Genomic DNA, 144,179 nt, shown 5'->3' on the forward strand with positions numbered 1-144,179 from the left:
GATTTGGGGATGCATTTACTTTCCTTTTCGCTTTTATTTTCCTTTTCTGTATGAGATTCATTTGATTATTTGTAATCATTTCTTTATTCAGTGCATTGGAACTATAATACAAAAATATTTGAAAGAAGTTTTATATTGCTCTCATTCAGAGTGTGCCATGGTTATTTTCCACAGGGATTTTCTGATTTATTAGAAATATCAAGTTATTACCTTTTCCCATTTAAAAATGAAACAAAAGAGTAACAACAATAGCTTAATATTAAGAACGTTTTTCTTAACAAGTGCATTTCACATTGATGAGAACATGCAGTTTCATTCTTGTTAAATTTGCTTAGCAGTGCATAACAACTTAAACAAATGTAAAGTAGGAAAATTACTTACATTAAAAGAAGCATAAAATATTTTAAAATATAATAATTTTAAAGGTTTGCAGTTATACACTTTTTTTTTATTAGAACAACCAACTTTGATAATTCGAATACTCTGGTTTCAAATACCTAAAATATCTGAAGGAGAAAATTAGTGATGGTTTAAAACAATCTCTTTTAAAATTCAAGTGCTGACCATAATTATTTAAAATAGTATATAATTAAAGTTTTGTTCCTTTGTTTTGGTTTGGTTTTGATTTTTTAGTTCATACTTAGACTTTAGTTGTGGCTCCAGGGCCAAACCACTATAACAAGTACAGTTTTTATCTAATCACAAATTTGATTCTCTCACCAAGGTGAAATAATAACCATCAAATTTGAAATAGAATAGCCATTTAACGATTTTCTCCATTTCTTAGGTCAGGAGTTATCAACCTTTTTGTAAAAAGTTGGAAAGATAGGAAAAAATAAGAAATAAGGTAGGCTTTGTGGCCCACGTGGTCTCTGGTCTGGGCTATCTCTACCATTGTTGTGTGAAAGCAGTAATAGAGTATATATATATATGAATGGGCAAGGCTGTGTTCTAATAAAATTTTATTTATGGATGATAAAATTTGAAAACTGTAGAAGTTTCCTGTGTCATGAAATATTATTCTTTTGATTTTCAAAATAATGTAAAATTATCAATCTGTCTTTGGGACATGCAACATCACACATTGCATCTAGTTTAGTCATGAGCCATAATTTGCCAACCACTGCCTTAGACAAGTAGAAAAACAAACAAACAAAAAACAAATGAGTTTTACCAAAAAAAAGATAGGGTATTTCCTAAACTATAGATCATTACATTAGGACTATCATTAAACATTAGGCTCAAAGACACTTAGTCTGGTGGTGCAGTGATTGAGAGTCTGCCTGCCGATGCAGGGGACACGGGTTCGTGCCCCAGTCTGGGAGGATCCCACATGCCGCGGAGTGGCTGGGCCCGTGAGCTATGGCCACTGAGCCTGCACGTCCGGAGCCTGTGCTCTGCAATGGGAGACGCCCGCGTACCGCAAAAAGAAAAAAAAAAAGACACTTAGTCTGAGATATAGTTATTCAGATTATCAGACACACTTTATCTTAGTTTAGGATGTTAGGATACTAATTTTGAAACATTTTGAGTGAAAAATTTTCATTCCACAATAGTACCAAACTTTTACTGAAGAGAAGCCAAATCATTTCTCAACAAACTTTTGATGAAATAGCCTACAATTTAATCTGACCCATTTTTTTCCTTGTAAATAAAATGAATTGTTCTTCAGCTTTCACCACTTATGGTTAATTGCCAATTGATCTGCATATCTTTTGTACTGTATGTCTTAGAATCCATTTCTACTTTAAATGTTATGACATCAGAAGATCTTATTAGGTAAGTCTCATGTAAGTAGGCTTTTGAAGAATAATGGTGGTTTCATATCTGACTCTCACTTTAATATTTCCTTTTAGTATATTAACTTATATTTGCTCTCTCCCAGTTAAGCTTCATCCTAACACCATTTCTTTGAAGGTGCTTTTTGTTCAGTTTTGAAATCCAAAAAATAAAAGGCATATTCTACCTTTTAAAAATTCCCCTTAATAATTTAACTATTTTTAGAATCAGAAGAGACTATACTGTTTTAGGAGTTAACACAAGACATATGGAATATATATCATTTTGATTTTATAAATTGTCCATTTATTCATAAAGATGCCACTCTCAAGCTTTATTAGCTTGCTGTAAATTAGACAAATTGCAGAGTGTTCTAGCACCCTTCTAGACATCCTACTTTGAATTACCATGCCTTGGGGAATTTCAAGTTAATAACAACTTAAACTTCATCTCCTCAAAACTAGCTTATGTCTAATTATAATAAATCATGTTCAATCCCCTATCTGAACTTACCATTAATACTGTTAATAGACCTGTTACTTCTAACTTCACTAAGTGGGGGATTTCTAATATACAAAAGAGAAACAATGATTCTTTCCACACAGTGTGCCCTAAATTTGCCTTTTCTTAAGAACTCTGTAGAATCAGTAAATAAAGTCCTTTTTACTTTATCTTAGCAGAAAAAAAAATCCTAAAATATGCTTTCTAAAGCATCAATGAAAAAATAAGACCTCTGTTCCTCATCTTGTTTGCTGTTGTAGTTCAGGAGTTTCAGGAGTTTCTTAATTCATCCAAAATTATTTTATTTAATCCATTAATAACAATTGTTCTCTGATTTTAAATATGTCCTAAATGTTTGAAAGCCAATGTTTATAAGAATCAGAGTCTACCTTATTTTTCGTACTGATCTTATTGTTCTATTCTATAACATTACAGTATCAAGTTTATCACACTTTCAAGTGGTGTCCTGATTTTGCTCTATATGTGTACATTTAAGAAAATTTTAGTTTTTAAAATATTAATTAACATATCTAAAGAAATAATCCAGAGAACAATGTTGTTTCAGTATCCACTTTTACTTCTTAAACTTTAATAAATTATAATCATTTAAAAATCAATAAATAGAAATATTCATGAAAGAATCCTAGTGGATGTGAGACAAACTTAGGTTTTCCCAATAAAACATAGAACAAATGAATGGTATATTAAATTGAATTCCAAAAGAGTTAGCTTTGTAAGATCTTGCATACAGATGTAGTAAGTATAGCAACTGTAATTTTGGAGAATGAAAAAAATCAGTTTATTTCTGAGAGTATTTCCTTGATACGTTGTTTCCACTTGGCTCACAAGATAACTGATCTCAGACCACTCTTTCTTTTTTTTTCCCTTTTCTTGTTCCTTCTCTTTAGTTTGGTGTGCCCAACACTCAGGCTATGGACCTCTTCACTTTATATTTGTTTCCTCATGATAATATCTAATCTCTGAAGTTTAAATATAATCTATACACCAGAGATTTCCATCATTATATATCCAGCCTCAAAGCATTGGGTATGTTCTTAACTAGCAAAATGAAATAAAGAGTCATGAGCTCACAAAACAAAAACAAAACACAGAAAAATAGATATGTGCCCAAAGAAATCATGGCAAGTGAAAAGAGAGCAAGGCTAGCTCAGATTTTTGGAATATAAATACTTAAATATAGACACAGGGAAAATATGTAATTATGATAATAAAAAATACTTGTCTGGTTGTTAGAAATCTATTGTGTAATAAACACAATAGTGAGTGTTTTACATACTATCTTATTTAATATAATTCTCATATTTAACACATAAGAGAACCAAGATATGGAGGTAGTATAGTTTTCTAAGGTTATATATCCAGAAAAAAATTAAGTTGTATTTTCAATATAATAACATATACTATTATAATAAGAAAGAAGATCCAAAACATATCTATATACAGTTGTGAGTATTAAGGGGAAAAGTAATTCCATTTGACTTTTATAAAGTAAACATTAGTAAAAGAAGCAAGATATGGAAAATTTTGTTAGAACACTACAACTAAGGATGCAGAATATTAAGATGTAGCTCTTGCATTCTGCCCTACAAGAAAAAAGAGTTGTAACAAAAATAGTCACAAATGTGCAAAATGAATTAAGGCTGGAGCATTGGAGATAAGCCAAAGACAATTGAATTGTAACTTTACTCTTGCTGTTCCAGTGACTGCATGTATGTTTACCTACTAGTTCTAAAGCAATTTTCAAATAATTGTTTGTAAAATATAATGTAATAACATTTTTAAATAATCTACTTTCATTTTACAAAGCTGAATAAATTTGTAATCTCAATAACATCATTATTCCTGAAATTATGAAATAAGTTTTCATCAGAAAAGGTCTGAATAAAATGCTAGTAGTCTATCCATTGTACCTAAATAATAATCCATTTTATTGCTGCAACAGTTTAGCACTTACTTATCATTAATATTTTGTGCAACTATTGGGCTGTTTGCCTTTTTCAGTCTACTTTTGGTTTTCGTTTTTGCTACATAGGAAGATAATCATGGAAGTCTCTCATATGTGAATGCCATTGGGTCTAAAATTTGATGTACATTAAAAAGTTTGAGAATTTTGATCTAGACTTTTAAAGTGAAAATCTGAACTAAGAAAGTGCCTGTAGAAAAGGAGATGCAAAAAAGACATAAGAAGTACTTTAGATATATATGAAAGAAAGCTTAAGAATTGATTGGGCAGGAAGGAAAGCAATAAGGGAAACTCAGGTTTGACTTAAAGGTCAAACTTAAGTTCGAGCCTGAGTGACAGAAACAAGACAGTAAAAAGAATTTTTGGGGGGAGAAAAATAAGTTTACTTTCAGACATACTAAATTTCATATAGCATTGAAAAGTCCAAATCAAATATACAGAAGGTAGTTGGAAATGTTAGGATACAAGGAATATGTTCCTATATGAACAAGGAGAATTTTTAGCTAGAAATATAGAAACCACAATACCTACTGAGGCTTTCTAGTCAATAAGTGGAGAAGAAAATTACAAAACAAAAACAAGGAGATACTAACGGCTAATGTCTTTAATTGATGGTAAAGAGATGAAAAATAAGCATACATTTATTAACCAGAGATGTAAAAGGAGGACAAGAATGTGTTATCCTAGACACTGAAAGCTGAGAAGATTTGAAAGAAGAGACAAAGGTCAACAGAGTCAAATCATGTTGGTATTTACGAAAGTGAGACCTAAGATGATTGGATTTGTTAACAAAAAATACATTGCTAGTTTTAGAAAAACAGTCAACAAAATATTTTAGAAGATGGACAAATTTTAAAGGCTAAAGAACTGATTGGATACTGATTATGTTTGGATTAGCTGAGAACAGGTTTGGTTTGGTTTGGCTGATTTTAAAATCCTTTAAAAGTGTAAAAGCCATCCTAGCTCACAGGTTGTAGTTTGCCAACCTTGGTATGAATTTCTGTTTATTAACTTGGAAAATGGCCAAGTAAAACAATATGATATGTATACTATAAAAAGGTGTGTGTGTGTGTGTGTGTGTGTGTGTGGTGTTGATTTGTAGCCCAGGGAAATGAAAATATATGTTGTCATATGAGTGACTTTCTAATTGATATTTATACTTTTTTCTGTTTTTCCCAAATTTCTTCTTATTAACAAAACATGTTCAATTGTTCAATTAATCTAGACCAAATTGAGAACTTCATGGTTGTATCTCGCTATGACATAATATAACCCATTTTGGTTAGATTCTTAGATTTAGCTGTGCCTTAAATATCTCTTCTTTTTTAGATATAGGCAATTTAGCATATTATTAGTTAGGAAAATTTCTCAAAATACATAATTTTTTTTTCTTTTAATTATTTAATGTGTAAACAAAAGTCTTTTTTACAAAATCCTTTTTACAGTGGAAAGCACGATTTTAAATTGGTACACTTATTTTCAGTCTTCAAATGAGTTTTGCCTAAGACAAGTTTGAAGATAATTTCTTATGTTTTTAATGTTTTATAATGAGTATTATTTCTTTGAAAATAAGAAAGTATCATTTATTTCTATGTGTAACTGTAAAGTAAACATTTAAAAATTCCTGTCAATTCCATTAATGAGCTATGTGTGATAACAATATAGCCCTTGAAAAACCATGTAAATAACCAGGGCAATGTAAAAAAATAATGCTGGCATTCTTCAAACCACAGTACTATATGTTTACATACTAGGCAAGCAAATAGACCAACAGACAATAACAAAACCACCACAAAGAAAGTTTTGAGTTCACAGCAGCACTATTCATGATAGCTCAAACATGGAAACAACGTAAGTGTCCATCAATAGATGCATGGGTAATGAAGATGTGGTGCATATATACAATGGAATACTACTCAGCCATAAAAAGAACAAAAAAGAACAAAAATATTGCCATTTGCAGCAACATAGATTCAACTAGAGATTATCATACTAAGTGAAATATGTTAGACAGAGAAAGACAAATACCATATAATATCACTGTGTGATATCACTTATATGTGGAATTTAAAATGCGGCACAAATGAAACTATCTACAAAACAGAAGCAGACTCACAGATATAGAAATCAGACTTGTGGTTGCCAAGGGGGAAGGGAGAGGGATAGACTGGGAATTTGAGGTTGGTAGATGCAAACTATTACATTTAGAATGGATAAATAACAAGGTCATACTATATAGCACAGGGAACTATACACAATATCCTGGGAGAAACCATAATGGAAAAGAATATTAAAAAAATAATGTATATATGTGTAAAATTGAGTCATTTTGCTGTACTGCAGAGATTGGCACAACATTGTAAATCAACCATATTTCAATAAAAATAAATAAATAAAAAAGAATGTTTTGAGAAGTGTCTTAACAAATTTACTAGCAAAAAAAAAAATGACAGAAAAATAAAATAAAAAGCTATGTTTTGACCTAGAGATTATCATACTAAGTGAAGTAAATCAGAGAAAGACAAATATCATATGATATCACTTCTATGTGGAATTTTAAAAAATGATACAAAGTTATGGTTATTAAAGGGGAAAGGAGGGAAGGAATAAATTAGGAGTTGGGGATTAACAGATACACACTGCTATATATAAAATAAATAAACAACAAGGACTTACTGTATAGTACAGGGAACTATATTCTATATTTTGTAATAAACTGTAATGGAAAATAATCTGAAAAAGAATATATGTATATATGACTGAATCACTCTGCTGTACACCTGAAATTAACACAACATTGTAAATCAACTATGCTCCTATTTTAAAAAAGAAACTGCTATGTAGAAATGACACATTCATATCACAAATTTGGACAAAGAACTGGAGTCACAAGATGAGTTTATTTCTTTTAATAAACACAAATTCAAATTATTCTGAATTTCAGTTCCTCTTTACATAAAAGTAACATCTAGAGAAACAATATGATTGCATGTATATAAATTACTTCTCTAGTTTCAAAATCTATATCATTTTAGCTCCATTTGAAATTACTCATATTTCCTTTTTAAGTATATTTAAATGAATATGACTAGGAAATCTATTTATGAATGAGTATATTTTTTATATTTTATGTACATTTTGAAGATTCACTAAAATATCTAATAGTTTTTAAAATTATATTCATGGAAATATGTAAAATGCTTTATCTTAAATACATAGAATAGGGAAAATGTGATTTTAATAGATTTCTTATAAGTTAAATATATCAAAGTTCTTTCTTTTAGTTGTATATAATACAATGCATATCCATTTCTTTTCTAATATTCTGTTCTTTTGCAATGTATTTAAATCACCAGGGACCCTTTTAGTGAATAATACACAACATTGACTAAGTATGAAAGAAGTAGGCTCTATAGATTATCATAGTATTTTTAAGAGATTTTTCATCATGTAATTTATTCAGTCACACATAGGATAAGCACCCCTTAGTGTTTATATTAATATGCCTTGATCTATCAATAAAAGTATGATAGTTCTTAAATGATTGAAATTAAAATATCAGAAGCTGATGAACTCCCTATATCTTAAGACACTTTTCAAAGACAAGTTAAATAAGAGCTATTCTCAAAATCAATCTTTGAAGATAAAAATTTAATTATGGTGTTACTATTAATCTTTAGACTATTTTCAGAAGGCTTGAATAATTAAACATGTGAGTTTATGATCTCAAAGTATGCATTATGTTTAAACCAATATTAATGGCCACTGCTTTAGACAGATGACATTTCTAGTTAAAAATATAATCAAAATATTTTAAAAAGAGCATAAAAAATCTGTCATTATGATCTAGTGAAATTAGGAATCCAGAATTCTAAGTATAAAGTCATTTCCTAGGTTACAGTCACAATGGAACAGTGAAAATTTGGATAGTAAGTTAATTTCTGTATTTCAGAGATAAAAACAACATTGCCAAATAGCTAAAAACTAGAATGCTGGAATTAGCCTTGAATGTATATCCTGGTTTCAATATTTACTATTTGAATTTGTGTAAGTTACTCAATGTATCCAAGTCTAAATTTTAAAACATATATGATGGAATAGAAATATTATCTACCTGGATTTGCAAAAAGAAATTAGCATAGTTCCTGGAATGTACTAGCTACTCAAAAACAAAATATTTTATTATTGTTTAGAACCTGAAAATTAAGTTAACAATAGATCCACCTACATCCCAGGTTTCCTGCCAAAATTAACATGAGAATGGAAAATTAATTTTAGAAATTAGAAGAGTCCTCACTTAACCTTAGAACACTGACCTTTTGTATCCCACTTATTCTTTTTTCTCTACTTGCAAGGTGTGATTTCTTAATCTAAGATTATCTCCTCCATGTTAATTTCCATCTCTATGTCCTGTTTGTTGTTGTTCTCCCTTATCTCACTCAATCAATTTCACTCTTCTTAAGCTAGTTAAGGCCTGATATTCCTGCAAAGCAAAACTCAAGTAATTAATATCCTTGTAAAATTTCAAACATAACTTTTATCTTTTCGTTATGTCTGCTTCCCTCACCCTATGTATGATTTTTTTTTGTTTTGTTTTTGCTTTCAGTGTGTTTCTTTTAATTTTTTTCAAATTCAAGCAGTTATTTTATACTAATGTTAATTTCAGGTGTATAACATAGTGTTTCAATATTTTTATAGATTATACTCCTTGTAAAATAATTATAAAATATTGGCTATATTGCAATATTCCATGCCATACAATATATCCTGTAACTTATTTATTTTATACATAGTAGTTTGTATCTCTTAATCCCCTGCCCTGATCTTGCCACTTCCCTGTTCCCTCTCTCCACTGGTAACCACTAGCTTGTTCTCTATGTCTGTGAGTCTGTTTTTGTTTTATTACATTTATTCATTTGTTTTGTAACTAGATTTCACATATAAGTGATAACACACAATGTTTGTCTTTCACTGTCTGACTTATTTCACTAAGAATAATACCCTCTAGGTCCATCCATGTTGTTGCAAATGGCAAGATTTCATTTCATTTTTTTATGGCTGAATAATATTCCAGTGTGTATGTGTGTGTGTGTGTGTGTGTGTGTGTGTGTGTGTGTGTATAGATAGATGATGGTAGATAGATAGATAGATAGATAGTCACATATTTTTATCCATTGATCTTGTGACGGACACTTATGTTGCTTCTGTATATTGGCTGCTCCTATGAACATTGGGGTGCATGCAATCTTTCAAATTAGAGTTTTTGATTTCTTCAGATATATAACCAGGATTGGAATTGCTGGATCACATGGTAGCTCTATTTTTAGTTTTTACAGGAAACTTCATACTGTTTTCCACAGTGGCTGCACCAATTTTCTTCCCACCAACAGTGTACTAGCGTTCCTTTTTCTCCATATCCTTGCTGACATTTCTTATTTGTAGTCATTTTGATGATAGCCATTCTGACAGGTGTGAGGTCATATCTCATTTTGGTTTTGATTTGCATTTCTCTGATGATTAACAATGTTGAGCATCCTTTCATGTGCCTGTTATCCATCTGTATGTCTTCTTTGGAAAAATATCTACTCAGTTCTTCTTCCCATTTTTTAATCTGTTTTTGGTGTTTTTGATGTTAAGTTGCATGAGTTCTTTGTATATTTTTGATATTAACCCTGTATATTGAGCAGTTTGCAAATACCCATTCAGTAAGGTTTTTGTTTGTTTTTCGGTTTTGGTTTTCTTTCTTTTTTTTTTTTTTAAATTTTGAATACAGTTTCCTTTGCTGTGCAAAGGTTTTAAGTGTAATTAGGTTCCAGTTGTTCATTTTAGCCTTTTTTCCCCTTTGCCTGAGAAGACAGATCCATAAATATATTGCTATGATTTGTAACAAAGATTGTTCTGGGACTTCCCTGGTGGTGCAGTGGTTGAGTATCTGCCTGCCAATGCAGGGGTCACAGGTCCGAGCCCTGGTCTAGGAAGATCCCACATGCCATGGAGCAACTAGGCCTGTGAACCACAATTACTGAGCTGGCGCATCTGGAGCCTGTGCTCCACAACAAGAGAGGCCACGATAGTGAGAGGCCTGTGCACCGCAATGAAGAGTGGTCACCACTTGCCACAGCTAGAGAAAGTCCTCACATAGAAACAAAGACCCAACACAGCTATAAATAAATTAATTTTTAAAAAAAAGATTGTTCTGCCTATCTCTTATTCTATGAGTTTTATGGTTTCAGATCTTTAAAACATTTTGATTTTATTTTTGTGTATACTGTGAGAAAATGTTCTAATTTAATTAGTTTACATGTAGTTCACCAGTTTTCCCAGCACCACTTATTGAAGAGACTATCTTTTCCCCATTGTATATCCTTGCCTAGTTTGTTGCAGATTAATTGACCATACATGTGTGGCTTTATTTCTGGGCCCTCTCTTCTGTTCCACTGATCAATGTGTTCATTTTTGTGCCAGTACCATACTGTTTTAATTACTGTAACTTTGTATTGATAGTGTAGTCTGAAGTCAGGGAGTGCGATACCTTCGGCTCCAAAGTTTGCTTTGGGAATTCAGGGTCTTTTGTGTTTCTGTATTAATCTTAGGATTATTTGTTCTAGTTCTGTGAAAAATACCAAGGGTATTTTGACAGGAATTTTATTAATCTGTAGATTGTTTTGGGTAGTGTGGACATTTTGACAATATTAATTCTTCTAATCCATGAAAACAGGACATCTTTCTATTTCTTTGTATCATGCTCAATTTCTTTCATCAATGTTTCATAGTTTTCAGAGTATAGGTCTTTCACCTCCTTGGTTAACTTTATTCCTATGTATTTTTACTCTTTTTGATGTGATTTTAAATGGGATTATTTCATGATTTCTCTTTCTGGTAGTTCATTGTTAGTGTATAGAAGAGCAACAGATTTCTGTATATTGTCTTGTATCCTGCAACTTTATTAAATTCATTTATTTGTTCTAATAGTTTTTTGGTGGAGACTTTAGGATTTTTTTTGTATTAAGAGTCATGTCATCTGCAAATATTGACTTTTATTACTTGCTTTCCAATTTGGATGCATTTTATTTATTTTTTCTTGGCTGATTGCTGTGGCTAGAACTTCCAATAGTGTATTAAACAGAAGTGGCAGGAGTGAGCATCCTTGTCTTATTCCTGATTTTGGAGGAAAATCTTTCAGCTTTTGACCATTGAGTATGATGTTAGCTGTGGTTTGTCAGAGAAGCCATTTATTATGGTGAGATATATTCCTTCTATATCCATTTTGATGAGACTTTTTCATCATGAATAGATGTTGATTTTATAAAAAGCTTTTAATGCATCTATTGAGATGGTTATGTGAGTTTTATCCATTTTTTCTAAAATAGTGTGTCACATTGATTGATTTACAGATGTTGAACCATTCTTGTGACCCTGAAATAAATACCACATGATCATGGTGCTTGATCCTTTTAATATATTGTTGAACTTTGTTTGTTAGTATTTTCTTGAGCATTTTTGCAAATTTTTCATCAGTGATATTGGTCTGTAATTTTTATTTTTTGGACAGTCATTGTCTGGTTTTAGCATCAGGGTAATTTTGGCCTTGTAGAATGAATTTGGGAGTCTTCGCTCCTCTTCAATTTTTTGAAATAGTTTGAGAAGTACAGGTATTAACTCTTCTTGGTGTGTTTGGTAAAATTCCTCTGTGAACACATCCAGTATTGAACTTTTGTTTGCTGGGACTTTTTTTTATTACAAATTTAATTTCACTACTAGTGATTGTTCTGTTCACATTGGCTATTTCTTCCTGATTCATTCTTGAAAGATTATATGTTTCTAGAGATTTATCCAATTCTTCTATGTTGCCTCATTTGTTGGCATTTTGTATGTCATAGTATTCTCGTATTTCTGATATATTGGTTGGAATTTCACCTCTTTCATTTCTTTTTTCTTTCTTTCTTTTGTTTTGTTTTTTTTTTTTTACAATGTGTTAGTTTCTGCTTTAAAACAAAGTGAAGCAGAGTTCCCTGTGCTATTCAGCTGGTTCTCATTATTTATCTATTTTATACATATTAGTGTATATGTGTCAGTCCCAATCTCCCAATTCATCCCACACCCCCATTCCCCCCTTGGTGTCCACACATTTGATCTCTACATCTGTGCCTCTATTTCTACCTTGCAAACAGGTTCATCTGTACCATTTTTCTAGATTCCACAAATGTTTGTTAATATACAATACTTGTTTCTCTTTCTGACTTACTTCACTCTGTATGACAGTTTCTAGGTCCAACCGTGTCTCTGCAAATAACCCAATTTCATTCCTTTTCTGGCTGAGTAATATTACACTGTATACATGACCCACATCTTCTTTATCCATTCATCTGTTGATTGACATTTATGTTGCTTCCATGACCTGGCTATTGTAAATAATGCTGCAATGAACATGGGGGTGCATGTGTCTTCAAATAATGGTTTTCTCAGGGTATATGCCCAGTAATGGATTGCTCAGTCATATGGTAATCCTATTTTTAGTTGTTTAAGGAACCTCTGTACTGCTCTCCAAAGTGGTTTTAGCAATTTACATTACCAAAAACAGTGCAAGAGTGTTCCTTTTTCTACACACCCACTCCAGCATTTAATGTTTGTAGATTTTTTGATGATGTCCATTCTAACTGGTGTGAGGTGATATCTCATTTTAGTTTTGAATTGAATTCCTCTAATAATTAGTGATGTTGTGCATCTTTTCATGTGCCTCTTGGCCACCTGTATGTCTTCTTTGGAGAAATGTCTGTTTAGGTCTTCTGCCCATTTTTTGATTGGGTTGTTTGTTTTTTTGATATTGAGCTGCATGAGCTGTTTGTATATTTTGGAGATTAATTCTTTGTCCATTGATTCATTTGCAAATATTCTCTCCCATTCAGAGTGTTGTCTTTTCATCTTGCTTATAGTTTCCTTTGTTGGGCAAAAGGTTTTCAGTTTCATTAGGTCCCATTTGTTTATTTTTGTTTTTATTTCCATTACTCTAGGAGGTGGGTCAAAAAAGATATTGTGGTGATTTATGTCCAGGAGCATTCTTCCTATGTTTCCCTCTAAGAGTTTTATACTGTCTGGTCTTACGTTTAGGTCTTTAATCCATTTTGAGTTTACTTTTGTTTATGGTGTTAGAGTGTTGTAATTTCATTCTTTTAAATGTAGCTATCCAGTTTTCCCAGCACCACACATTGAAGAGACTGTTTTTTTCTCCATTGTATATCCTTGCCTCCTTTGTCATAGATTAGTTGACTAATGGTGCATGGATTGATCTATATTTCTGTTTTTGTGGCAGTACCATACTGTATTGATTACTGTAACTTTGTAGTATAATCTGACGTCAGGGAGTCTGACTCCTCCATTGTTTTTTGTTTTGTTTTTTTCTTTTTCTCAAGATTGCTTTGGCTATTCAGGGTCTTTTGTGTCTCCACACAAATTTTAACATTTTTTTGTTCTAGTTCTGTAAAACTGCCATTGGTAATTTGATATGGGTTGCATTGAATCTGTAGATTGCTTTGGGTACTATAGTTATTTTCACAGCATTGATTCTTCCAATACAAGAACATGGTATATCTCTCCCTCTGTTTGTGTCTTCTTTGATTTCTTTCATCATTGTCTGATAGATTTTTGAGTACAGTTCTTTTACCTCCTTAGGTGGGTTTATTCCTAGGTATTTTATTCTTTTTGTTTTTTAGTGTATAGGAATGCAAGAGATTTCCCTGCATTAACTTTGTATCCCACAACTTTACCAAATTCATTGATTAGCTCTAGTAGTTTTCTGGTGCATCTTTAGGGTTTTCTATGTATAGTATCATGTCATCTGCGAACAGTGACAGTTTTACTTCTTTTCCAATTTGTTTTCCTTTTAGTTATGTTTCTTCTCTGATTGCCATGGATAAGACTTCCAAAACTATGTTGAATAATAGTGGCGAGAGTGAACATCCTTGCCTTGACCTGGTCTTAGAGGAAATGCTTTCAATTTTTCACCATTGAGAATGATGTTTGCTGTGGGCTTGTTGTATATGGTCTTTATTATGTTGAGGTAGGTTCCCTCTATGCCCACTTTCTAGAGAGATTTTTATCATAAATTGGTGTTGAATGTTGTCAAAAGTTTTTTTGTTTTTGTTTTGCATTTATTGAGATGATCATATAGATTTTATTCTTCAATTTGTTAACATGGTATATCACACTGATTGATTTGCATATAGTAAAGAATCTTTGCATCCCTGGGATAAATCCCACTTGGTTATGGTGTATAATATTTTAATGTGTTGTTGGATTCTGTTTGCTAGCATTTTGTTCAGGATTTTTGCATATATATTCATCAGTGATATTGGTTTCTAATTTTCTTTTTTTGTAATATCTTTGTCTGGTTTTGGTATCAAGGTGATGGTGGCCTCATAGAATGATCTTGGGAGTGTTCCTTCCTCTGCAGGTTTTTAGAACAGTATGAGAAGTATGGGTGTTAACTCTTCTCTAAATGTTTGATAGAATTCACCTGTGAAGGTATCAGGTCCTGAACCTTTGTTTGTTGGAAGACTTTTAATTTCAGTTTCAATTTCATTACTTGTGATTGATCTGCTCATATTTTCTATTTCTTCCCGGTTCAGTCTTTGAAGGTTATACTTTTCTATGAATTGTCCGTTTCTTTTAGCTTATCCATTTTATTGGCATATAGTTCCTTGTTATAGTCTCTTATGATGCTTTGTATTTCTGTGGTGTCCATTGTAACTTCTCCTTTTTCTTTTTTAACTTTATTGATTTGAGCCCTTTCCTTCTTTTTCTTGATGAGTCTGGCTAAAGTTTTATCAAATTTGTTTATCTTCTCAAAGAACCAGCTTTTAGTTTCATTGATATTTCTATTGTTTTCTTCATTTCTATTTCATTTATTTCTGCTCTGATCTTTATGATTTCTTGCCTTCTACTAACTTTGGGTTTTCTTTGTTCTTCTTTCCCTAGTTCCTTTAGATTAAGGTTAGATTGTTTATTTGCAATGTTTCTTGTTTCTTGAGGTATGATTATATTGGTATATGCTTCCCTCTTAGAACTGCATTTTCTGCATCTCATAGGTTTTGGGTCATCTTGTTTTTGCTGTCATTTTTCTCTAAGTATTCTTTGATTTCCTCTTTGATTTCTTCAGTGATTTCTTGGTTATTTAGTAGCGTGTTGTTTAGCCTCCATCTGACTGTGGTTTTTAAGGGTTTTTCCTGAAATTGATTTCCAATCTCACAGCGTTGTGGTAGGAAAATATGCTTGATATAATTTCAATTTTCTTAAATTTACTGAGGCTTGATTTGTGACCTCATATGTGATCTGTCCTGAAGAATGTTCCATGTGCACTTGAGAAGAAAATGTAACCTGCTGTTTTCACATGGAATGTCCTATAAATATCAATTAACTCTATCTAGTCTATTGTGTCATTTAAAGCTTGTGTTTCCTTCTTAATTTTCTGTCTGGCTGTTCTGTCCATTGGCATAAGTGAAGTGTTAATTTCCCCTGCTGTTGTTGTGTTGCTGTCAATTTCCCCTTTTATAGTTGTTAGCATTTGTCTTATGTATTGTGGTGCTCTTATGTTGGGTGCATATATATTTATAATTGTTATATCTTCTTGAGTTGATCCTTTGATCATTATGTAGTATCCTTCCTTGTCATTTGTAACATTTTCTCATTTTAAAGTCTATTTTATGTGATATGAGTATTGTTACTCCAGCTTTCTTATGATTTCTGTTTACATGGATATCTTTTCTCTATCTCCTCACTTTCAGTCTGTATGTGTTCCTAGGTCTGAAGTGGGTCTCTTGTAGACAGCATATATATGCGTCTTATTTTTGTATGCATTCAGCCAGTCTGTGTCTTTTGGTTGGAACATTTAATCCATTCATATTTAAGGTAATTATCAAGTTGTATGTTCCTATTACCATTTTCTTACTTGTTTTGGGTTTGTTTTTGTAGGTATTTTTCTTCTCTTGTGTTTCCCGCTTAGAGAGTTTCCTTTAGCATTTGTTGTAGAGCTGATCTAGTGGTGCTGAATTCTCTTAGCATTTGCTGGTCTGTAAAGCTTTTGATTTCTGTATTGAATCTGAATGACATCCTTGCTGGGTAGAGTCATCTGGTTGTAGGTTTTTCCCTCTCATCATTTTTAATATATCCTGCTATTCCCTTCTGGTCTGCAGAGTTTCTGCTGAAAAATCAGCTGATAACATTATGGGGATATCCTTGTATGTTATTTATTGCTTTTCCCTTGCTGCTTTTAATATTTTTTCTTTGTATTTTATTTTTTATAGTTTGACAATATGTGTCTTGGCGTGCTTCTCTTTGGGTTTATCCAGTGTTGGACTCTCTGCACTTCCTGTATTTGATGACTATTTCCTTTCCCATGTTACGAAAAGTTTTGACTATAGTCTCTTCAAATATTTTCTCAGACCTTTTCTCTTTCTCTTCTTCTTCTGGGACCCCTATAATTCAAAGGTTTGTGCATTTAATGATGTCCCAGAAATCTATGAGACTGTCCTTAGTTCTTTTCATTCTGTTTTCTTTATTCTGCTCCACAGCAGTTATTTCCACCCTTCTATCTTCCAGCTCACTTATCCATTCTTCTGCCTCAGTTATTCTACTATTAATTCCTTCTACAGTATTTTTAATTTCAGTTATTGTGTTGTTCATCACTGTTTGCTCTTTTCTAGGTCCTTGTTAAATGTTTCTTTATTTTCTCCATTCTATTTCTGAGATTTTGGAACATATTTACTATCATTACTCTTAGTTCTTTTTCAGGTAGATTTCTTATTTCCTCTTCATTCATTTGGCCTTGTGGGTTTTTACCTTGCTCCTTCATCTGTTGCATATTTCTCTGTCTTCTCATTTTGTTTAACTAACTTTTTTGGGGTCTTCTTTCCACAAGCTGCAGTTTTGTAGCTCCTCTTACTTCTGGTGTCTGAACCCCGTGGGTTAGATTTGTGCAGTGGCTTGTATAGTCTTCCTGGTGGAGGGGACTGGTGTCTGTGTTGTGGTGGGTGAAAATGGATCTTGTCCCTGTGATGGGCAGGGCCACGTCTAATGGTGTGTTTTGCCATGTGTGTAAGTTTAGTATGACTTTAGGCAGCCTGTCTGTTAATTGGTGGGGTTGTGTTCTTGTCTTTCTAGTTTGGTGTGACGTGTCCAGCACTGAAGCTTGCTGACCATTGGGTTTATCTGGGTCTTAGTATTGTGTTGGAAACCTCTGGGAGAGCTCTCACTGATTAAGATTCCATGTAGCCAGGAGTTTTCTGGTTGTCCAATGTCCTGTACTTGGCTCTCCCACCTCGGAGTCTCAGGCCCAACCCCTGACAAGAGCACCAATACCCCAAAAGCTGCAGCATGTAGTAGAATAGGGGAAAAAAAAAAAGAAATAAAAAACAGACAAACAAAACCCCGAGACAAATGGTAAGAGCTAAACTGAACAGATAAAAACACACAGAGAAACACACACACACTCATAAAAGGAAAAAAATAAAAGAGAAAGCAAAACAGAAGTGAGCAACAAAACCAATAATCAAAGTCAATAATGAAAACAAATACTAAAAACTAATCTAACAAAAACAAAAGTTCAAAAACAAATCAAACACAGAGAGCAAACTAAAAAAAGGTGAAGAAAACAAAACAAACACAGAAAAACGATCCAAAAAGAAAAAAAGTAAAAACAAAAGAAAGATGAAAATGAAAGGAAAAAATACAAAGCAACAAAGAAGTAAACATAGAAAAAGATGAAGTACAGTTAAAAATAAGACTAAAATAAAGCAAAAAGAAAGGAAAAAACAAAAACAAGGAAAAGACACAATATAACAAAACAGTACAGTAGAAATAGGAAAAAATAAGATAAAAAATGTATTAAAATTGAAAGAATAAAAAATAAAAGAAAAAAGGAAATTAAAAAATGTAAATTAAAAGAATAAGAAAAACAAACAACAATAGAACAAAATGAAAAAAAAAGTATATATAGTAGTGATAGTAATTGTATTTTCCTGTAGCCTCGGCTCTCAGTGTCCTTGCCCCCACAATGAGCCACTGCTATTCCCTGCCTACCCAGGAAGTCCTCCAGTACCTCTATGTAGGTCTCTAGACCTTCTGTCAGCACTGTGGAGCCAGCTCAGAGTCTGATCTGGCCTTACTCCTGTGTGCACTTGCCTCCAAAGTCCACAGTTACCCCCAAAGTCCACAGCCTTGATTGTGGAAATACTTGTTGTCTATTCATATATTTCACAGATGCAGGCTTTACCAAGCAAATTGCAGGGGTTTAATCTGCTGATCTTGTGGCTGCACAGAGAGATTTTCCTTTGGTCACACTGCCCCTGGAGTTCAGCTTTGGTTTTGGCCCTGCCTCTGCCTGTTGGCTACTCTCAGGCATCTATTCCCTGCCCAGGAAAGAGTGGTCGAATGCTTCGGTAATTAGGGCTCACTTGCTCTCTCAAGTGAGGGAGAGAGGGATACAGCAGTCATAACTTGTATGTGCAGGGAGTGCCTTCAGTGGCAGAGGTTGGCAGGAAGTTGCTACAGCCTGAGGTGTACTGTGTGTTCTCCTGGGGAAGTTGGCTTTGGATCACAGGGCCCTTGGCAGTGTTAGACTGCACAGGCTCCTGGGAAGGTGTGGGCAGTGACTTGTGCTTGCTCATAGGACCCTTGGTGGCAGTGGTGGCAGCTGTCACCCACCTCTGGGGTCAGAGATAACAACAACGGTTTGGGTCCACCTCTGGAGCTCATGTAGGCAGTGCCCAGCTCTAAGCTCTTATGGAGGGCCCACCCCTCTCCTTGTGCAGCACACAACAATGGATTCTTGCCTCCATCTTGTGCTTTTCCCCAGACTCTCTCCCAGCTAGCTGTGGCATACTAGCCCCCTCAGGCTGACTTCATGCTGCCAACCCCAGTCCTCTCTCTGGGGTCCGACCTCTGCAGCCTGAGCCTCAGCAGCCAGCCCCCACTCACCCTAGTGGGTGAGCCAACTGGCATCTCAGGCTGGTGAGTGCTGGTCAGCACTGATCCTCTGTGAGGGATTCTCTCCACTTTCCCTCTGCACCCCTGTTGCTGCCCTCTCTTCTGGGGCTCTGAAGCTCCCTCCTGTGTCCACCAGTGAAGGGGTTTCCTAGTGTATGGAAACATTTCCTCCTTCACAACTCCCTCCCAGAGACACAGGTCTTTTTCTAATTCCTTTGTTTCTGTATTATTTTTTGTTTTTTCTTTTACCCTACCCAGTTACATGGAGAATTTCTTGCCTTTTTGGAAGTATGAGGTCTTCTGCCATTGTTCAGTATGTGTTCTGTAGGAGTTGTTCCACATGTAGATGTGTTTTTGATGTATTTGTGGGGAAGAAGGTGATCTCCACGTCTTACTCCTCCACCATCTTGAAGCTCTCCCCACTTTTTTCTTGTTGTTTATTTAGTTCCTATCTCTCTCTCTTTTTTAATGAGCTTTGCTAAAAGCTTATCAATTTTACTCATCCTAAAAATATAGCTCTTTTCTTTATTAATCTTTTCTCTTTTTTTTTGGTTTTTATTTTATTTATTTCCTCTCTGATCTTTATTATTTATTTCCTTCTGCTGACTTTGGGCTTTGTTTGCTCTTCTTTGAGATTTTTCTTCTTTTCTGAGGTAGGCATGTATCACTATAGACTTTCCTCTTAGAACTCCTTTTACTGCTTCCCAGAGATTTTAGAAAGTTTCATTTTTCTCAGGTATTTTTGTTGTTGTTGTTTTCTCTTTGATTTCTTCATTGACCCATTTGTCGTATAGTAGCATGTTGTTTATTCCCCACATTTTTGTGTTCGTCCCATTTATTTTCCTGTAATTGATTTCTAGTCACATAGTGTATGTTTGGGAAAAAAATGCTTGCTGTAATTCTATCCTGTTAAATTTGTTGAGGCTTGTTTTGTGGCCTAGCTTGTAATCTGTCTTGGAGAACATTCCATATGCACTTGAAATGAATGTGTATATTGCTGATACATGATGGGATGACCTATTAGATATCTATTAAGTCCAACTGATCTAATGTATCATTTAAGACCACTGTTTCCTCATTGATTTTCTGCCTGGATGAGCTAATGTGAGTGGGCTGTTAATGTCCTCTACTCTTTTGTATTATTGTCTATTTCTCCTTTTATGTCTGTTAAGATATGCTTTATATTTTAGATATTATTATATTAGGTGTGTATATGTTAGCAAATGTTATATATTCTTCTGCCATCAATTTCTATATCATAATATAATGTCCTTCTTTGTCTTTTGTTATAGACTTTATTTTAAATTCTACTTTGTCTTGTCTAAGTATTCCTTCCCCAGCTTTCTTTTCATTTCCATTTGCATGAAATGTATTTTTCCATCCCCTTACTTCAATCTGTGTGTTTCTTTAGCTTTGAAGTGAGTCTCTTGTAAGCAGAATCTCGATGAGTCTTTTTAATATAATCAGCTACCTTTTGTCTTTTGATTGGAGCATTTAGTCTGTTGACATTTAAAGTGATTGTTGATAAGTATGTTGTTATTGTTATTTTGTTACTTATTTTCTGATTCTTTTTGTAGTTCTCTGTTCTTTTCTTCTTCTGTTAGTTTCTTCCTTAGTTGTTTGAAGATTTTTTTAGTGTTATGCTTGTGTTCCTTTCTCTCTACTTTTTGTGCATCTATTTTAGGCTCTTGGTTTGTTGGGTTCATATGTGTTAACCTATAACTATAACTATACCTACTTGTTATAAAGTGGTAGTCACTTAAATTCAAATACATTCTAAAAGATCTACATTTGTTTTTACTCCTCTCCCCCAGGTTTTATGTTTTTGATGTCATATTTTACATCTTCATGTTTATCCCTTAACTGTTTATTGTATTTATTGTTGATTTTACAGTTTTTGTCTTTTAATCTTTATAGTATCTTATTTAAGTGGTTAATCCACAGGCTTTACTATATATTTGTCTTTACCATGGGCTTTTTCCTTTTCTATAAATTCTTATGTCTTGTTTTAGCTTTTTCCACTTAGAGTAGACCCATTAACACTTCTTTTAGGGCCAGTTTCATATTGATGAGCTCTTTCATTTCTTTGTTTTCTGAGTTCTTTATTTCTTTTTAAAATTCTGAATGATAATCTTCCTGTAGAGTATCCTAGGTTGTTGGTTTTTCTTTTTCAGCACTTTAAACATATCATGACATTGCTTTCTGTGTTGCAAATTTTCTACAGAAAAATCAGCCTCATGGGGGTTCCCTTGTATGTGACTCTTTGTTTTTCTCCTATTGCCTTTAGAATTTTCTCTTTATCTTTAATTCTTGCCATGTTAATTATGATAGGTCTTGGTGTGGGTCTCTCTGAGTTTATATTGCTTGGGAATCTCTGTGTTTCCTGTACCTGAATATCTGTCTTCTTCTTCATGTTCAGGAAATTTTCAGCCATAATTTTATTAAATACATTTTCTATCCCTGTCTCCTTCTCTTCTCCTCTGGGACAAATATAACATGAATGTTAGTGCACTTTATATTGTCCAATAGGTTCCTTAAACTCTTCTCATCTTTATTTAATTTGTTCTTGTTTTTGCTGTTCTGATTTGGGTGATTTCCATTATTCTGTGTTCCAGATCACTTATGAATTCTTCTGTATCACCTAGTCTACTATTTACTCCTTCTAGTTTTTCATTTTAGTTATTATATTTTTCAGCTCTGGCTGGTTCTTTTTATATTTTCTAGTTCTTTGTTAAAATTCTCCCTGTGTTCATCTATTCTTTTCACAAGTTCAGTTAACATTCTTATTAACAATGGGTTGTACTCTTTATCTGGTAAATTATGTTTTATTGGTCATTTTTTTCAGGTTTGATTTTTCTTGTTCTTTTGTTTGAAATAAATGCTTCTGTCTTCTCATTTTGTTTAACTTTCTCTGTCTCTATTAAATTGAGTGAAAGAGTTACCTATCCCAGTCTTGGAAGATTGTCCTTATACAGGAGTGTCCCTATGCAGTCTGCATGTGCCTAGTGACTTTGATGGGAGAGCGGGATCTGAAAAGAGTATGGGTCACATCTTCCCCCTAGGGTGTGCTGGCAGCTATCACCTTGGTGGGAGGTGGGGCTGGAGATGGAGGCCTAGGTCAGAGATACATGTAAGCCAGGGCTTCTCCTTTGTTCAATTGTTGTCATCACCCTATTGGGGTGGGGTCAGACCCCAAGTTACTGGAGCAGAAGCTGTGGGGGTCAGGTCTGAGATGGTTTCCTTCTCTGTAAATGTGTACTCTTCTCTCTCCCAGCATTGGCATCTTTGACTCAGAGGAGAGTAGTGCAGGAGCAAGAAGCACCAGAGCAGGTGCTAACTGTGGGTCAAGTGCATGCTGAGATGGACCTGACATGTCAGTCAAAGCTCTAGACAGCTCCTGATTCACAGCCTCCACGAATGCCAGCAGTGGCTGTCCCTGCTCCATTCAGATGCAGTGCTGGGTCTGAGCCAGCTTCATCCCCCTTCAAGTGTGGGGAGCTATATAAGAGCTAGAGGAGATGGAGCTGGCACTGGGCACAGAGGAGATGGAGCTGGCACTGGGCACAGAGTGCACTGGGGCAATCACGGGAAACTGGCTAGAGACCCAAGCAATTTCAATATGCTCCCTCTGCTTTGCTTCTGGGAGTGAACAAACATGTGCATGCTCTTCATGAGTGAATTCTAAGTTATTTATAGCCCTTCTGTAAATCCCACTGGTTTCCAAACCAGGTGATGGGATTTGTCTTCTCAGTTTTGGACCCTAGGGCTGGGGTGTCCAATATGTGGTTTGAGTTGCTCACTCCCCAGGGAGAATCTCAAATATTGTGATATTCCCCTCCTCTTTTGTGTCCATTCCAGGAGCATGGGTCTCAATGTGATTGCTTCTCTTCCCTTCATACCTGACTTTGTGTGAATCTTTCTTTATAGTCTTTGTTATAAAAGGGTCTGCCAGTCTCTAGTTTATTTTCAGTAAGTTTGCTCCGCATGTAGATGTATATTTGATGTGTTTGGGGAGAGATGAGCTTCATGTCCTCCTACTCTGCCATCTTGATCTTCTCCTCTGTGTGTTTAAAAACTCCATAAGGCTTAACCATCTATGATGATTTTGCCCTATGATCTTTAATTATGGTATCTTGTAATTCAAACCTGATTATAAACTCACACTCTCAGCTCCTTAGCTAACATCTTCTCTTAGATATTTACCCTTTTACATTTTGAGAAGATCTATACAGTATCACAGCTTTTAGATTGGATCCAAGGACCATATTTATATACTTTCTATGATTTCCCTAAAAGTCTCTGTGTTTCTTTTCAAAAGGTTTTTGTAAACATTTGTCCTTCCTTGTCCTTAGAATCCATAGCATATACTCTTATCTGGTGAAAAACAGGCAAAAACAAATTAAAAAAAGAAAAACAAAAAATGGAATCAATGTTCATGTAGCCCTTAAATGTTCCTCTGCCTCTTGCATTCCAGTATAATAGAAACCACATTCTCCTAGATGACGTCAAAGATACAATTTACTGCCATATATATATTAAATATCAGCACTGATTGTTTTAATTGTTTTATTTCATATTTTCATTTGCTTTTGGCACAAAATTCCCATTGCTCTACAAGCTCAGACACAGTGCAGGGTATTAATAGTATGTAGCACTAGATCTTGATCTAAAGAGTGACTACCAACAATAAGAAGTCTCAGAGAAGAATAACTTGGTAAAAAGCCTTAAGAAATCTGTAAAAATATTGTGAATCCAAGGAAATAGTTTCTGGATGTCAGATATATATATCAATGCTTCCAGTTATTATATAGATGCGGGAAAGGGTCTGAGTATTATACAGAACTGGCACACGAGGATGAATCTGTGAAGTTCAAAGAAAGACTCAGTTTTCTGGACCAGATTAATATTGGTGGGTAAAAAAGGAGAGGTAATGAGTGCTACAGTTTTGTGTTTTCATAGGTTTTCAAATCCACTTGTAAGTCACTAGCTGCCATAAGGATTTGATTGGCAAAAATGTAAATGTTAGGCAGAAAGGTAGCCTGGAGTTGTGGTTAGTTTTGGTTAGTGAGTTATTTTAAGGCCAGGGGCCTTAGCTTTTGATACTCCATGCCCAGACTTATTGCATTGGATATCTGTTAGATATAAGTTAGTCAATTATCTATTAAAGGTCTATTTTATTTCACATGGGAGTTAAGAGACTAAAATAAAATGAAGAACATAAAAAAGGAACACACACTGCCAACCACATACCCCAAATCAACGGCATACTAAACAAACAAACAACCACCAACAAAATATGGTTCTATATGGGTTTTATTATTAATGTTATTTTCTAGTAATCTGTGCCATCCAATACATATACTTTGGAATTAAAAGAATTTTGTCCAAATTCTGTTTTTGCTCAATGCTATCTGTTCAACCTTGTGCAAATTATTTATTCTCTAAGGTTTATTTCTTCATCTGTGATGCAGAATTAATAACACAATCTTATAGGTTTTTTGAGAACTAAACAGAATGAATAGAATGTGCTGATAATGCTTGGTACATAATATGTACTTATGTTAGGGTTACAAAAAAACACCCTGCACATTTAGGATTCAGTACAGGGACTCACAGACCACAGCTTATAGTTGTATTCATGGCTAAATTTATTTGTAGGGAACCAGGTGGAAGTTTCTAAGACTCCTCTCCCAGTAGAACCACTCAGGACAGGTTCAATTCCTCCAGCCACAAATTGTGAAAACATGTGAGAATTGTTGTCTACCCAGAAGCTCAGTAGAAACTCAGTACTAAGAATTTTTCTGCAGGCTAGGACCCTTGCCTACCAAAATTCCAGAGTCCCACAAGGAAAGCATGTGTTCAGCAAAAATCATGTTGTTTATATTTTCAACTTAGGCAAAGCAAGCCACTCTTATCTGGGTCCCAGATGCCAATCAAGAGCAGACCTAACAAACAGGCCTTTTTAAGGATAACATTCTCAGGCCTGTGTTAACTCTTTTTTGCAAAGTACTCAATACTATCATTACTGTGAAGAGTATTATTACATCCTCAATAATAAAAATAACATGCAAAAAATTAAATACTAACTGAAAATCTATTCTCATTGCAACATCAGATATATTGCACAATATTATTGTCAATAAACAACTTCTGGTTATTTATGACATTTATTCTTGATAAAAAATTATAATATGATATTGAAATATGTTACAAAACATGCAAATATCTTCAACCATTAGATTAAAGACTACTGTATGCTTTATTTTCTCTAATGCAAGTAATAATGTCAATACTAGAAGGCTATAAATCACCTGACAATTGTTCTATATATACAGAAGCATAACCAAGCTATCTTAGGGTATAAGGTTTCATGTCGCCCCCCCCCCTTTTTTTTTAATATTTATTTATTTATTTTTGGCTGTGTTGGGTCTCCGTTTCTGTGCGAGGACTTTCTCTAGTTGTGGCAAGTGGGGGCCACTCTTCATCACGGTGCACGGGCCTCTCACTATCGCAGCCTCTCTTGTTGTGGAACACAGGCTCCAGACGCGCAGGCTCAGTAGTTGTGGCTCACGGACCTAGTTGCTCCACAGCATGTGAGATCTTCCCAGACCAGGGCTCGAACCCATGTCCCCTGCATTGGCAGGCAGATTCTCAACCACTGTGCCACCAGGGAAGCCCCATGTCTCCTTCTTGACATACTGTAACAGTACATTATGTTCATCATCTAAACGAAGGTGAAATACTGTATTGAGTAGTTTAGAGAATATTTAGTTCTCTTTTAGCACAAATAGTCAGTAAGGACTTAGTTTCATTTTCTGAAAAAAAATTTCATGATACTATACAATAATATTTTTATTTAGACATATTAATTTCATAATAATAATTTTTATCTTTATGATAATATTCTGGATTTTCCATGTGGTCTGATTACTCCAGTTATTAAGCAAGGCCTTAATGAAAACAGCATTAATTCTTTTAAAATTTTCAAATTATTAAATAGTGTCTCCAGATATCCATAAAAGTTTCCAAAGATGCTGTAATTATAAACTATAACTTTACCATCACAGGAAGTAGTCTTTTAAAACTAAAAAGATCTATGCAGGCCACTAAAACATAAGTTTCTTCATGTTGAAAAATATTTTTTTAACAATGAAAATGTATCATTTTATTCCAAGATGTAATCAAAAAGTTTTCCTTGAGTATTTGGGCATACATCTAATTAGTTCACAGGTTTAAAGCACCACATTTAATATAAAGAAATGAATGCCTTACTTTGATTATGACACCATTGTTTGTAAGACACACTCTTTATTACAGAGGGGTGTGTGTGTGTGTGTGTGTGTGTGTGTGTGTATGATCTTAATACTATAGGATTTTTATTTATTTATTTTTATTGTGGTAAAAGCACTTAACATGACTTCTAGCTTCTTAATAAATTTTAAATGTACAATGCAATATTGTAAACTATAGGCACAATATTGTACAGCAGTTCTCTAAAGTTTATGTCATTAAGAAAGAAAATTGTTTATTCTTAGGTATGTTATTCTTTCTGATGATATGACATTGGTGAAACAAATATTTTTTGATGGCATAATGATTGCAATTTCATATTTTTCTACAAAACAATAACAAGGAAGAATATCATACACCAAGCAATGTGACAGAGGTCAGATGTCCCTAGATGCCTTGGAAAAGTCTTAAAGTTTTCAAAGGAAGAGAGGCTGCTATGACATATTCATGCATCTCACAGAACTGTCTTTGAAGTCTCAAGAATGTTTTCCCAAAATTTCATGCTGTTTGAACAGAATTTTCTTAACTTGCAGAGACAGGTAATTTAATTAATTAAAAGTGATTGATAGTGTTAGTTTAGTCAACTAGGAAATACTAATGAATACTCAGTATTATTCACACTGTTGAGTATCATGTTAGCAGTAGGTTTGTCATATATGGACTTTATTATGTTGAGGTATGTTCCCTCTATGCCCACTTTCTGAGAATTTTTTATCATAAATGGGTATTGAATTTGTCAAAAGCATTTTCTGCATCTGTTGAGATGATCATATGGTTTTATTCTTAAATTTATTGATGTGGTGTGTCACACTGACTGATTTGCAGATATTGAAAAATCATTGCATCCTTAGCATAAATTCCACTTGATCATGGTGTATGATCCTTTTAATGTACTGTTGGATTAGGATTGGTAGTGTTTTTTTGAGGATATTTACATCTATATTCATCAGTGATATTGGCCTGTAATTTGTGTGTGTGTGTGTGTGGTGTTATCTTTGGTTTTGGTACCAGGGTGATAGTGACCTCATAGAATGAGTTTGGGAGTTTTCCTTCATCTGAACAGTTTTGGAACACTTTCAGAAGGATAGGTGTTACCTCTTCTCTAAATGTTTGATAGAATTCACCTGTGAAGCCATCTGGCGCTGGACTTTTGTTTGTTGGAAGTTTGTTAATCACAGTTTCAATTTCAGTATTTGTGATTAGCCAGGTCACATTTTCTTTTTCTCCCTGGTTCAGTCTTGGGAGATTGTACCTCTCTAAGAATTTGTCCATTTCTTCCAGGTTGTGCATTTTATTGGCATATAGTTGCTTGCAGTAGTCTCTTACGATGTTTTGTATTTCTATGGTGTCAGTTGTAACTTCTTTTTCATTTCTAATTTTATTGATTTGAGTCCTCTCTCTTTTTCTCTTGATGAGTCAGGTTAAAGGGTTATGAATTTTGTTTATCTTTTCAAAGAACCAGCAGTTTCATAAACCTACCTAAGGAGACAAAAAGCCTGAACTCTGAAAACTATATGATGCTGATGAAAGTAATCAAAAATGACACAAAGAGATGGAATGATATACCATGTTCTTGGACTGGAAGAATCAATATTATCCAAATTACTACACTATCCAAGGCAATCTACAGATTCAATGCAATTCCTGTCAAATTACAGATGGCATTTTTCACAGAACTAGAGCAAAAAAACTTAAAATCTGTAAGGAAACACAAAAGACCCCAAATAGCCAAAGCAATCTTGAGAAAGAAAAACAAAGCTGTTCAGACTACACTACAAAGCTATAGTCATCAAGCAGTATGGTACTGGCACAAAAATGGAAATATAGTCAATAGAAAAAGATAGAAAACCCAGAGGCAAATCCAAGCACCTATGGTCAATTAATCTATGACAAAGGAGGCAAGACTATACAGTGAAGAAATGACTGTCTCTTCAGTAAATGGTTCTGGGAAAACTGGACAGCTACAGGTAAAAAAATGAAATTAGGACATTTTCTAACACCATACATAACAATAAACTCAAAATGGATTAAAGACCTAAATGTAAGACCAGACGCTGTAAAACTCTTAGAGAAAAACAAAGGAAGAACACTCTCTGAAATAAATTACAGCAATATCTTTTTCAATCTGTCTCCCAGAGTAATGGAAACAAAAACAAAAATAAACAAATGGGACCTAGTTAAACTCAAAAGCTTTTGCACAACAAAGGTAGCCATAAACAAAACTAAAAGACAGCACACAGAATGGGAGAAAATATTTGCAAATGATGTAACCAACATGGGATTAGTCTTCAAAATTTATAAACAGCACATGCAGCTTAATATCATAAAAACAGACAACTCAACCAAAAAATGGGTGAAAGACCTAAATAGACATTTCTCCAAAGAAGACATACAGATGTTCAAGAGACACATGAAAAGATGTCAAACATTGCTAATTATTAGAGAAATGCAAATCAAAACTACAATGAGATATAATCTCACACCAGTCAGAATGGCCTTCATCAGAAAAATCTACAATCAATGCTAGAAAAGGTGTGGAGAAAAGGGGACACTACTACGTTGTTGGTGGGAACGTAAATTTGTACAGCCACTATGAAGAACAGTATGGGGGTTCCTTAAAATACTAAAAATAGAGCTACCATATGATTCTGCAATCCCACTCCTGGGCATACCTCCAGAGCAAAGCATGGTCTAAAAGGATACAGGCAGTCCAATATTCATAGCAGCACAGTTTACAATTAGTCAAGACATGGAAGCAACCCAAATGTCCATCAACAGATTAATGGATAAAGAAGATATGGTACATATGTACAATAGAATATTACTCAGCCATTTAAAAGTATGAAATTATGCCATTTGCAGCAACATGGATGGACCTAGAGATTGTCAAACTGAGTGAAGTAAGTCAGAAAAATATGAAGTAAGTCAGTGAAAGACAAATATGATATCACTTATATGCAGAATCTAAAAAATGATACAAATGAACTTATTTACAAAAGAGAAACAGACTCACAGACTTAGAGAAGAACTTATGGTTACCTGGGTGAAGAGTGGGCGGGGCGATAGTTAGGTAGATTGAGATTGACATGTACACACTGCTACATTTAAAATGGAAAACCAACAAGTACCTACTGTATAGCAGAGGGAATTCTGCTCAATATTATGTAACAACCTAAATGGAAAAATAATTTGATAAAGAATAGATATATAAGGGCTCCCCTAGTGGTGCAGTGCTTGAGAGTCTGCCTGCCGATGCAGGGGATGCGGGTTCATGCCCTGGTCCAGGAAAATCCCACATGCCGCAGAGCAGCTGGGCCCATGAGCCATGGCTGCTGAGCCTGCACGTCTGGAGCCTGTGCTCCGCAACGGGATAGGCCACAACAGTGAGAGGCCCACGTACCACACACACAAAAAAGATATATGTATAACTGAATCACTCTTCTGTACACCTGAAACTAACACAATATTTTTAATCAATTATACTTCACTATAAAAAAATAAAGAAAATGAAACTTCAAGGTAAACCAGACACAATGCTTTATTCTCACATTAGGTTTCTTTCTAAATTTATGAAAGAGCTGTTTTCAGATATAGTTAGCCATATGTGTTTATCTTATTTTAGTAATGTGCAAACATAAAAATGAAGATATGAGCAAAATTATTTGGATAAAACATTCCTTATATGGGACCTAAGTTTGACTCAGCTGAATAATTCTTTCACTCAAGTTTATTGAGGTACATAATTTCTGAACAATGTTGTCTTCCTTGCCTTCCTTGATGTTTTGGTCAAGAACATCAGTGATGCAACATTTATGAAAGTGTGATTCACTGTTGGTTCTGAATATTTTTGACAAGTCTTTGACACTCATTCTTTTAGTTTTTATTGTTTTCTAGAAAGTGCCAATGAAAGGTTTTGCAAAAAAATCTAGGAGATTAGATTCTCAAAGAGCCTTTTTTTTTAGTTATCATGTTTTCTAATTGCAGTTATACAGTCATGCTCACACTAATAACAACTAGATTACTAACATTTTGACAGGTTTATTTGTGAACTAATGAGATATATGCCCTAAAATACATCAACAATTAACATACCTGGTGGATAGTTAGAGCTCCTGGACTTCTATGATAAAATAACTTTAATCAGTGCAACATCAATTCAGGCATTATCTATACAGTTTTGAGTTTTTAAAAATCTATTTATAATAAAATTTTGGGTGTATTATTTCATTCTGTGCTTTAAAATTAAATAAGATGGCAATCTATTTGTGGAATTTATTATTAAGCAGAGCCTTACAGTGTAATCAATACTTATAATCTTGATCTCTTAATTACTCTTAGCAATAATACTACATGTTTGTCATGTTGAATAATATTGAGTATTCATTAGTATTTCCTAGTTGACTAAACTAACACTATCACTTTTAATTAATTAAATTACCTGTCTGCAAGTTAAGAAAATTCTGTTCAAACAACATGAAATTTTGGGAAAACATTTTTGAGACTTCAAAGACAGTTCTGTGAGATGTATGAATATGTCATAGCAGCCTCTCTTCCTTTGAAAATTTTAAGACTTTTCCAAGGCATCTAGGGACATCTGGCCTCTGTCACACTGCTTAGTGTATGATATTCTTCCTTGTTATTGTTTTGTAGAAAAATATGAAATTGCAGTCATTACACTATCAAAAAATATTTGTTTCATCAGTATCATATTTGTGTTTCACTCCTCTGTTTCCATTTTTTTTCACACTAAAAAGTTGCTTCATAAATAATCATGGTGTATCCTTTTAAATAACACCTCACTCATGTGCCACAACCAAAATGTATGTAATTCAAATGCCATGAAAACCATATGAATAGAAATGACTAAGTGCATACAAGCCCAGACCATAAGAACTACATTCATACTGCTACCTGGTCAACAGCTATTGTAAGACACCATTATTTAGGAGACAAATTCCAATTTCAGGCATCTTAAATTGTGAACATACATGTATGTTAGCAGAACCCAAATATAGAGCCCAAGAAAGCAGCTGAGTCTCATGAGGAAGAAAAGGCAAAAATAGCATTTATATATATATATTTTTCTCATTTCTAATATTCTCTCTCCATCAGCTTCATTCTTCTCTTTCACCAGGCCAAATTTTGCTATTTCTCCAGGCACACATTTACTCTAAAATTCCTAGGTTTTCATGTCTCATCTTAGTTGAACCACCTAGACTGAATATAGTTCTGTTTTTAAATAATTGACTGTTTGGCTATATTGTCACTCCTAGTCCTATGGGGAGGGGGGTGGGTTATAAGTAGCCAGATAAACTAACACATATTTTGGAAATGCCTTTTTTTCTGTTTGAATCCTTAGCTAGATATAGTATTCTGGAAAACAATTCTACACTCTGTTCTCTGTTTATCATGCTCTTTGCATAATTTATGGTAAAAATAGTTATTCACTATATCATGTAATTAATTAATTAATCAACTAATTAATTAAAGAGTGGTGATATAAAATTATGTCAGGAATATTGTCTTAAATATGGTTTGCTACTTTCAATCAGTAAATTTTTCTAAATTATATTACTGTCTATTTTCAATTGGAAAGACAACATATTTAAACTGAAGTAGTTACCAGCTAGTACAAACTAAACCTTAAGGAACCATTTTATAGTTATGCATTTGATTATGCAAGGTCAGGTAAATGTCTATTGGCAATCATTCAGTCACTTCTCCGTAAATGTAGTGAAAATCAAGGGGGGTGGGGTAAAATATATACAAACAGGTGTAATTAATGTGTATGAGATAGGGTACAATTTGATATGTTGAGAGCAGAAAGACAATTAGTGGTGTTTCTTCCAATTCTACAAACAATCTGGGAAAGAACCTACCTGCCCCATCTCTTAGCTCCCACACAAGTGAAGAAAGGGAAGTACTTATGTCAAATTAAGTAATTAGGGTCATTGTGGCAGTGAGTCTTCCCTTCACCCTAGAAAACATCTGATAGGAAGAAAATGGCATTTTGTTCCTCTCACCTGCAGTGCACATCTATTTACAAACTCAGAAATAATCCATAATTGTCTTTCTTTTGTAACACTTTTTTCCCCATCAGGAGCACACTTGAAACTATGCTGTTGCATTTGGAGGAAAGATTCTATTTCCAGAAAACTCATAGAGTAGTGAGGAGTCTGGCTCCTGGTGCCTCAGCTCTCTCCAGCTCAGTTCTAGACAAACATGTGGTTAATCAAGATCAAGCATAATGCCATTCTGGAGGAGAAAAACCCTGAAGATCCCATATGACACTTTGGGTAGGAGCTAGCAGACTCAGTATGGGACACTCTGAAGGATGCTAGGTGGAACACTTGCAAGAGTCTGAGGGTCCCTGAGCACTTTGCCAATGAATCTTAGGAAGTGCTAGCAAGAGTTGTGGGACATTCTTAAAGAATGCTTGTGGATTGTTTACATAAGATTTCAGTTCTAAGGAGGAACCACTGGTATTATCCTTTAGTCTGTGACTCCCTAGCTGAGCTCATATGCTAGACCAGATTAGAGATCCAGCAAAGGGGTTTCCAAAAATCTAGAAAAATAGCTTCCTACCCACCATTTATGGACTCTCACCATGTGACAAGAGAAAGTCACTCCCCATGACCCATTTCCACCCCCTCTCTAACCCCCAACTTAGCATCTCTACAAAAGTCCATTTTGCAGAAGTAAAGAATTGAAATTCCAATGAAAAGGAACACAGGGCCCATGGAGACTGCTTTGCCCAGTAGAAGTAAGAAAGCTTAGAGACTTAATTACATCCCCTCTGGAGGTGATCTTGTTAAGCTTAGTGAGAGAGAGTGGAGAGGTATGGGGCATATTACTATAAAGTAATAGGTCCCTGCCAGCAGCCACTGCAGTAATGGGCAAGCAGGACCAACAGTAACAGCTCCAGCTGCAGCAGCAGCCAGGGGAACCCAGCCTTCAGTTTGTCCCAGGCCCAACTGTCTGACACTGTGCACATGCTTTGTTCCTTGGTGCAATGGTGATGGCAGCTACCAACTTTCATGCTTTGTGAAATGTCAGACAGAGAAAGGTAAATACTGGATGTTTTCACTTGTATGTGGAATCTAAAAAAACAAAAACAAAAAAACAAAGAACAAATATAACAAAACAGAAACAGACTACTAGAGAACAAACTAGTGGTTACCACATGGAAGAGTTGTGGTGGGGGGGGAGGGTAAAAGATGAAGGAGGCAGAACGAGCCCACGTTTCCCCAGAGCTGGAACTCCCAGCTCAGGGTCTCTTCCCTCCTCCGGCATGGAACTGCCCCGGAGCCCGAGAGGAGGGCGGCCTCACTGAGGCTGCCGGCTCTGGAGGGGCCCTGGTGGCCGAAGCCACAACAGTCATGGGGACGGCGGGTCAGATCACTATCCTGGAGTAAGCCAGCTGCTATGTCATGAGGACACTCAAGCAGCCCTAAGGCGAGATCCATGTGGCAAGGAACTGAGGACACTTACCTATAGCCACAATCATCGTACCTAGGGGGGAGGAGGAAGATGGCGGAAGAGTAAGACATGGATATCACCTTCCTCCCCACAGATACATCAGAAATACATCTACACATGGAACTGCTCCTATAGAACACCGACTGAACACTGGCAGAAGACCTCAGACCTCCCAAAAGGCAAGAAACTCCCCACGTACCTGACTAGGGCAAAAGAAAAAAGAAAAACAAACAATAGGGACAGGACCTGCACCAGTGGGAGGGAGCTGTGAAGGAGGAAAGGTTTCCACACATTAGGAAGCCCCTTCACAGGTGGAGACTCTGGGTGGTGGAGGGGGAAACTTTGGACCTGCAGAGGAGAGCACAGCAACAGCGGTGCGGAGGGCAAAGCAGAGAGATTCCCTCACAGAGGATCGGTGCTGACTGACACTCACCAGACCGAGAGGCTTGTCCGCTCACCCGCCGGGGCAGGTGGGGGCTGGGAGCTGAGGCTTGGGCTTCGGTCTGATAGCAGGGAGAGGACTGGCGGCATGAACACAGCCTGAAGGCGTTAGTGCACCACGGCTAGCTGGGAGGGAGTCTGGGAAAAAGTCTGGACCAGCCGAAGAGGCAAGAGACTTTTTCTTCCCTCTTTGTTTCCTGGTAAGCTAGGACAGAGGATTAAAAGTGCTCCTTAAAGGAGCCCCAGAGACGGGCGCAAGCCGCTGCTATCAGCGCAGACCCCAGAGACGAGCATGAGATGCTAAGGCCGTTGCTGCCGCCACCAAGAAGCCTGCGTGCGAGCACAGGTCACTATTCACACCGCCCCTCCCAGGAGCCTGTGCAGCCCACCACTGCCAGGTCCTGTTACCCAGGGACAACTTCCCCGGGAGGACGCACGGCGTGCCTCAGGCTGATGCAACGTCACGATGGCCTCTGCTGCCGCAGGCTCGCCCTGCAGTCCATAACCCTCCCTCCCCCCAGCCTGAGTGATCCAGAGCCCCCAAATCAGCAGCTCCTTTAACCCTGTCCTGTCTGAGTGAAGAACAGATGCCCTCAGGTGACCTACATGTAGAGGCAGGGCAAAATCCAAAGATGAATCCTGGTAGCTGTGTGAACAAAGAAGAGAAAGGGAAATTTCTCCCAGCAGCCACAGGACTAGCGGATTAAATCTGCATAATCAACTTGATGTACCCTGCATCTATGGAATACCTGAGCAGACAATGAATCATCCCAAATTGAGGAGGTGGACTTTGAGAACAAGATACTTTATCTTTTCCCCTTTTCCTCTTTTTGTGAGTGTGTATGTGTATGCTTCTGTGTGAGATTTTGTCTGTATAGCTTTGCTTTCACCATTTGTCCTAGGGTTCTGTCTGCCCGTTTTTGTTTTTTTTTTTAATTAAAAAAGCTTTTTTTCTTAATTATTTTTTATATTTTATTTTATTAACTTTATTTTTTATCTTACTTTATTTTATTTTATTCTCTTTCTTTCTTTCTACTTTTTCTACCTTTTATTCTGAGCTGTGTGGATGAAAGGCTCCTGGTGCTCCAGCCAGGAGTCAGTGCTCTGCCTCTGAGGTGGGAGAGCCAACTTCAGGACACTGGTCCACAAGAGACCTCCCAGCTCCACCTAATATCAATGGCAAAAATCACCCAGAGATCTTCTCAATGCCAAGACCCAGCTTCACTCAACGACCTGCAAGCTACAGTGCTGGAAACCCTATGCCAAACAACTAGGAAGACAGAACACAGCCCCATCCATTAGCAGAGAGGCTGCCTAAAATCATAATAAGGCCACAGACATGACAAAACACACCACCAAACGTGGACCAGCTCACCAGAAACACAAGATCCAGCCTCATCCACCAGAAAACAGGCACTAGTTGCCTCCACCAGGAAGCCTACACAACCCACTGAACCAAACTTAGCCACTGGGGGCAGACACCAAAAACAACGGGAACTACAAACCTGCAGCCTGCAAAAAGGAGACCCCAAACACAATAAGATAAGTAAAATGAGAAGACAGAAAAACACACAGCAGATGAACGAGCAAGGTAAAAACACACCAGACCTAACAAATGAAGAGGAAATAGGCAGTCTACCTGAAAAAGCATTCAGAATAATGATAGTGAAGCTGATCCAAAATCTTGGAAATAGAATGGAGAAAATGCAAGAAACATTTAACAAAGACCTAGAAGAACAAAAGAGGAAGCAAACAATGACAAATAACACAGCAAATGAAATTAAAAATACTCTAGAAGAGATCAATAGCAGAATAACTGAGGCAGAAAAATGGATAAGTGACCTGGAAGATAAAATAGTGGAAATAACTACTGCAGAGCAGTATAAAGGGAAAAGAATGAAAAGAACTGAGGACAGTCTCAGAGACCTCTGGGACAACATTAAATGCAACAACATTCGAATTATAGCAGTCCCAGAAGAAGAAGAGAAGAAGAAAGGGGCTGAGAAAATATTTGAAGAGATTATAGTTGAAAACTTCCCTAATATGGGAAAGGAAATACTTAATCAAGCCCAGGAAGCACAGAGAGTCCCATACAGGATAAATCCAAGTAGAAACAGGCCAAGACGTATAATAATCAAACTATCAAAAATTAAATACAAAGAAAACATATTAAAAGCAGCAATGGAAAAACAACAAATAACACACACGGGAATCCCTGTAAGGTTAACAGCTGATCTTCCAGCAGAAGCTCTGCAAGCCAGAAGGAAGTGGAAGGACATATTTAAAGTGATGAAGGAGAAAAAACTACAACCATGATCACTCTGCCCAGCAAGGATCTCATTCAGATTTGATGGAGAAATTAAAACCTTTACAGACAAGCAAAAGCTGAGAGAGTTCAACATCACCAAACCAGCTTTACAACAGATGGTAAAGGACCTTCTCTAGGCAAGACACACAAGAGAAGGAAAAGACCGACAATAACAAACCCAAAACAATTTAGAAAATGGGAATAGGAACATACATATCAATAAACGCCTTAAAAGTAAATGGATTAAATGCGCCCACCAAAAGACACAGTCTGGCTGAATGGATACAAAAACAAGACCCATATATATGCTGTCTACAAGAGACCCACTTCAGACCTAGGGAACCATACACAGTGAAAGTGAGGGGATGGAAAAAGATATTCCATGTGAATGGAAATCAAAAGAAAGCTGGAGTAGCAATTCTCATATCAGAAAAATAAACTTTAAAGTAAAGACTATTACAAGAGACAAAGAAGGACACTACATAATGATCAAGGGATCTATCCAAGAAGAAGATATAACAATTGTAAATATTTATGCACCCAAAATAGGAGCACCTCAATACATAAAGCAAATACTAACAGCCATAAAAGAAGAAATCGACAGTAACACATTCATAGTAGGGGACATTATCACCCCACTTTCACCTATGGACAGATCATCCAAAATGAAAATAAATAAGGAAACACAAGCTTTAAATGATACATTAAGCAAGATGGACTCAATTGATATTTATAGGACATTCCATCCAAAAACAACAGAATATACATTTTTCTCAAGTGCTCATGGAACATTTTCCAGGATAGATCATATCTTGGGTCACAAATCAAGCCTTGGTAAATTTAAGAAAATTGAAATTTTATCAAGTATATTTTCTGACAACAATGCTATGAGACTAGATACTAATTACAGGAAAAGATCTGTAAAAAATACAAACACATGGAGGCTAAACAATACACTACTTAATAAAGGAGTGATCACTGAAGAAATCAAAGAGGAAATCAAAAAATACCTAGAAGCAAATGACAATGGATACACAATGACCCAAAACCTAAGGGATGCAGCAAAAGCAGTTCTAAGAGGGAAGTTTATAGCAAGACAATCCTACCTTAAGAAACAGGAAACATCACGAATAAACAACCTAATCTTGCACCTAAAGCAATTAGAGAAAAAAGAAAAAAAAAAAACCCCAAAGTTAGCAGAAGGGAAGAAATCATAAAGATCAGATCAGAAATAAATGAAAAAGAAAGGAAGGAAATTATAGCAAAGATCAATAAAACTAAAAGCTGGTTCTTTGAGAAGATAAACAAAACTGATAAACCATTAGCCAGACTCATCAAAAAAAAAGGGAGAACACTCAAATCAATAGAATTAGAAGTGAAAAAGGAGAAGTAACAACTGACACTGTAGAAATACAAAAGATCATGAGAGATTACTACAAGCAACTCTATGCCAATAAAATGGACAACCTGGAAGAAATGGGCAAATTCTTAGAAATGCACAACTGCTAAGACTGAACAAGGAAGGAATAGAAAATATGAACAGACCAATCACAAGCACTGAAGTTGAAACTGTGATTTAAAATCTTCCAACAAACAAAAGCCCAGGACCAGATGGTTTCACAGGTGAATTCTGTCAAACATTTAGAGAAGAGGTAACACCTATCCTTCTCAAACTCTTCCAAAATATAGCAGAGGGAAGAACACTCCCAAACTCATTCTATGAGGCTACCATAACCCTGATATCAAAACCAGACAAAGATGTCACAAAGAAAGAAAACTACAGGCCAATATCATTGATGAACATAGATGCAAAAATCCTCAACAAAATACTAGGAAACAGAATCCAACAGCACATTAAAAGGATCATACACCATGATCAAGTGGGATTTATTCCAGGAATGCAAGATTCTTCAATATATGCAAATCAATCAACATGCTACACCATATTAACAAATCAAAGGAAAAAAAACATATGATCATCTCAATAGATGCAGAGAAAGCTTTTGACAAAATTCAACACCCATTTATGATAAAAACCCTGCATAAAGTAGGCATAGAGGGAAATTTCCCCAACATAATAAAGGCCATATATGACAAACCCACAGCCAACATCGTCCTAAATGGTGAAAAACTTAAAGCATTTCCACTAAGATCAGGAGCAAGACAAGGCTGCACACTGTCACCATTCTTATTCAACATAGTTTTGGAAGTTTTAGCCACAGCAATCAGAGAAGAAAAGGAAATAAAAGAAATCCAAATAGGAAGAGAAGAAGTAAAGCTGTCACTGTTTGCAGATGACAGGATACTATACATAGAGAATCCTAAAGATGCTACCAGAAAACTACTAGAGCTAATCAATGAATTTGGTAAAGTAGCAGGATACAAAATTAATGCACAGAAATCTCTGGCATTCCTATACATTAATGATGAAAAATCTGAAAGTGAAATTAAGAAAACACTCCCATTTACTGTTGCAACAAAAAGAATACAAGATCTAGAAATAAACCTACCTAAGGAGACAAAAGACCTATATGCAGAAAATTATAAGACACTGATGAAAGTAATTAAAGATGATACAAATAGATGGAGAGATATACCATGTTCTTGGATTGGAAGAATCAACATTGTGAAAATGACTCTACTACCCAAAGCAATCTACAGATGCAATGCAATCTCTATCAAATTACCACTGACATTTTTCACAGAACTAGAACAAAAAAATTCACAATTTGTATGGAAACACAAAAGACTCCAAAGAGCCAAAGCAATCTTGAGAAATAAAAATGGAGCTGGAGGAGTCAGGCTCCCTGACTTCAGACTATACTACAAAGCTACAGTAATCAAGACAGTATGGTCCTGGCACCAAAACAGAAATATGGAACAGGATAGAAAGCCAGAGATAAACCCATGTACATATGGTCACCTTATCTTTGATAAAGGAGGCAAGAATATACAGTGGAGAAAAGAGAGCCTCTTCAATAAGTGGTGTTGGGAAAATTGGACAGGTACCTGTAAATGTATGAGATTAGAACACTCCCTAATACCATACACAAAAATAAGCTTAAAATGGATTAAAGACCTAAATGTAAGGCCAGAAATTATCAAACTCTTAGAGGAAAACATAGGCAGAACACTCTATGTCATAAATCACAGCAAGATCCTTTTTGACTGCCCTCCTATAGAAATGGAAATAAAAACAAAAATAAACAAATGGGACGTAATGAAACATAAAAGATTTTGCACAGCAAAGGAAACCATAAACAAGGTGAAAAGACAACCCTCAGAATGGGAGAAAATACTTGCAAATGAAGCAACTGACAAAGGATCAATCTCCAAAATTTACGAGCAGTTCATGCAGTTCAATAACAAAAAAACAACCCAATCCAAAAATGGGCAGAAGACCTAAATAGACATTTGTCCAAAGACGATATACAGATTGCCAACAAACACATGAAAGAATGCTCAACATCATTAATCATTAGAGAAATGCAAATCAAAACTACAATGAGGGCTTCCTTGGTAGCACATTGGTTGAGAGTCCACCTGCCAATGCAGGGGACACGGGTTTGTGCCCCGGTCCAGTATGATCCCACATGCCGCAGAATGGCTGGGCCTATGAGCCATGGCCACTGAGCCTCTGCATCCAGAGCCTGTGCTCCTCAACAGGAGAGGCCACAACAGTGAGAGGCCCGCGTACCGCAAAAAAAAAAAAAAAAAAAAAAACTACAATGAGATATCGTCTCTCACACTGGTCAGAATGGCCATATCAAAAAATCTAGAAACAATAAATGCTGGAGAGGGTGTGGAGAAAATGGAACACTCTTGCACTGCTGCTGGGAATGTAAATTGATACAGTCTCTATGGAGAACAGTATGGAGATTCCTTAAAAACTACAAATAGAACTACCATATGACCCAGCAATCCTACTACTGTGCATGTACCAAAATGTTCATTTCAGCTCTATTTACAATAGCCAAGAGATGGAAGCAACATAAGTGTCCATCATCACATGAATGGATAACGAAGATGTGGCACGTATATACAATGGAATATTACTCACCCATAAAAAGAAATGAAATTGAGTTATTTCTAGTGAGGTGGATGGGCCTAGTGTCTGTCATACAGAGTGAAGTAAGTCAGAAAAAGAAAGACAAAACCGTATGCTAACACATATATATGGAATCTAAGGGGGGAAAAATGTCCTGAAGAACCTAGGGGTAAGATGGGAATAAAGACACAGACCTGCTAGAGTATGGACTTCAGGATATGGGGAGGGGGAAAGGTAAGCTGTGACAAAGTGACAGAGTGGCATGGACATATATACACTACCAAACGTAAAATAGATAGCTAGTGGGAAGCAGCTTCATAGCACAAGGAGATCAGCTCAGTGCTTTGTGACTACCTAGAGGGGTGGGATAGGGAGGGAGAGAGGCGCAAGAGGGAAGAGATATGGGAACATATGTATATGTATAACTGATTCACTTTGTTATAAAGCAGAAACTAACACACCATTGTAAAGCAATTATAGATGTTAAATAAAGATGTTAAAAAATAAAATAATTTGGACAAAAAAAAAAGATAAAAAATGAAGGGGATTAAGAGGTACAAACTACCAGTTATAAAAAAGTCTCAAGGATCTAATGTACATCACAGGGAATACAGTCAATATTTTATAATAACTTTGTAATGTGTGTAATCTATAAAAATATCCAACCACTATGTTGTACATGTAAACCTAATATAATATTGAAAGTTAAATATACTTCAATAATTAAAAAAAAAGACTAGTGGATAGAGAGCAATTAAGAGGTGGTAACCTGGTTGATGGTTCTCTTCCTCTACCCCACTCAGAAGGCCACCCCCAACTACTAGCAGCTACATTGTACAGTTTGGTGGAGAAACAGAATTTAGACTGTGGACTGCAGTCTTTCCCTTTGGGCTGAACACTATCCAGCCTCCCTGTGCCTCCTGGGAATCCTGGTGAGAAAGTCTGTCCCGAGGCATGCTGCTCCACTGGCTCTTTGCTCCTTTTCCCTTCCTAGAAATTTGTGACCAAATTCTGGAGGGCTACCTTACTGAGCTCATGCAGTGACAATGTTAACTGACACTAGCTGGCCCTGGGGCTGAAGTTAGTGCTGCTTCCTTCAGCCAAGGGGGGACTTAGTGATGGGTCTCAGGGTCCCTCTGCCCTTTGCATAGAACTCTCCTGATTCAAAAATAAACAACACTAGGGTTTAGTGCAATGTCTTTCTGTCTCCACAGGGCACTGGATGTCCTATACCAAGGTTAGAATTCTGTGGGGCAGTGGGAGAGAATTGTATTTCTTGGGCCTTTTAGATATCAGTGAACAGATGATGATGATCCCTCCAACCAGCTGTGAAAAAAGAAATAATTCCCTCTGATGTGAGGGCTGAGGCTACCACTACTAAGACCTAACTATACATGGATCCTTTTAGGCCACAACAAACCTCCATTCTTATTCTTATGGTCCTTACTAATGAATATGTTATCGATATTGTTATATCGTCTTATGTGTACATGTGGATGTATACACATGAACTGTCACAGTCATCAGAACACAGCAAAACAGCATGAAGAATTTATTCTATCTTCCAGACACTGGTAAGACTAAATATACTGCCTAGGGACAGATTCCTTGCACAAAGGGGTCAAGATGTTCTTGGCAGGTGAATCAGTTTGGCATTTAGTGCCATGTAGGTTTTGCAGGATCTTAACAGCACTTGAAGCCTTCTTCAGTTTTGGCCTAGTCATCCCTCCGTGTTATATTGAGAGGGCCACACTATTCAGCTTCTACAAGACCACACTTGTTTTTTGTCCAGTTTTTCTGAGCACATTATATCTGATTATGGCCATGGAGTTATAGCCAAAGCCACACATTAGTGAGCCAAATCATAGGGCACGTGATGGACTCTCTATGCTCTATGTCACCCCTAAATCACAGGGAGATTGAATGTTTTTATGGACAATGAAAAGACAGGCTTAAGCAGCTGATACAAGAGGACAAGATATCCTCAGCCTGGGCTATGCATCTCAGGTAAGAGATCTGGAGTCTCAATGTAGCAATTCCTCAAAGGGTACTTCTTGATTACACCATTTGTTTGATCAGGCTTTCTGTTCCCTTCTTTCAATCTCATGCTCTTATTTTACAGTTACTGACACCTTGTGCAACATGATGGGCGTTTAGTGGCATTCCATCACCTTCAATCCCCTTCCTGAAGACTCAAATAGGAGACAAGGATGGCTTTTAAACAGCAAGTATGGAAGATAATGTAAACCTATTTTGAAACATTAAAAATTCAGGATTTTGTGCTAATTCTTTAAGACAATGCATCTTTCTGGTTAAATATAAAATTTAAACATGTTTTTCTATAAAAATGCTTTTGTCCCTTTTGCATACAACTACTTACTGGATGAAAGTAGAAAATAGTTTAAAAAACTATGAAGTTTTGATTACCAAATTGGACACACTAATTACAACAACTACCACAAGAAAAATCAAGCCCTAGCACCTCAACAGGTGCGAGAGAAGGGGGAGAACATTAATATTTTTAGTTTTCAGAACTAGCTTTCCCTCCTCCTGAAGAAAAACTCCTGTACTGCATTTCCAAGCTGTTGTGCCGCTTTGAGGTCAAACAAACTTCTGAGCCTATGATCTGCAGTCATGAGGGTGACAAACTGATGTCATGGATGAACACAACTTTTTTTTTTTTTTTACTGGTGTATAATTGCTTTACAATGTTGTGTTAGTTTCTGCTGTAAACAGAAGTGAATCAGCTATATGTATACATATATCCCCTCCCTCTTGGACCACTCTCTCTCCCCCCCTTCCCACCCACCTAGGTCATCACAGAGCACTGAGCTGAGCTCCCTGTGCTATGCGGCAGGTTTCCACTAGCCATCTATTTTACACATGGTAGTGTATAAACGTCAATCTTAATCTCCCAATTCGTCCCACCCTCCCCTTCCCTCCCTGTGTCCACATGCCCATTCTGTATGTCAGCATCTCTATTTCTGCCCTGGAAATAGGTTCATCTGTACAATTTTTCTTGAATCCACATGTAGGTGTTAATATATGATATTTGTTTTTCTCTTTCTGACTTACTTCACTTTGTATGATAGACTCCAGGTCTGTCCACATCTTTACAAATGACCCATTTTTTTACTTTTTATGGCTGAGTAATATCCCATTGTATATATGTACCACATCTTCTTTATCCATTCAACTGTTTTTGGACATTTAGGTTGCTTCCATGTCCTGGCTGTTGTAGATAGTGCTGCAATGAATATCGGGGTGCATGTGTCATTTTGAATTATGGTTTTCTCAGGGTATATGCCCAGTAGTGAGATTGCTGGGTCATATGGTAGTTCTATTTTTAGAGTTTTAAGGAACCTCCCTACTGTTCTCCAAAGTGCCTGTATCAATTTACATTCCCACAACCGTGCAAGAGGGTTCCCTTTTCTCCACACCCTCTCCTGCATTTATTGTTTGTAGATTTCTTGACGGTGGCCACTCTGACTGGTGTGAGGTGATACCTCATTGTAGTTTTGATTTGCATTTCTCCAATAATTAGTGATGTTGAGCATCTTTTCATGTGCCCCTTGACCATCTGTATGTCTTCTTTGGAGAAATGTCTATTTGGGACTTCCACCCATTTTTTGATTGGGTTGTTTGCTTTTTGATATTGAGCTCCATGACCTGTTTGTATATTTTGGAGGTTAATCCTTTGTCTGTTGCTTTGTTTGCAAAAGCAAGACAAATAAATTTTTGAAACTGACTGTCTCATGCAGTTCCCTTTAAAACCACAGACTGGTTTGGTCTGGATTAGGAACCTTAGGGTAGGAGGTGCCTTGATGGCAGGCTACATTAGGACCCCAGTTAACCTGACTGCCTAATCAATGTATATCCTACTGGGAGTGCCCTAACATTGTAAACTCTTTGTTTCCAGAAGACGACGTATATCCCCTGTGATTGTACTTCTGTGTGTACCTGCACTAGCATGACATTGCCTCAGCCATGCAAGGCATTCAGGTCAACTTCAACTTAATAGCCAGAGCTGTGCTCTGCCTGAGTTGATGCCTCATACAGAAGCTTAAGGAAGAAGGTTCCTTGCTCTCTAAAGTAGACCCTAATGGCCTATGGGACATCTTTTCCTGGCTTGGTAATTGTTGGTATTCATGGCTATATTCCCTCCATCAACAGGCCTGATCATCCTGCTTGGATTGATCTTGATGACTATGGTCCTCTGTGGTCTCAGACTATTTACAAGGTTCTTGTCACAGCCCCTCAAAGTCTGACTTCTTTGGGTCCATATGGGGTAGGCTGTTTCTCACTCAGGCACTGAAAAACCAAGGGACAGTGTTGAAGAGTCTGGCTCCTGGCCAGAATCTTGAGTGATCTTTCATGCTCAGCCACAGGCAATGACAAAGGCTCTCTTGCCAGGCCTCATAGCTTTCCCCACACCAATTTGGTGTACAGTGAGTAGTGCACTGCCATATCTGAAGGGAGCTGCAGAGAAGGATTCATGCTCCCCTTGCTGGCTATGTATATATATATATATATATATATATTCCTAGCCCAGGCCCTATAAGGTTTCCTTATTGGCATCCTAGGGCTGAGGTCCTCTAAGTGTTCATCTGCAGAGATTTCTTTACTGGGGGAGAAGGTAACCTTAAAGACATTTTCTCACTCTAACTCAATACTTTTGCAATCCTAGACTTTCTCCCTCTTCTTCTACCCAATGCCAGGGTCCATAAAATGCCAGAAACCTTTTGTTTTGGTATTCCCTCAGCAATGAGACAAATTTTCCCATCTGTGTGGATACATCTGAACCTTGCCTGGTGTCATTCATGGAAACAATGGAACTCTGGTTGGGTCCATAACTTCTTTCTGGCCTTTTGCTTATATGCAGCAGCTGAATAAAGGCTTGACTGATACTTTAATTTGGGCTCATTGACTTAATCAACCACCCTAATTCTTGGCACTTATCTCTCTCCAACTCAGCCCTTGACAATGAAAATGGGTAGAAGGATCTCCATATTATTTCTTCTCTTTCATTGTGGTACCCCAACACAAGGATCAGTGTTTTAAGGCCTACATATCAAGAACACTCAGTTTGATTGCTTTTGCTCAGTTAAGAAGAGGACCTAAGACTAGACAATCAGCTTTTTACAGAAAGAAAGAAAGGAAGGGAGGGAGGGAGGAAGGTGGGAGGGAGGGAATGTAAGTTAGACTATGGGCCTTATAATGAATAACATTTTTTTAAAAAATCAAGCTGTACACTAGTTGATAGGATACTATACATTATGATCAGAATAAATAAATAAATCAATGAATGAATAGATAAGGGGTCCCACTACAATGGTCAGCATAATACCCCATATATATATATATATATATATATATATATATATATATATATATATATATGGTTCTAAAAAGGAAGCAAATATAAGAATTATAAATATTGGTTAAGTTACATCTTAACCAACTAAAAATCAATTTTGCTAATGATTTTAAATTATACTTATACTTATCCACAAAAAATGAGGAAAATATGTTCTCACAGCATGTTTTTTCATCCATGCAGCACAGAGCATTATACCTAAATCATGTTCACAAAATACTTGACAGGCCCTTAGGCAAATAGATAACTCCCTAATGTTAATGTAGTCTGGAACTGGGGATAGTCTAAACAAAAGTTTCTAGAAAGGATGTTACTTCAAAACTCAAACATCTGACTATATAATCTGCAATCTACAGTTATAAGTTTGGCTACTTTATATGCATCCCACATTGAAATCTTTAATCTCACACCTTGACTGTTTTCCTCCAGATCATTTCTCAGTAGAGTGCAAGGTCCGATTGCTATCCAAGATTATTAACTTTTTGTTTTACAAGTAACACTAGTCCCTAAGTGTATTTCCACTTCAGAATGCATGATGCCTGTACTTCTGATATAGACAACACATAGAAGAAAAAGGAAAAAAGTTTATTCTCTCCCAATCTATTTTTTGCATCCTGAAGAATTTGAAGATGACTCATACTATAGCTACATAACAGTAAAATAGATGATTTAGGCAAGAATAAATAGAATGACTCCACTAACTAGACTCTGGTGAAAAATGAAACATCAAAGCAAATCATTAATGAGCAGAGCAAAGAAAAAAGAAAGAAAACAGACCTGACAGTTTCTGCAATAGAGAATTCTGTCTGACGTCTTTTCCATAGCAACCAGATGGAGGTGGCTAAAGCGATGAGCCTTACTGATGTGCTGGCTTTAGATAAACATTCTACAAATGTTACTGTTGTCAGGAAGTCACTAGGATTGATGAGTTGGGGTGAGGAAGACATAGCAGAGTTAGCTTTCTTTCTGAAATATATCATACAGTATATTTCTGCGTATATCTACTTTTGAAATATTTTTGATTAAACACATACATTCATACTCCAGAAATGTTTAACATACATACTTTCAAAGATCTATTAATCCACTTTTCCTAGTAAATGTATTTTTAACAGTGTGCAGAATCTTCACCGTTAGAAAGAATACAATGTCACTGAAGATTAGGCTTACAACCTAAATATATATATTAGAACTGAAGTCTTTAATTTAGATCATCTTCTTTGTGTATTTTACTTCCTGAATTTCATTTTAGCTACTTTCAATGTTTACTCCATAATCAGACTGTAGCTTATAAATCTAGACTAAAATTAATGTTGTTCCAAATCGGTGCAAAACAATTTAATTCAATATCTGAGAGGATTAAAACTATGCATTTTTCTTTTGCTATTTCATACAGTATAGGTATTGATTTGCACAGCCTAAGCCATCATAAATAACTGATTTGAATCCACAATTGCACACTTGGAATTTTATGCCTCTTTTAATGTTTTGTATCTTGAATGGACCATACTTATTTTTTTATATAAAAGTTGTACATTTTTAAACCTCACATACCCTGAATTGTCTTTTTCCCTCCTTATACTTAAGTATATGTTCCAATATATTTTGTTCCTGGGGTTCAGTGCTGTGCTTACAGTCACTCCTGCAAGTCTGAACAGTTGCCCTGATCTGTGATTTAAAAAAATGAAGAAAATCTCTCCATCCAAATAATTAATATATATTTTTTTACTCTGACAATGTACTTTTATGCTAATGCAATATTCTTCATTATGAAGGATTCTATCTTTATATAGTCTTTTATGCCATATTTTTTTAAAATTGAAAAACACCTAAGCTGTTTTCAAAATATAGAAAATATGTATTTTACTGAGTGTTAACATCATTTTAGCATAATTTAAAAAAACTTTTTATATAGAATAAATTTGAAAAACTTTTTTATACATTCGTATCTTCCCGTGTCCTTTCTGTAAATAAGAATTCACTCTTTCCTAGTTACAGTGTTAGATACAAGGGACATAAGCAAAAACAAAACATAGTCCTTGTCCTTAAGATGCTCACAGTCTAGTAATGAGAAATAGGAAGGCATGAAAAAGAAGGGAAGTTATAACACAATCTACTTAGTCTGCAATAAAGTATGAATGCTGGTTATAATTGTAAAACACCTTCTACTGATATTATGAAATTACTTGTATATATTTCTTGAATAGCAGTAAACTGAAAGAAGATATTTCCTGTAGAAAATAATGAAAATGTTCTTGAATTCTAGCTAACAGAATAATTTTCTGAAATGTTTTGATTGATTTAAACTTTATTCACAACTAGAAATACTCATAACTAAAAAAAATTAAAGATTACTATGCAGTGTGTTAAATTCTTTACATGAGTTTTTCACTTTATCCCTATTATAACTTGACATAAGTCATATTTATTGTAATATTGATGTGTGTTAATACAGAGTATTCAAAGTTTTGCAAATCATGAGGAATTTAGTAAAGAATTTTTAAAATACTTTACGAAGACAAGATATATGCATCATAAATATGAATATTGAGGACTTGTGTGCCATAATTTTAATTGTAGTTAACACTTAGATAAAATTAAAATGTGTTATTTATAGCATAGAACAGAATAACTGAGTTTATCCTAAATTTGAATAATCACATTAATAAAAATTATACGTAAAAGAAATAAGTACAATGTGTTTGTTCTCAGAGATGAAAATAATCTCAATATTACACTTCCAACAATTGTGAAGAGTGTGAAATTTTATCCTACTTGCAAGCTCACAAGTTAACCTACCACAGTTTCATGTAAAACTGAGATGCCACTGGAACTGGGTCTGCTGAGTTCTTGAATATACACACCATTTGCATTTGATAAGTGAGGTTTTGGGGGCTTTTTCCACCTTGTTAGTGTTGTATTTGGAGTTGAACTACCTCAAATAGTCATAAGCCCTCCTTGGGCAGGTGGTCAGTTTTAACAAAAGCATCACAGCCAACTAATAACTGCTTTTCCAAAAATGTGTACCTGGTGGTCACATCAGAGAGGATACAAGGCAAAACTCTAGGGGAGTTGTCTGGCTTGAGGCTGCTTCTCTTTGCCAGAAGCTTCAATCACCAGTCACAGACATTTGTGTTGTATCTAATACCTAGTTTTAATAAGGTGCTGGGGCTCCATTTTGATAATAGGTGGCTGGAGAGACAGCAATTTTTTTTTTTGAGAAGGCATTGTGAATCTACCCACACAATCCCAAGAAAGTTTACTTGTCAAGTGGGCCCCAGAATTTTGTCAGGGTTTACCAATCTTCTGGAGAAGTGATAACACCGTAGAGTCAGGCTACTGAGACTGAGACATCATTTGCCAACCAACAGGACATTACTTATGTTGGGAAAGCTTTTGACATCAGAGGGCAGAGTCATGCACACTAAATTCTGATCCACTCATTAGTGGCAAATACTAGGAGAGTGTGTCTCATTAACACTTCTCTACCTGTAGCTTTTCTCAGTTCACGATAACATCCTCTGTTGCTAATGAAATGTGACGTATAAGCACATAACACATCAATGCCTACTATATGTTTAGATGTACAAGCAAATATCCATTGAATTGGCTCAAGGAATTCCTCCTACAAGGACAATTTAGTTTTCTTCCCCATGTTTTTTATTTAATATTTCCTATTTTTTTAAACTAGAAGCAAAGACCTTTATTGCTAACAGCACAATAGACATATGGGTTCATGTTCTTTTCCCCCACGTTGCAAAGCAAAAATGCAGAAGTGAGTTCATATGGATGTTGTGCAAATAATGGGTTTGTGTCACAGCTGAGAAACCATGAGTTTAGAAATCCCAATCTTTTATTTATTTATTTATTTTTATTTTTTATTTTGACCACCCACAGGGCATGTAGGATCTTAGTTCCCTGACCAGTGATTGAACTCGTGCTCCCTGCAGTGGAAGCTTGGAGTCCTAACCACTGGACCACAAGGGAATTCCCAGAAATCCTGGTCTTTTAAAGGCTGCTAGTAAATCTATTCACCCTTTGTCTAGGAGGAAGATAGTACCCTTATTATTCTTGTCAGAAAGTAAATTTGCCCTCTGCCTGGGAAGGAGACATTTCTCTATCTTCCAAGAATGTTTGCTATGCTAACATCCATGAAAATATTTTACAGATCTAAAGCTGATTTAAAAAAATGCAGAAACATAGCAAATCCATGGAAGATCCATATGATTGGAGACGATATTTTAAGCCTGGATTTCTCACTAAGACAAGGCACTGGATTTCTCACTAAGGCACTTGTGCTAATTGTTTTATTCCCATAAGTTTTCAGCTTCCTTGGAACATAACAGGGACACATATCTGATAGAAATGAATGAAATGAAGTGTAATAGAATAAGATCTGTATTTGCAATAGAGGATGACATATGCTTTAGAATTTTAGTGGCACCATTTCAGTAGTCTGAAATGTATGAAAACCTCCACAGTAAAAAGCTATCAGTATTAAGCATAACATTTGGGGTTTTTTTTGTTTGTTTTTTGATTTTTTTTCACTTTACTTACTGGATTATAGTTGACTTACAATATTATATAAATTTAAGTGTGCAATATAGTGATTTGACATTTTTATAGAATACACTCCATCCAAAGTTGTTATAAAACATTGACTATGTCCTTTGTGCTATTACATTTATTTTATAACTGGTAGTTTGTACCTCTTAATCCTCTTCACTTATTTTGCCCCTTTCCCCACCCATTTTCCTGTGGTAACCACTAATTTATTTTCTGTATCTGAGTCTGTTTTGTTATATTTATACACTTATTTTGTTTTTTAGGTTACACATTTAGGTGAAAACATACAGTATTTATCTTTTCCTAATTGACTTATTTCACTAAGTACAATACCCTTCAGATCCACCCATATTGTCACAAATGGCAAGATTTCAATTTGTTGAGGTCTGAGTAATATTCCATTGTGTGTGTGTGTGTCCATTGTGTGTGTGTGTGTGTATACACACACACACACACACACACACACTGGAATATATATATATATACCTGTCAGTGGGCACTTAGTTTGCTTCCATATCTTGGCTACTGCAAGTAATGCTATGAACACTGGGGTGTATATATCTTTTTGAATTAGTGTTTTCATTTTGTTTGAATAAATACCTAAGAGTGACTTACTGCATTGTATAACAGTTCTATTTTTAATTTTTGAAGAAACTCCATACTGTTTTCCATAGTGACTTCACCAACTTGCCTAACCGCCAACAGTACACAAGGGTTCCTTTTTTCCACATCCTTACCAACACTTGTTATTTGTTGTTTTTTTGATAATAGCCATTATGATAGGTGTGAGGTGACATCTCATTGTGGTTTTGATTTGCATTTCCCTGATGATTAGTGATGTTGAACATCTTTTCATATTCCTGTTGGCCATTTTTATGTCTTCTTTGCAAAATGTTCATTCAGGTACTCTGCCTATTTTTTAATATGTTTGTTTTTGGTTTTGAGTTATCTGAGTTTTTTACATATTTTGGATATTAACCCCTTATTGGAAATATCGTTTGCAAATATCTTCTATTCAGTAGTTTTCCTTTTCAGTTTGATGATGGTTTCTTTCACTGTGAGAAAGCTTTTTAATTTGATTAAGGTCCCATTTGTTTATTTTTTCTTTTGTTGCTCTTCCCTGAGAAGACATACCCAAAAAAATTATTGGCATGACTGATGTCAAAGAGCATACTGCCTCTGTTTCCTTTGGGGAATTTTTTGGTTTCAGATCTTGTATGTAAGTCTTTAATCTATTTTAAGTTAAATTTGTGTACGGTGTGAGATGGTAGTCCAGTTTGATTATTTTGCAATTACCTGTCCAGTTTTCCCAACACCATCTATTGAGTAGTCTGTCTTTTCCCTGTTATATATTCTTGTCTCCTTTGTCTTAGACTAACTGATGAAATATAGTCATATAAATTGACATACATAAGTGTGAGTTAATTTCTGAACTCTCTAGTCTGTTCCATTGATCTATGTGTCTGCTTTTGTGCCAGTACAATACTCTTTTGATTACTGTAATTTGTAATATCGTTTGAATTCAAGGACTGTGATATCTCCAACTTTGTTCTTTCTTCTCAAGTTTGCTTTGGCTCTTGAGCATCTTTTGTGGCTCCATCCCAAAACAGGATCATTTGTTCTGGTTCTGTTAAAAATGCCATGGATATTTTGATAGGAATTGCATTAATCTGTAGATTGCTTTGGGTAATATGGATATTTTAACAATATTAATTATTATTCCATAAACATGGAATACCTTTCCATTTATGTATCATCTTCCATTTCTTTAATCAATGTCTTTTTGTTTTCAGAATACAGGTCTTCCACTTCCTTCGTTAAATTTATTCCTAAGTATTTTACTCTTTTGGAATTAATAGTAAATATGATTGTTTTCTTGATTTGTCTTTCTGATATTTCATTATTAGTGTATAGAAATGCAATAGATCTTTTATATTAATTTGTATCCTGCAACTTTACTGAATTCCTTTATTAGCTGCAATAGTATTTCTGTGGAGTCTTTAGGGTTTTCTATATATAGTACCATGTCATCTGCAAATAGTAGAAGTTTTATTTCTTCCTTTCCAATTTGGATGTCTTTTATTTCTTTTTCTTGTCTGATTGCTGTGGCTAGGACTTCTTATACTATGTTAAAGAGAAGTGAAAAGAGTGGGCATTCTTGTCTTTTTCTTAAAGGAAAAAGCTTTCAGCTTTTTAGCATTGAGTTTGAAGTTAACTGTTGTTTTGTCATCAGTGGTGTTTATTATGTTTACTTATTATGTAAACATAATAATTATGTTTACATAATGTAAATATAAGTAAACATAATGTAAAAATAAGTAAACATAATTATGTTTACTTATTATGTTTACTTATGTTTACTTATGTTTACTTCTAGTCCAACTTTGTTGAGAGTTTTTATCATGAAGGGTGTTAAATTTTATCAAATGCTTTTTCTACATCTATTGAGAGGATCATGTATTTTTAATCCTTAAGTTTTTTAATGTGGTGTGTCATGTTGATTGATATGTGAATACTTAACCATCCTTACCTCCCTGCAATAAATATCACTTGATTATAAATTATGATCCTTTTAATATACTGTTAAATTGGGTCTACTAATTAAGTTCATCTGGTCTAATGTGTTACTTAAGCCCACTGTTGCCTTATTGATTTTCTGTCTGTATTATCTGCCCATGATGCAAATGGAGTATTAAAGTCCTTTACTATTGTAGTAATGTCAATTTCTCCCTTTTTGTTTGTTAATATATGCTTTATATATTTAGGCACTCCTATATTAGTTGCATATATATTTACAAATGTTATATCCTTTCTTGAATTGACCCCTTAGTCCTTATATAATGCCATTGTTTGTCTTCTGTTATAGACTTCATTTTAAAGTCTACCTTGCCTGATATGAGTATTGCTTCCCCAGCTTTATTTTCATTTCCATTGGCATGGAGTATCTTTTCCATCCCTTCTCTTTCCATCTGTGTGTGTTTTTTAGCTTTGAAGTGAGTCTTTTGTAGGTAGCATTTGATGGGTCGAGAAAAAAGTGAAAATATTTTGGCTTTACTTGTCAGCAATGATAAAAACAATGCATTTCTTTAATCAACAAGTTATTTAATGAATATTATTGGAAAAATAAAAACAGTGCAAAAATTGGGTGAAAATTACAGAAACACTAAGCATCTACTCCCTTGTGTGTGTGGAAGATTATAAAGTAATCTGTATAAATCAATGGAATTCAAGGCTTTATCACCATAGTCTTTTTTTTTTTTTTTGCGGTACGCGGGCCTCTCATTGTTGTGGGCTCTCCCATTGCGGAGCAACAGGCTCCGGACGTGCAGGCTCAGCAGCCATGGCTCACAGGCACAGCCGCTCTGTGGCATGTGGGACCTTCCCAGAACGGGGCATGAACCCATGTCCCCTGCATCGGCAGGCAGACTCTCAACCACTGCGCCACCAGGGAAGCCCATATCACCATAATCTTTTAATTATTAATGTATAAAAGATAATTTCATTGATTTTAGAAAAATTCTAATATAATTACAAAATATTCAACACTAAAAGCAAAAGTTAAATTGAAAAAAATTCTTCCAGATATGAACACTGACACTAAGTCAACAATATTCAAGACATCTATGTATAGATAGATAGATAGATAGATAGAAATTTTAAAAATAAAAAAATAGAAATATTTTATAAGCATAGGGGTAATTTTGCCAATATGGGGATATATTACACCTGATAATGACTATGAGGGACAGACTGCAGTCCAACAAAGATAGATTTATTAGATTGTCACAACACTTGAGAGTATCTGAGAGGAACAATTGAGTTTCTTTCACCAAACAAAAGAAGAGACAGTGTTGATATTGGATTTGGGAAAAAGATGTGTTTTAGGTCAAATTTAAATAAAGCAGTGGTTTGATAGTCTCAGCAAAGCAGGGCTGTTTGTACAGGGTTTAATAGCAGTTCTTGGATGCTTAATTGGACCCAGAGTCCTGTCTTCCTTGGAAACTAGAAAGTTAAGATAAATATAAAGTACTGTGTTTGGCAACCCTTTAGCCGAAGTCCTGTTCTTGAATTGGAAATGGAAACTGCTTATATGTATCAAAGTGCCTAAGATCCTTCAAGTAACAGTAGGATTTTCCATTTTTTTATGATTTCAAGCAGCAATATTTCTGACAGTCTATGATTTTAGAGATTGTTTCTTTAGCATTGTGTCTTTTGTTAATTATATAAATGGTATTAATAAGTTCACAATGGAATCCTACAGTAAACATATTTTAGCAAACATATTTGTTTTAATCTTTCCTGTATTTAAAAAAGAATATCACATGTTCACTTGTCAATATAGCTAAGGATGATATTGTCACCGCCTCTCCCTCAGAATAAGGTAATCATTGCTTCATTGGTTTCCAGGATTGAATCTGGCTGTGAAAAAAATCAAAGGTCAGCCTGATACTTCCCTTTAATTTACATTTTTCTAACTACACACAGGACAATTTCTTCTCCTTCTCCTTCCCCTTTCTCTTCCCCTTCCCTTTCCCCTTCTTCTTCTCTTTCTTATCCTTCTCCTTCTCCTTTTCCTTCTTCTTCTTCTTCTTCTTCTTTTTCTTCTTCTTATTATCTCCATAGTGTCTTCAGAGGAATTCTAGTGTTTTTCCCACCTAGTCAAGTGTTTATCATAGCCCTGTAACAACTTCTGGCATCATATTGATCCCTTAATTAAGCACTGGTTTGGGAATTTGTACTTTCATCTGGACAATTTGTGCTTTCATCTAGGTGCATTAGCGTAGTTATTTTACCTCCCCTACTTTACTCAGGTGATTTTCTCTATAAACCCTCACCACTTGACTCAAAAAATAAATGGGATAAAAGTACTTGTGTTTTATATGCTATTTTAATAGTTTGCAATGGAGAAGGATAATTTCTGGGCATCTCAGCTTGGTTCTGCAGAATCCCAGCTTGTTGTTGGGAGATGATTAGCTCTGTGAATATAGTCATTCTGTCTCCCTTACAGTACTTTCCTACAATTAAAGCAAACCAAAGAATGAGTTCAAGGACTGACTTTATTTTCCTGAGAACTTGCTGGAGAAGTACATGTGGTTATACTCATCAGCTTCTTGGATATTTTTCTTTTTCATGAACTGCCTTCCTATCCTATCCTTTTGATTATATTGAATATAGGGTATGTTAATATGCAGCTCCAAGATTTGCCCAACTAGCCAAACCATAGTGTTATTGGCTATAAGTTCAATATTAATGAACAAATATTATGTATTAAATTATGTGTCTAAACAGAAGTATACATAAAACAAGTTACGCATCCATCAGTTGACAAAAATATCGTGACTAGAGGCTTACAGAAACCTAACCCTGTATTTCCCTTAGGAGCAACAAACAGTTAAGTATTCATTAATTCAGTGTTCATGGTAATTGACAGAACATAACTATTACAAATAATGAGTATCAATTGAATATATTTTTAATAATTTCATAGAAATAGAAGTGAATGTGATTCTCTTCTATTTTTAACAAGAATAAGATATGTGATAGATGCAACTTTACTTGCTGCCCCCACACTTAATTTTTCCTTTGTTTTTCTTATCCATGGGGCATCTACAGCATTTTTTTCCCTCTCTACTTCTACTTTTGCCTTACCGGTTCCTATACACAAGGCATTCATGAACACCTTATTTTTAATACTCACTCTTAAAGATTAGAAACCTAATTAGTTTTCTCATAAAGGTATTAAATTTTCACTTATCTATCATTTTTCTACATAAGTCATATCCAAGTTGATATGATGTGAAAGAAAAATGGATTTTGCTTCCATCCATCCATTACCTTACTTACTTACCACTTTTGAATTAAAGTGACTGTCCAAATTTCTTGCCCATTTTTAATGCAGTTATGTGCATATGAACTCTTATTTAACCTGGATATTAATCTTTTATTAGAATATGTTTCACTGACATTTTATCCCATTCTGTGGATTTTATTTTCATTTCCTTTGTATGTTTTAAGTGGCTAAAGTTTTCAGTTTTGATGAAGTGTTATATATCAAATTATTTATTTATTTATTTATATTTTTATATATTTGTTTATTTTTGGCTGCGTGTGTCTTCATTTCTGCATGTGGGCTTTCTCTAGTTGCAGCGACCAGGGTTTACTCTTTGTTGTGGTGCACAGGCTTCTCACTGGGGTGGCTTCTCTTGTTGTGGAACACAAGCTCTAGTCACGTGGGCTTCAGTAGTTGTGGCATATGGGCTCAGTAGTTGTGGCTTGTGGGCTCTAGAGCACAGGCTGATTAGTTGTGGTGCACAGGTTTAGTTGCTTTGTGGCATGTGGGATATTCCCAAACGAGGGATCGAACCTGTGCTCCCTGCATTGGCAGGTGGATTCTTAACCATTGTGTCACCAGGAAGTCTCTATCAAATACTTTAAAATGATTTACACTATTTGTTTCCCAAAAAAATCTTAGCCTAGACCAAGCTCACAAAGATATTCTCCTATATTTTCCACTAGAAATTTAATAAGTATAGATTTTACTTTTAAACTTATTATTGTTTTGAGTTAATTTTTTAATACATTGCAAGAAATGAGTGGAGATTTTATTTTTTTTTAATTTTTGGTTGAATTGTTTCAGCACCATTTGGTAAGAAGCCCATCATTTTCCCATTGAATTGGCACTTGTGAATGGTCTTATACATGGGTCTATTTCTAGGGTTCCATTGATCTATGTAACTTTCCTTTTGCCCATATCATACAGTTGAATTATGTTTACAGCAGCTATTGAAATCCAGTAATGTTATCCTGCCAGGTTTTGTTTGTAATTTTGATTTTTCTCTGGCTATTCTATGAACTTGTCAATTAAATGGCTTCACTCTGATATGTCTTGGTAGTGTACAACTGCAATAAAAAATAATGTTAACTAATAAAAGGTTCTTTGAGAATCTATCTAATCTCCTAGTTTTTTTGCAAAACCTTTCATTGACACTTTCTAGAAAACAATAAAAACTGAAAGAATGAGTGTCAATGACTTGTTAAAAATATTCAGAATCAACAGTGAATCACTTTTAAACCATGCATAATAAGTCACAATTTATGCCCCAGTTGAGAACTAATCTCCTTTTCTTCCATTAACAATATATACTTATATAGCACATATTAAATGTCTTCCTTATTTTCAAGCTTGATTAACTTGATTGGCTGTGAAGGTAAGGTAATGATTATATTTTACCTTGTCACTTCCTAGCAGAGTTTTTGCGTATATTTGTCCTTAAATTTTAACTAATGTGAATTAAAAGGAAAATGTTTTCTCTTCTTTTAAAGATGTTCACAAAACTGTAAAATAATTTGCTATGATTTTTCTTTGAGTGTGTTTAAAATAGAGTTTAACTAAAAATTGGAAGTAATCTTAAGAACTACAGTAGATTATAAATTTACACTATATGCTTATGCTTCTAAGAGTGTAAAATCTGATTTCAAGAATTAAAGAAGTACATTGTCTAAGGCTAAAGATTTAGTTCATGGATTTGTTTTAGTGAAGTACATAGTATAGTAACAATATGTGTCTAATGTCATCAAGAAGAGATTTGAAAATTAGGAAAATACTTTCATATAAATATAGACATTGTCTTTCAATCTTGTTTTAATCCTCTCTGAGGGCCAGATAAGATATAAATTTTAAAAAATAAAAGTGAAACAGATTTTTTAAAGTCGTTAAATAAAAGCATAAAGATAAAGTGTTGAAATGGGAGGGTAGGACCTCCTGGGATCTCATTATCAAATTAATTCAGACACATTCAAGTACATTCTACTATAATCTTTTCTCAGTCTCCAGCCATAAGAAGCCCATGCTATTTGTTTTCTCTGCTTCCCACTATAGAGATAAGCAGTGTATTGAGATGGAAAGAAAAGGTATTTAATACTAATTTTCGTATTAAGACACTAGGGTTCATAATGGATCATTGGTTTTCTTTCAATTATATGTCAGCATTAATTTTTTCTTACAAGAATGAACCCAGGTAGAATTCTTAGAATAGGTTGTAATATATTTTTCTAATCATAATTTATAGAATTACTGTTGCTTTTTTCTGTAGTTGATTAGACAATATATGGATATCATCCATTCCTTTTAGGAATATTGAGATTTAGCATGTCCTGTTTGATAAATTTTTATTCAACTTGTGTTAACAAAGAGACATCAATCAAAAGTACCACTCAAATATACGGTTCTATTTGTTTTATTGTGGAGATTTTAAGAACATTTATTGATGTCATACTTCAGTAAGATTTGCTAAGATTAAAGATACAGATATATGAAGATGGGAGGATGACAGAGAAGTTGGATTAAATTATAACAGGCTTACAAACGCTATGTTGTTTAAGGGTATACAGTTGGAACTAATAGACAAATAAGCCCTGGAGAGATAATGCACTGCTTAGTGGTTGTAGTCAATAATAGTCTATTATAAACTTCAAAGTTGCTAAGAGACCAAATGTTAACTGGTCACACACAAAAAAGAAATGGTAATTATGTGGTGTGATAGAGGTGTTAGCTAACACAAAGGTGATAATCATATTGCAATATATAAATGTATCAAATCAACACCCATTGTAGACCTTAAAGTTACATAATGTTATACGTCAATTATATTTCAATTTAAAAGAAAGCTGTTGCAGGAACAGAGGATACAACCAATCATTATAGGATGGCACCCAATTCAGTGTAGAGGGGAGAAGACTTTGCAAAGTGTCCCTCTTTCTGTCTGGCAAACCTATATAATTAGAAACAATTACGAAGTTATAGAAAGGCAGAGATATTACCCTAGTTGAGACCAAAGACAAGGGAAAAGAGTTTAGAAGCTCAACTCAGAGCAACATCTTGTGTTTGTGAACAATCAAATTTTTCCCTGAATCCTTTGAATGCTCCAAAGATTGTAGTTTCAAACAACAAAAATAGATCTTCTCCTTTGGTGCTGAAAGAAATAGAGGACATTAAAGCCAGCCTGACTTTAAGATCATAAGAGTATTTCTTTGTAGATTATCTATTTTAAATATAATAGTGTGTATAATCAATCCCAAACTCCCAATTTAACCCTTCCCTCCCCCACCTTTCCCCTTAGGTAAACTTAATTTTCTTTTCTTTGTGTGTGAGTCTGTTTCTATTTGTAAATAAGTTCATTTGTATCATTTGTTTTTAGATTTCACATATAAGTGTTATCATATGATATTTGTCTTTCCCTGCCTGACTTACTTTACTTAGTATGATGATCTCCAGGTCTATCTATGTTGCTGCAAATGCCATTATTTCATTCTTTTTTATGGCTGAGTAATATTCTCTTGTATATATATGTACCACATCTTCTTTATCCATTCATCTTTCAACGAATATTTAGGTTGCTTCCATGTCTTGGCTATTGTAAACAACATTGCAGTGAATTTTGGGGTGCCTGTATCCTTTTGAATCATGCTTTTCTCCAGATATATGCTCTGGAGTGGTATTGCTGGATTATATGGTAACTCTATTTTTAGATTTTTAAGGAACCTCTATACTGTTACCCACCTGGCTGTACCAATTTAAATTCCTACCAACAGTGTAGGAGGGTTCCCTTGTCTCCACACCCTCTCCAGGATTTATTGTTTGTAGACTTTTTGATCATGGCCATTCTGACTGGTGTAAGGGGATATCTCATTGTGGTTTTGATTTTCATTTCTTTAATAATTAGTGATGTTGAGCATCTTTTCATGTGCCTCTGGGCCATCCATATGTCTTCTTTGGATAAATATCTATTTAGATTTTCTGCTCACTTTTATATTGGTTGTTAGCTTTTTTAATATTGAGCTGAATGAACTATTTGTAAATTTTGGAGATTAATGCCTTGTCAGTAGCATAATTTGAAAATATTTTCTCCCATTCTGTGGGTTGTGTTTCTGTTTTGTTTACAGTTTCCTTTGCTGTGCAAAAGATTTTAGTTTAATTAGGTCCCAGTTGTTTATTTTCACTTTTATTTCCATTATGCTATAAGGTGAATCAAAAAAGACATTGCTGTGATTTATGTCAGAGAGTGATTTGCCTATGTTTTCCTCTAAGAGTTTTATAGTATTCGGTCTTACATTTAGGTCTTTAACCATTTTTTAGTTTATTTTTATATATGGTGTTAGAGAAAGTTATAATTTCATTCTTTTACATGTAGCTAGTCAGTTTTCCCAGCACCATTTATTGAGGAGACAGTCTTTTCTCCATTGTATAACCTTGCCTCATTTGTCATAGATTAATTGACCATAGGTGTATGGGTTTATTTCTGGACTTTATATCCTGTTCCATTGATCTATATTTCTGTTTTTGTGCCAGTACCATACTGCTTTTGTGACTGTAGCTTTGTAGTATAGTCTGAAGTCAAGGATCCTGATTCCTCCAGCTCTGTTACATAGAAGCACCTCAATATACAATATACAGGACAAATACTAACAGCCATAAAAGGAGAAACTGACAATAGCACAGTAATAGTGGGGAACTTTAACACCCCAATTTCATCAATAGACAGATCATCCAGACAGAAAATCAATAAGGAAACTCAGTCCTTAAATGACACATTAGACCAGATGGACTTAATTTATATTCATAGAGCATTCCATCCAAAACTAGCAGAATACATATTCTTCTCAAGTGCACATGGAACGTTCTCCAGGATTGATTGCATGCTGGACAACAAAGCTAGCCTTGTTAAATTAAAAAAATTGAAATCATGTCAAGCATCTTTTCTGATCACAATGCTATGTGATTAGAAATCAACTACAAGAAAAAAAAATGTAAAAAACACAAACACGTGGAGCCTAAACAATATGATACTAAACAAACAATGGATCACTGAAGAAATCAAAGAGCAAATTTAAAAATGCCTAGAGACAAATGAAGATGAAAGCACAGTGATCCAAAACCTATGGGATGAAGCAAAAGCAGTTCTAAGGAGGAAGTTTATAGCAATAAAATCTTACCTCAGGTAACCAGAAAAATCCTTAATAAACAACCTAGTCTTATACCTAAAGCAACTGGAGAAAGAAGAACAAACAAAACCCAAAGTTAGTAGAAAGAAAGAAATCATAAAAAATTGAGCAGAAATAAATGAAATTGAGATGAAGAAAACAGAGAAAAGATCAATGAATCTAAAAGCTGGTTCTTTGAAAAGATAACAAAATGGATAAATCTTTAGCCAGACTCATCAAGAAAAAACAGGGAGAGGACCCAAATCAACAAAATCAGAAATGAAAAAGGAGAAGTTAAAACTGACAGAACTGACATACAAAGGATTATAAGAGACTACTACAAGCAACTATTTGCCAATAAATTGGACAACCTAAATGTACAATTTCTTAGAAAAATACACTGTCTTAAGACTGAACCAGGAAGAAATAGAAAATATGAACAGACCAATTACAAGTATTGAAAATGAAACTGTGATTTTAAAAAAATCCCATAAAACAGAAGTTCAGGACCAGATGGCTTCACAGGCAAATTCTATCAAACATTTAGAAAAACATTAACACCAGTCCTTCTGAAACTCTTCCCAAAAAATTTCAGAGAAAGGAATACTCATTCTATGAGGCCACCATAACCTGATACCAAAACCAGACAAAGATACCGCAAAAAAGAAAATTAGAGGCCATTATCAGTGGTGAGCATAGATGCAAAATCCTCAACACAGTGCTAGCAAACTGAATCCAACAATACATTAAAAGGATCATACATCATAATCAAGTGGGATTTATCCCAGGGATGCAAGGATTTTTCAATATCCACAAATCAACCAGTGTGATACACTGTATTAACAAATTGAAGAATAAAAACCATATGATCATCTCAATAGATGCAGAAAAAACTTTTAACAAAAACCAAACACCCATTTATGATGAAAACTCTCCAGAAAGTGGGTATAGAGGGAACATACCTCAACATAATAAAGACCACGTATGACAAATCTTCAGCCAATATAATACTCAATGGTGAAAATTTGAAAACATTTCCCTGAAGACCAGGAACAAGACAAGGATTTCTACTCTCACTACATTTATTCAACATAGTTTTGGAAGTCCATGCCATGGCAATTAGAGAAGAAAAAGAAATAAAAGGAATCCAGATTGGAAAAGAAGTAAAACTGTCACTGTTTGCAGATGACATGATACTATACATAGAAAATCCTAAAGATGCTACCAGAAGACTACTAGAGCTCATCAATGAATTTGATAATGTTGAAGGATACAAAACTCATACACAGAAATCTGTTGCATTTCTAACAAAGAAAGATCAGAACAAGAAATTAAGGAAACAATCCCATTTACCATTGCATCAAAAATAATAAAATACCTAGGAATAAACCTATCTAAGGAGACAAAAGACCTGCACTCCAAAAACTAAAAGATGCTGATGAAAGAAATCAAGAATGACACAAACAGATGGAAAGATATACCATGTTCTTGGATTGGAAAAATCAACATAGTCAAAATGACTATAGTGCCCAAGGCAATCTACGTATTCAGTGCAATCCCTATCCAATTACCAATGGCATTTTCACAGAACTAGAACAAAAAATTTTAAAATTTATATGGAGACAGAAAAGACCCCAAATAAGCAAAGATTATAATAGTATTAAAAGAAAAATTAAAATTGTCAGTGAAGCAGGTAGAGAAAGATCTACTCCATGAAAAATAGAGAGTTTGTAATCATCTTTGACTCTTTATTTTGAGTTATTTTACATAGTTTGTTGATGGTCCTTCAAATTGTATATTTTATTTATTTTTGTAGACTCTAATGTGTTGAATAAATGTGCTGTTTTCTAAGATTTACTAAACCAACTCACCACTTTATCCTCCAAGCTGTATTTTTGCATGACGACAGTGTAAGTGAACAGTTGGTAAATTAATAATCCTTCATGGAAGCTCTATTGATTGTACAGATTCTGCCTGGACTGCCCCATTTAGGTATCTTGTATTACTTATTAAAACAATGACATAAGATTTCCTTATTGTTGAGTAAAACCACTATAGAATATATTTCTATTTATAGGAATGACGTTTTTATTATTTATTTCTTTGTATTGACTCATATAATTGACATCCATAAGCAGAAGTCAATTACAATCAAAATGTCTGCACTATGTTTGTGTAGGTATTAAGGGAAAAGGGATTATTGCCTACATTACCCAAAGCTCATTAGCTACCTGATATTCAGAGGTACACAAGTCTCAAAGGATAGATGAGCAAATCTCAAAGCTTGAAATAATTTAATCATGGCAGATCCTATAGGTTGAATGTAATTTTGTTTTTAGATAAGAAATTAGATAAAAATAAAGCTGAGCATGTGAATGTTAAATGCTTGGAAAAGCCAGCTCACTATTTACTAAGAAGGAAGATCATGCACTGTGGCATTACCTAGATTATCTCATAATGGTCCAATATTTTGTTCTCAGGCTTATAAGTACAGAAATAAATGTGTATATATATATTTATATTATGATTATTATAAATTATTATAATCATATTATATATTGTTGTATATAATAATGTATAAGTTTATGAGTAAGAAATATATAAGTATATATAATTGTTTATTATAATATACTTATATAAAATATAATTACATAAAATATAATAATTATGTAAAATATTATATATAATTATTTCCAAGTTGGTTAAATTTGGTTAACTCATAATATCCAAATATCTAAGAGACTCAAAGACTATTTTGCTGAGATACTCACAATCTGAGATGTTCTGATAATGTGGAGGTACTAATGCATGACAAAATGCAGAATTGTTCCATGAACCAGAATTCTAAGAGAGAAACCCATTGACTTCCTAGGGTACTCTGCTTCCAATGATATTTTTCTTTTTCTATTTATCAGAATAAAGGCATTGGGTTGTGGTTTAGGGTTTCTACTTTTCCATAAAGCTGACTTGGGTTAAGATTCTGCCATTGGCACATGCTGACGATGTGCCTTTGGACAAGCTGCTCATTGTGTCTGTATTCCAATTTTGTTGTCCATGTAGTAGTTTTATTATGCTCATCTTCAGCTTAATTGTTGTTATGTTTAAATGCTAGCCTTTGGTAACTCACGAATGAGTGTCTAATATGGTGCAGGCATATAAGCATGTCTTGGGTAAATAATAATGAATGAAAGAGGCAAGTTGCCTTCTCTTATGCAACAAATAGAATGTTAGAGCAAAAAACAATGCACTAGTAACCATGTTAACAAACACATGATTACAAATTATGATACATTCTATAAAGAATTTAATGGAACCAAAAAAATGGCAGGAATGGAAAAAAATCTACATTGGACCTTGAGATTAAAGATTGCTTCTATGAAGCAATGGTATTTGAGCTGTACGTGAAGGGACAGGTAAGAGACAGAATCCCAGAAGTGGTTAGAATGATATATTCATAAAATTCAGTATGTGTCAAGCACCTGAGGCAATCGATGGCTTTGAGATTCTGAGGACCCTGAAAGATGGTTACGTGTACTATGCTGAGTTGAAGGACAGAGAGAAAAAGAAATGAGAGAAAAGGAAAGAGAGATTTTTAAGCAGGAATAGCTCTTGATCTGATTCATTATAAAAATATGAGTCTAGCTGCTGTGTATAGAAGGATAAGAGAGAGGCATGACTGGAAGTGACATAGTGATTAAGCTATATGCAAAGGACATATAAAACCTCTCACATACTTATCAGTAAATGTAGCTGTTATTACTGAAGAAGTATTTTATACATAATTAGAAATCCAGCATCACTGTGATTTGGCTAATAGGCTTATAGATCTTTGACCAAAAGTTCAAATTACCTGTCATCTTGTGTTCTACTTCTAAATGCTCCAAACTGGAAAATGTCTGATATTGACTATATTAAATTTTATTAAAACCCACATTCATATTTTTCTCAATCATGCTTCTCCTTTCATTTACTCACTCTTAGCAGATCCCTTATAGAATTCTTCATAGCCTCACTCTCACACTGTCTCTCTCAGTTATCACTTTCAGCAGAGGATCCCATCCCTCTCTTTCACTGAACAAATGTTACTTTCAATTTAATATAGATTCCAAATGGTACTATGGTTTAAAGTAAATTTTTATCCTTTCTTTCTTCTTAGAGAAATTATTTTCCTCTTCCTTTATAAGGCTAAAATTTTTCTATTATTTCTTCTGGGAACTAGCATCTCCAGTTATCTGCAATTTTTACTGTTCAACATGTGTGCTGTTCTTATAGGACAGGAAGAATTTAATATCATCCATTTCATAAGACTCAACTTCACACCTTGAACCAGTTTTTTCTCTCCCTCTCTCTCCACCCCTACTCTTTTGTTGCACTTTTAGCTCAACAAAGAGCATGATCTTCCCATAAAAATAATCTGCCCATACTAAAATAAGACATGTTATTTTTGGTGTATTGTTGTGTGCAAGAAAATGTCTTTCCTATTTTCTTTCTTTTACCACTGGGGTTCTAGAAAATGCAACCTATATTCTGCCTTTAATTCCTCCATCACTTGCAATCTGACTTTTCTTCACTATTCTGCTCCTATGAAGGTCATTAGTAATAGCTCATATCTGTCAAAATACAAATATGTCTCAGTTCTACTTTACTCTGTTTTATTATAATATTTTGTCTATGCTGAGATGTGGTTTACTGTAAGGGATAAGAGCTAACGTGGCAATATTCCAAAACAGATTGTCTGGGTTCAAATTCTGGTTTCAATAATTACTTGTTATTATTATTATGAGTTTTCACAAATAAATTGCAAGTTACTTAAGTTCTAGTATCTTCATATGCACCTTTGAGACAATAATAGTATCTATTCATTGACTTGTGAAAATTAAATAATTTAATAAAGCTAAATAGCCTAGAACACTGTTGACTACATTGTAATTCCACAATTGGTGTTAACTATTGTTATTACTGATGACATATTTATCGACATTCTCCCTTTTGGCACTGTTCCCTGACAGATTTCTTTACCTAAGGGTGTTAAATCTTCATGGTGATCTTAATATCCTTTTCATTTGCAAGTGGTTGGCCAGTCTGGAAAAAGTTTCCAAGTTTTTCAAGCATAACGAAACTTTGTGGATGTTGGGACTTCATCCATATCTGTTCACTATGGTGTACATTATATCTGATATGGTGTCTTGCAAATGGTAGGTGTCCAGTGAACGTTATCAGACGTATGAATGAATGAACACTTTAAAAATGCTTAGCCCAGAAAACTGTGATAAAATCTCAAATAAAATCTTAGAAATGAATTTATGAGAGAATATGGTCACTAATTTATATTATTAGGTACTTGATCCACAGATGGTAAGGCTTATTTCACCTTCCTTCTTCACTTAGTAATAAAAAGTTTTATTTCTGAAGTATAAATTCCAACATGGTTTTATTTTCTCTTATTTTATTATTTTCTAACATCTGTTATCACAAAAGCTATTTAGATACCTTTTTCAGTTAATTTAGTACATATGTCATTACTAAATGTAATTTATACATTTTTTTAACATCTTTATTGGAGTATAATTGCTTTACAATGGTGTGTTAGTTTCTGCTTTACAACAAAATGAATCAGTTATATATATACGTATGTTCCCATATCTCTTCCCTCTTGCGTCTCCCTCCCTCCCATGTTCCCTATACATTTAATTAACAGTTAATGTACTAATTTTATAATAATTGGAAGTTCAAAAATGCATAAACATAAATTTATCTGTTTTCAGAATATTCTAGTTGTTACTAGTTACATGAGAGGTACTTTTGTGAAATTAAAACAATTGTGATAACAAAAATAGCAACCAAAGAAAACATTGTATTACCACTAGCAAGTATGTATTAAGTATGTATCAGGTAGTTGATAACCAACATCTGTTTTATTCACATACTGTCTCCCTCTGACTTTTACAAACATGTCCCTTCAGCTGACCTTTAGATCAAGGTAAATGAATGAAGCAGAGACATGGAAAGTGTGATTACATCAAAGCTGATATACATTAGAAAGAAAGGTCAGGCACTATATAAGAAAAGTATAATAAAAGATCCTATATCCAGGAAAGTACAAGTTGGGGGTACTGGATAGAAAAGTGGCTCGTTGTGGTAAAAAAAAGAAAAAATACAATCTGAATTTTGGGTAGTTTTGAAATAGAGAGCAGAGAGATTTAAGGAAGACTCTAGCTTCTGTATATATGGCATACATAGATCTAGGAAGGATAGAGGAATAAAGAGATATTGACAACAATAGATTTAAAAGTATTTTGCTTATGGTATAAACGGAATCCTCCGTTTGCATTTTTGGGAGCCTTTGGTAAAGTTAAATAGTTTTGCAATTATTTTAGGTTATTGAACTGGGATGTTTTTGAATGTGATTCTATGCCAAAGCCAGCTTCAAAGCAAGGACAAAGTGGACTCTCTTTATGTGGACTATATCCTATTTATGGAAACAATAATTTAATAAAATATAGTGGCTGCTCAAGAGTTAAAATATTTGGAGTAGATTATATAAAGGTAGGTTCGACACAATAAAAGTAACAATTAAAAAAGAAACCTTGTAAGTATGGTTAATTTCTCACAATTAAAGATAGATTATTTTTCTTCTCTCACATATAAATAAAGTGAAATGTATCAAAGTGAAGTGACTATCTTAGCAATGACTATATGAAAAGCACCAGGCAAAGCTTCTTAAACTTGCAAAAATATTAAAAACAAATAAATGAGTAGGTAAATGTAAATTGTTATTAGTTTCCACAAGGGGTTAAATTTAAGCAAATGATTTTTAAATTAAATGATTTTTATATCCATAAATTTTTCTGTGGTAGGGTAGATTTGAATTATAATAGAAAAGCAATATTTTTCTTAATTTTACTGTTACTTATTGCATGTATTAGAGTAGTACCATCTTCCAACTCTTTTAGAATAACTAAGTAATGAGAACGATACCTAATTTTCTCTTAGATCACTTTTTTCTCTGGTTACCAAGATGTTTAATTTTCACCATGATTGGTTAATTAGGTGATGTTTCCCACCTCTCTGATTCTTTACTGGGATCACACACTGTCATCTTCTTTCTCATTATGAAACTACTATGTCAGTCTTGAATTTTCCACTAATATTTACTATCTGGATAGATAGCATTTTAAGTTTGCATGGAAACCATACTTCTGTAGGCTTCATTGCAAAGTGACTCTAAATTCCATACCCTCTGATTGACAAGTGGGTCTTGTATTTTTCACAGTTTTAATAGGAGAAGAAAAAAAAGGGGGGAAAAAGCATCATTAAGAGTTGTTCATAGGCATACTCTGTGTCTGAACATGATAGTGAACATGAAGACAAAACTTATATTCTGGGGTATTTTTTAAAGGTCCCATAATGTCACTGGAAAAATTATCAAAGCAGCAGGGTAAGGAAAATATGCCTTCAGAGCCCAGCACAGTCTGACTTTACCAGAGTAACTGTATTCTAAATCATTCAGGTATATTTGAAACTTTAAAACTGTGTTTCTTTCTTTTTCATTTTTGGTATTTTAGTTATTTGTATGTTATTTGTATGTATGTATATGTATGTTATTTGTGTGTTATTTGGTTTTATAGTTATTAGTATGTGTAAGCAGATAGGACAGCATGGACTCTACATTCAAATGAACATTGAAAATTTCACTGAAAGTCAACAATTAAACAATGGTTTAATATTACTTTGTGTCACATTCCCCTTCTTATATTGATGAACTTTTTCCTAAGCTGAAGTCAAATTTAAGCTAAATTGACCTTAATTCTCCTCCACTCTGCCTACTTCCTGCTTTCTTAGCTTCTATCCTGAATCAAAATTCTATCTCTGCAAGAAGACATAGCTCAATTCTATCACCCTTTCATAAAGTCATCTACTGATGAAACCACATGGTATTTTAACTCTACAATTTATAAACTGTGATGATTATATGGCACCTTAGAGGAAAAATGATATAAAAGAATAATGTAAAATAATAACACACATTAAATACTCAGAAATTTTTATTTAATAATATAGTACTAATATGGAGTCCCTACATTATTAAATAAAACAGTCATTTTTTAAAAATCGAAGTACATGGTATGGGTGTTAAGGATATTGAAAAGAGGGTTCAAATTGTACTTTCAAAGAAGAAAAATTGGGTCAACTTCAGAATGCTTTAGTAGACTTATGAAAATATTAGTTTTCTCTCATCTTTTCTAATTTTACCCCCTTATTTCTATAATTTGTCAGTTGGTCAATCAACCAATATTAAATTGTGTCTGCTCTTTGCCACTCACTGTGTGAGACAGGGCTAGAGAAGTGAATAAGGTAGAAAAAAGAAATTAAAAAGCATACATACAAAATGAATTACATCACAGGTATCAAAAAATTATGAAGGCTCTGAGATTTTACTTTACTTGTGAGCTAACAGGTTACCCTGCCACAGTTTCCTGAATCTTGACAGAAGACATGAGACTCCTGGGTCAGAGGAAAATCACTATTGCTCACAGCAAAGTGGGTAGCACGAGCTTTCTGCTCTCTCAAGTCTTATGGTATCATTGTGTATACAGGCCCATGTAAGATTCTACACACACAGTGGGTTTGCATTGTAGCTAAGGAACCCTGAGTTAAGAAGCCCTGGATATTTTTATTTCTTTACCTTTATTCAGATCATAAACACATTTTATTTAAAAAATACAGTTTTATTGAGCTATAATTTATATACTATATAATTCACCTATTAAAAGGGAAAAATTAAGGTTGTTTTTTTTTTTTAATATTACAGTTTGGGGAATCTATCACCACCATCAATTTAGAACATTTTTATCACCCACAAAATTACTCCACACCCATCATTATTTCCCATTACCCAACCTCCTTCCCACAATCCTGGGCAACCACTAATCTATTTTCTGTTTCTATAGATTTTCCTATTCCTGACATTCAATATGAGTGAAATCAAACTATATATGGCCTTTGTGACTGGTTTCTTTCTCTTAATATAATGTTTTCAAGATTCATCTATGATGAGGAGACCTAAATCTTATATATGGAGAAGTTAAGAAAACCTGCCCCACCTTAGCCTGGAAGAGATATTATCTCAGTTATATGGGAAGGAAACCTATCTGCCTTTTGTTCTACTGGGAGACACAATTTATTTTCCAAGGCTCTTTGCTATGCAAACATCCTTGAAAAGATAATCCAGGACAAAAGCCCATACAGTGTGTATAAAACCTCCATGGAGAATTGCTCCCCAGTAATTACAACTGGACAGTATGTTAAGAAAGGAAAGGCAAGTTGCTATGGTAACACATAAGAGGGGAACCTAACCAATCTGAGGTTACCCAGAACTTCCTCAAGAAGTTGATATTTAAGCTGGAACCTGAGAAGAAGATGAGCTAAGAAGTGAATGAACAGGAGAAAAATAATTTTGGGCAACAGCTGCAAACATTATTTTTAAATCTTTACTCAGGCTATAAACACATTAAGAAAAAAGTTTTATTTATTTAAAGAGCATGTATAAAAGTGAAAAGGCAGAAGGTAAAAGAGACATGAGTCAGATACGGCTAGAAATTAAAGCAAGAATGGAAGAATGTCATGAGACGAGACCATCATGGCAGGTAGATGACAGATCATGCAGGGCATGTGGGTCATGATAGGGACTTTCAAATTTGTTCCAAAATAATGGAACTCAATTGAAGGAATTTAAGCAAACTAATGAATTTATCAGATTTTTTCCCTAAGGAAATATTTAGAAAGATGAGCAGTGTATAAAATCACTGAATGGGGCTTCCTTGGCGGTACAGTGGTTGAGAGTCTGCCTGCCAATGCAGGGGACATGGGCTCGTGTCCCGGTCCGGGAAGATCTCACATGCCACAGAGCGGCTGGGCCCGTGAGCCATGGCCGCTGAGTCTGCGCGTCTGGAGCCTGTTGCTCCACAATGGGAGAGGCCACAACAGTGAGAGGCCCGCGTACAAAAAAAAAAACGCTGAATGAAAAACGAGGGTATGTATATATGTGTATATATGTATACATATATATACACACATATATATGTATATATATACATGAAAAAGAAAAATGAATTCAGTTTATGTTGAAATATTGCCTAGTCCCTTGAATTGTACTATTTCAAAAATGACAATTAATCCTAAACTGAAGATTTTGGTCAGAGTTTTTCTTAAGTGTTGTATATAGATCATAATATAATTATTGAAATAGATTATATTATATAGGGAAAGGCTATAGAGTGAAAATAAAAGACTAGGACTAAACTCTAAGAAACAAACAAACAAGAAAATAAGGTAAACAAATATGTGGAAAAAGAGGAAGAACCAGTGGTGTCTAAGAAAGTGTTTTCAGAGAGGAAAAAAAAAAGAAATCCAGTGGACTGTGTTATATTGGAAGGAAATTTTAAAAAGTGTTTTCAAATTTCATCTTCAAGCCTCAGCCAATTAAACAAATATTTTCTTCTGCTCTCCTTCTGTTCCTTTGATTTATTCAACATCTTTTTAAGTTATGGAAAATTAACTTTACTCCTAATGTTCCAAACATATCAGTCCAATATCCTTTAATGCCTTGCTCTCCAATGTCATATTTTTATAGTCATATTTCACATAGTCATAATTTAAACTTTAAAAAAGTTGAATGTTTCTAGTAAAAATTTGCCCATATTCCCAGGTGTATGCCAGAAACTGTAAGATCCCCTATAAGGTTTGGGGTACAGTAATGTCCTGGAAGACACATGGTACTAAGAGTCAGGAGTACAGGTCATTAAATTCCAACTCTGCCATTTTAATGTATATATTATGGCCTCAGGCATAAAATATGCACCTTGAGTTCCTCATATGAAAAATAGAGTAATTATACCTTCTACACAGACTGCTGTAAGACTTAGAGGAGACAATATTCAACAGGCAATGGTACACATTTTAGAAGAAAAAATCAGAGAGAGAATAGAATTTGGCTTTTATGAAATGTCTTTTAATTGCCAGATATTCTGGAAAATATTTTATGGAAAATTGGTTCAGAGTCTGAATAAACTAGGTTACTTAGAGTCCTATGTGTGGATTTTCACTTAGAATGTTTTCAATTTTGTTCAGAAAAAAATAGCCCCAACATGCTTTGCAGGTTGTAATTATGACTGGATAGATCATAATTGTTTATTCTGTCCATAAAAGCCTTCACATTGAGTATTATTTTAATCTAATTTGTCCTACTCCACTAGAGAACAGAAATACCAAACTAAGAGAACAGAACAGACACTCCAAATTAGTGCCCAAGTGCTTTCTTCTGTGTAAAAGAAATCACAGTAAAATTCACAACTATTTGCCCAAAAATGTTTCCATTGCCAGTTACAAACAGACCTTTGCAAACTTTCCCAAGGGGAAAATAAGTCACTTAATTTGGTTAGTTAAATCTTCTTTAATGTTTAAAATAAAGTAGCCAGGTTATGTACCAATCTGTTTGGGTTATTTCCTCCTATATTCAGTCTGGAAAGAAATGCACCACATTTATTTCAATATGCCAGCAATTACCAACCAGAGAATGTCTGTAATGGGACAATTACTAACAAAAAGGGCATGGACTGTTTGTTTGTTTGCTTTTGTTTGTTTGTTTGTTTCTTCCTCTGCTGCTTCTAAAGCAAGAGAACATTTCAAATATCAGGTCCAAGAAATCTTTGGAGCCAACAATAGTCAAAGACTTGCAGCAGGTGGGAGTACCACCTGTTCATGTCTTACTCCAGAAAAAAACAATTGCCTCTTCAGAGTCCCCAGCTGTGAATTGTGAATTCAAGAGTGACTTTGAATGCAGACGAATACTGAGAACAGTTCTCTTTGAAAAACTGAACCTGTTAGGAAAAATGGTCATTCATGTATTATACATAAAATGAAGGGTTAAAAACCACAACTCAAAGCAAAGGCTAAAGCCACAACAAGGGTCAATGTTAATTGTTGTTAATTAGGTTCAACAGAAAGAAGGAAACTCATCAGATGTGAAGTGTATGTTTTTGCAAATGAAGTAGCAGTGTAAATATTCAACTCTGTAACAGAAAAGACAAGCTCATGTCTATTTTCTCTATAGTGTAGATATTGTTTCAATGAGTGCCAGATGATTACTCCCTTTTATGATTCAAGAAAGTTACAAAATTCTTCCTCCTCTAAATATTACCGACTAGGAAATACCAAGTGGCACATCTTTGTGTGCTTAATTTTGATTGACTATGAGGAGAGAGCAATTTTGCATGGGTTAAAAAAAAGAGAAGAAAACTGTAACCTCAAACACTAATGAAAGTTTAAAGAATATTCTTCTAATTTTTCTCTGGATGATAAATTAAACCTCTTACTTTACTGAGCTAACCTAACCCATGGCTCTCCTTGAATTTCTAACCAAATCAAAGTTGATCCGAGATATTTTTTTTCTGAGAAACATTCCGTTCCAGCTATATTCAAATTCTCCTAGTTAAAACATTAATGTAGGCTATTTTTGTATATTTTATTACTTTCTTAACTGGAAAATAACTCAACATTAATACAATTCTATCATCAAAACTTCTTGTTCGGGATCACAGGAAGATGGCGGAAGAGTAAGACGCGGAGATCACCTTCCTCCCCACAGTTACACCAGAAATACATCTACACGTGGAACAACTCCTACAGAACACCTACTGAAGGCTGGCAGAAGACCTCAGACCTCCCAAAAGGCAAGAAACTCCCCAGGTACCTGGGTAGGGCAAAAGAAAAAAAGAAAAAACAGAGACAAAAGAATAGGAACGGCACCTGCACCAGTGGGAGGGAGCTGTGAAGGAAGAAAAGTTTCCACACTCTAGGAAGCCCCTCCGCAGGCGGAGACTGCGGGAGGCGGAGGGGGGAGCTTCGGGACCGCGGAGGAGTGCACAGCAACAGGGGTGCGGAGGGCAAAGCGGGGAGATTCCCGCACAGAGGATCGGTGCCGACCGGCACTCACCAGCACGGGAGGCTTGTATGCTCACCCGCCGGGGCGGGCGGGGCTGCGAGCTGAGGCTCGGGTTTCAGTCGGAGCGCATGGAGAGGACTGGGGTTGGCGGCTTGAACATAGCCTGAAGGGGTTAGTGCACCACGGCTAGCCGGGAGGGAGTCCGGGGAAAAGTCTGCACCTGCCGAAGAGGCAAGAGACTTTTTCTTCCCTCTTTGTTTCCTGGTGCGTGAGGAGAGGGGTTGAAGAGCGCTGCTTAAAGGAACTCCAGAGACGGGTGCGAGCCGCAGCTAAAAGCGTGAACCCCAGAGACGGGCGCGAGCCGCGGCTAAAAGCACGGACCCCAGGGACGGGCGGAAGACCCTAAGGCTGCTGCTGCCGCCACCAAGGGGCCTGTGTGGGAGCACAGGTCACTATCCATACCCCTCTTCCGGGGAGCCTGTGCAGCCCGCCACTGCCAGGTTCCCGGGATCCAGGGACAACTTCCCTGGGAGAATGCACGGCCGGCCTCAGGCTGGTGCAACGTCACGCCAGCTTCTGCTGCCGCAGGCCCGCCCCGCACACAGTGCCCCTCCTCCCCCCGGCCTGAGTGCGCCAGAGCCCCCAAATCAGCAGCTCCTTTAACCCCGTCCTGTCTGAGCAAAAAACAGACGCCCTCCAGCGACCTACACGCAGAGGCAGGGCCAAATCCAAAGCTGAACACCTGTGAGCTGTGAGAACAAAGAAGAGAAAGGGAAATCTCTCCCAGCAGCCTCAGAAACAGCAGATTAAAGCTCCACAATCAACTTGATGTACACTGCATCTGTGGAATACATGAATAGACAACGAATCATCCCAAACTGAGGAGGTGGGCTTTGAGAGCAAGATCTATTTTTTCCCCTTTTCCTCTTTTTGTGAATGTGTATGCTTCTGTGTGAGATCTTGTCTGTATAGCTTTTCTTCCACCATTTATCCTAGGGTTCTATCCGTCCATGGATTTTTTTAAAAAAAATTTTTCTTAATAATTAATTTTAATAAATTTATTATACTTTACCTCCTTCCTTCCTTCCTTCCTTTCTTCCTTCCTTCCTTCCTTCCTTCCTTCCTTCCTTCCTTCCTTCCTTCCTTTCTTTCTTTCTTTCTTTCTTTCTTTCTTTCTTTCTTTCTTTCCTTCCTTCCTTCCTTCCTTCCTTCCCTCCTTTAGACATCGAATCATCCCAAATTGAGGACGTGGTCTCTGAGAGCAAGATTTATGATTTTTTTCCTTTACCTCTTTTTGTGAGGGTGTATGTGTATGCTTCTGTGTAAGATTTTGTCTGTATAGCTTTGCTTCCAATATTTGTCCTAAGGTTCTATCCATACCATTTTTTTTTCTAAATAATTATTTTTTAATAAAATAACTTTATTATATTTTTTTATTTTACTGTATCTTCTTTCTTTCTGTCTTTTTTCCTTCCTTCCCTCCTTCCTTCTTTCCTCCCTCCCTCCCTCCCTCCTTTCTTTCCTTCTTTGCTTCTTTCTTTCTTTCTTCCTCCCTTCCTTCCTTCCTTCCTTCCTTCCTTCCCTCCTTTCTTTCTTTCTTTCATTCTTCATACTTCTACTAATTCTCTCTACTTTTTCTCCCTTTTATTCTGAGCCGTGTGGATGAAAGGCTCTTGGTGTTCCAGCCAGGAGTCAGGGCTCTGCCTCTGAGGTGCGAGAGCCAACTTCAGGACACTGGTCAACAAGAGGCCTCCCAGCTCCACATAATATCAAATGGCGAAAATCTCCCAGAGATCTCCATCTTAACACCAGCACCCTGCTTCACTCAACGACCAGCAAGCTACAGTGCTGGACAACCTATACCAAACAACTAGCAAAACAGGAACACAACCCCACCCATTAGCAGAGAGGCTGCCTAAAATCATAATAAGGCCACAGACACCCCAAAACACACCACCAGACGTGAACCTGCCCACTAGAGAGACAAGATCCAGCCTCATCCACCACAGCACAGGCACTAGTCCCCTCCACCAGGAAACATACACAACCCACTGAACCAACCTTAGCCACTGGTGACAGACATCAAAAACAGCGGGAACTACAAACTTGCAGCCTGCAAAAAGGAGACCCCAAACACAGTAAGATAAGCAAAATGAGAAGACAGAAAAACACGCAGCAGATAAAGGAGCAAGATAAAAATGCACCAGATCTAACAAATGAAGAGGAAATAGGCAGTCTACCTGAAAAAGATTTCAGAATAATGATAGTAAGGATGATCCAAAATCTTGGAAATAGAATGGACAAAATGCAAGAAACAGTTAACAAGGACCTAGAAGAAATAAAGATGAAACAAGCAATGATGAACAACACAATAAATGAAATTAAAAGTACTCTAGATGGGGTCAATAACAGAATAACTGAGGCAGAAGAATGGATAAGTGACCTGGAAGATAAAATAGTGGAAATAACTACTGCAGAGCAGAATAAAGAAAAAAGAAGGAAAAGAACTGAGGACAGTCTCAGAGACCTCTGGGACAACATTAAATGCACCAACATTCGAATTATAGGGGTTCCAGAAGAAGAAGAGAAAAAGAAAGGGACTGAGAAAATATTTGAAGAGATTATAGTTGAAAACTTCCCTAATATGGGAGAGGAAATAGTTAATCAAGTCCAGGAAGCACAGAGAGTCCCATACAGGATAAATCCAAGGAGAAATATGCCAAGACAAATATTAATCAAACTGTCAAAAATTAAATACAAAGAAAGCATATTAAAAGCAGCAAGGGAAAAACAACAAATAACACACAAGGGAATCCCCATAAGGTTAACAGCTCATATCTCAGCAGAAACCCTACAAGCCAGAAGGGAGTGGCAGGACATACTGAAAGTGATGAAGGAGAAAAATCTACAACCAAGACTACTCTACGCAGCAAGGATCTCATTCAGATTTGATGGAGAAATTAAAACCTTTACAGACAAGAAAAAGCTTAGAGAGTTCAGCACCACCAAACCAGCTTTACAACAAATGCTAAAGGAACTTCTCTAGACAAGAAACACAAGAGAAGGAAAAGACCTATAATAATGAACCCAAAACAATTTAGAAAATGGGAATAGGAACATACATATCGATAATTACCTTAAATGTAAAAGGACTAAATGCTCCCACCAAAGGACACAGATTGGCTGAATGGGTACAAAAACAAGACCCTTATATATGCTGTCTACAAGAGACCCACTTCAGACCTAGAGACACATACAGACTGAAAGTAAGGGGATGGAAAAAGATATTCCATGCAAATGGAAACCAAAAGAAAGCTGGAGTAGCAATTCTCATATCAGACAAAATAGGCTTTAAAATAAAGACTATTAGAAGAGACAAAGAAAGACACTACTTAATGATCAAGGGATCGATCCAAGAAGAAGATATAACAATTGTAAACATTTATGCACGCAACATAGGAGCACCTCAATACATAAGGCAAATACTTAGAGCCATAAAAGGGGAAATCGACAGTAACACATTCATATTAGGGGACTTTATCACCCCACTTTCACCCATGGACAGATCATCCAAAATGAAAATAAATAAGGAAACACAAGCTTTAAATGATACATTAAACAAGATGGACTGAATTGATATTTATAGGACATTCCATCCAAAAACAACAGAATACACATTTTTCTCAAGTGCTCATGGAACATTCTCCAGGATAGATCATATCTTGGGTCACAAATCAAGCCTTGGTAAATTTAAGAAAATTGAAATTGTATCAAGTATCTTTTCTGACCACAACGCCATGAGACTAGATATCAATTACAGGAAAGGATCTGTAAAAAATACAAACACATGGAGGCTAAACAATACACTACTTAATAACTGAGAGATGACTGAAGAAGTCAAATAGGAAATAAAAAAATACCTAGAAACAAATGACAATGGAGACACAATGACCCAAAACCTATGGGATGCAGCAAAAGCAGTTCTAAAGGGGAAGTTTATTGCAATACAAGCCCACCTTAAGAAGCAGGAAACATCTCGAATAAACAACCTAACCTTGCACCTCAAGCAATTAGAGAAAGAAGAACAAAAAAACGCCAAAGCTAGCAGAAAGAAAGAAATCATAAAAATCGATCAGAAATAAATGAAAAAGATATGAAAGAAACAATAGCAAAGATCAATACAGCTAAAAGCTGGTTCTTTGAGAAGATAAACAAAATAGATAAACCACTAGCCAGACTCATCAAGAAAAAAAGGGAGAAGACTCAAATCAATAGAATTAGAAATGAAAAAGGAGAAGTAACAACTGACACTGCAGAAATAAAAAGGATCATGAGAGATTACTACAAGCAACTCTATGCCAATAAAATGGACAATCTGGAAGAAATGGACAAAGTCTTAGAAATGCATAACCTGCCAAGACTGAATCAGGAAGAAATAGAAAATATGAACAGATGAATCACAAGCACTGAAATTGAAACTGTGTTAAAAATCCTCCAACAAACAAAAGCCCAGGACCAGATGGCTTCACAGGCGAATTGTATCAAACATTTAGAGAAGAGTTAACACCTATCCTTCTCAAACTCTTCCAAAATATAGCAGAGGGAGCAACACTCCCAAATTCCTTCTACGAGGCCACCAGCACCTTGATACCAAAACCGGACAAGGATGTCACAAAGAAAGTAAAGTACAGGCAAATATCACTGATGAACATAGATGCAAAAATCCTCAACAAAATACTAGCAAACAGAATCCAACAGCACATTAAAAGGATCATACACCATGATCAAGTGAGGTTTATTCCAAGAATGCAAGGATTCTTCAATATATTCAAATCTATCAATATGATAAACCATATTAACAAATTGAAGGAGAAAAACCATATGATCATCTCAATAGATGCAGTGAAAGCTTTTGACAAAATTCAACACCCATTTATGATAAAAACCCTGCAGAAAGTAGGCATAGAGGGAACTTTCCTCAACATAATAAAGGCCATATATGACAAGCCCATAGCCAACATCATCCTCAATGGTGAAAAACTGAAAGCATTTCCACTAAGAGAAGGAACAACACAAGGTTGACCACTCTCACCACTGTTATTCAACATAGTTTTGGAAGTTTTAGCCACAGCAATCAGAGAAGAAAAGGAAATAAAAGGAATCAAAATCGGAAAAGAAGAAGTAAAGCTGTCACTGTTTGCAGATGACATGATACTATACATAAAGAATCCTAAAGATGCTACCAGAAAACTATTAGAGCTAATCAATGAATTTGGTAAAGTAGCAGGATACAAAATTAATGCACAGAAATCTCTGGCATTCCTATACACTAATGATAAAAAATCTGAAAGTGAAATCAAGAAAACACTCCCATTTACCATTGCAACAAAAAGAATAAAATATCTAGGAATAAACCTACCTAAGGAGACAAAAGACCTATATGCAGAAAATTATAAGACACTGATGAAAGAAATTAAAGATGATACAAATAGATGGAGAGATATACCATGTTCTTGGATTGGAAGAATCAACATTGTGAAAATGACTCTACTACCCAAAGCAATCTATAGATTCAATGCAATCCCTATCAAACTTCCACTGGCATTTTTCACAGAACTAGAACAAAAAATTTCGCAATTTGTATGGAAACACAAAAGACCCCGAATAGCCAAAGCAATCTTGAGAATGAAAAACGGAGTGGAGGAATCAGGCTCCCTGATTTCAGACTATACTACAAAGCTACAGTAATCAAGACAGTATGGTACTGGCACAAAAACAGAAAGATAAATCAATGGAACAGGATAGAAAGCCCAGAGATAAACCCATGCACATATGGACACCTTATCTTTGATAAAGGTGCCAGGAATGTACAGTGGAGAAAGGACAGCCTCTTCAATAAGTGGTGCTGGGAAAACTGGACAGATACATGTAAAAGTATGAGATTAGATCACTCCCTAACACCATACACAAAAATAAGCTCAAAATGGATTAAAGACCTAAATGTAAGGCCAGAAACTATTAAACTCTTAGAGGAAAACATAGGCAGTATACCCTATGACATAAATCACAGCAAGATCCTTTCTGACCCACCTCCTAGAGAAATGGAAATAAAAACAAAAATAAACAAATGGGACCTAATGAAACTTCAAAGCTTTTGCACAGCAAAGGAAACCATAAACAAGAAGAAAAGACAACCCTCAGAATGGGAGAAAATATTTGCCAATGAAGCAAATGACAAAGGATTAATCTCCAAAATTTACAAGCAGCTCATGCAGCTCAATAACAAAAAAACAAACAACCCAATCCAAAAATGGGCAGAAGACCTAAATAGACATTTCTCCAAAGAAGATATACAGACTGCCAACAAACACATGAAAGAATGCTCAACATCATTAATCATTAGAGAAATGCAAATGAAAACTACAATGAGATATCATCTCACACCAGTCAGAATGGCCATCATCAAAAAATCTAGAAACCATAAATGCTGGCGAGGGTGCGGAGAAAAGGGAACACTCTTGCACTGCTGGTGGGAATGTGAATTGGTTCAGCCACTGTGGAGAACAGTATGGAGGTTCCTTAAGAAAACTACAAATAAAACTACCATATGACCCAGCAATCCCACTACTGGGCATATACCCTGAGAAAACCAAAATTCAAAAAGAGTCATGTACCAAAATGTTCATTGCAGCTCTATTTACAATAGCCCAGAGATGGAAACAACCTAAGCGCCCATCATTGGATGAATGGATAAAGAAGATGTGGCACATATATACAATGGAATATTACTCAGCCATAAAAAAAACGAAATTGAGCTATTTGTAATGAGGTGGATAGACCTAGAGTCTGTCATACAGAGTGAAGTAAGTCAGAAAGAGAAAGACAAATATCATATGCTAACACATATATATGGAATTTAAGAAAAAAAATGTCATGAAGAAGCTAGGGGTAAGACAGGAATAAAGACACAGGCCTACTGGAGAACGGACTTGAGGATATGGGGAGGAGGAAGGGTGAGCTGTGACAGGGCGAGAGAGAGTCATGGACATATATACACTAACAAACGTAAGGTAGATAGCTTGTTGGAAGCAGCCGCATGGCACAGGGATATCGGCTCGGTGCTTTGTGACTGCCTGGAGGGGTGGGATAGGGACGGTGGGAGGGAGGGAGACACAAGAGGAAAGAGATATGGGAACATATGTATATGTATAACTGATGCACTTTGTTATAAAGCAGAAACTAACACACCATTGTAAAGTAATTATACCCCAATATAGTTGTTAAAAAAAAAAAAAAACTTCTTGTTCATTCCTAACTATTTACTTGTTTATGTATAGACACATTTAATTATGGAAATGTGAGATTGTGTTTGTATTTATGAAGTACCTTGTCATCACACTGATCAATTCAAACTCTGGTATTAATGACTCAGAATGATTTAACACTGATTACTTAGAAAATACTGAAAAATCATTATATATGTGTGTGTCTGTGTGTCTGTGTATATATATATATATATATATATATATATATATAGCAAGCAGTCTATACAATAACGTACAAACTGAAAACTAAAAACACTTATGTGTGGACTTGATATTTGAAATATGTTCTTAGTTTGTTTCTTTGGTTTCTCCTTTTATATTTTATCCAGTGTCAACATTTACAAAGCAGAGAATCTGTAATCAAATAATGTATACTGAGGAATTATGATGAACAGCCATATATATATATATATATATATATATATATATATATATAATTTACCTCAAATCAACTCTGTAAGTTAAGTATTACTATCACTGCTTTCCAGACATTAAAATGACATGAGACATTCAAAACATACTTATACAACAAATAACTGGATGAATAAATGAATAACTTATGCCAAATCCCCATAATGCTTCAATGCTAAGACACATAATCAGACTCCTGTCACCTTTATCAAAGTTCTTTCCACATGTTAATCACACGTTTTATAATATTACATCTACACAAGAGGTGTAATTTACTCAATATGGAAGACAAATTTCAAAACTGTTTCCAAGAGTTGTTTCACATTGTACTCTCTAAAATAGCTGAATAGCTGTAACCACTCTCTCTTCCCTCTATAAATGGGGAATATGACACTTGTTTGGCATTTTTTGAAACAATGCAACTAGCCTGAAACTTTTAATAAGTGGATACAGGAGTAGTTGTGGATTGTCCCCAAGATATGAAAATGCCACTTTTTCCAGTAATTCAGTTATAACATCTACTTCATCTGTAAATATTGGATACAGGTAAGTATTATTCCAAATGTTTCTTTTGTATGTGTGTGCTGCATTAACCCCTCTTATTGGCATTTTGAAACAATTTCATATACAATTAATAATTAACGACTATAAGTCCAGAGATCTCTCTGAAACTCTTTTTGAAATCACTCATGATGATGTGTATTTTTCATCTAGAAGAAACTTAATGAGTATCATCTGCTCCCAAACACAGATTTTTATTTCCCTGTATTTTCCACTTGTATAACACAATGAAAATATTCTACCAATGATAAACTGTTCTTTTTAATTAACAGCCTACTAAGGTTCAGAATTTGTAATCTTAGAAGACTGTTATTAACCTTTAAGAATTCTGTGCTCATTGTATAGGCCTATTTGATGCAATATTAGAGAATTCAGCATTGTTATGTTCATTTCACTGACTCAATCACTGACCTATAAATTAATAGATAAAAAAAATAAAACCTTATGGTGAAATAACATGAACATAATTAACTTTTTCTATTTTGAGAACGACATTTTGATAAATTGAAACTCTAATTGCTTTAACTTTTAGCAGGAAATGATATTGGACAGAAACCTTTATTCCTTTAACATGGAAATAATGCATTCAAACTTTTAAAATTTAATTAAAAAAAAAGACTCAGAAGGGAATACATTCAGTCTTGTAGGACACCCTAACAGCAGAAGTGTAGTCTCTTGATTCTTTAAGAAAACAAGAAGGAGAGCTTACAATGGCCGTAAGTACATCAGTGTCACTGTAGAAATTTTATTTGAGATCTTTTAAAAATCTGACCTATTGCAGCAATTTATTAGGCAGGATAGAACCAATGAAACCATCCTGCTACTTACAATTGCATGTCATTTTATAGCTCATTTTTATAGCTCATTGATAGTGATGATATCTTCAATATTTTGAATAAAAATAATAATAATTTTAACAAAATTAAAATAATAACCAAAATAAGAAAGATTTTTAAAAAAACATTTAAAATCTTTACTGAATGTAATGGACATACCACTATCATAAAATATAGTGAGTAATTTTTAGTTTTGTGAACTTGAGCTAGCCTGTTTCTCTTTTAAATCATTAAATCATTCCAAAGACATCTTCCAAGTCTGAAATGAAAAATAAATGAATAAATAACAATGTGTTAAACTCCAAAAATATGTTATTAGTTTTATAACTTTTATAATCCTCATAAGGTCTCTCAGATTTAATTATTGTTATACATCACATTATATAAATAATCTTGGATAACTTAAGATGTTCTTATCTAAACCCAGGTTTTCCAAATCCTGGATCTTGAAAGTATGTTCAGCCACTTTCAATGTAAAATAATGAATGGATGCAATTGAAAACTAAATCTGGATCTTTACAATATATCTATGTATAAACATTAAAAATATAGAATGCAGAAGACAATCTTCATATTTTTTATTTTTCTTGCTAATTGTACATTTTAGGTGCAAATTTTTAGTTATGTTAAGGCAATAAATGTTTCCTGATTGAGCTGATTAAATTAAATTTTCCTTATTAGCCTGTAATTCCTGACCATAGATTACTCTCTGCTCTTATTTTTTAAAGTGTATTTACTTGAAAATTATTATTAATAGGCAAGAATCCAAAAGTGACAGCTAATTTTGATTATAAGAAATATAAATACTAGAGTATGATTATTAAGCTCAGACATCATGCTAGTGACTTCAACAAATGGATTTTTATTTATATACTTTGCCTTAGGTATTAGCATACTATGGTCCTCTCACTGACCAACTGTTTTTGAAAAGTAAAGTTTCATTGGAAGTCTCATCCATTCATTTATATATTGTTTATGTCTGCTTTCCCACTACAGAGCTGGGTAGTTATAACAAAGTTCCCCTGACTATGAAATCTAAATGTTTATTGTCTGGCCCTTTATAGAAAAAGTTTGTTGATGCTTGCTTTAGCTATTAAAATCTCTTAGCCCAAGAAAGAGGTTCTTAATCTAGTATCCATGCAAAAGGATCATGTAAGAAATCCAAGGTGTGTGACAAAGATAGGGAAAATACTTTGAATCTTTATTTACTTATAATTGAGAATTTGCATTATGAATGAAAGCAAAACCCACAATTGTAGTAGCTGTATTTTTGAATATGTAAACAATAAAAATTACAGATATTTTCATAATGTATATTAATTATTGCAGATATGTTTAAAATATCATTAATGTTTATCACTGAACCTTAATTATAATATGCAAACTCTTCAAAACATCTTGAGTGTGTTAATAAACAAACACATGCAATATCAAAAATTGTTTGTAAATATGTTGGTAATTAAATATTTTATAATTAATTTCCTTTGTAATTTTTTATATTGTACTTGTATTTAAAGACTTTATTTGGAGAAGTGTTTCATAGGCTTTATCAGAAATGTGAAAGTGGTCTATAGCAAAAATAATAGTAATAATAAAGAAATAAAGATAACAAAAATTAAGAACTACTGCTCCAATATACAAAGAAATTTTGATGTATCAAGGAAAGTGTATTTATTTAGATTAGATAACATGTATCATAAGTCATCACCAAATGGTTCTTTGTCTTAATAGAATTAAGTTTTAATTATTCTTAACATAATAATTATAAGCTAAAGGAAAATGATTTCAGATTCCACAGAAGTTAGAGTGTTTCATGTTAGCACTGAATATAACATGCTGAATAGTCCATAAATAAGGAAACTGCCAGTAAACACTGCTTGTTTGAGTACCACATCTCTATTAATGCTATTTTACTTTACCATTCATTGCTCCTGGATCTTGAGAATGATGGGTAAGCTCTAATTTAAATTCCAAATTACCTGGAAGAATTATGAGACTGTGTTCTGCTCTTTCAACCCTATACACTGCATTTCTCTCAAAATGAATATTCAAGAGGACAGTCTCTTCCCAAAAAGGACAGTTTCATTAATATTGAAATGTATTAATTTACTCTTATATTCTTCATTGGTTTGAGACTGGAATACTATTTATCTATTGCATGCTTCCAATCTTTCCTCCACATTCATGCGTCCATTACAGAGAAGGGTCTCTGAAAGAACTGTCCATACAATACGTTCAGGTTTCTTTACTATAAGCCTGATGAGTTATGGGAAGGCTGGAAAATGAGATATGCATAGCTTTTTCTGCTTATATCTCTAGTAAATTGATACTTCTATCTCAAAGTTGTATTCTCTAGCATTGATATAACATTCTCTGATCAACATCCCTTACTGGAAATGATTTTAAGGATCATCGTCATTAATTATATGTGGTTTTCTGATTCTAGTGTACTTAGTGTAGATAATAGCTATAAAAAATGGTAAAAGAAATATTGCACATGAATGCTAAATGGAAAAGCTTTTTTATACATCTAAAGTGAAATTGGAATGTTTTGAATGTGTTAATATAATCATGCTCTAAAATAGTAAACATGATATTAATTATAGTCAGGTATTGTTTTAGCACATTTGTTTGCTCCTCATTAAACCTTCATTAGTATGACATTCAAAATTAATTCTGTTGATTGGAAATTGTTCACTCCTAGGGTTTAATAAAACCATTAGTCACAATGTCAAACTACTTTTAATTACACTTATATTTTTCTTTCTCTTGTATCAGGAACAAAGGTTCAAAAGTAACCTAAAACAAATGTGTGAAAAATTCTGTTACTATTACTGGCTTCTTAGTTTTAATTTGGCTGTTGATGAATTTTGAAACACTATACGTTAAAGTGCATAGAGCAAGTATTTATAACAAAATGTTATCTTTCAAACGGTGAATATAATAGAATGCATTACCTCCTCTTAATGAGAATAGGCTCATTCTCACTAAAGTAGACAAGAGATAAGGGATAAAAACTTGAGCAGACATGTAATGCATTTATTATTATACCTACAGCATTTTGCTAAATACAATTTAAAATATTAGCATTCATACACATTTTATTTTTACTTCATAATAGTCCTGAAAAGGGTGCCACTTTTTTTCTCTATTATAAAGTCTAACCAAATGAGAAATCAGCATAGTGGACGGAAGTGCTGTTTAGAGTCAATTGATCCAAGATTTCTTCTAAGGAATAATGATGTGTTTGGTTTTTGCTTTGTTTTGTTTTTTTTGCTTTAACATGAGCAGTCTGAAATATAATTAAAATATTAATTAGAAATGCTAGAGCTCATCTTATGAAATTAACTGTTCATCATTTTTAGTTAACTTAGATAAATATATATTTGACTGAAATTTTCCAGACTTTATCAGCTTGTTTCATTATGTTTCTTTCATTTCCTGCCTCTGAGAGAACATCTTCTTATAGTATATTTGCATTATGTCTTTTGGCATATCTTTTGATTTCCTTAACAATATGATAATCTTCTGCACCAGTAAATTCAAGCCTCTACTTCTGAGAAGGCAGAAATTGCCTATAACTTTAAAATGACAATTTTCCCAGACTTTCTTTAAGATTATTCAAAAAAACTCTAACATCTTATATCAAGTAGAGACTTCCTTGTACAAATATGTGAATTTTCATGCACTAATTGGCAATCTCTTACTATATATATTTTAAACTTTCACTGTTTCTTACTAAGGTATTGATACAAACCTGAGTCAGTAGTGACTATGGGAAGTTTTGGGTTCCTGTCTATCTTGGTCCTGTTTATATCCTCTCTATATACATTTTTTTCTTTTTCATCTGCCTTGAATTCTCTCCTGTGTCCAGTGTAATTAAATGGCCCTGACCAACCTTAGAATTTCTTTAAATCAAGGATTTGTTTCTCATTGGAGAAAATTATGTCTCACCTATGCCACATTCTCAGTTTTTATGATTTACAGTATTTTTAAAATATTCTCCTAACTTTCGAATACATAGGTTATTTTAAAACAGTTAAATGATCTCATATTATTGATTTTCTCAATGTCAGTTTATTCTCCTCACGTTTTTATTGCCATCATATAAACCCTTATACATAAAACTAATGCAACTGGCAGGTGTTCTGAATATGACTGATGATGTCCTTTGTACTGGTACAGTTCAAAGAAAGTTCAATTTCGCAGTGCAGAGATGTGTCTGAGACAACATCCTCAAAGATCATTAACTGTGAGTACTCTGTAATTTGTCATTGTACCTAACCTATAAACTCTGTAACCTTAAGTAAGAAGACTACTGCCTTATCTCTTTAATGTCTTATTCCTCCCACTACAATGAGGGTCATAATAGTTCTCTTTTGAGGACTGTGAGAATTCAAGAGATGAATGTGTAACAGTATTTATCATGATTGCTAAAAATCCATAGATACTTCTTAAATGACACTTCCTTCCCCTTTCCCATTTGCAACACTCATAGGATGTTGACTATTTGGTGCCTACTATGTGTCCAACAAAAAATTACTCTTTATAATAAAGAAGCTAAACAAGACAATCTCTGTGTCAAGACTGCCATGTTGAAGGCTGTTACTTTAGAGAGGAAATTATCATAAGTAGTTCAAGGGGCCTGGCACAAAAGAGGTAATAAAGCAGAATGACATTAGGGTAGAATTTCTTTTCATCACAACAACTAGGTATGGAGAAATCAGCAGAAAAATGAAATGGATGAGAAGAATGACAGTATTCTAATTATTATACTCTCTGTTTCTCCTTCTTGGTACTGTTCTTTTCTTCTAAATCACAAAAGCTACCAATACAGGTTGTGGCACTTGGAACAAGCACTGCTATAAACTACTGAGGACAGAACTGTGGTCTAGAATATTGGTAGAGTTTTAAGTATCTTATGAAGATTTGTTGAGTAGAAATAGCAGGTTTTCATCTCATAGGGACAGCAGAGAGATCTTAGTTCCCTGCCCAGAAATTGAACCTGAGTAGCCTGGATGAAAAACCGGGTATCCTAACCGCTAGTCCACCAGGGGCTAGAGGCTAGAAGCAAAGTAGCTCTTTCCCCCATTTAAACGCAAGAATGTTTCAAGGAGGCAAAAATGTGTAAAAAACAGGTACAAAGTTTATTATTAGAGACACAGCATAACATGTAGGAGAGCGCATACAGAAACAGTTTGTTTATTTGAGACAGAAGCAAGGCAGAAATACAAACCCAGAGAGAAGGGATATGGCTGTCCTCTCTAATGAGGAGGAGCACAGTAAGTCAGAAGCTAGGCAGAAATACACACCCGGAGAGGAGTGCAGGAGTCCTGAATGAGGAGCTCAGGAAAGAGGTGATTTAAGTCACTTATATAGGACAGTCCTTCCGGGTCTTGTTTACATTTGACCAATCACCTTGTTTCTTTTTTCACAGCTGACTGGTCCTGGGACCCTCCGCAAGATGTGTACGCAAATTTTTGCTAGGATAGATCCCACTACAGAGGCCTGTAGGTGCATGTCCACCCATATTATGGGGTGGTAGCCCCCTCCCTTTTTTGACCCACAAGGACCCTTCCTGTGCATGTGCAGATAAGGAAGTTTTCCTGACCTCAGGAGTGGTCTTCTTATCTCTTTACTTCAGCAGAGCTCAGCTTCTGCCACTAGCTTTGTCCTTGGAGTGTCTGGGTGAGAAAAAAGCTACAATTTTACTCCACTTGACAAACACCAGGACTGTCCAGCCCAGGAATCCATCTATCTCCTACCTCAGTTTCATTTCCAATACTAACACTGCCTCAATGTATGATGTTGGGCATTTCATCTCTCCTTTCTGGGTGTTTGGTTGCACATATAACAATCATATATAATGACATTTCCATTAGAGGTAAACCTTTAAATTTATTTTATTACTTTTGAATCATTTTTATGCCCAGCATAATGTCACAGATAAATAAAGCCAATATATAAAATAAAATTCTAAACCACCAATTTATCAATAATCTTTTTTTTAATTTAGAATTTAAAATACATTGTTCATAATAGAAACATATGATACCATATGTATGTAGATTTTAATTATTTTACCTGAGTTACACAAAAGATTTTTTGTTTGCTTGTTTTGAAATAGTGGAGAAGAGATGAGAAAATTGGAGAGTGGTAGAATTTATCTGTAGATAAAAGAGTTCAGTACTGGGGAACACTGGGGTACTGGGGATACAATGATTAGCTTTCCAGACATTGAAATGCTAACTTTTCATGAAACTACATGTATGTTTTTTCCTGGATGTGAGCAATGCAAACATCCAGAAGTAGAAAATTACAGGTTGAACGAGAAGATAACAGTTGGACAAAGTTGAAATTAACAATGATACATACGTTTTAAATGAGTTGTATAACTACCTGGTTTATCTGTTTTAATTTCATGGTTCTTGAGCAATTTCTTATTTTCTGTTTTCTTTTATCATTAGTTTTCTTTTTTTCCTTGTGATTTGGCAACTTTTTGTTACTGCACTATCCTTTTCGATTAACTCAAATAATATAATTTTAATACACTTAGCTAGAAAGATCCTTTTCAAAATTAGGATGAATTTTTGGGCTTCTTTGGAAAGTCAAGATTGCAAATTAGTGCTTTATTGGCATTAAAACATTAAAACATTTACAAGGCATGAGCATGTATCTAAAATTCTATATTCAAATTGCAGCAACAGAAGAAAATCTTAGTAGATGAATTTAAAAACCCACCTAAGATTTTTCAAATGTATTAGGTATTTTCTTTATTTACTTGCTTATATGCCTTTTAATATCATAAAGAAACATTGCAATGGAAGCAAAAATGTCTCCATAGTATAGACCTTGAATATAACCTTTTATTTCTTAGTGTTCTCCAGAAAATCTAATTTAATTAATGTAATGGCTGATTTCATGCACTTTTTTTGACACAGCTGGAAGGTCCAGATAGAAACAGAACAAACATAGACTAACAGTAAATTTGCACTATCTCTATTGGTTTAACCTAAATTCATAGGATTTGACAAATGCTTTTATTTAATTATGTAAAAATACGTGTGAGCTTTCTGTGTCCATTTGAGAAAAACACATTTCATATTTGACTTGAAATTTTGGAAAAAATATTTTTTATACAAATATGGATACTTTATTCTCATACCTATAACTGATTTTCTGCTTCTACATCTAGTATCACTAATTCTCTTTCATTGGTAACAAGACTGTTTTTTGAGGTTAATAGTGTAAGACAGTGCATAAACTCAAGTACAAAGGGGAAAACACCTTATTGTATAGTATTATTTTCCACAAAATTTAATCTCATAGCTGAAAAGAAATGTGATGAATTGATGCTGTTGCCATCTATTTTTTGTGTTTAGAAAATAGCTTTAAAATAATGTAATTATAAATATCAGCATATTGCAGTTTTGCATTTACTACAGTAAAACCTTAGATATTGGACTATGTAAATAGGGCTATTCCAAAAAACAATGGCCAAACTTCATGGTTATTAGTAGGATAATATAATTATAATTCTTAACTTAGTACTCTTAAGTATTGGAAACTTGATATTAAGTTGTTGTTGATAATTAGTCCCTAGAGTAATTTTACATTATGGTGTTTTGAAGGTTTATGTTGCTTTATAGGTTATAAGCATTAAATATAGAAAAACACCTTCAGAGGATATACAGGCAAGATTTAACTTGATAACTATAGACACCCTCAGATATGAGTCTTCTAGACCCTGAAAGATAATAATGGAATTAGTCTTCTATGAAAATAAATTAACTCATCCATAGTATATGGATCTTTCTTAAAGAATATTGAGCAGGAAGATGGTCATGATCCAACTTTTTTACTAGAGAGCACACTCAGTTGGCATTGATGTTAATGAACTAATGAGCTGGATACAAGGAATAAAAATACTAAGATTTTCCAAAATCAGGTCAAAAGCTGAGGCAAGTAAAATCTAAGAAAATTATATCAGTGGTGGTCAAGAAAATAAAAAGAGATCCCAGTTTTTCTAAGAAGACCATTCACATAGACTGCTGAGTGCACTCATAAGATTAACCCAGGAAACATTAAAGAAGACAGATAGTAACTTGGTTTTCAGGGAATGACAAAAACAACAACAATAAACAACAATAGTAATTAAGATAAAACCAATCAACCAAACCAAACCACCAGGGAGATTGAAAGCTGTCTTTAATAAGTTTGTGTGTGGGGCTTCCCTGGTGGCGCAGTGGTTGAGAGTTCACCTGCTGATGCAGGGGACACAGGTTCGTGCCCCAGTCCAGGAAGATCCCACATGCCATGGATCGGCTGGGCCTGTGAGCCATGGTCGCTGAGTCTGCGCGTCCAGAGCCTGGGCTCCACAATGGGAGAGGCCACAACAGTGAGAGGCCTGTGTACTGCAAAAAAAAAAAAACAAAAAATGAAAAATAATAAGTTTGTGTGAGGGAGATGTGGGGGGAGTAAGGGGAAAGGTTACAAACTGGGGAAATAGCAGCCAGAGGGACATCAGTGACAAGACTAGTTGAAGAAATATTTTTGAAATTTAGTCCTTGCCTGGTTCACTGTATCTTCTTTGCATTGTGGAAACTCTCCAGACAATAAATTGCCACAAGCATAGGGCTCATTTCCCATTCTCAGGAATTATTGTTCTCTCTTGCCTGATGTTCAGTGCCTTGAAAATTATTGTTTCATTTATTTTGTCTGAATTTTTCGTTGTTTTAAGCAGTTGGCTATATCTGGTCCTTATAAAAATCTTGTGTGGAAAAGCAGTCATATTTGAATTTGATATTTTACTTTATATAGCATAAGTAGGCAAGCTTTTCCTATAAAGGGCCACATAGAAAATATTTTCATGTTTATGGGCTATATAGTTTCTGTTACCTATGCAACTCTGCCATATTAGTGCAAAAACAGCTAAAGACTATATATAAATAATGGACATGATGACATATGGCATGTCATGTGCAGGAATAACTTGCTGACCACTGTTCTATGATAACCACTAAGATTTTGGAAATAATGTATACCTTATAAACTGACAGAAGAAAAATAATAAAATTAGATAATGAATATAAAACTACAATTTCAAAAGAAGCCACTTAAAAAAATAGAATATAAAACAACCAGGACAATTAGAAAGCACATAGAAAGACAGATTTAAATCAAACATATCAGAGATTACTATAAGGACGTATGGAGTAAATGACCTCTCAACAGATGCAGAAGAAGGCATATTTCAATATCCATTTATGGCAAAAGCTTTCAACAAAGTGGATAAAGAGGGAACATACCTAAATGTAATAAAGCCCATATATGACAAGCTCATAGCTAACATCATATTCAATGTTGAAAAGCTGAAACAAGACAATAATGTCCACTATTGCCACTTTTATTCAACACACTATTAGCAGTCTGAGTTACAGCAATCAGACAAGAAAAAGAAAAGGCATCTGAATTGGAAGAGAAGTAAAATTGTCACTATTTGCAGATGACATGATGTCATATATAGAAAACCCTATATGCTCCAACAAAAAACTATTAGAACTAGTAAATTCAGTAAAGTTTCAGGATATAAAAGCAATACACAAAAGTCTGATGAATTCCTATACACAAATTATGAATCAGAAGAAATAATATTTAAGAAAACAATCCTGTTTACAATTGCATCCAAAAATAAAGTACCTAGGAATAAATTTAACCAAGGAGGTGAAAGAACTGTATATTGAAAATTATAAAATATTAATGAAAGAAATTGAAGACAAAAATAAATGGAGTGATATTCCATGCTAATGAGTTGGAAGAATTACTATTGTTAAAATGACCATATTACCCAAAGCAAAATAGAAATTCAATGCAATCTCTATCAAAATTCCAATGGTATTTTTCACAGAATAAAATGGAACCATAAGGCCCCTGAGTAGCCAAAGCACACTTGAGAAAGAAGACAAAGCTGAAGGCATCATGGTTCCTGATTTCAAGCTCTATTACAAAGCTAAAATTTTTATGGAACCATAAAGACTCTGAATAGCCAAAGCAAACTTAGAAAGAAGGCAAAGTTGGAGGCATCATTGTCATTGATTTCAAATTCTATTACTAAACTATAGGTATTAAAACAGTGTAGTATTGGCATTAAAAAAGACACATAGATCAGTGGAACCAAATAGAGATCCCAGAAATAAACCCACACATTCAGTAAATTATGGCAAAACTAGCCGATGACAAAACTAGCCAAAAATATACAATAGGGAAAAGACAGTCTCTTCAATAAATGGTGTTGGAAAAAATGGACAGCCATAAAAAAAAGAAACTGGACAATGATTTTATACCACATATAAAAATTAACTCAAAATGAATTAAATATTTGAATATAAGACCTGAAATTGTATAATTCCTAGAAAACATATGTGGCAAAATCTTTGACATAGGCCTTGACGATTTTTTAAAAATCTGACACTGAAAGTAAAAGCAACAAAAGCAAAAATAAATAAGTGGGATTACATCAAACTAAAAAGTTTTGCACAGCAAAGGAAATCATCAACAAAATAAAAGGGCAAACTGTTGAATGGAAAAAGTATTTGCATATCATATATCTGATAAGCAGCTAATAACCAAAATATATGAAGAACTCATACAATTCAATAGCAAAATATAATGAATCCAAAATGGGCAGAAGATCTAAATAGATATTTTCCAGAGAAGACAGACAGATGGCCAACAGGCACATGAAAATATTCTGCACTTTATTATTCATCAGGGAAATGCAAATCAGTACCACAATGAGATATCACACCACATCTGTTAGAATTGCTATTATCTAAATGACTAGAAATAATAAGTGTTGGATAGGATGTGGAGAAAGTGGAACACCTGTGCACAGCTGATGGGACTATAAATTGGTGCAGCAACTATGGAAAACAGTATGGGGTTTCCTCAAAAAAATAAAAATAGACTACCATACAATTCAGCAATCCCACTTTGGGGCATTTCTCTGAAGAAAATGAAAACACTAATTTGAGAAGGTATATGCACCCCCATATTCATTGCATATATATGTAAATTATGGAATATGAATATATATATATATATATATATATAATGGGATATTATTCAGCCATAAAAAAAGAATAAAATCTTGCCATTTGCAACAGAATGGATGGACCTCTAAGGCATGGTGCTAAGTGAAATAAGTCAGACAAAAACAATACAAATACCATATAATCTCTCTTACATGTGGCATCTAAAAAAAATAAATTAAAAAAATAAAACGAGCTCATAGATATAGAGAACAGATTGGTTGTTGCCAGAGGTTGGGGGAAAGGGTGAAGGGTGAAAAAAATGGATAAAATGTTTTGTTCTGTTTTAGTTTAAATAAATTATTTTAAAATAAATGAATAAAAATAAATTATTTAAAGGGAAATTGCTGTGATTTTTATTACAAAATCTAATTTTGGTTGTGACATGTAAAAGACATACACATCCAGAAATTTTATATATAAATAAATGGAAAAATATATACATTGCAAAAATGACTAAAAGAAAGGTGCTGTAACTATATTGGTATCAGACGACATAGATTAAAATGTGACTTCGTATTGATGAAAAGTTAAAAATTTCTAGGAAGATGCATACATTTAAAATGTGCATGCTTCTCATATGTAATATGATCTCAAAATGTATGAAGCATATTTCAACAAAGGTACAAGGAGAAATAAGCAGATACACAGACTGGGAGATTTTAAACTACTCTTAGTAATTCAGAAAACATACAGGCAAAAAAAATTCAGTAAACAATTATAATAATGAAAATTTGATGAGTATTGAAAACCCACTAAACTTGAATGAAAGAAGACAGAAAAGAATAACTGTTACATAATTCCATTTATAAAAATTCAAAACCAGGCAAAATTCAATACGGAATTTTAAAAAGCATGTGATTAGGTAAAAGTCTAAATATTTGTTACTTTTGGTCTATAGGGCAATGTGTTTAGGAAGAGAATACCATGGGCTTCTGTAGTCTGAAAAGAAGTCTTCCCTGCACCCTGAAAAATCATCTTATATTAACAGTGTTACACCCACAAAACTTCAGACTGAGACCTCAGGATTTTTGTTTCAAGAACACAGAGGAAAAAAAATGTGGAGAAGCATTTGGAGTCCTGATCAGGTTAATTACAAAAGAGAATATTTATGATAACAAGTTGCCCTGTACCAGCATTTGTACCAGCACTCTCCCAATTGGCAGCAGTGCCCAAGTGGTCTTTCATAATTGTACACGCATACTACTATGAGAGGTAGGGCCTTCTAAAGCATGGGATCAGGGATAGTAGCTACCCTTGTTCAGGGTGAAAAACAGTATTTTCATAAGATTTTAGAAGCAAAAACAGACATGAAAATGAAGATAATTTGAGAGACACATAAGACTTCTAGAATTGGTTGTCTAGAAAATTGTTGGATATCTTAGATAGAATATGAGAAAATTCAGATCTATAAACTATTGTAATTTGGGGGTTATTGAAGCAATGGGCATGCAAGAAAGTGCAATGGAGAGAAGACAGAGTGAGAAGACAATAGAACTGAAGATAGTTCTATGGGATTCCAAAGTGGAAAGGAGAAAAAGGAGGAAGAAACTTCCTTAACTATGATTGAGATATTCAAACAAGAGATGTAAAAAAAGAACAAAGAGTGCCTAGATAGGTAAAGTTAAGATCTATAAGACCCCCATTCTGAAACTCAGAATGACTAGCAATCTGAAATGTATGTAAGTGGCCAAGATGAGGATTAAAAATTTTTCTCCAGGTATAGTAAACTCTCAGTCACTAATGAACTAAATGAGATCACTAAATTAATATATTGATGTTACATTGTAGATTTTAGTGTTTTGATGAATAAATGAGAAATAAGGAGCAGAAGCATTAAGTGCAAAAATGTATAAATACTAGGGATATATGTATGGGTGTGCCTATGTGTGTCAGCAAGAATGTGTGTGTGTTTGTGTGTGCATTTCACATGTAAGAATATTAAGGACATTTTTATTCTAAGATAAAGGAAACCAGATGAAAACTCCTAGTGAAATGTATATCTTTTGAGGGCAAAAATTCTGTCTCTTTTATCAGAAGAAGCTGATGAAACAATTCTGACATGATTAATTTAGTCAACCCCTCATTTAGGTAATTGAACTATCTTGGATTATACAATTACCTGAAATTCATTACATCCAGGACACTACTGATGATTAGATGAACCACCATTTTACATATAACTAGGGAAAACATCATTTTGGCAAATGGTTTCACAATGATTTTGTAACACTTTTAATTTTTATTGAATAGTTACTGAAAATTGAGTTATTTAGAATAGATTTTTTACACATATCTGTCATGACTCTATGAAAAAGAAAATACATGCAAATTAAAGTTTAGAGTATACCTAAAATATCCTTTACATTTAGCATCCATAACTCCTGAAACACTTTTTAACTCAGAATTTTAAAAATCTGTGTTTTTAGAAAGCCAGAAGTAAACCCATGCACTCATGGTCAATTAATCTATGACAAAGGAGGTAAGAATATACAATAGAGAAAAGACAGTATCTTAAATAAATGGTGCTGAGAAAACTGGACAGCTACATGTAAAATAATGAGATTAGAACATTCTCTAACACCGTATACAAAAATAAACTAAAAATGGATTAAAGACCTAATCAGCAAGACTAGATACTGTAAAACTCCTAGAGGAAAACATAGCCAGAACACTCTTTGACATAAGTCACAGTAGTATTTTTTGGATTCCTCGCCTAAAGTAAAGGACATGAAAGCAAAAATAAACAAATGGAACCTAATTAAAGTTAAAAGTTTTTGCACAAAAAAGAAACCATCAACAAAATGAAAAGACAAAATGAATGGGAGAAAATATTTGCAAATGATATGACCGATAATGGATTAATATCCAACATATATAAACCGATCATACAACTCAACAGCAAACAAAGCAAAACAAAACAAACAACCAAATTAAAAAATGGGAAGAATAACAGAATAGACATTTTTCCAAAGAGGAAATGCAGATGGCCAACAGGCACATGATAAGACGCTCACTATCTCTAATCATCGGGTAAATGCAAATCAATACCACAGTAAGATATTACCTCACACCTGTCAGAATGGCTATCATCAAAAAGTCCACAAATAACAAATGTTGGCAAGAATGCAGATAAAAGGAAACTCTTGTACACCATTGATGGGAATGTAATTTGGAGCAACCGCTGTGGAAACAGTATGTAATTTTCTCAAAAACCTAAAAATAGAACTACCATATGACTCAGCAATTCTACATCTGAGTATACATCAGAAAAAAACAAAGACCCTAATTTGAAAAGATACATACACCCCAATATTCATAGCAACATTATTTACAATTGCCAAGACATGGAAACAACCTAAGTGTCCATCAACAGATGAATGGATAAAGAAGCTGTGGTATATATATATACATATATATATGTATATATATATATATACATATATATATATATATATAAGAGAATACTACTAAGCCATATAAAAGAGTGAAATTTGCCATTTGCAGGAACATGGATGGACTTGGAGGGCACTATGCCAAGTGAAATAAGTCAGACAGCCAAAGATAAATCCTGTATGGTATTGCTTTATATGGAATCTAAAAAATACAACAAACTAGTAGATATAACAAAAAGGAAGCAGACTCACAGATATAGAGAAAAAACTAGTGTTTACCACTGGTGGGGGAAGGGCAATATATGGTTGAGAGAGTGAGAAGAATAAACTAGTGGGTGTAAGATAGGCTCACAGATGTACAACATGGGGAATATAGCCAATATTTTGTAATAACTGTAAATTGAAAGTAACCTTTTAAAATTGAAAAAAATAACAAATGTTTAAAAATGGGACCTGCCAAAAAAAACTGTGTTTTATCATATGGAGTCATTTGATGTGCCTTCTGAATTGATGTTGGTACAGCATTTCTCAAAGAGCTCTCCATTATTCTGCTTTAGACCTGCATATAAGCCACCTACAGAAGTTGCAATGTACAGTGCAAGAGTTGACAACTTCTTGGGTGAGAGCTATTGTCAGCTACATCTTAAATTCAGAAGCATTTTGAAAAGTTATCCTTAGAATTGATGAAATACACTAAGAAAAAAAGCTGGAACCTAAATCAAGTTACCTTTATCTTCCTTTCAGTCCTCATCTAAATATTCTATACTACATATTCTTAGAGTCATGCTTGCTTTCAATTTTGTTAGGAAAAATAGATATTTTAAAAATAATAATCATGCATTCGTAAATGAAATACTATACAGCCATTAAAGTAATGTGGTAAAAGGATATATTATAACCTGGAAATACATTTAGGACACTTACAAATATATATATATATAGTATCTTTTTTTTAGATTCCACACATAAGCAACATCATATGATATTTGTCTTTGTCTGACTTACTTCACTCAGTATGACAATCTCTATGCCCATCCATGTTGCTGCAAATGACACTATTTCATTCTTTTTAATGACTGAGTAATATTGCATTGTATATATGTACCACATCTTCTTCATCCTTTTCTCTATTGATGGACATTTAGGTTGCTTCCATGTCTTGCCTATTGTAAACAGTGCTGCAATGAATATTGGGGTGCATGTATTCTTTCAGACCATGTTTTTCTCCAGATATATGCCAAGAGTTGGATTGCAGGATCATGTGATAGCTCTATTTTTAGTTTATAAAGGAACCTCCATACTCTTCTCCACAGTGGCTGTACCAATTACATTTCCACCAACAGTGTAAGAGGGTTCCCTTTTCTCCACACCCTGTCCAGCATTCATTGTTTGTAGATTTTTTGATGATGGCCATTCTGAATGGTGTGAGGTGATACCTCATTGTAGTTTTTATTTAAATTTCTCTAATAATTAGTGACCTCGAACATCTTTTCCTGTGCCTCTTGACCATCTTTATGTCTTGGAGAAATGTCTAGTTAGATTTTGATTAGGTTTTTTGCTTTTTTTTTGATATAGAGCTACAAGAGCTGTTTGTATGTTTTGGAGATTAACCCCCTGTTGGTCACTTTGTTTGCAAATATTTTTTCCCATTCTGTGGGTTGTATTTTCATTTTGTTTTTGTGCAAACGATTTTAACTTTCATTAGGTTTCATAAACCTCTATGTAAGTTTATTCCTAGGTATTTTATTTTTCTTGATGGGAAAATTGGGATTGTTTCCTTAATTTGCCTTTCTGATCTTTTGTTGCTAGTGTATAGGAATGCAAGAGATTTCTGTGTATGAATTTTGTATCCTGCAACTTTACCAGATTCTTTGATGAGCTCTAGGAATTTTCTGGTAACATCTTTATGATTGGCTGTGTATAGCATCATGTCATCGACAAACAATGACAATTTTACATGGTATTTTCCAATTTATATTCTTTTTATTTCTTTTTCTTCTCTGATTGCCATGTCTAGGACTTCCAAAACTGTGTTGAATAAAAGTGGAAAGAGTGGATATCCTTTTCTAGCCCTGATCTTAGAGGAAATCTTTCCATTTTTCACCAATGAGAATGATGTTTGCTGTAGGTTTGTCATATATGGCCTTTATTATGTTGAGGAAGCTTCCATCTATGCCCACTTTCTGGAGTGTTTTTTATCATAAATGGGTGTTGAATATTGTCAAAAGATATTTTTGTATTTATTAAGATGATCATATGTTTCTTATTCTGCAGTTTGTTAATGCACTGTATCACATTGATTGATTTTCATATATTGAAGAATCCTTGCATCCCTGGGAAATCTCACTTGATCATGGTGTCTGATCCTTTTAATGTGTTGCTGGATTCAATTTGCTAGTATTTTCTTTAAGATTTTTAAGAAAATTGAAATCATATCAAGCATCTTTTTGACCACAACATTATGAGATTAGAAATCAATTACAGGAAAAAAAAAATAACTGTAAGAACACAAACACATGGAGGCTAAACAATATGTTACTAACCAACCAATGCCTCAATGAAGAAATCAAAGAGGAAATTTAAAAAATCCCTAGAGACAAAAGACAGTGAAGACAGAACAATCCAAAACCTATGGGATGCAGCAAAAGCAGTTCTAACTGGAAACTTTATACCAATACAATCTTCCCTCAGGAAACAAGAAAAATCTCAAAGAAACAACCTCACTTTACCCCTAAAGCAACTCAAGAAGAAGAAATGTTAGTCAACTTTGTATAGTGAGAGAGTCAAAGATAAAAACATTACTCATCCACCATATTTGCATATATAAAAAAACGTTAACACAACCAATATTGGCAAGAAATTACAGCACCAGAAAAGCTCTTAAATTGCTCATAGTAGTTTAATTTGGAAAAAAAAATATTTTGGTCTTGGCATTATCGTCTCAATCTTGAAATTCCACTTCCAAGAGAGGAAATTTTGCATATATGTATTAGGAGACATATTAAATGATGTTTATGGCAACAGTGTTGTTCATAATATCGAAACAGAACAAAAAATAAAGTGTTAGCAGTAGAATCTATAAATTATGCTACATTTGTTGAATAAAATAATATGCAGAAATAAAAATTAATTAAGCAAATGATGCAAGAGCATAATCAAAGATGCAAGTCTCAGAAAAATCCATATAGTATAAATCTGTGTAAGTATTTAAAACTTCAAGAATACTCTAAACTATAGGAGAAAGAAGGAAATATTATTTTTAAAAGTCAGGATAATGGTTATTTTTAGAAGGAGGCAGAGGATGTTTTTTAGTCAGGCACAATGGGGTAGCTACCAATGTTCTCAAAATATTGCATGTCATAGTCATGATAAGGGTTTCATAGTTGTTTTCCTTAAAATCTTAAGAAAGAAATAGTGAGAATTGGAGATGGTGGAGAAGGAAGAGAACAAGAATGAGGTAGAGAAAGAGAAGCAAGGGGAGAAGGAGGAGGGGGAGGAGGAAACAGAGTAGAACAGCAACAATGACAATAAGAATTAAGAAAAAAAAGTATTAAGGAACAGGATAAAAAAAATTTGCATGTTCACTAATTATTACAGACCCTTTGTAACTGCCAGGTTACACATATGCTTATTTCTCACTGGACAGAATTTAGTCACATGACAACAGCCAGTAGTAAGGCATAACATCATATATATTCTTTATGTTAAGATATACCTAATTAAAAATTTGTATTTCTCTTACTATAGGGGAAAGGAAGAACAGATACTGGGTGAAAGCAAGCAGTTGATGCTATAAATTATTTAATTTCCACAAAGTTTACATATATTTGTAACTCGATTCTGGCCCCTATTAAATTATATGGATCATGACTGCTTAATTTTTGTCTTGGATCACTTTGTGATCTCCTCACTGATCTATCACATGTAGCTATTTTATCCAAGAAGAACAAAATACATATTTTGAATTTGTATCTATAGGGTAGAGCAATTCATGCTATGGCTTTTTCCCTTATTTGTAAAATGAAGTCATCCATTTTTATAAACAGAAGTCTGTGTAATTCAAAAATATGAATAAGAATGCCAAATATTTAATTTCATTCATATTTTCTATCTCAAAGTTTGATTTGTTGAATCTATATGTTCTTTATAAAGTTAAAAGTGGGTATCTGGGGTTATTGAATGTTTCTTTAATAATACATAGACAGATATTACCCTGTAACAGAAGAAAGCAAGGCCAATGTAAATAAAATACATTTTCTAGTTATGTGAATATCTAAACCAACATTTATCTTCAAAGACTTTTCCAGAAAACACTTCTTTCATGCATTTTCTACAAAGATTTATAATAAAATCAATGGAGGGAATCATTACACAGTTGAACAAACCATTGTATTATATAAATAAGTCCAGATATAATGGCATTAGTATGTGAATTCAAGTTCACAAGACCAAATACCTCAAGAAAAAAGCAAAGCATTTTCTACAGATAGTCTTCAATATGATATTGAAAGTTAGAAATTCTATGAAACCCCTTCCAGACTGAATTATATGTGTCTGCCTGTATTAGTGATTTTAAGAATTTACCTTTTTCTTCTGATAGTTATGAGGTGCTTTGCTGCAGATCCATCTATTCTTTTTTTTTTTTTAACATCTTTATTGGGGTATAATTGCTTTACAATGGTGTGTTAGTTTCTGCTTTATAACAAAGTGAATCAGTTATACATATGTTCCCATATCTCTTCCCTCTTGCTTCTCCCTCCCTCCCACCCTCCCCATGTCTCTCAGTTTCTCCCAATTATATTAAGCCTTTCCACTCCATGAAAGAGTGCTTCGAAATATAGTAAATTTGATTATTTTTTTTAAATTGAGGTACAGTTGATTTACAATATTATATTAGTTCAGGTGTACAACATAATGATTCAATGTTTTTATAGATTATACTCCATTTAACGTTATTACAAAATAATGACTATATTTCCCAGTGCTGTGCAATATGTCTTTGTTGCTTATTTATTTTTCACATACTAGTTTGTGTCTCCTAAATCCCATACCCTTATCTCACCCCTGTAATGAAATAACTGAGGAAATAAAAAGGAAACATGACCCATGAGCCCCCCCCCCCCGCAGCAAACTGGGGGCTGACAAATAAGCCAAAACTACAAACAGTCCTGATTGCTTTGAGCTCCCCCCCACTCCCCGACAAACCGGGGACGTACAAATAGGCCAGAACTGTAAACAGTCCTGAATGCTTTAAGCCCCACCCCCCAACAAACCGGGGGCCTACAAATAAACATTGAGTGCTTTGGGCACTGATCCATGAGATGTCCTCAGTATAATCAAAATGGTGGGAACACAAGGAAATGTCCTTGTACTACTTCAGTATAATCAAAATAATAAAAACACAAGACAATGTCCTTGTGCTGCTTTTGCGCTCAAGGACAAAACACGACATATCTTCAAGAAAGCCCATTGTTGCTTGTATAATCAATAAAAACATATGTTGCTGCTTTGGCATTTCTTAAATGTTAAAAAAACGAGTCTTAAAATGTAAACATAGATAATGCTTTAATAAAAGCTACCACAGCAGGGCAGACAACGCTGTTTTGCCTGAGCGAGCGGCAGCCCTCTACTGCTGTGCTACGGCACAATTCATCTCCTGTGATGAGCTTGCTTTCAAAAACCCTGTCATAAAAAATACTACAACATTTGGCGCCCGAACAGGGACCTAAAGGTAAATAATCACATGATCGCGGGACCGAGGGGAAATTTGGTCCGCTCAAGAGTAAGCGAAACCTTCGGGAACAGTAGAGTAACTATAATGGGGAATTCCCATTCAGTAAAATTTCAATACATTAGACTCCTGAAACAGTTATTACGGAGTTCAAAAATGAAAGTGAAACCAAAATCTTTTGATAAATTGTTTACGCTGGTTCGTAAACATTGTTACTGGTTTCAACCTACTGGTCATAACCAGTTAAATTTAAAAGTTTGGAAACAGGTTATACGAGCCTTAAGAAGAGCTCATCAACATGGAGACCCTATATCTGTCCGTGTTTGGTCTCTTTGTAAATTAATTTCCCTTGCCCTGGAACCATTACAATCTGAAACTAAAAATGAAAATGGGGCACGCCCTCAGCGTCCAAATTCTGCTCCCGATCATTCTGCTGCTTTTCGTACTCTGTTTCGTGAGTCTCCTATAGAGGACCTTCCTCCGCCTCCTCCTCCCCTTGTGTCTGAGACAGGAGAGGATTTTTCAGGTTCCAATGATAAAGGGGCTTTTTCTGATGATGATAAAGATCGGGAGCAGGCTAACAAACAAAATAAGATGCCACTTTCTCAATAGAATGAGATTTCTGATATACTTTCAAAGTTAAAAAATTTGATGGCTAAATTAAAAAAAATAAAAACAATACTACCACTCCTTTATATCAGGAGCCATGTCCTACTATTCCTTCGGCTCCTCTTTTAAAAATAAGAGCTTATCATGTTGGAGCCTCTCGTCAGTTTCACTTTCCTCTAAAACCTAAATCTAATAAACTATTGTTAAAAAAAGAGATAAATTAAAAAAAAAATAATCTAAATCATTTTTTGCTTTCCCTATTGTTAGACAAGCTATGCCTACTAATGATCAATTTCCAAATAGATATATAAACGTTAAGTATAACCCTCATGATGTAAAAATTTTTTAAATGCTAAAAAAAAGCCATTAATACATATGGGATACATTCTGATTACGTTCAAGGTCTTTTGTCTAGGTATGCTTCCAAAAACATATTAATTCCTCAAGATTGGGAGGCGCTTGCCAAGACTGTTCTTAAACCTGGACAGTATATACAGTTTAAGACTTGGTGGGAAAAAAAAGACACCTCCATTGACCTGGGAACAAATAAAAAAATTTACAGACACTGCCCAAAATCTTGTTATTTCACAGGGTAAACTCCTCAGTAACACCAATCTTTTTATGGCCATGATGACAATGTGGTCTACACAGGTAATAAACATGTCAGCCAATAAGATAAATTGTACTAACCATACTTATTGAACTTATATTCCTTACCCTCCTCTTAATATGGGGGTTACCTGGTGAGATGCCCCAATTCTTGTATAAGTAAATGAGTCTAGATAGTTGCCTGGTCCTTTTGATGATAGAGGCCCTTTAAAGCCAAAAAAAAAAAAAAAAGGATAATAAAAAATTACACAGTGGGTGTTAATAGACCTCCTATTTGTATATAAAAAAAAGATCATTGCCTTAAAATAAATTATCAGGCATGATTAAATGTTGTCAAAAATACAAAGAGATATCATGGGTTATATCTTTTGAGTACTTATAATTTTAAAAGTTCTAATTCCACTCTTAATAAAAATGTTTCCACACCTTACTTGCCTCCATGCCAGGTGCCTCTTATGGATCGATTATCAGATTGGGTCCACTGAACTCCATACCGAGAAAAAATGGCTCGGGTTCTTGTTAATACTTCTTGGGAAAACATCATTGATTGGAGCCCTTTTGGCTCCACCTGAGGAAAGAGAGATCTAAAAAATTTACACTGACATAAAAAAAAATAACACTATTTATAACAATACTATTAATAATACCATAGTATGACATACTGGAGGATTTTCTCCTCCAGGTCCTCATTTAAATAGATATCCTATCCAAAAGGACTTGTAAAAACTTATGACAGCTTTAAAAAAGATTAATACTTGGGTAAAACATTAACAAATCTGAAAATCATAGTTTGACTTTTCATAAAAATGTTACTCGGTATACTCGTAATTATGTAAAATTACCTTATATATTGTTAAAGGGACCAACTATATAAAATAAGACTCAAGGTATTATAATGTGTAAAAATTACTCTCTATATACCTACATTAACTCTAGTATATCTTTTAACATATCTACTAAAAGTTTGTATATCTTACAAACTCGGACAGGTCTTTGGCTTCCTATCAATCTTAAAAGAAAATGACAAAAATCTCTTCCTATGGCTGTTTTACAATATTTAACTGATACATTAAAAAAAAGTAAAAAATTTATAAAAATGTTAATTACAGCTGTCATAGATATTACAACCATAACAGCTACTGCTGCAGTAGCTGAAGTTGCTTTAAAACAATCTATTCAGACCGTTAATTATATAACTGATTGACATAAAAATTCTAAAATACTTTGGTCCTCTCAACAACAAATTGATTCAAAAATACATTCAAAAATAACAGATTTACAACAAACTGTAGTTATGTTGGGGGACCAACTTGTAAATTTACAAAAACAAATAAAACTACGTTGTAACTAAAATCAAAGTGCCTTTTGTGTCACTTCGGTTCCATATAATCAGTCTACATTCCCCTAGACAAAAATAAAAAACATTTATTCCATCATAAAAATTTGACAAAAAAATTGTAAATTTACAAAAAAAAATTCAACAAACTTTTCAAAAAAAATTACAACTTAATTCACAAAAAATATGGTCTAAAATTATTCAAGGATTTAATAATTTAAATCCCATATCTAAATTACAATGCTTTATTTAGTTCTACTACAAGATTGCTAATGCTCATTATAATAATAATCATATGTTTAATTGTAGTCCAACAGCAAATAAAAACTACCCGCCATACAACATCACAACAAGCTACCGTGTTCTCCTTGATGCTACACAAGCTACAAAACAAAAAGGGGGAAATGTAATGAAATAACTGAGGACATAAAAAGGAAACATGACCCATGAGCCCCCCCCCCCAGCAAACTGGGGGCTGGCAAATAAGCCAAAACTACAAACAGTCCTGATTGCTTTGAGCCCCCCACCCCCCGACAAACCAGGAACATACAAATAAGCCAGAACTGTAAACAGTCCTAAATGCTTTGAGCCCCCCCCAACAAACCAGGGACCTACAAATAAACATTGAGTGCTTTGGGCACTGATCCATGAGATGTCCTCAGTATAATCAAAATGGTGAGAACACAAGGAAATGTCCTTATACTACTTCAGTATAATCAAAATAATAAAAACACAAGACAATGTCCTTGTGCTGCTTTTGCGCTCAAGGACAAAACACGACATATCTTCAAGAAAACCCGTTGTTACTTGTATAATCAATAAAACCATATGTTGCTATTTTGACTTTTCTAAAATGTTAAAAAAATAAGTCTTAAAATGTAAACATAAATAATGCTTTAATAAAAGCTACCACAACAAGACAGACAACGCTGTTTTGCCTAAACAAACGACAGCCCTCTACTATTGTGCTTCGGCACAATTCATCTCATGTGATAAACTTGCTTTCAAAAACCCTGTCATAAAAAAAACTACAACACACCCCTCCCCCTTTTCCTCTCCCTACTAGTAACCATTAGCTTGTTCTCTATATCTGTTAGTCTATCTCTTTTAGTTGTATTCACTACTTGGTTTTATTTTTTAGATGCCACATAAAAATGATAATATACAGTATTTGTCATCTTCTGCCTGACTTATTTCACCAAGCATCACAACCTCCAGGCTTATGCATGGTGTTATAAGTGGCAAATTTTTATTCTTTTTTGTGGTTAATATTCCATCATATATATAATATGATGTGATATACATATGTAGGTATATATATACACATACATATATACATCACATCTTCTTTATCCATTCATTGGTTAAATGACACTTAGATTGCTTCCATGTCTTGAAAATTGTAAATAATGCTTGCTATGAACACTAGGGTGCATGTGTCTTTTCAAATTAGTGTTTTGTTCTTTTTCAGATAACTACCCAGGAGTGGAATTGCTGGGTAATAGGTTAGTTCTATTTTCAGCTTTTGAAAAACCTCCATACTATTTTCCATACTGGTTGCAAAAATTTACATTCTCACCAACAGTGTATGAGGGTTCCCTTTTCTCCACATCCTTGCCAACATTTGTTATTTGTGGACTTTTTTTTTTTTTTTGATGACAGCCATTCTGACAGATGTGAGGTAATTTCTCATTGCAGTTTTGATTTGCATTTCCCCAATGATTAGTGATGGTGAGCATTGTTTCATGTGCCTGTTGGCCACCTGCATTTTCTCTTTGAAAAACATGTCTAATCAGTTCTGCACCTTTATTAATCAGGTTGTTTGTCTCCTGATACTGAGCTATATGAGCTTTTTATATATTTTGGATATTAATCCCTTAGTGGTCATATCATTTGCAAATATTTTCTCCCATTCAGTGGGTCTTTTCATTTTGTTGATTGTTGCCTTTGATGTGTAAATCTTTTAAGTTTAACTAGCTCCCATTTTTTTATTTTTGCTTTTATTTCCTTTGTCTTAGGGGAGAGATTCCAAAAAATCTTGTTATGATTTATGTCAAAGAGCATTCTGTTTTCTTCTAAGAATTTTATGGTTTCGGTCTTACAGTTAGCTCTTTCATCCATTTTAATTTAGTTTTGTATTAGATGTGAGAAAATATTCTAATTTTATTCTATTAGATGTAGCTGTCCAGTTTTCCCAGAGCCAATTATTGAGGAGACTGTCTTTTTTCTATTGTATATTCTTGCCTCCTTTGCTGTAGATTGACCATAAGTGTGTGGATTTATTTCTGGGCTTTCTATTCTGCTCCATTGATCTATGTGTCTGTTTTCATGCCAATACTATACTCTATTGGTCACTGTAGCTTTGTAGTATAGTTGGAAAACAGGGAGAGTGATTCTTCAGTTTTGTTCTTCTTCCTCAATATTGTTTTGGCCATTTGGGGTATTTTGTGTTTCCATACAAACTTTAGAATAATTTGTTTTAGCTCATGAAAAATACTATTGCCATTTTGATAGGGATTGCACTGAATCTGTAGATTGTCTTTGGGAGTATCAGCATTTTAACAATATCAATCTTCCAGTACATGAGCATGTTATATTTTTCCATCTGTTTGTGTTGTATTCAATTTCATACTTCAGTGTCTTTAGTTTTTCAAGGACAGATCTGTTACCTCCTTGGTTAGGTTTATTTTTAGGTATTTTATTCTTTTTGATGTAATTATAATTGATTATTTTCTTAATTTCTCTTTTTGACAGTTCATTTACTAGTGTATAGAAATGCAATAGGCTTACCTATGAATTTTGTATTGTGCAACTTTACCAAATTCATTGATTAGCTCTAATCATTTTTTGGTGGCGTATTTAGGATTTTCTATATATAGTATCATGCCATCTGCAAACAGTGACAGTTTCACTTCTTTTTCGATTTGGATCCCTTTTATTTATTTATTTTTCTTGTCTTATTGCTGTGGCTGGGACTTGTAATACTGTGTTGAATAAAAGCAGCAAGATTGGGCATCCTTGTCTTGTTCCTGATTTAGAGGAAGTGATTTCATCTTTTCATTGATGAGAATGATGTTAACTGTGGGTTTATCATATATGGCCTTTATTATGTTGCGGTATGCTTCCCCTATACCCACTTTCTGGAAAGATTTTATCATGAATGAATGTTGAATTTTTTTCAAAAATTTTCCTATATCTATTGAGGTGATCATATGGTTTTTATTCTTCAATTTGTTAATGTGGTGTTTCATACTGAAAAATCAGATATTGAATCATTCTTTCATCCCTGGGTAAACCTCCATTTGGTTATGGTGTATAATCCTTTTAATGTACTGTTGGATTAAGTTTGCTCATATTGTGTTGAGGATTTTTGCATCTAGGTTCATCAGTGATATTGGCCTGTAATTTTCTTTTTTCATGCTATCTTCTGGTTTTGATATCTTCTTCTGGTTTTGGGATCAGGGTGATTCTAGCCTCAAAAACACTCCTTTCTCTGAAATTTTTTGTAATAGTTGGAGAAGGTTAGGTGTTAACTCTTGTCTAAATGTTTGGTAGAATTCCCCTGTGAATGCATCTGGTCCTAGAATTTTGTTTGTTGGGAATTTTTATTACTGGTAATTTGTCTCTTCATATATTTTTGTTTCTTCCTGGTTCAGTGTTGGGGGATGATTGTACATTTCCAGGAATTTATCCATTTTTTTTCTTTGTCCATTTTATTGGCATATAATTGCTCATAGTATTCTCTTGTGATCCTTTGTATTTCTGTACCATCAGTTGTAACTTCTTTTTCATTTCTGATTTTATTGATTTGGGCCCTCTCTTTTTCTTGATGAGTCTCACTAAAGGTTTGTCAAATTTCTTTATCTTTCCAAGGGCCATCTCTTAGTTTCATTGATATTTTCTATGGTTTCTTTAGTCTTTATTACATGTATTATTGCTCTGATCTTTATTTATTTCCTTCTACTAACCTTGGGTTTCATTTGTTCTTATTTTCTGGCTCCTTTAGGTTTATAGTTAGGTTGTTTATTTGACATTTTCCTTGTTTCTTCAGGTGGGCTTGTATTTCTTTAAACTTCCCTCTTAGAATTATTTTGCTTCATTCAATAGATTTTGGATTGTTATACTTTCATTTTCACTTGTCTCCAGGAATTTTTAAATTTTTTCTTTCATTTCTCCAGTGATCCATTGGTTGTTTAGTAGCACATTGTTTAACCTCCCTGTCTTTCTATTTTCACTGTTTTTTTCTTGTAGTTTATTTCTAGTCTCATAGCATTGTGAATAGAAGAGATGCTTGACAGGATTTCAATTTTCTTAAATTTACCAATGCTTATTTTGTGGCCTAGAATGTGATCTATCTTGAGAATGTTTCATGTGCACTTGAAAAGAATGTTTATTCTGCTGCTTTTGGATGAAATGTTCTATGTATACCTATTATGTGCAGCTGATATAATGTGTCATTTAAGGCCAGTGTTTCATTATTGATATTCTCTCTAGATGATCTATCCATTGATGTAAGTGAGGTGTTATAGTCCTCTACTCTTATTGTTACTGCCAATTTCTCCCTTTATGTCTGTTAAAATTTGCTTTATTATTTTGGTGGTCTTATTTTGGGTGCATATGTAAATGCAGCTTTGTTAAAATGCATTTTAAATTAAGAGATCAGTAACTTAAAATAATTTATATGTAAAATAATAAATATTTTATATTTTAAAATATAATTATATATACACTGTTATATATAAACATCGTGGTAATCACAAACTAAAAATCTATAATTGATACACAAAGAACGAAGAGAAAAAATCCAAACATAGCACTAAATACAATCATAATATCATAAGGGAAGAGAAAAAAGAAGAAAGAATCAAAATGAACTACAAAAACAGCACAAAACAATTTACAAAAATGACAGTAAGTACACTATATATGAGTAACATATATATTTTTTACATATATGTATTATATATATTTAAATGAAAAAGGACTAAGTGATCCAATCAATCAAATGACAGAGTGGCTGAATGGATACAAAAGCAAGACCTGTATATGTGCTGCCTCCAAGATAATCACTTCAGATCTAAACACACACAGATTGAAAGTGAGGGGATGAAAAAAGTTATTCCATGTAAATGAGAATGAAAATGAAGTCAAAGTAGCAATATTTATATTAGGCAAAATAATTTTTAAAGCAGACTGTTACGAGAAACAAAGAAGGACATCACATAATGATCTAGGAATTGATCCCAGAAGAAGATATATCAATTGTTAAAACTGATTAATTTTAAGAACCAAACAAACATTTAACTATTGAACTCAGACTTTTTAAACATATACATTTATAATATGGACCCCAAAGTTCAGAGGTCTTATAAATGAGTGAATTAGAGGGACAAAAAGAGCTAATTGTAACAGTATAAAATGTTTCTTGACAGAGGATTTAATAGGTCCAAGGCATATGTGCTTCCTGGAGTTCCTTATTCTATTGAAAATACATGAGCATTGTCCAGATTATGGAAAACAAAAATCAGTGTAGGGATGTGCAGAAATATGTGGAACAAATGCCTGGGTGTAGGAAAGAACATGTTATGGATACTGTAAGTAGGCTAGTATGACTTTCTGTGAGTGTTACATGGACCTGACGTTGAAAGTTGATACTGGATTAGAAGTCAGATTATAAAGGGTTTTGAATATAAAGATTCAAGGGTTTATATTCTTGGGCTTCTCTGGTGGCGCAGTGGTTGAGAGTCTGCCTGCCGATGCAGGGGACACGGGTTTGTGTCCCGGTCCGAGAAGATCCCACATGCCGCAGAGCGGCTAGGCCCATGAGCCATGGCCACTGAGCCTGCACGTCCGGAGCCTGTGCTCTGCAACGGGAGAGGCCACAACAGTGAGAGGCCCGCGTACCACAAAACAAACAAACAAACAAACAAAACAACAACAACAAAATAAGAGTTTATATTCTTAGCATAAAGTCAAAGTGTATGGCAATTGGAATAGAGGAAATGAAGAATACTGAAAGTATAAATAAATTATAATAATTTCTTGGTTAAATATATCCCAGGAATTGAAAAGCAGATGGAGAGATGCATGCATGCATGTTTTAGATTGTAAGAGGATAAAATCTCCTGAGTACATAAATAAATACTGAAAGAGCGGTAAGGTAAAATGAGAAGTACAATATTAAGGCCTCAATTCTGATTTGGGTGCCTGAAAAGATGGTGTTTGACATACACCATAAAACATGCAACTAGATCAGCATAATGGAGTCACGTGAGAGTGATGGAAAGCAATGGTCACTGGTGAGAAATGAGAACAAGGGCTTGGGACAAATCCCCACTAAAGATATTTAAATTTCTTGCCCTTCCAGGAGGTGACTTTTCTTTCACTTTGCTGAATCATCTCTAGATTCGAAGACAAGAGATGGCAAACTATGACCCATGAACCAAATCCAGAATGACATCAGTTTTTGTTAATAAAGTTTTATTGGAACACAGCCAGATTCATTCATTTATATGTTGTCTGTGGCTATCTGTACACTGCAATGTCAGAGTTGAGGGGTTAGGCGAGAGACCATGTGGCCTGCAAAGTAAAAAATATTTACTGTCTGGTGCCTTACAGAGAAAAAGTTTGCTAACTGCTGGCCTAGGAAATTATTATAATTGTTGACAGAAATAATAAACAGTCTATAATAAGAATAGAAAAGAGTGTTATTCCAGCCAAACTGAGGACAAAATCCTGGTAGATGTGGATTTAAGAGCACTTGAATTGTGTTCCACTGGAGGAGGCCAATATAGGCAAAAACTGCAAAGTTACATAAGTTTTTTGTCAAAATTAGGATTGCAGCTAAGGTGATTGTTAAGCAAGGATTGTTTGGGGTCCTAAATGGTTGCATAGTTACAAGTGGATGCTACTTCATAATTAAAATGAATGAACTATCGCTGCATGAAACAACATGGGTGATTCTCAAAATAGCCATACTGAGTGAAGAAAGCCAGCCCAAATGAAGTATACACTGTGTAATTAAATTTATCTTGAACTATAGAAAATACAGACTAATCTGTAGTGGCAGAAAGCAGGTAAGTTGTGACCCAGGGACTAAGGCTGGAGAATGCGGGATGAGAAAGGGAAGAGATAAAAGTTAAGTATTACAAAGGGCTATAAGAAAAGGGCGTAATAGATATATTCATTATCTTGAACTTAGAGATGGTTTATGGATACATACATATCACAAAACAACAAATTGTGCATGTTAAATGATGCATTTTTATTGTAAGTAAAATTTACCTCAATAACCCTGATAATTTCTTGATATACTTACTAGAATTTTCAATTGTAATCTCAAAAGTGTAGTGTTCAAAGGAGTATTAAAGGCAGGAAATATAAATGTTTAAGACATAAAATATAGATGATATTTTAAATGATGAAAATGAATAAATAAAAATAAATAAATAAAAAATGAATAAAATAAAATATGGAAAGAAAGACAAATGATCCAAGAACTAAATCCTGGAGCCCTCTAATATTTACAGTTTTAGTGAAAAACTAGTAAAAGACTGAAAAGAGTATCCAGTGAGAAAGAAGTAATTTCAAGGGACTATGATGTTCTAGGAGCCAATTGATATAGCTACTTGAAGTGAGAAAATGATCAACTGGGTCAATTGCAGCTGACAATAATTCACCAAATAAAATGAAGACACAATGTCATTGGACATACAGATGTGGAGATTAAGACAAAAGGGTGGTGAAGAGCATGACTACGTAATGTTCAAGAGAGAAATTGGAGCTATAAAGGAGAAAATGGAGTAGAAGAAGGAGAGAGTTAGTTTAGATTGTGACTTTTTATTATTTTATTTTTTTTAAGTTTCAAGAAATCACATTATTGCTGCTAATGAGAATGATATAGTAAAGAGGGAAAACATGTTGTTATGGAGAAAGAAGACAAATGATGAAATGATGTTTCTGAGGAGAAGGAATCTATTCATAAAGAAAGGGCACAGATATTAATTAGGAACTTAGATATAGTTTATCTATAGCAGTATGTGGGAAGGAAGAATATATCATCCAAATTTGGGTAAGTGGATAGATGTCTTAGCTGGAGTATGTGGGACTTCTTTTAAGATCTATGTTCTTAGGGAAACAGGAGGAAACCTCAACAGGTGAAAGTAAGAATAAAGAAGAGTAGTTTTTGATTTGATAAAAGAATCTAAGAAATAGTAACTAGGAAATATGGAAAATTAATGGGCTATGGAAATGAAAAGAAAATTAGAGGCCCACTTGTGTTGAGGAGTATTGATTTAAATTAAGATTTGTTTTAAAATTTTAAAACATGTCTTTCCATTTAAGAAATTAAAATATTTCTTAAAATATTTTAAAAACATTTAAAATGTTTTCCTGAGTTTAGTTTCCAAATAATGTTTAAAATTAATAAAAATAAATAATCTGAAAGGTTTGCATTTTGTGAAATAAAATCAGTGCTAACAATGATTTATTTGTGCTTTGCTTACCCTTATCTTAATTTACATTGCTAATGTATTTTATTGAAAAAAATTGCCTGTTTTGAGGTATTTTCTTTCAAGAATATTAAAATCCTTCACACTAACAGAAAAAGGCATTCAAATGGCATGCTCTTCTTAAACAGTGTTTAACTGAAGCCACTTGCTATGCCAGACACAATTCAAACAATTGAAGGGACTGGAAACTGCTAACATCTAAGGTACAAGATTTAAGTTAAATTTACTTATATTATTATTCATAGAAAGAGTAAACAATATTGTAAATCAACTATACTCCAACATAAAATAAAAAATTAAATTAAAAAAAGAAAGAACAAAGAGTAGGCAAACAATGCAAATGTGATAATGAAAATGCTGGCGCAATATTTTGAAAAATTATATCTGCTTCCAACTATAGACTGATTAGACCGTTGTAGATTGTAGTGCATAATTTTGGAATTAACTATGTGATAAATTTAAGCAATGGAATTGATAGAATTGAATGACATAACAGATTTCAATAGCTAATTATACCTTAATCTTAATAATTTGGATCTTGGTTAACAGGTTTATATTCAGAGCTAATATCTAACAATATAGGTGTGACTAATTAAAATGGAGACTAAAACTCATTCCTTATGTTTTATATGGTCCTTCAACATTTTTACTGATGAAGTAGTGATTAGAAATGTGAGTCAGCTACATTTTCAATGTATCTAGGGTTCAAATAAGAAGATTACATTTACAAAAGAAATATAAAATGAAGTTTTCATATTTATGTCGGTGGTATGAAACCATTAAAAGGGAACTTTCATGTGTGTGTGCCACATTTTTGTTCACATATGCAGCATATTGCAAAATTCAAATACATTTAGAATATGAAGGGTAAAAGTGAAAAAAATGCATTAGGCATTCTCATTTACAAAGAAGCATAAAAGACATTGCAACATATGTAAATAACCTTATAAAATTATTTTTAAATTTTTTAAATGCAAAAAGATCGACTATAATAGAACAACAAGTTTTAATACTCAGATTATGCATCTTATGCTTATAAAATACTCTAGCTTATACACTTTCTCTTTTAGCTTAATGAAACCAGGTTAACATTAGTATACATACATATTTGTGTGATTTAATTTTAATTCATGCTCTAGCTTTCTTAAAATATCATTAAACAAAAATATTCTACAGAGTTTTATTAAACATGAATTAATTGATCTTTTCCTTTCAACTGGTATTTGATGCATTCACCTAGAGGAGTAATTATTGTGGGAAAGGGTAACCTGAGAGGACAAGTGAAGTCATCTTGGTAACTGAACATTATGTTGTTGCTCTTCTATCCCTGATAGGATATTAGTCAATGCTTATTTCAATGTATATTATGAATACAACAATCGAAAAGACATAGCCCCTTAGATACAATATGGATCTCAATTGGTTTACTATTGGACATTAAGTGCAATATTAAATATCAGATGGTTTAAATAATGGATATTTTCTGTGAAACCAAATAGCAGAACCTTTTCATGTAATCCTAGAATTCTATTGGGCAGTTTGATTTGAATACAAAGGAGTTATAGAATATACTTATAAAATGGATTCCCTAGTAATGCAGACTGTTCATATTATTTTCTTTACTAGAGACCACTAATGCCTTTAATTAATGATTTTATGTCACTTTTTGTGGGTACTAGATTTTACCAAATGAGATTTTTATTTTATTAAGTCCACATTCTAAATGAGCATTCTGCTTGTATTTTTGATCTTAACATTTTTTTTTGGATCAAATTGAAAACCAAACTCAAAAAATACCAAAATTAAACAAAATAAAACAAAAGTCAAAATAAACCCTCACAGAAACCAAAATAGATATATCATAACTTACTGACTCCAGACTGACTTCATCTCCACTCCTACTTAAAAGGTTACCATTGCTACTTCCCTTTCTTCCAAAAAAGTCAAAGAAATGAACATCTATGAGTTTAAAAATCAAGCTTATATTAATTTTGCATCATTCTCCTAAACCTTTGATCACTTTGTCTAATCCCCATATCACCCTATTCCATCACTTTTATGTACACAATTTAATGCCATTAACACACAAGAAGTTGAATTCAATCTCATTATAAGCACAGTAGTGAGTAAAAATATATCCACTCTGTAAGGATCTGTTTATTTTACAACTGGTAACTAAACCTCTATGGCCTCTCTGTGGTACTATTCCTTCTTGAAGTTAGAAAAGCAAAGTAGCATTTTATACCAGCTAGGGATTTTTAAAAATTACTTGTTAAAATTAAATGCTTTTGTTAGCAAGAATTTGATTTACCATGCTTTTGTCCTATGAGATAAAAATAAAAGGGCCAAAAATGACTGTGGTTCAACTAATTCATTGCATGTGTGAATTTCTATTGTTTCTAGCTTTTTGTTATTGATCTTATTTCCTTAAAGAAATAAACTAGTGAATCCTTATTTTGAAGCATTTTCAAGTTGAGAATGTGAATGTTTTATATTAGAGAATAAAAAGAACCATGAGTATAAGTATAGGATACAGAAATAGGGTTTTCATGTTAAGAGAACTAATATCATTGAGAACATGAATGTTCAATGTGATTTATAATCATTTATTAGCTCTTATTACATGAGATATTATGACTTCTCTGATTTCTTTCTTATTTTAGAATTTCCTTATATATGAGATAAACTTCAAAGCTGAAAGTTAATCAGTAGCATAAATAAAAGTAAAATCACATATTAATTGCTTTTAGTTTTAAATATTTTCCATTCACCACACTTGGTTTCACCACTTACCTGTTTTTCTCCCATTTCCCATTACTTGCAGTTGATTCTGTAATTTAATGAGTCCATTTGTCCATTTTGTCTTTAAAATTTGATATTTTTCCAAATTTTTTTCAAATTTCCCATCCTCCATAAATATTTACATACATTGGACTTTCTAAAGCATTGAAGTGAATCACTGGGACAAATGAAACAATAACAGTTGGACTCAACATTTTATAAATCATATTCAGGAGTCTGTCAAAGGAATAATTACCATGTTTCTTTAATTCCCATCACTACCACACCATCACCACTACCACTGCTATCACCATGACCACCACCATCATCAACATTAACACCATTATCATCACCACCAAAATATCTCTCTTTGTATCAAACATTATTATTCTAATGCTAGTACAAAGAAGATTTTTCTTTTTAGAGCTGATCAAGTTATAGGGAAATCTCACAACCTGCAAAATAAAAATTATTTTCCTAATATAAACATTAAATACATGGGTATCAATGTCATTCGACAAGGTAACATCACTTTTCAAGTATGGTAATAATGATACTAGCAGTAATTATACTCAGTCTCTATTAGAATAATAGAATCAATAGTAACAAAGAAAAAGAAGAAGGATCTGGAGAAGAAGCAGAAGGAAGGGGAGAAAGAAGAGAGGGAAAGGAGAAAGAATCTTTTGAGATATTTTGTGCATTCACTAATACTAGGCATAGTATAAGGGATTTTGCTTAATTAACCATCTGGATCCTAAAAATCAAACAAATAAGCAACAACAACAAAAGCTTACTATCTGGGATATATACTTCCATTATTCTTATTTTACAACTTTAAAAAAGCTTGAGGAAATTTACCAAATGTTCATAGTTAATAAATTTCAAAGCAAGAGTTCTAAAACCATGCATATCTAAATTCAGACCTCTCTCAAAAATACTTCTTGATATTGGATGTGTGTAATGACCAATTGTTTGCATAGTTTAGGACAGTAAAAAAAAAAAAAGGATTATTATTTAAAATACTGTTCCTGTGAAATGGTTACTTAGTTGAAAATTTATCATTTCCTTTCTTTCTTCATAGGTTAATTTATCTCTAGGCCATTTTACCTTTTTTCCAAAACTATGTTTGTACATCAATAACACCTACCATTTACCATGATGTAACATAAAGTTCTCTAAATGGTTATACATATTACATCATTTATTTGATTTCTCAAATGACTGTATGAAATATGCTCTATTATCTCAGTAGGGAATATATATGGAAGAATATCAAGCCAATTAGATATTGAAGGCTTACTGAAGACTTACTAATGACTCAGTTTGTATTCTAGTTTGTTTTGTTTTGGTTTTGCTAGCGTAGGAGCTTATTTTATTTAAGCTTCTCAGTGGTAGCTTATACTCATATCAAAATGATTTGGTATCAAAATAGATATGTTTCCTCTTTCCATGAGGAAGAAAAAGTTTTGTGTGTCTCAAGTTTTGATTCATCTAATGCCTGAGAAATATCAACAGGTGTTTTGTAGAGTCCAAAGTTTAAACAGTTTTTAATGAAGCAAAGAAGAGTTGTGTTAGAAAGAGAAAGAAGGGCTATTTGCATATCCTCTGGACAGAGAAGAAGAAATGGAATGCAGTTACTCTTAAACAGATATTGAGCATAAATGGCTGAATAGGGATACTGGTATGGACTGGTCACTATGAGAAAAGACCCTGGGGCCTGAGCCTAAGAAAACACAAGGTTAAGCTTACCATAAACAGAATGGAGCCTTTATTCAGGAACTATGATATAAAACTTTGTCCTATTGAGAAGAGAGTTGGGCAGATTAGACTTCACAAGAACACAAAACAGCACCAGGCAGATGGTAAAGCTTCAGAGGTTTAAGGATGAAGGCAAAAAAACCACACAAATGTGATACCTATGGTTTGAGACACCAGGCATCTTGCAAGATGAATGTCTAATGGGTATTGTCTATTCTAACCTAACCAAGAAACTACTATGGAATTTCCTGCCCTTTTGGTGGGTGGATACTTGGACAGGTTTCACATTTATTTACAATTTGTCATATTTCACCATAATTGTTGCAAACCAGTCAGGACTGTTAAACACTGATGAGCACATTTATGTTAAAAATATTTAAGGAACTCAGAAGAGCTCACACAGCTGGCAATTCGAATATAGTTTTGTTTGAATCAAGTCCTTTGTCCATTATTTTTCAATTATATGAACTTTCCCCCTTCCATTTTTTTGTAGAGTTCTTTACATTATATTTCAGAGAGTTGCTGGGATGCTTTCAGCATATACAACTTAGCTCCTTTTTCTCACAACAAAATGAATATGTATAAATTGTAAATACATTAGAGTTTCACTATATCATGAGCCAGTACCAGCCCTGCTATTTTCTAGCTGTTTAATTTTGGACAAGTTATTAGATTCAATCTTCCTGTTTCTTTCATGGAGAATGGGGTAAAATGAGTAACCTCACAACCTCATTGTAAAGATTACATTATTGCCTGGCATATAGTAGGTTACTACTACTGTTATAAGGTGAATTCACATAGAGAAGAAAATATTCACGTTATATGTAACATGAATAGAAAGAGGTGTAAGATGTAACAAGGAAAACAAAAGCAAAACTGTACAGATTAACCTGAGGAGAATTAGTCAAAACAATGGTTTTAAACTGGCAGCTTCTGAGCCAGAATCAGTGGCAGTCGTTTTGTTTAAATAGCAAAATTTTAAAAATAAATGTGAATACGTCTAACTGGGTGTAATTTATTAAACTCCTCAATCAAATCCACCACCATTTACTTGGCCTAATTCACACTTTTGGGTTAATTGTCTTGCTACTGTCTCAGATGAGTTCGTAAACCCACATTTAAAAGATGTGCTCATTAACATGTATTTTTCTTGGGTTAATGCCTAACATCTGATCATTTCTATTTTCTTGGCTTCCTTATGTTTTACACCTGCATGACTATAAAAGTTATCATAATAAATTTCACATTGTTCTACTTTCATTTTTACTTTAAAAATATTTGATTGAAGTGTAGTTGATTTACAATATTATACTAGTTTCAGGTGTACAATATAGTTATTCACTATTTTTATAATTCATATTCCATTTAAATCTATTACAAAATAATGGCTATATTTCTCTGTGCTTGTTGCTTATTTATTTTATGCATGGTAGTTTGTGTCTCTTGATCCTATACTCCTATATTGCCCCTTGCCCCTTCCCTCTCTGCACTGGTAACCACTAGTTTGTTCTCTATATCTGTGAGTCTGTTTCTATTTTGTTATATATATTCATTTGTTTATTTTTATTTTTTTGATTCAACATAAATGTAATAAAGTAGAGTATTCATCTTTTTCTGTCTGACATTTCACTAAGCATAATATTCTATAGGTTCCATCCATGCTTTTGCAAAAGGAATAATTTTATTATTTTTGATGGCTGAGCAATATTCCATTGTGTATGGAATATATATATATATATATATATATATATATATCTCAAGTCTTCTGTATCCATTTATCTGTTGATGGACACCTAGATTGCTTCCATATTATGGCTACTGTAAATAATGCTGCTATGAATATTGGGGTGTATGTATATTTTTGAACTAGCATTTTTTCTTTCCTTTAGATATATACTGAGCAGTGGAATTGCCAGATCATATGGTAGCTCTATTTTTAGTTTCTTGAGGAAACTCTGTATTGTTTTCCTTAGTGGCTGCACCAACTTGCAATCCCACCAAGAGTGTACTATAATTGCCCTTTCTCCACATCCTCGTCAAAATTTGTTATTTGTAAACTTTTTGATGCTAGCCATTCTGACAGGTGTGAGGTGATATCTCATTGTGGTTTTGATTTGCATTTCTCTGATGATTAGCAATGTTGAGCATTTTTTCATGTTGGCCATCTGTATATCTTCTTTGAAAAAAATGTCTATTCAGGTCTTCTCCCCATTATTTAGTTGTTTTGTTTGTTTGTTTGTTTTTATATTGAATTGTCTGAGCTGTTTAAATACTTTGGATATTAACCCCTGATAGATCATATCATTTGCAGATATTTTCTTCCCTTCAGGAGGTGATCTTTGTGTTTTGTCAATGGTTTCTTTTGATGCACAGAAGCTTTTAAGTTTAGTTAGTTCCCAGTTGCTTTTTTTTGTTTTATGCTTTTATTTCTTTTGCCTTAGAAGACAGATCCATAAAAATATTGATATGATTTTGTCAAACAGTGTTCTGCCTATGTTCTCTTCTAGGAATTTTGTGGTTTCAGGGCTCACATTTAGGTCTTTAATCCATTTTGAATTTATTTTTGTATACAGTGTGAGTAAATGTTCTAACCTCATTCTTTTACATATAGCTATCCAGTTTTCCCTGCACCACTCACTGAAGGTACTGTCTTTCCTTCAATGTATTATTCTTGTCTCCTTTGTCATAGATTAATTGACCATAAGAGTGTGTGTTTATTTCTGGGCTCTCTCTTCTGTTCCCTTGATCTATGCATCAGTATGATACTGGTTTGATTACTGCAGCTTTGTGCTATAGTCTGAAGTCTGAGAGGTTATACCTCCAACCTTGTTTTTTGTTTTTCTCAAGATTGCTTTGGCAATTCAGGGTCTTTTGTGGTTCATTATAAATTTCAGAATTATTTGTGCTAGTGTTGTGAAAAATGTCATGGGTATTTTGAAAGAGATTAAATTAAATTTGTAGATTGTTTTGGATAGTGTGGGCATTTTAGCAATATTGATTCTTCCTATTCATGAACATGGGATATTATTCTAATTGTTTATATTGTCTTCAATTTTTTATCAATGTCATATATTTTTCACAGTATTGGTCATTCACCTTGTTGGTTAAGTTTATCCCTAGGTATTTTACTCTTTGTGTTGTAATTGCAAAAGGAATTGTTTACCTCACTTCTCTTTCTGATAGTTCATTATTATTAGAGTAGAGAAAAGCAACAGATTTCTGTATATTAATCTTTATCCTGCAACTTTACTGAATTTGTTTATTAGTTCTAATATTTTTTGGTGTGGATTTTAGGGTTTCTATATATCGTATGCCATCTGCAAAAAGGTGACAGTTTTAATTCTTCCCTTCTGGTTTGGGTGTCTTTTATTTCTTTTCCTTGTCTGATTGCTATGTCTAGGACTTCCAATACTACGCTAGATAGAAGTGGTGAGAGTAGGCATTCTTGTCCTGTTCCTGAATTTAGTGGAAAGACTTTCAGCTTATCACTGTTGAGTATGATGTTGGCTGTGGGTTTGTCATAAATGGACTTTATTATGAGAACATATGAGATATGTTCTCTCTAAACTCATTTTGATGAGAGATTTTAATCATAAATTGATGTTGAAATTTGTCAAATGCTTTTTCTGTGTCTATTGAGAATATCATGTGGTTTTTATCTTTCCTTTTGTTAATGTTGTGTATCTCATTGATTGATTTGCAAATATTGCTCCATTATTGCATTTTTGGAATAAATCCCACTTGAACATGGTTATATGATACTTTTGATATATTGCTCAGTTCAATTTTCTAATATATTTTTGAGGATTTTTGCATGTTCTCATCACAGATATTGGCCTATAATTTTCATCTTTTTGTACTCTCTTTGTTTGGTTTTGCTATTAGGATAATTTTGGCCTCATAGAATGTACTTGGGAGTGTTCCATCTTTTTATTGTTTTCAAAATAATTTGAGGAGGATAGTTATTAGCTGTTCTTCATATGTTTGGTAGAATTTCCATGTGAAGCCATCTGGTCCTGTACTTTCATTTGCTGAGAGTTTTGTTGTTGCTGTTGTTGTTTTTTAAGATTTTCAAAATAACATTTATTTCTTAAAAGTTAACATGTGCATAATAGGAAAGCAAAGAACACAAGAAGCAAATAACAAAGCCATCCATCATCACAAGCAGTTTACCATTTGATGTGTCCTTCTAGGTCTCGTTTGTGTATTTAAGCAAAACTAAGCATCCATTTCTATGTAATTAAGATCATACAGTTATGTATCATGCTTTTTCACACATAATGAATATTTACCATTTCAAAGTCCCAAAGCTATGAGTATTTTGATAACCAAAAATACACTACACCAACTCAATCTGGAAGGAAAAAAAATGTAATCCTTTCTTGGCGACAAAAACTTCAGAAAAGACAAAAATGGCAACAGGCCTCTAGGTAAAGATATTGGCAGAGTTATGATTAAAATACTACATTCCCTTAATGTACAATTAAAAATGAGACATAAAGCAACAGAGTATCCAAAGTATAATGCTTTTAAGAGGATTCATTATCTGATCTGAACTATTAAAGTATTAGCAAGGAGGTATGTTTCCACTGAACTACTTAACAATATATTCATATTAGTACAGCTAAGAGATGCACACACATCAATGGTTATCATTAAAATATAAAAAGGAACACATCCACATACTTCCTTCCCTTTTATACTTCCTTCTGCCCCTCTGCTGCCAACCTAATGAACAAGTCCTAGTGTACATTTCTCAGATGGTTTAACAATTCCATGTCCAAGATGCTACTTTTTTACCAATTATAACAAAGATATTTACAAATTGGTTAATTCACTAGCTCTACTTTTTATCATACATTGTCACCTCAGGACTCCTAAGAAGCCTAGATGTTGCAAAATGATGAATGAACCTTGTCCATAATAAGCATTGGTACTTTACAAAAATGCACATTTAGACCTATGGTTATAACCTAAAACTGTCTTCTAGATATGGAGATATTAGCTAAGAGCCCTTCCCTTCACCCTTCCTCTTACACCTCCTCCAGCATATCTAGCCCCAAGAGGTGGATTAACATAGACGCTCCCAGAAGACACAGCCCTTCCTAAAATCCAACAAAAGGGCATTTATTAAGGGGTTATTTGACTTTTAATATACTTTGGGCATTAGGACTTGCTTATTCTTTAATACACAGCAATATTAACTAAAACACACAAATAGAACAATGGTTAGACAATCTGAACTTGTCTAAAGACTCATGGGCACAGATCCCTTCTCTGTACTTCCTTCCCTGTCCGCTCCCCGCCTCCCCACCACCCAATGAATAGTCAGCTTACTCTCCAAGACTCAAGTTTAACAATTTCCACTCCCCCAATAAAACCATTCCTATGAATTAACAGAAAAAGAATACTTAAAAGGTGTTACTTTTAACTCTCTATTTTCAACATATGTTGTGAACTTTTACACATCTAGAAAGGTTAGATGTTTCAAATACAGATTTGTTTGTCCACTATGTATACATGTAGTAGCACTGAAGAAACTGCACACAAAGTCTATAGTCACAAAGTGTTTCCTAAACAGGAACACTCTGGCCTAGAAGCTTCCCCTTCTCATCTCTATAAACCCAGTGGACAAGAATAATAAGCATCTGTAATGCTTAGAGGGGATTTTAACAATTTTACTTCCTCCAGTTGTTTTCAGAAGTCTTTCCTATGAATTTTAACACAAAGTGTACACAATGTATTTATCGGCTATTTTTGTCATACACTGGCAACCTCTTTAACATCTAGGAAGACTAGATGTTGTAAATTTGGACCCTCTGTCCTTTATGTACACTATGTACACAGCCAAGTAAAACAAAATGCAGAGACACACCAGACAATGGTTAGTCTTGGTATAAAGCCCTTTACACTTTCTTCTTTCCCCCTGAACCAGCACAAATAAAATAATGTGTACTGCTCAGAGAGGTGGTTTGATCATTTTGATCACTCCATTTCTAAAAGACAGTATTTCATATGAATTTTAACAGAAGGATATATCTACAAAATATGTTACTTCACTACCTCTACTTTTAACATACTTTGTGTGCTTCTAAACATCTAGAAAGACTAGATGTTTCAAATAAGGACTTAAGTTTGTCCACTATATACACAGTAGTGTTGAATAAACTACACACATGTAGCAATGGTTAGATCTGAAAGTGTCTTCTACATAGGAACATTCTAATCTAGAACACTTCATTTCTCCCAGTACCTCCTTTCTGCCATCCATCCAACATTGGGCAAGTACAGGCACAGGTGTCACTTAGATGTGATTTACAATTTCACTTCCAAAGGCCCTTTTCAGAAGATGGCCTTTCACTAAATTTTAACACAAAGTGTACAAAATGTGTTAGTTTACTAACTCTACTTTTGTCATACATTGGCAATCTCTTTAATATCTAGAGACTAGATATTATAAAATTGGGACCCATTGGTCCAGTATATACAAAATATATACAGTAAAGTTAAACAAAATGCATGTAACATATAGAGCAATGGATAAGTTGAAATGTTCTAGTACCTGCTAGCAAAACATCTTTTGCAGTCTTCCCTCCCACTTCCCTAAACCCAATGAACAAGCACAGAGTATACTGTTCAGAGAGGAGGTTTAACAATTCCATTTCCAAAGACAGTATTTCCCATCAGTTTTTAAAAGCTATTTACAAGAAGCATTATTCTACTAAAACTACTTTTAAATACATCAAGCACTTCTAAACATCTAGAAAGAATAGATATTTCATATAAGAACTTACTTGTCCACTATGTACACAGCACTGTTAAATAAAATTGCACACACGTAACAATGGTTATAATCTGAGGTATCTTCTAAATATGACCATTTTGGCCTGAACCATTTCCTCCCTCACTTCCTTCTCTCCACCGCCAATCCAGTGGACAAGTACATGCATATGTAATGCTTAGAGGTGGTTGAACAAATTCATATCCAAAAATCATTTACAGAAGACAAGCTTTCCTATGAATTTCAATAAAGTATACAAAATGTGCTAATTTTACTACTTTGTCATACACTGGCAACCCCTTTAAATGTCTAGAGACTAGATGTTGCAAAACTAGGACTCAATTTGTCCATTATATACAGTATATACACAGCAAAACAAAATGAACATACAAAAAATGGTTTTGTCTGAAAATGTCCAGGTATGAACACACTAGCATATTACCTTTTGCAATTCTTTCCTTCCCTCCTCCAAACCACTGAACAAGTATAGACAATAGTATACTGCTCAGAGAGGTGGTTTAACATTTAACATTCCCAGAGACAGTACTTCCTGTGAATTTTAGCAAACAGATATTTACAAAGTGATATTTTACCACCTCTACATTTAACATACGTTGGGCACTTCTAAACATCTAGATGGACTAGATGTTTCAAATAAGGACTTAATTTGTCCACTATATACAGAGCAGTACTGAATGAGCTGCACACATGTAACAGTTATAATCTGAAACTGTCTTCAAAATACCAGTATTCTAGCCTTTCTAAGACCAACCCCCTTCTCTCTCTCCCCCCTCCACCAACCCAGAGGGCTATAATGTTCAAATTTTCAGAAGACAATCTTTCCTAGAAATTTTAACACAAAATGTACAAAATGTATTATTTACTAACTCTATTTTTGTCATACACTGGCAACTTCTTTAACATCTAGAAAGACTAGATGTTGTAAATTAGGACTCATTTGTTCATTATATACACTATATACACAGCAAAGTGAAACAAAATGCAGAAACATAAAAAAGACAATGGTTAATCTTGCCTCACTATAAACACACTGGCACAGAGCTCTTTGCACTTCCTTCTCCTCCCCCCCGACCTTGAACCAGTGCACAAACACAGTGCATACTGCGTACTGTTCCAAAAGGTGGTTTGGCCACCCCTCCCCCCAAAAAAACAACATTTCATACGAATTTTAACAAAAAGATATTTACAAAATGTCTTTTTACTACCTCTACCTTTAACATATATCAGGCACTTCGGAAGATCTAGAAAGACTAGATATTTCAAAAAAGTACTTATTGTCAACTACACATACAGTAGTAAGGAGTAAAACGCACACTCAAACCAATGGTTCTAATATGCAAATGTCTTCTAACTGTGACCAGTCTGGCACAGAACCTTCTTTTCTTCCTCCTCAACGTCTTCCATTCCATGTCCTCTAACCCACTGAACAAACGTGGACCTCTGCGGCTCCTGATGTTGCCTCTAGAGGCGGTCAAACAACTCCATTTCGAAAAGTCATTTCCAGAAGACATTTCTTTTCTACGGTTTTCTTAAAGAAACAAATGGGCATTTACAAGACATGTTACTTTAACTCTATCATACGTCGGCAACCTCTTCACATCTAGAAGACCTATATGTAGCGAAAAGTTTTCTTTCGAAAGGTTGGGGGGAAAGTTGAGAGCAGCTTTTTCATATTATATACACAGGCCTTCTATAAACGGCCAGTAAATCTTCCCAAAGCGGGCACTTCCTATTGGTCGCATGTGGTACGTTATTCTACCATTTCGATCTTCCGACATTGAGGTCTTGGTAGAACGATGACCAACCGCCCGATGACCCACTAACGTTCCATCCATCGTCAACCAGGTCTCCGCTCACCTTCCGGGCCTGTTAAGGCCTTTGTCCGTCGTTGTCCGGACGAGGTAAGTTCTCGTCCAACTGGAACAGAGAGGTCACCTCAGGTCCCGGATCCACGTGGGCTCCAAGGCCTAAGGTTGGCTGAGCTGGCGTCCACGTAGACCCCCCTTCCCGGGCCCTCGAGGCTCTAACGGCCCTCCGCAGCGTTCCAGTGGCCATCATTCTTCTCACCCTGCCACACCCGACGCCCAAAGGCGCAACATCCTCCATGGCCTGCCGGAAGCTTCGCCTAACCCCTGAAGCGTAGGGTCAAGAGACACGGTGGTGGGCGGGATCTGGGCTCCGAGGGGCCGCTGCCATTAAGTCGCGGAGGTGGGAGTGGGGGAGCAGTTCGTTGCTTCTTCCAGGCTCAGGCCCTGTCAGTGGGCAGCTGCGGCGAGGGCTCTGGGGCTCGGCAAGACACAGCCTGAGCCTGTCCCGGGGGGCCCCCAGTTCACCTGCCGACCAGAGGCCGGAGGGCCTAGAGGGCCCCGGGCTAGAAGGCCGCGATCCGCTTCTCACCGTGCTCTCTGCCAGAACTCTGGTGTTTTTTTTTTTTTTTAATTAAAAATATAATTTCACTACTAGTTAGTCTGTTCAGAATATCTATTTTTATTTTTTATTTAGAGTCTGGAGTCAGAACTTGTGTTTGTTCTAAATTCTGTTTATAAGCTCACCATCACTGTGTAGTTAAAGAGTTTTGCTTGCTTGCTCCAGTATCAGAGCAGTAGCTGAACTATTGGCAAGCATTAAGAGAAACAGCCTTTAACTTTTTATATCCACTTTTGAGATCATGAAGAATTTGGAGAGGTTGTGTGTAATTTTTTGGGCTGGAATTTAGCCAGGACACTATTGTTTTTATATCTATATTGAAAAATATCTCAGAGAAGCTTTAAGTTCTAAAATGGAGACAGAAGCTCATTTATTAGCACCTTCAGTATTTGGGTTCCTACCTACAGAAAGTTGGGGCTTTGGGAAAGTATTCATGGGTGAACTCTCCTGAATCTCTGACTCCACTTCCTGAAGTAACTGATATTTCCTTCGAGTTTCCCCATCTACTCAATTCACTCAGCCAAGTTTATGAGATATGACAGGGTTGTAGAGCAAGGCTGTGGCTGCTATTTATAAAGTAGTAAAATTTGACAGTAAACTTAGGTAGTAAATTTTCACAATAAACTTAGGGAAAGTGTTTCAAATACAGAATCCATTCTCTAATTTCCTATCTTATTTTCTGTGATGTGTACTCAAATCTAACTCTCTCTCTCCCACTGATATTAAATTTTATTTTCTCTATTAAAATTTATAAAAGTCTGTTTGGAATGGGTATGTGTTTAAAAAATAAGAATCGGTATTTTTTTCTTTTTAAACAGCTTTTTTGATGTATAATTGATATACAAAGAATTACACATATTTAAGGTGTCCAATTTGATAAGTTTGGACATATGCAAACACCTGTGATACCATCACCACAATCAAGGTAATAAAGCACACAGTGTGGGGAAGAATAGTCTCTAACCAATAGTGTTGAGAAAATAGGATATCCACATGCAAAAATTAAAATTGTACCCCTACCTTATGCCATACACAAAACTCAACTCAAAATGGATTAAATACTTAAATGTAAGATTTCAAACTGTAAAACTTTTAGAAGAAAACATAGAGGAAAAGCATCTTGACATTGGTCTTGGCCAATGCTCTCTTGGATATGACACCAAAAGCACAGTAAATAAAAGTGGTGAGACTATCTCAAACTAAGAAACTTCTGCACAGAAAAGGAGACAAGCAAAAGAATGAAAAAAAACACCTGGGGAAGGGGAGAAATATTTTCAAACTATATCTGATAAGTGGTTAATTTCCAAGATATATAAGGGTCTCCTATAACTCAGTAGCAAAAATAAATAGTATTTAAAAATAAAATAACTATTAAAAATAGGCAAAGGACTTAAATAGACATTTCTCAAAGAAGACATACAAATTGAAAATTGTTGTATGAAAAGATGCTCAACGTCATTATCAGGGGACTACAAAAAAAAACTACACTGGGACTTCACTCCACATATTTTAGGATGGTTATTACTAAAAACGAAACAAATAAAACCAATAAAAAGTGTGTTAGAAATGTTGTGGAGAAATTGGAACACTTGCAGACTGTTAGTGAGACTAAAAATTCAGCAGCCACTATAAAACAGTATGGGGATTCCTCAAAAAATTATAAATAGAACTACTATGTGATCCAGCAATTACTGCACTCCCATTTTCACTGAAGCACTATGTACAATAGCTAATGTATGAAAACACCCCATGAGCTCATCAACAGATAAAAAGGTAAAGAAAATATTGTATGTATATACAATGAAATATTATTCAGCCTTTAAGAATAAGGAAATTCTTCCACTTTTGACAGCACGAATGAACCCAGATTTACTTTATGTTAAATGAAATAAGTCAGTCACAGAAAGACAAATACTGCAGGATACCATTTATGTGAGGTACCTAAAATAGTTAAGCTCATAGAAGCAGAGAATACAATAACGGTTGCTCAGTGCTGAGAGGTGGAAGAATAGGGAGTTCTTATTCACTGTGTATAAAGTTTCAGTTTTGTTAGGTAATTGAGTTCTAGAGATCTGTTGACAACATAATGCCTATAGTTAACAATATTGTATTAAGCACTTCAAGATTTGTTAAAAGTGTAGGTTTCATATTGTGTTCTTACCATTAAAAAAAAGCGAAAGAAATGGATTCTTTTGGTAAAGTATACCCTAAATGGCATCACATAAGTAATTTTTACATCACCTCACATGAACTGAAACTTATAAATAATGTTTATAAAATTAGATGTGAACCAAGAGCTTAACTTTATATTTGTTGCCTAGTATTCTATTTATTGATACAGTTAATTTCAATTTGAATGTAATTGTATATTTTAACTTACCAATCATTGCACAAAACAGAGAAAAAAACAAGCCTTTTTTCATGACAAACATTTATTTGTCAAATTTTAATTGTCTTTACATTACTCTTAGTAAACTCAAGTTTGAAAACCATGTTTTGGAGAGTTTTGGAATCAATATTGATAACAGTTAATAGTCTGTGACTTTTAATGAATAATGTATTTCTGCTTCTTTGTTTTATCTTGATATTCATAATGTTCTAGAAAATGATGAGAAAATTCCTAATTATTATCATAATGTCCTTTATTCCATGTTAGTTTTTCACAGTAAACATATATTGAAAAATTTATTTTAAAAAACTATATCGACTTTTTGTTTGATTTTTGACACCAATGCGAACCCCGTATGGGAGAGAGTTGTTGATGTGTGGCAAGTGGAAACAACCACCATTAAAAGACAATTCCAAACCTACCTGTTTTATTGCAGTCAGATGGTTTCATCACAAATGGTTTGTTCAAGATTAAATACCGGATATGCTTTCAATTTCAAATGAGTCAGGAGAATTATTTGAAAGGGTAGAGATTTAGGGAACATAAGAGATCTGAGAGAACTAGAGGTTATAATAATTTAATATATGGAGTCCTGAGTTGGCTTTTTTTTTTTCTCACCAGCACATTAAAGTATTGGTTCAATATCTTCTGGTTTCTATTGTTTATGATGAAGAGTCAAAGTAATTTGAAACATTATTGCCCTGTATGGAATATAATTTTGCCTTCAGTTTAAAGTTGTAGCTATTTGACTCTGTGTCTAAATTATTTTGTTCATCATGCTCAGGGTTTATTGAGACTTCTGAATCTATAAATTTATGCCTTTTACTAATTTTGGGAAATTTTCAGGCAGTTTTACTTATTTCTTAAAATAATTTTCTTTCTGCTACATTCTTCCTCTTGCTTTCTATAACTCGAATTACATGCATATTAGAAGTTGACATTGTTCTACATGTCCATGAGATTCCAGTCATATTTTAATCTTTCTTACATTCTGATATTTTTCTTTCTGTTTTCAGTCTCTATTTTAGGTTTCCTTTTTTTTTTTTTGATTTTTCATTGAAATTCCTACATGTTTCTCTTATTACTAATATATGTTATGTCCTTGACCATTATTATGATAACTTTAAAATCTTTGCAGTTTCCAAAATCTGGGTCATCTCAATGTCAATTTCCATCTGTTGCCATTTTTTTCTTTATTATCAGTAATATTTTTCTTTTCTTCTTATATAGAATAATTTTGGTTAGTATCCTGAAATTATGAACTGTACATAGAAGAGAACCTGTATTGTTTTATATTCTTTTTTTTTAAACATCTTTTTTGGAGTATAATTGCTTTACAACATTGTGTTAATTTCTGCTATGTAACAAAGTGAATCAGCTATATGTATACATATATTCCCATATCCCCTCCCTCTTGTGTCTCCCTCCTACCCTCCCTATCTCACCCCTCTAGGTGGTCACAAAACACCAAGCTGATCCCCCAGTGTGATGCAGCTGCTTCCCACTAGCTATCTATTTTATATTTAGCAGTGTATATATGTCAATGCTACTCTCTCACTTCATCCTAGCTTAAACTTCTCCCTCCCCATGTCCTCAAGTTCATTCTCTACATCTGTGTCTTTATTCCTGTCCTGCCCCTAGGTTTATCAGAACAATTTTTCTCTTTTTTTTTTTTTTTTTTTAGATTCCATGTATATGTGTTAGCACAGGGAAAACCATAACTCAAAAAGAGTCATGTACTACAATGTTCATTGCAGCACTCTTTACAAAAACCAGGACATGGAAGCAACCTAAGTGTCTATCGACAGATGAATAGATAAAGAAGATGTAGCACATATATACAATGGAATATTACTAGGCATAAAAAGAAATGAAATTAATTTATTTGTACTGAGGTGGATGGACGTAGAGTCTGTCATACAGTGAAGTAAGTCAGAAAGTGTTATATTATTTTAAAGAAACATTATTATTATTATTTTTTTTTTATCAGGAAGTTTACTTTCCCAAACTGCAAATCCTATGTTTGCTGCTGTGGGAAGCAGCTGAATTTTCAGTTCAGCCTTTAGGCTTAGTTGGAGATGATTGTCATCAGTCCTGAATATTCATATTACAGAGATTAACTAGAAATGTAGGAAGAGATTAGACACGGAATTTGACACTTTCTCTCTCTGAAGTATGCTTTTCAAGATTTCTCTCCACACTTTTAATGTACTGTAAATTTCCTGAAATGCATCTTCTGGTTCATTAAGTCTATAAGATGAGAATATTTATATCAGTTTTCCAGCCCTACATGGTGTGAACTGGGGTCTGTTTTCAATCTAAAATCATAAAAATGGGAAACTCACCTATTGCCATTCTCTTCTTCCAGTGTTGAACCCTTCCAGAATATGTTTGTTTTTAGTCACTCTCTAGAGTCTTCAGATGAGTTGCAGATATATTTGTTATATATTTTTAACATATATTTTAATATATATATATATTTTTTGAGGATTTGTAGGGTTTTTTTGGGGGAGGAGAGTCCATTTAAATAAAAATATTTAACTTATTTTAAAACTATTATCAAAAGTTTACTCCTCTAAAAGTCCCCCCAAAATACATACTGATTAAGCAAATTTAAGTTTACTAGACTTACTGATGTAAGGGAGAATGCCACATTGACACAACTTTGATATTGGTATGAAAGAGAGAAATCTGAAGAGAATATTTATACAATCTTAGGATCTACATAGGATGACTTTAAAAGGATCTTTCAAAGTGGAAAACTATCTGGGAATGTGTACAGTTTATAAAGTTAAGTATTGGTTTAATAGGCAGAGTAAAATAAGGGTTTTTAAACTGAGGATTCATGAGTAAGGTGTTAGTTTTTAAAAGCTGACTTTTTAATTTGTTTAGATAATTCTTTTTAAATTGTTTAGATAATTATCTTTGTAAAGATAATTCTTATCTTTCAGTAGTAAGTATTCCTTGAAGCAAATTGCTATATTATTTTTGGGTGATATTAGTATTGATTAGCCCAGAAACAGAAATGTGTGTTTGTTTCAGTTCTCAACATTTAATCTTTGATAATGTATTGAAAGTTGTAACTAGAAAATTTGAGAAAGCATGACAGATTAATAAAAATAATGTTTGCTAATTGATAATATCTGACCATTAAAATATATTATGTAACTTCACCTAAAATAAATATCTAAAAAACAAGAACTTATAAACTTGTTGTAAAAATCTGAAAAAAATAATGTTTATAAAAACATTATTTTGGGCTTCCCTGGAGGTGCAGTGGTTGAGAGTCCACCTGCTGATGCAGGGGACACAGGTTCGTGCCCCGGTCCGGGAAGATCCCACATGCCGTGGAGCGGCTGCGCTTGTGAGCCATGGCCTCTGAGCCTGTGCGTCCGGAGCCTCTGCTCCGCAAAGGGAGAGGCCACAACAGTGAGAGGCCTGCGTACTGCAAAAAAATAAAATAAAATAAATTTAAAAAACATTATTTTGATATAAATAGATGAATTTACATTATAGTTTACTCTTTAATTTGACTTATGATAAATTCAAAATAGAATTAGTATGTTTTGATAAAGTTAATTTGTATATTGAGACCTACAAAATGGAGGCCACTTCCAGTGTCCTGGCCCATGTCACCATTCTAAACCTAAACCTGCACTTATAAGAAACACCTGTCAAGGAAACCTAACTTACTCCAATTACAGTCCTCTATTTCAACTTTAGCTAGCTTAACTTACCCTAGAAAATAAAACCTACTAGTCTTATAAGGAAATCCCTAGCCACCTAGCCAATCTTGTGATGTTTCCACATTGCTGCTTCTAAAGCTCCATAAAACTTGCTCTTGCCCAGAATCCCTCAGGAAGAGTCTCCACTGCTTGTGAGACACTGTACTCCCCTATTTCGTGGATTGTTTTTCCTTGACTAGATGACATCAAACTCATTACTAGATTGTTTTAGTTTTGTCATTTCATAGTTTTGGCAACTCAAGGACAGCTGTGAAGATTCTGGGAGGCCTCTTAGAGTCAGGAGAAGGTACTCACGGAACCCTGTGGGTTCACTGCCCCTTGGTCACTCTGAGATCTCTGGTAAACTTCTCTCCAATGGAACTTGGCTTATTCCAAGTTCTGAGCTCTTCAGGTATTTTTGTCCTAATCCTTCCGGGTAGAAAATTGGGATTTGAGAGACTCCAGGTTTTTCATGGTGAGACCCAGTGGGCCACAACATTTAGATTTGTGGCTAACCTCATCTACAAGTTAAGTGCTTGCAAGAGGTCCTGACATGTCTCAGGAGCTGTGCACAGACAGCCAGAAATATTAGGTGTGGTTGAATTAGAAAAATAATTTTTTCAACAAGGGAAAATAGTGGGTACCCCTCAATGTAAAGAAAGATGACAGTCACTGAGGGACTCACAAAAACCTGGGGTCCACAGCATAAGAAAGCCCACAGTTTTCTTCCATTTTATTACAATAGTAAGTTCGGTTAAAATATATAAGTCTATTAGAAAAGTAAAATTAATTGAGAAAATACTGTTTATTTCTAACAGCCAGCAGACTACTATATGTATTTTAAGTCAGCATTAATTTAAATGACATAAATTCATGTTATCTTTACCTCAATCCTGGACAGAAACTCTAAACCAGTCTTCAAAGCAAGGTAAGAGAACAATATGCTATCTTGTTATCATGGCATTTCTTTTTTTCTAATTGGTGGCTTGAAGAGGAGTATTCAAAGAGAGTGAGCACCTTTTCAGAAATAATAAGACAGTTTGGGTTTAGCTCAGAAGAATACAATCCTGGGGCTTTGATTTAAGGACAAAAATAACAACAACCACACAGGCAATAAAAAACCTACCAACAACAACACAAATGTTACAATTTAGAAATGTTGGATTGAGCTATGACAAAAACATAAATTGACAGTTTATATAAACGAGGAACAAAAATAGCAAGTTCAAAAAACCAAAATAAAGGAAATTAACTTTTCTCATTTTATTTATGAGAATGCCAAATAATGCTATGCATATATGAAATATTTAATGATATAGATCTACTCATCTCACTACTCTGATGTAGAAAGTACTTTATTCTTTTTATGCATCTGAATGCTTTATACAGTCTCTGAAATCTCTTCCTTTCTATTCAGATCAACACTAATGCCTTGTGGTGTTCCATATTATAAATTAAAATTACCAGTTAAAATAATCACCATTTTCTTCTCTCTAGGCAAACCCATAGCAAAAGCTATTGTGATAGTGTGATATTTTTGCAAATCCAAGTTCTTTCTGTGTGGAATATCTTGGGAAAATTTAGCATATTTCACAGTGCAAAGTAAGCCAGATTTTCCTGGTGGTCTAGGTATAGATACCAAATGAAACTAAAGATATCCAATGTGTCTTCTTTTTCAAAGACTGAGTAACCTGGTACCCTCTGTCAGCTTAAAGAAAAACACACAACATGAGATTTGGGAATTTAAGTTTTATTCAGGGTCTTAGTGAGGACTATAGCCCAGAAGACAGAAACTTAGTAGCTCTAAGTAAATTGCTCTGAAGAGGTAGAGGAGAAACCACTTATATATACATATATATATATATATATATATATGAGTTTTGGCTAGGAAATACATGCAGTCAAGCATACATCTTGGTAAAAGATTACTGCTACTCACAAAGAAGAGGCATCAAGAGTTAAAGATTTTAGTGCTTTTCTATGTAGCAGAAGATGCAAGAATCTGGGGTCATTGAAACTCTTTCTGAGATATGCATCCTAACTATCTAGGGACCCATTTCTCCAAAGCACAGAATGCCTCATCCTATTTTTTCATCCCAAATTCTCCTCAAGGCACATTGTCAGTGGGTGATTGCAGTGGATTGTGACATAACCCTTGTATAACTGGGTGATGAGTTTTACTTTTAATTCACAGTCTCCCCTCTTTGGGTCATAAATTCAACCAAGGTTTAAGAGGCATTTAATGACCAATTTGTCCCACGGTGCTAGGGAGTCTCATTCCTAGGTCAGGTGAGGATTTCATTGATAGGCCATTCATGTGCTATATTTGTATTAAGCTCTATTAATAACCTAAAATTTTCTGAATCATCTGTCTTACTAATCCACAATGATCCAGGAAATGTTTCTTCCTTTTTGCTTCTTCTCATATCTATAGTTGCACTATTATAATTAGTTCTACATATTTATATAAGTGATCAGTTGTCTCAAGACTTTAGGCATCATTAATTTTGTCAGAGACCTGGTCACACATTTGGTAATGCAGGTAATGCAAGAAACAACAATTTTATAAAATAGACAGGATCTAAATAATATAGCTAGTAGCATTAAAAGGACATAATACAGAATCAAGAGAAATGAAGCATAAACAATTTCAAAACAAAAAACAGAACAAATTAAAACATTGATTAGTTTAACTAGTTGCAGTCTGGATCATAATAAACCACCAAATCCAGAGAGGATACAGCTGAAGAAGTCAAATTCTAGAGAGATTAGGTAGAGAGGAAAAGATGAATATTTCATCTTCATTTACAAATGTATACTTTATCAACTTGCTACAAGTCATAGTTAACCTAAGAGGAAAGGTTTCCTCATATCAGGAAAACAAAGATTAAAAGCCAGTAATATTTTGAACAAAAAGTCGTAAGAATTATAAAACATATTCATCAGTTCATTCAGTTCCATATAATAAATTAATTTTGATCTTGATCTTTGTTAGCAGTTTATGAAGCCATCAGGTTTTCCATTAGTTTCTTTTCCACCTCAGTGGTATTATCTAAAATTATCAGAAAACTATATTTGTCAAAAAGTCCTTTCTATAAATCTGCTTAAAGATCTTCATTTCTATAAATCATCAGAGTAAATCAATAACTGTCTCTAAATAATAAAAGACTTAAAATGGCATGGTTAAAGACCTGATCACAATGTGATTGACAAAGAAATTTGGTTATTTCTGCAACATATAGCATTTTAAGATAACTATAATATTACTGATAACATTATACCAGAACATATCCAATTTTAAGAATTTCATTCTAATCTTGGCCAGTCCTAACCATACATAAAACTCTTTTATCAGGGTCCCTTTTCCATAAGCCTTTTATAATTTTTTAACCTTCAGATTTTGTCCTATGCTTTCTCTTTCTCTTTTTCTAGGACAAAAATTACTTTCTTTCCCCTTAACAAACTGCATTTCCATTTCTTATACCTTGCTTTTTTCTTGATACATATACTTTTCTTATTAATTTTAGCAATATGTTAATTAGAATCCTTAACCTCTAAAAATGTTAATTTCTAGTGAAAACTAAGTAGTAGCAATTATGAAGTGTCTTTTACATTAGCATTCTGTAGATTGGCAAATATAAATACTATTTATAATTTCTAAAAAGTGACTTATTGAAAATTTCTCAGTGTGGCACAAAACATATTTAATAATAGCTCTAAATATCTTTAGATTCTGTGTAAAAGGAAGTCTAAGTTCAGAATTAATGTTTTGGCATTTTATTTTATTTGGTAATGATCTAGATATTCAATAAATTTTCATCTCTTAATTTAATTTAGCAAAATTCTAAAGTTTCAAGTTACCAAAAAGGTTTGGAGAAACTATTTTTTTAAAACATTTTCTTTGGAGTATAATTGCTTTACAGTGGTGTTTTACTTTCTGCTGTATAACAAAGTGAATCAGCTATACATATACATACATTCCCATATCTCTTACCTCTTGCTCCTCCCTCCCACCCTCCCTATCCCACCCCTCTAGGTGGTCACAACACACTGAGCTGGTTGCCCTGTGCTGCTTCCCACTAGTTATCTATTTTACATTTGGTAGTATATATAAGTCTATGCCACTCTCTCACTTTGTCCCAGCTTAACCTTACCCCTCCCTGTGTCCTCAAATCCATTTTCTACGTCTGCATTTTCTATGTCTGCATATTTATTCCTGTCCTGCCCCTAGGTTCTTCAGAACCTTTTTTTTTTTTTTTAGATTCCATATATATGTGTTAGCATACGGTATTTGTTTTTCTCTTTCTGACTAACTTCACTCTCTATGACAGACTCTAGGTCCATCCACCTCACTACAAATAACTCAGTTTTGTTTCTTTTTATGGCTGAGTGATATTCCATTGTATATATGTGCCACATCTTTATCCATTCATCTGTTGATGGACACTTAGGTTGCTTCCACGTCCTGGCTATTGTAAATACAGCTGCAATGAACATTGTGGTACATGACTCTTTTTGAATTATGTCTTTCTCAGGGTATATGCTCTGTAGTGGGATTGCTGGGTCCTATGGTAGTTCTATTTTTAGTTTTTTAAGGAACCTCCATACTGTTTTCCAAAGTGGCTGTATCAATTTACATTCCTACCAACAGTGCAAGAGGGTTCCCTTTTCTCCACACCTTCTCCAGAATTTATTGTTTGTAGATTTTTTGATGATGGCCATTCTGACTGGTGTGAGGTGATACCTCATTGTAGTTTTGATTTGCATTGGAAAAACTATTTTTAAATAGACATACCATAAAACATAATTATTCTTGGTGAGTTCACCTAAAAAACTCTCATCCCATTTACACTTATTTACTTTACTAGTTCCCAACTATGATGTCTAGGTTAACCATGAAAACTTCCTGAGACATTAGACAAAGCAAACCATCATTCCAAGCAATTTTTCTTGCTGACAAATGCTTAAAAAGAGATAACATGAGCTTATTTCACAGTAAATCCAGGTAGAATACAAGTTTTTAATTTATTGTTGATAACTCTAAAAACATAAAATCAACAACTTCAACTTTGCTTTTATTTACTAAAGATCAATCTTAGATCATATGAACTTAAAAATTATTTGGTTTAGTTTTTACTACATTTAGAAATATTTAATTCATGAGTGCTTACTTGCAAGCCCACTAAACAGAGTCTTTTGTGAATTAGATTTTGGGTGAGGGAGGCTTCCAGAAGTTTGTACTTTTTAAAAGGCCTTTTTTCCCTCTTTTTTTTTGTTTGTTTGCTTTGTTTTGTTTTAGGTTCTACCTGATTGATTTAATTACACTCAGTCTCAGCTCATTGTTGGCTATATTTACATTTCTGAATTGTAGAGTTTGCAAGACAAAGTCACTCACTTTTAATTCCCCAAAGAACTGGACTGCCACTTAAATGATATAAAAAGACTGATCTGCCCAATTACATTTTCTTTAATTTGCTTATTGATATCAGCAAGAGAATTTCCAACTAAAATGGATATCAAAAGTTTTTTATGTTCTAGAACTTCAGGGGTCAATATTTCATTCTTTCAAAAAGTTTGCACCAGGAGTTCAGCAAACGCCCTCTTTCTGAATGTATAAGTTAGACGAACTTACCCTAAGGGTAAAAGTCTTCATTATTGTTTCTTTAGACCCAGAAAATTAACCCCCAGTTTTTTACCTCACATTGTATGGGCTCAGATAACACTAAGGGAACCAATATTCCCCTTAGCATGCTTAATAAACATTGCCTGAGGGGCAGATTTATATGCCCTGATTTAAATTACCAGACAGGGGAAGCATCCGCCACTGAGATATAATGTCTATCCCTACAATATAATCAGGCAAAAGAGATGCAACCATCTTACATAAAGCCTGTTCAAACATATACATTTTTTAATAAACTTCATCTCAATTTCATCAACTATTATACATTTAACCTTAGCATCTTTTAAGGCCCCATCAACAAGTCTCAGAGGAATCCCAGAAACTTTTCCTTTTTATCCCACATCCATTTTATCCATTCCTGTATAAAAGGTTTTGGGGTCCCTAGTGAATAGTCAAGCCAAAGAACCCAGGCCCTTTAATCAATCTTTAACTTGATTAATTGACCTAACTCTTGCCCAAAGCAATTGGTAATTCATTTTCTCAGTGTATTGTTTCTTTATTTTTTCCTTTCCAGCCCTTCAAATTTCTCCAAACTGGGATAATTAGAGCAGACTTGTCTGGGTCCATTAATGTGGTGGAGACCGATGTAGGGTTCTTTTGGCTCATCCAATCTTAGGTAGTGCTATATCAAACCTTTGTTTTAATCCCATCAATGTACATTTTATCTCATTTCTTAATAAGTATCTAAAGATTTCCATCCTCCTGGGACCAATCCCATGACCTTCCCCTTAATAACCTATTCTATTCATTTGTTAACCTAATTAGCTTAATGGTTTTATTAGTATCTGTAAGAACCATTAAGGGGAAGGTGAGCACAGTCTTAAAGGTAGCCATTATATTTCTTTGTATCTACTTTTTAACTAGATCTTTCTACAGGTACCAAATAAAGCAGCTGTCTATGATGAGAGCTCTCTAAATATTTACTAATTTAGAATTTTTTTCCAATTTAAAGGATTCATCCTTTATAAGTCTATTGACAAGTAGGATATTAACAGTGACTCAAACCAACAAGACACAAGAGGTGTCCTCACAAGAGAGTGCAAAGGATGCTGCTTTAGTGTTGTAATACTTATCTGAATCATTCCAACTTATGCTTCCCCACTTATGCTTTACTTTGTATTTAGAATGGAAATGCCAAAGCATATTTTAAATACAGGAGAATGATTTTAGCATGAAATATGTTCCCAGCACTGTGTTAGACACCAGTTTTCTTAACCAGTAAAATTTTGTTGTTGAACTAAACAATTTCATGTATTAAACGTCTTTAATCTATGTTTTCAATTTTTTCTCAAGACTTTTTCTTAATACATGTCCTCTGATAGGACTTTCTTGTTTGAAATGCTATTATTCAAAACAAAGCAGTCTTAAATGACCACAACAGGTTATAAAATCTGTATCTCACATCAAGAGAGACAAGATAAAGAAAACAGTACCATTAAAGCAATATTTCAATGAGAACAGTTATCATTCTTCCCTTCTGATCAATAATGCTTTCAAACTATATTCCAGCCTCTTGCTTTTTGATACCTCAAACCCTCATTCTGCTAATATTTTAATATCATTTACTTTGCTATATCAGCTGAAAAAATGCATAACCTAAATGCTGAAAATTATATTTTATTTGGTGGACAAAACTGAGGACTTAAGCCTGGGATACAGCATCTCAGATAGCTCTGAGAAACTGTTCCAAAGAGGTAAGGGAGGATCCAAGATATGTAGGAGTTTTTGTAACAAAGACCAGGTAGTCAGAACATAAAGATTACTGTTAATTAAGGAAAACCAGATATCTCAAATTAAGGAATTTAGCCCTTTTCTATATATGGAAAGATGCAAGTGTCTGAGCTCACTGAAATCATTCATGTGATAGGCACCTCAGCTATCTGGGTCAGTATCCTGTGCTTTCTTATCCTGGGTCTCCTCAGGGTGCACTATCAGGGGTGGCTGCAGCAGTTGACTGCTAAATGACAGGCATCGTGTTTCTATCCTGAGTTCCCTCAGGGCTTACCATTAGGGCAGCTGTAATGTGGTGGCTTGATGGCTGCAACAGCCTTTGTTTACTGATATGGCAGGCAAAATTTTTTCATTGACAGCTACCACCTACAATATAATTAAATGTATCCAGGTCAACCAAAGCCATCTCATTCCATTTGGTTGTATCTTTCAACTAGCCCTAAAACTATGTTATTTTGGGGGAAATATAACTAAAAACAAAATATCCTGTAAACTCAGAAAATTGAGTCAAAAAAAAAAAAGTCCACATAGGTAGAAAACAGTTTTATTATTGAATAAACATTGAACCAGAATGTTAGGCACATCACTGGCAATCCTCTAAGAGATTTCAAAGACAGAAATAAATCTTACCTTTTTATATACTCAGGCAGATACATTCCATTACTTACTTAGTCTCAACATAAACAATAACCAGTCCTCAAGTAACAAGACAGAGTATCATTTATTACACACACTTTATCATAGATTCATTCAGTAATTAGGGTTTTGTGGAGTAATTAGGGTGTTTGTGAATTGGCTTTATCCACAGGAAAAATAAACCTCTCATATCTTTATGACAGGAGATAGATTAGCAACTTGGTGGGATGCACTCATGGAAGTTAGGTTCTTACCAGTCCACAGACTGGGAGATCAAAGCACTATCTTCCTTAATGATTTCATTTCAAAGAGATGGTCTCCAGATTCCTGAGAAAGACATTCCTGAGACAATAAAATAGTAAAGTCTTATTTACCTTTTAAAAAGATTTACATACATTTTAAGGAAACTGAGAAAGAACCTACAAGTTTTCCAAAGTAAATAGTCTAAGAAAAGGATGAATCCCTTACAATAGATTTCAGCCTCTTATTTTAAATTAGTATTTGCCCTTACACTACTATATTAGTCAAGGTTCTCCAGAGAAACACAAGCAATAGAATATTGGTTCATGCAATTATGGAGGATGAGAAGTCCCAAGAGCTTCAGTCAGCAAGCTAGAGCCCCAGGAGAACTGACAATGTAGTTACAATTAGAGTCCAAAGGCCTGAGAACGAGGAAAGCTGATAATGTATTTCCAGGCTGAAAGCTCATAAGCTCCAGGTTTAAGAAGAGTTGATGTTTTAGTTGGAGCTGAAGGCAGAATAAGATCTATGTCCATGTTCCAGCTCAAGACAGTCAGCCAGGAATAGTTCCCTCTTACTCACAGGAGGGTCAGCCTTTTTGTTCTGTTCAGGACTTTAACTGATTGGATGGGGACAGGGGCAGTCTGCTTACTCAGTCTATTTGTTCAAATGTTAATCTCATCCAAAATAGTCTCACAGAAATGAACTGAATAATGTTTGACCAAATATCTAGGTACTTTCTGGACCAGTCAAATTGGTGCACTAAATTAGCTATCACAATTATCACGTTGAGTATCAAATAAAGTATCCAACACTTCCTTATTACCTTAAGAAAAGATGACTTTGTTACTCTCAGAGACTCCAGTTTTCATGTTAGCACAACACATTAGATGTCACTGAAAAGAGTGGATAATATTTT

This window comes from Monodon monoceros, unplaced genomic scaffold, assembly GCF_005190385.1.
Source record: "Monodon monoceros isolate NGI ecotype Baffin Bay Population unplaced genomic scaffold, NGI_Narwhal_1 Contig534_ctg1, whole genome shotgun sequence".
NCBI classification, from domain to species: Eukaryota; Metazoa; Chordata; class Mammalia; order Artiodactyla; family Monodontidae; genus Monodon; species Monodon monoceros.